Consider the following 144,179-nt stretch of genomic DNA (forward strand, 5'->3'; position numbering starts at 1 on the left):
GTGATCCTTCCAAGGTGGATCCTGCCTCTTGGCCTGAATGAGCAAGGATGGACTATAACTGCTCACAAGTAGGGTAAATTTCAACAGAATATGGATGGATAGATGAATGGACGATTGGATGTTTTTTAAAAGCTCTTCACATATCATTAAATTTGCTTTTTGGAGTGCAAGCTATCACATATAAAAATGTACCGGTATTTTGAACACTTTTATTTGTTTCCTTCCAAAGACTGAATCCATTTTGACAAGCGCCAATGTAGACATGATTACATTCATTTATTATGATGCAAACCCATAAGTTGTAATGAGACTGGTCATGAAATGAAATAGTTCCTGAGATTTTTATGATATGTATTGTATGCAGGCCAATAAAAACAAAAGTACTGTACTTGCCATTAAAGCTAATGGCAAGTACGGTACTTTTGTTTTTATTGTTTAATCTCACAGTTTACGGAACCTTTGCTCAATCATGATACATTGTTTTGTATTCCAAAGTGGTCCAAATACACACACACACCACACACACACACACACACACACACAAGTGTGTGTTTTCAGGTTTAGCCAATTTATGTGTATCTTGGCCTTCATTTATTTCCACAAAGCTCTGTAATGGAGAAAGGTTTTTGTTTCTTCGGACACTGAAAATGGCATTTCTATAACTTGCCTAGGTTTGACATGTAAACAAACAGCCAAGTCCAAAGGGTAGCTGACTGGAGACTAAGGAGTCTAACAATTGATCAAAATACATAAAAGATTTCTATAACTATGGTTTTGGTTTATATATTATATAGACATCCTCCAAAAGTACTGGAACAGCAAAGGAATTCCTCTATTTTTCTGAAAGTTGAAAATATTTGCATTAAGACTCTAAATTGCCCCTGGGTATGATTGTGAGTCTGACTGTTGTCTGTCTCTATGAACCGATTGATTGGCTGGCAAGCAGTTCAGGGTGTACCCCACCTGCCCCCTGCCAGATGACATCTGGGATAGGCTCCAGCATTCTCACAACCCTTTTGAGGATAAGCAGCTCAGAAAATGGATGATTGATGAATATATTTGAGTAATTAGTAATGAAACAAGAGTTTCATCAATATTTCCAGCACTTCCAATTTCAGTACACCACTTTACAACAATGATGATAGTACACTAAATTCAGTCTTGTCTTAGCTTTATTCAACATATTAAAGTACCAACTGGCCTCTTTTATTGAATTTAAAATAAAGATTGTTTTCCTTCCAGTAGGGAAGGATGGAGAAAGACAGTTGCATAATTCTAGGTGTTAATCTACAGAAACATAGTTTACTGATTGTAAATGTGAAGATTATCAGTTGACCTTAGTCTGGGTAGAAAATTTTAAAAAGGTAAAACTGAAAGTGTGCATTTTGGTTCACAAGCGTCAATCAAGCCAACATTATCTCAGGAAGTGAAAAAGTAAATAAAAATGGGTGGGGAAGAGGAAGGAAAAGTGATAGTCTTGGTTTGGATTTATTCAAAGAGGCCGAAGGATTTCCACCTCCGAAACTATTGTTTAAGTTCCTGAACAGCAAGGATGTGCTCAAGATAAAATGCACCAATGTTTTTCTTTTTGACAAAAATTCATTTGAAATACAACACTTAATTTCTGCAGTAACTGTATCAGTATTCGTCCCATTATACTTTGGCAAAGTCACTGATCGTGCAGTGGTGCACTTGTCTGACTTTGGTTTGATCAGCATGGATTGAGTTCCCACTCAGTGACGACGTGATTGCGAGTGTGGATGGCTGTCCGTGTATGTCTCTGCAACTGACTGTCAGACTGACTGTCAAATCAGATGGGATTGGCTCCTGCGCCCCGTGATTAAATTATGTTGAAAATGGATGGATGGATGGATATACTTTGGGTGGCACGGTGGATCAGGTGGAAAGCGTTGGCCTCACAGTTCTGAGTACCCGGGTTCAATCCAAGTTTGCATGTTCTCCCCGTTCCTGCATGGGTTTTCTCCGGGCACACCGGTTTCCTCCCTTATCCCAAAAACATGCAACATTAATTGGACACTCTATATTGCCCTGAGCTGTGATTGTGAGTGTGGATGTTTGTCTCAATGTGCCCTGCGATTGGTTGGCAACCAGTTCATGGTGTACCCTGCCTCCTGCCCGTTGACAGCTGGGATAGGCTCCACCACTCCAGCGACCCTTGTGAGGATAAGTGGCTAAGAAAATAGATGAATGGATATACTTTGGCAGAAAACATCAAAAAGTGCCTGCTCAGGAATCCAGTGTCAAGACAGATATCAGAAAGACTGCAAGATGAATACTATGGAAAATATTCAAGGAATGTAATTGTCAGTAATTTTCAGCACACATTTACACATGAATTTGGGCTTACGGCCATGCTACCCTGAGAACGCCCGATCTCGTCAGATCTCGGACACTAAGTGTGTTTGACCCTGTTCAGTACTTTGATGGGAGACTGCATGGGAATTCTAGGTCCTGTAAGCTTCTCTCCCCAGGTAAATGCAGAGGGGTTGCATCAGGAACGGCATCCAGTGTGAAACTGTGCCAAACAAATATGCGTTCATCTAAGATGACACACTGTGGCAACCCCCAAGGGGACAAGCCGAAACGATGAGAAGAAGATGGGAATGAATTTGTGAAGAGATCAAGGATCCAGTTCCCAATGATGACCTCAGCCCAAACAATGTTTAGCTTTTGAATGAGGATCAGTTGGATGATATTTGAAGGTGGAGGTGAAACTGAGGAAGAGCAGGAAGACCTAGGAATTCTTGTTTTTCGGGTGGGTGAGGGCAGTGTGGACCACTGATTAAGCAGCAGTGGAAAAGTTCAGGAATACTGGTGAGGGTCTACAGTGATCTTGATGGAATTTTTTTTTTAATCTGTGTCCTGATCAGATCACGATCAGCACTTCATTACTATCACAGTGAGGGTTTGTGGATCTCTTGAATACGGGGACTTTGGAGGCAGTCTTTAGCCAAGTTGGGGCACATGCTCATCGGAGCAAGGTGTTAAAAATAGCTGTTCGCGAGTCGGTCTGTTTGTGGGCACAGTCAGTACCTGCGCTTCAACGTTGTCCAGGCCCCTAGTTTTGCGGGGTTTAATCCTCTGCCGTGTCTCCCTTATATCTGCTGGGATTAAGTTGAGGGGCATGTCATCGGATTGTGGTGCGAGTCTGGAGCTGGCATTGTTGAGGTCCTCAAATATGAGGGAAAGAAAGAAAGGAGGAACTCAAGATCCCAAGCATACCACTTCAAGTGACACTAATATTCCATTTACCTTGAAAAAAATTTATATATATAATTATCATTCACCATCTAATTAAGTGGGGTTTTTTGTACATGATATCACGTGGCATAAAACAATGATCCATGCATTGAATCGATATATATTTTTTCACAATTAGATTTTTCCGTACAGGAGTTTGCTGGTGATGACATTTCTTTTGCAGTTGTCTCGGCTTGCCGTGCATGTAAACTGGAAACAAAGCTCTAGTGTTTTGTTTCAGGAAACCAAGTATTTACCACTCCCTGTGAGAAAGCAACCACTATCTCTAACCTTTTCCTGTGGGTTTGTACAGCGAGACCACAAAGTAATAATCCCGCAACTGTTTGGCAAGTGCAGTTATAAAAGAGGAAACTTTGAAAGGGTGGAGCCGTGTCTTCAATTTTGAAATGTGTTTTTACCCAAACAACAAGAAAAATAAGAAACTTAATAGGCCGACTGTCTATTTAGCTTTTTTTTTTTTTAACTTTATTAGCTACACATTCTGAAAGTAACATATTCTACATTATCCAGACAATCCAGTTATGCTTTTTATATGGGATCCCTTTGGGTCAAATTATAATGCAACATGTTGCCTTGAAATGACAATAAAACTTTTAGTTGCCAGGTGGTATGTGCCACTGTAAACGGGTTAACCAAGTGATGTAGCCAACCATTCGTCACAATCCTTCAAATTGACCATGTTAATCAGTGTTGGCCAATGCACGATAGGACTGCTGAAGTCACCCAGGAATTTGCTGAAGCGACCACCAGCCATGACCACAGAATCTCACTGTCCCCCGGCTTCGGGTTGAAACCAATTGTCGCAGTTGCAGTCAGATACCGGATATTTAATTATGTTAATGGTGCAACCTGCATGTCCCAATTCAGCAAGGTTATGTCTGGAAGGCTCAGGCAAATAAATCCCAGCTCTCCTGTGGTGCCGCTGACGTGTCAATTTACCAGAAGTGCAGTGTCAAAGGGGTTAATGGCTACCAAGTTCTATGAACTGTTTGTGGATTCATTCTCTTAGTTCACAAAGAAATGTAAAGCTCAACTTCCCTCACAGATGCCCCTAATGTTCACAGCTCATGTGATCATCTTGTACTATCTGGAATCTGAAATGCATTAGTGGCTTATAGGTAATTTTGTTCTGTTCCTGCTCATTCATAGTTATTAGCAGAGTTTCCAGTGATTTCCTGAAAGACAGCATGACCAATCTACACCTCACACAGACACGCCATCATAAATGCTGCCTTCCAAAACCATCGCAACTGTTTGATTGTACTATCTCGCTATTGTTTGCATGGGTGAGGAAGGTAGTTGTACCTAGTTGAACACACACACACAAAATTGAAATTGTTTCCCTGAAGCACATTGGCACATAACCAGGTTGCATTGAGGTCAATACACCTGGGAAAAAAGGCAGGTATGTGGAAATATCAGGTGATGCAAATCAGAAATTCTGAAGGAACACAAAAGGGGTGGAGTAAGCAGCGAGATTTCCATCAGAGAAGGGTTAGTCAGTAATCTACACTGGCAAAAGACTTGGCTGTATAATGGCTATGATTTGTCATCTCATTGAAACTACATGACAACTACGTTTTTGAATGCTGGTGAAAACAAAATGTGGGAAAATATACTTTATGTTCTAATAAAAATGAGAATTTTTGCCCATAATTTGGAAAATCATTACCAAAATCTATGGTGAAAAGACTATCCAAATCAATCTATTTACGATGAAACAGAATCATGAGCGCAGTTTATTGCTGTTTGGCTGGAAGTGGGTACTTAGTGCTCGTTGCCATCAAAAGGTCAAATATCTACTACAAAGTTGAAGCTAAAGAGAAATTACACCTTGCAACATGAGAATACTTCAGCATACATCCAAGTAAAAACAAAATTACATTAATTTTCTTTTCAAATGGTCTATTGAGGACCAAGACCAAAACCCAAGAAAATCTGTGAGGATACATTAAAGGGCTCCTGTCATGAAATGGATGGTTTTTATTATGTTATTAATGAATAAACATCAGCCAATATGGGCCCATGGGTTTTTTCACCACAACAGATGATTTTGACGTATACAGCTTTTACTAACTCCCACCATGAAAATCCTCTCGAGGGAATTGACCCCTCCGTACAGGACACTTAACCACGCCTCCTGAAGTGACGTCACGCCACGTGCACTGACGTCAGACAAACAATTGGGAAAAATATCGGCGCAGCAAGAAAGGAATAGAGTGAAACTGTCCGATTTACAGGCTGATTTCTCACTCGCATTCTTAGCTAATAGTGAAATATCGTTGAAAAGCAGCCCGCAGGGTACAAGTATTTCAGCGAGGGGTATTTCAATGGTATTTACATGCATATCGACGGAGAAACCATTGATATTAGCACGAGAGCTTTCCAGAGTCAGAGGAAGACCGAGAAGCCACATAATATAATATATTATAACCCAAAGACGAATTCGTCATTGACAGTTTCCTATTTTCGTGTTACATATCACACTTGTGTGCAGAATCTGTATATGTATCTGTATAGCCGTTTGTGAACCGCCGTATGAAGGAAAAGAAGGCGAGGCTTGATTTACGAGTTGTTTCTCTCGTTTTCTTTGTGTAACGTCACGCGCTCCCCTCAAAAATTATTCTTGAATTAGTGCCGAACCTACGCAAGTCCCAACCGAGTACGACAATCACTACTTGAGTGTCCTCAAACATCCTTCCTTCAGTCTTGGTGTCTCGGTGCACGTCGAAGGCTTTTAGGACTGCTAGTCCAGTTTAGTTTAGCTAATTAGCCGCAAACAATGGGACACGTTTGTGTCAGATCATCGCAAAATATCGCTCAACACAGATCAAGTGTGACAATCATTCACACGTAGCTATATTATGCAAGCGAAGAACTGCTAATTCATTTATATGAGACATGTATTGAAAATAAAATATAGGGCATACCTTCGTGCTAACAAACAAAGTCCGGTTTAGCTTAGCTTGGGAGCGCCGAACAGAGACACGTTTGTGCAGTCGGATCATCGCAAAATATCGCTCAACACAGATCAAGTGTGTCAATCATTCACACTTAGCTATGTTATGCAAGCAAAGAACTGCTCATTCAATTATATGAGACATGAATTGAAAATCAAATTTAGGGTTTACCTTTGTGCAAACATATCTGTTCTGGTTGATGGATTCAGTTGATCATGCGGTCTTCCTCAAAGTTTTATCCATCAAAGACATTTTTCGGACTTGGTCTTCTGTTCCGGTTGATTTTAGATGGATTCAGTTGATGATGCGGTCTAACACAAAGTTTGATCCATCAAAGACATCTTTCGTACTGGGTCTTCTGTTTTGGAAAGGGTATGAATTGAACTCCACCAACTAGCCTTTCAGGATACCTGTCGTCACTATTATAAAGTCCGTGATGACACCTCTTAACAATATCGATTGTTAAAGAACCCAAATACGCGATTAAACACCAACCGAAGCTATACTGGACCATCCAGCCAGCGTTGTCTGAGATTTGAGTTCGAGATTTTGTCAATTGACCCCTCCATACAGGGCACTTAACCACGCCTCCTGAAGTGACGTCACGCCACGTGCGCTGACGTAAGACAAACAGTAAAAATGGCAAATACAATACAATACATTCTGAACTGAGACAGACTCCATGCTTCTGATTTCATTCAAATCAACAATATATTATAGATTCTAAATACAATACATTCTTAACAGAGAGAGACGCCATGCTTCTGATTTCATTCAATCATTCACACGTAGCAATGTTATGCTAGCAGAGAACGTCTCATTCATTTATACGAGACGTGAATTAAAAATCAAATTTAGGGCATATCTTCGTGAAAACACAGTCTGGTTGAGCTTCGGTCGCGAGCCAGCAAGAAATCAATACGTTTGTGCAGTCCGATCATCGCTAAATATCGCTCAACAAAGAATAAGTGTGTCAATCGTTCACACATAGCGGTGTTATGCTAGCGGAGAACGTCTCATTCATTTATACGAGACGTGTATTAAAAATCAAATTTATGGCATATCTTCGTGCAAACACAGTCTGGTTAAGCGTCGGCCGCAAGCCAGCAAGAAATCAATACGTTTGTGCAGTCCGATCATCGCTAAATATCGCTTAACAAAGAATAAGTGTGTCAATCGTTCACACGCAGCAGTGTTATGCTAGCGAAGAACTTCGAATTCATTTATACGAGACATGTATTGAAAATCAAATATAGGGCATACCTTCGTGCAAACATATGTGTTCCGGTTGATATTAGATGGATTTAGTTGATGATGCGGTCTTCCACAAAGTTTGATCCATCGAAGGCATTTTTCGTACTGGGTCTTCGGTTTTGGAAAGGGTACGAATCGAACTCCACCAACTAGCCTTTCAGGATACCTGTCGTCACTATTACAAAGTCCGTGACTACACCTCTTCACCATATTTTTTGTTAAATAACCCAAATACGCGATAAAACGCTAACTAAACCCATACTGGACCATGCAATGTTGTCTGAGAAAAAGGCGGGAGCAAAAATGGGCTTTGGTTTATGCAGATCTCTGGCCTCTGATTGGTCAGTGACGCGGATTGCGCAATATCCACGGAGGGGTCAATTGTTGTCTAGAAGAAGCAGGAAGTGATGTAAATGACAGCGACAGAGAAAAATGGATTGCACGGGTGCAGAGGATGAGAGCATCATGGGTTCCAAATAACAGGTAGGCAGTAATGCGCCCCGGCTCGACGGTGTTCAACAAGTACTGCGGCGGCTTTGAACATCCATCAAAAAGCAGCGGTCGGCGGTCACTGTTTCTGCGAAGGCTGCGCGTCGGACTTTGGGGATGGGGGCAGCTCTGAAGAACCCTGCCAAGAATGCCTCAATCAACCGCGTGCGCGCATAAAGCGCCCCGGCTCGACTGTGTTGCTCAGTACTGCAGCGTCGTTGAACAGCCCCTAAAGCAGGATAGCTCTGCTCTGTCATAGGGTTAGGGCTAGGTAAACTCGGCTCATCCATGAGGGCTCAACTCCGCTGCGAAAGTGGATCGGGCGGGGATGCAATTTGGCCGTGTTCGCGTATCATCTGAATATGGCTCGAAACAATAGTGTAATATTGCCCTGAGGGCTTGAAACAATGGTGTAATATTGCCCGGTAACTTCACTCGGTTGTGTGGTGTTCTCCTTTTCGAAAAGGGCTTCCTGTCAGAAGGGGCGCGTTTGTCTCCCATAGTTAGGGTGCACCGCGTGTTTTCATTGGCGAATGTCCGGGTGACGTCACGGACGGTGCAGCCAATATGGCGACCACTTGGATATCGTAGAATGACACTTTTGCAACTTTGCGCATGGATGACGCGCTCTCCGCTCACATTTATTTTTTCGTATAGACATTGAAGTGAATAATGTTATATGTATTTTTCCATTACAATATCTATTTTAGAATGTTTATAGGGATGACACTTGAGCTTTAAGATAACTTTGCACATAGGGGCACATAGAGATACGTACAACCACTTGCATTCACACCATCACTGAGTGGGAAATTAACCCACACAGCCTGCACCAAGTCAGTCAAATGCGGCACTACATCATCAGTGTCTTATGATAAATCTGAGGAGAATATTTAAGACGCTCCTGACTTGACATATACTAGTAATTTGGCGTATGAGGTGTGTCAGAAAAGTTCCACTACCGGTGTCACATTTCAAACCCAAACAAGTTTTGCTCTTCAGTGTGAGCCAGATAATCAACCAACACATCAACAAAGAAATACTGTGGTATTTAGTGTATGAGAATAGGTGAGAGGTTTGACAGGACAACTTGTGGCTGCTTCACCATGACAATGCACCTGCTAACAATACGCGGAGCATCTGACAGTTCCGGACGGAAATCAACATCGCCATGCTGCAGCCTCGCTTCCCACCCTTCCTGGCTCCATGTGATTTTTTTTTCCCTCCATCCCAATTCAAAAAGGGTCACCAAGGGGACGTATTTTGAACACGTGGACGACATCAAGATGGCTGTAATAACAGCGCTGCCAAGAATCCGTCCAGGAGTTCATCAAGGCATGCCAGACAAAGCTGGAAAAGTTTGTTAGACAGCAGTGGGATTTCTTCGAAGTGGGAAACTTGTAGTTTGGATTTGAAATATATCTTTTGTGACACCAGTCCTGGAAATTTCCCCACATGTCTCATTGATATTGAAAGGTCCCCCAATTATGGAAAATCATGCATGTTAGGTTGTTTTCAAAGTGAGCTGAGAAAAAAAAAAGTTTGCATCCTGAAATGGCAAAAACAATATCACTTTTTTTCCTTTATAAAGCTGTCACAGCCCATCGATATGGAGGGAGGACCCAGATGCAGGAGTCGGGAGACGGAGAGGTAATTCAGGAAAAAACCTTTATTCTTCCAAGGGCGGGGATCAGGCAGACCCTCAGGTGCAGCAGAGGTAGTCAGGACGTCGGGCGTAGAGAGCAGGTCTGCGGGCAGGCAGGAGTCGGTACACGGGAGTTCCATCAAAGATAGCAGGAGTGTCAGAAAGGCGTCAGGCTTACGGGGTCAGTCGGAGAACAGGCGGAGGTCGGTACACCCGGGTTTACGATCAGAGATACGGGAGTGCAGGAGCGGAGCATGAGTTGCAACGATCCAGCATAGACCAGTCGTCCCCTGGGTCCTATATCTACCGGAGTCAATCAGCCAGCATGAGGCACAGGTGTGCAACTCCTAATCAGTACCCGCACAGCCAGGGCTGGTCCAGCAGGACCATGACTAAAGCATTTATATGATGTAATGGTCTGTTTATATGCACAGTTTTTCAAAGTACAATCAACACTACATTCCTAGATAGATATAGGATTAAATTACAATAAAGATATCCCTTTTGGCTTCTACACAGTAATCATCAAATTACCTGATATATTATCAGTCATCATGGCGGCACGGTGGATCAGCTGGTAAAGCGTTGGACTCACAGTTCTGAGGTATGAGTATGTAGGTAGTAGGTATGAGTTCATTTCAGGACCTGCCTGTGTGGAGTTTGCATGTTTTCCCCATGACTCTGTGGGTTTTCTCCGGGCACTCCGGTTTCCTACCACATCCCAAAAACATGCAACATTAATTGGACACTCTAAATTGCCCTTAGGTCTGATTGTGAGTGTGACTGTTTGTCTCGATGTGCCCTTCGATTGGGTGGCAACCAGTTCAGGGTGTACCCTGCCTCCTGCCCGTTGACAGCTGGAATAGGCTCCAGGACCACCCACGACCCTCATGAGGATAAGCAGCAAAGAAAATGGATGAATGGATTATTAGTCATCATGTCAGATCTGCTCTATTAATTAAATTCAATTCTTCAATTAAAATTGCCCTTTTGGTCTCTGCACACCTGCACAGAAACAAGCCTCAGCACTACTCTACAAAATCACGGTCGCAGTCCAGTTAACACAGAATGTTGTCATAACATTTGTGGTTAGACTGTTGTATTTAATGTTTATCATGTAGGATTTCCAGAGTCATCCAAGTGCGTTCTTTTAATTCATACTTAAACAAATGTACAAACCAGATCATTTTCCATGTCTCAGGAGGTGTTAAATTAATACAGTTACTCTTAAACTTACTCTTAAAGGTCAGAATAAATATCATTTGCTGGGATTTATAATTAACTCACCATCAAAATGGAATAAAAAGGGTGTGACAAATTAGTTTAAACCAGTTTTTGTAAGGAAAGAGAAAGGAACCGGATGGCATGAATGGATGTAACACAAACAGGATTTGATTTAAAAACTGAATATGAATAGCTCGGGATGCTGACAAAATTGAATTGAAAAGTCTATCAGTCACAATATGGTGATGCAAACTATGGCGGCTTATGCAGAGCAATACAGAAGGAAATTATCTCTGGGATCTAATGGCTTTGGCTTTAATGACACAAAGTCTTTTATTCAGTGCCAAATTGCATTCGCCTGATGCCCTTTCGGTGTTTCTTCCTTCTTGTAGCACCAATGTTGAGTTTCCCATCCATTTTTTTGGTTCAGATCAACATTCCGGCCCAGAACAAATGGTCTACCTCAGATGACTCTCCAAACACAAGTCGGGCCCAGGTCTCCAGCCGTGTTTCCTATAACCTTTGATAGCCCTCCGAGGAGCCTCTTCTCATCGAGTGTTAGAGCGGAGGTTTTGGTGTTTTTCTGTCTGCTGTGTGTTTCCTGTCTATTCGCTTGGCCAAATGACTTTAATTCAGACTGAGAACAGATGAAATTCAAAATACAGCTGTCATGTGCACCACAAACGAAACATCAGTGAGTGAGACCATTGTGAATTAGAGGCTGTAGAAGACCACAATTTACCCCAATGGACAGCTTTTGGATTTTCTCATGCTTTCCAAAAAGTGAAAGTAAGCAATCATAGTAAAGTTGCTCAATGTAGTGTGAAAAATGTGAAATGAATTGTAAATTATGTGAGTCAATGCATCAGTTACTTACCATTTGGAAAAAAATTAAAAACATTGAGGGGTTTCAATAAATGCTGTCAATACACTATGTGGAAATGTGTTTTCATGGCAATCTGATTTGGTTTGTTCAACAATATTTGCATCCGACACATGCACACACTAAGACAATTGCAATGTATTAGAGTGGAATACAATTTTTGAAACTCACTAAAGAAACTCAGCCCATAATAAGGAAATTACCTCTGAATAATTTGCAAGACTTAGACTATGTATTAAAAATCAAATAGATCTCTAAAGGTTTAACTGCACTAATTGGTTTGAATTTTCTTTTTGAGTTTTTAGTGTTTTCTCAATTGAGTGGCGCCACCTCAAAAACTAACAGTTTTTGATAGGAAAGATCGTGATGATGACCATAGACCCAAAAATGGAGGCTATTGGAAAGTTTGGATCAAACTAAAGACCAACCAGACAAATGATATCAGCACAGACATCAAAGTCACAAGACTTTCATTTGGAGGGACAGGATCATTGCATATAAAAAGAAAAACTCCAGAAGAAGATCCGTGGAAGTAAAATGCTTCTCAATACTTTTAAAGTGCAACTCCAGAGCAAATGTATTTTATTTGTCTATCATGGAAATGTAGCTAAAATTTCATAAAAAAATAATAAAAAAATCTCAACACAACAGAAATGAAATAAATTAGCACCAAAGCGCACATATTCTTTGTAATCCGAATGCCTCCCATGTCTCTATCAAACCGAGGCTCTGTTGAATGTGCTTCCTCCATAGACAATCATACACGCTGCGAGTGGGATCTCGAAGAGATAGACAGCAGTGATGAAGACGTTTTTATGGAATGTCTAAATGCTACTGGCTTCTTGTGCGCGCATAACAGATCACACAGGTTTCCAAAGCAATGAGTGTTTATTGAATTCCGAGGACACGGAACACATTGAGCGGCTAAACATAGACTGCCCAGCTAAATAATTAGAACATAGATAAGGTACCCAACCCATAACACCTCAGAGAGGTGTATGGCCCTACTGGGCCAATAATCAACCAATAATCTACAGAATGCTCTGTGGAAGATATAGGAACTGAAGGGGAGGAATTTTGTTATTCTTCCCATGTTTGAAAAACATCGCATGAAGGTGTAACACAATCATATATGTTCGAACCGGTGTGACGGTCTGAGCGTTGAATGCAACACAAGGACGGGATTCGGCGAAACGTGACGAAGTTGACGTGGAACTTCGCCCCTAAAACACACAGACTCGTAGGTGCCTCAAGAAATCTACGTACACCTTGTTGACAAAATAATGTAATTCAAACACGTTGAAACGTCTGATGCTGCTTGCACACAACAGTGAGTCATTTGTTGTTTTTGTTTTACTTGCGACTGAGTCGGCATAAAACAAAAATCGAAACCTTCGGTATCATTCTGCATTTAAAGACTTAGCCTGTATTTTAAATAATGCACCTGACACTTGAGAGCACACACTGCTGTAGTTGAATTTCAGGAAGACCTCCGCGTCAACAGTACATTAAGTTTATACAGTGTCCAAATTTCATCACCTTCTAAACATCACATAGATACGGATATTAGCTGACATATATCTGTATCGGTATTGTACTTACATTTAAAACGAGGTAGATACTTGTCAATACTATACAATTGAACACGTATCTACTTACTTGCTACCGAAGCCAAGTGAACACTACCGGGTTTTCAAAGCAGTCCTCCGTGAAATGCTTGGAACATATTACTGTCCACTTTGATTTTTAAGTCCAATGCGCCCGCTTTGTCTTCACAAACCTGGTCGATAACCTGCCTAACTGTTCATCTTTCAGGCATTCATGTAAGATGACTCCGTCAACGTTTGACTCAGAACAGACATATGCACCACACTTCCTCATTATCGTTGTTAGCTTTTTCACTCTCTGGCTCAATGTTGTACCGCAATTTGCCGAATCTAAGTGACATTTCGAACAAAATCTTGAGACTTACTTTGACGCTAATTGATTTCATTTCTGTTGTGTTGAGAATTTTTAAAATATACATCCATCCATTTTCTTCGTCGCTTATCCTCACAAGGATCACGGGGAGTGCTGGAGCCTATCCCAGCTGTCAACGGGCAGGAGGCGGGGTACACCCTGAACTAGTTGCCAGCCAATCGCAGGGTACATTGAGACAAACAGATGCACACACAATGACACTTAGGGGCAATTTAGAGTGTCCAATTAATGTTGCATGTTTTTGGAATGTGGGAGGAAACCGGAGTGCCCAGAGGAAACCCACACAGGCATAGAGAGAACATCCAAACTCCACACAGGGGGGTCCGGGATTGAACCCGGGACCTCAGAACTGTGAGGCCAACGCTTTACCAACTGAACCACCGTGTCGCCAAGTTTTAAAATATTTTTTAATGAAATTTTAGCTACATTTGCATGATAGACAAATAAAATACATTTCCTCTGGATTAGCACTTTAAGACTCTGCCGAACAAGGAACAAACCCTGAATCCGGTGTCTTCATCACCCAGATCCCCTGACCTCCACATTATAGATAATCTTGTATTTCAAATATTGGATTGATTTAAATTATTGGGGATTATTTAATTAATATATTAATTATTATTCACTTCAATGATCTTCAAACATATTTAATATATTTGGAAAGATAAAATGGTTCTCTACATACAGTCTCTTTAACTCATAATGACAAACATTTTAGGGCATGAGAGGATTTTCAGGCACTACAAAGCAAAGGTTTCAGTCATGGAATAACAGGCAAGATGGATGAAGTGGCCAATTATGAACATAAATGAGTTTTGGAACATCACTCTCTCCCATTGATATGTGCCTTTTTTTTAATCTGTTTGTTGTTTTAGTTCATAATCCTCTAGATTAACTCGTAATGAAATAAATCTGACAGTCCAGCTCGGGAGCAAGTACCAAAGGAAACACAGATGGGAAATGTGAGGTGGGCCCACACCCTTGAGTATAATGGCTCAGACGTGGACTTTAGGGCCATTACCAGATCCTAATTCCGTTGAACAATCCGGAGCAATCAGGAATAGGCTCGTTTTAAAGGACGACTGGTAAAACTCAGCCAATGGAAAAGTCTGTCTGCATAGCAACATGGAGACCATCCAATAACAGGCTCGTTCAAACTTCTCTTAAGACAGTCGTGTCATGAGAAAACAGACTTGGGCAAAGTGCACACCTGAACTGGAAAAAAAGCACTAAATCCCCACTCATCTTCCATTGTGTGAACTGAAATACTGTAAACCCATCTGACAAATCTACCCAGAATTGAAAAAATGTCTCTACCAACACGAAAAACCTCCTCATTGTAGCCAGTTTGAAACCATGGTCCGCTTCCATCAGAATGAGAGATAGGTTGCTGATAGAGAAAAGCTATTGTCAGTTAATTTTCCCTCTTATTTTAAAATTGAATTCAATATAATGAATAGAAGAAACAATTATGCTGGCATAATCCCAACATTTTTATTGAAGAGGCACTGATCTTCTTATGAGTTGAGCTGATCACCGTCAGGTGTATGCCATTACGATAGCTACCCAAGCTCATCAAAGTTTGTATTCAGCCAAGCCCCATGACCGTATAAAAAGCCTGTTGTGTCACAAAACCAAACAACTGCTTATTGCCATTGTCCAAATCTATTTGATCAAACTTTCAAGCCTGATACCTTAGTACGAATATGGCGTCACGATGGCAGATGTCCGCCGTGACAGCAAACAACGAACATCAGTTTTTGTTTCACACGATGCCACGGTGTCCTCCATCGGAACTGTTTTCAAACCTCTGAGCAGCATTTAAGTGGCAATCAATACAAAATTGAGCTCACAAAACGTGTTAATGTATGCAGAAATTAATCTGTAAGCGCTTGCATGATGTGGGATGACATGGCTGTCTTCTTTCCTCAAGGAAGCATTTCAGTGATCAATTTTAAACATTGCAAACATCACTATTTTCACTTGTTGGTGTCTTGAAAAAAAATCATCCAGACATTCATTATAGGTAAAAATTACATTTTAGTTATGTACAGTAGTAGTTCAGTGAAGAAATTTTCTCACGTTCTGCACTTGACATTTCAGACTGTGAGAGGCTGACATGATTAAAATGTGGACCGGCCAAAATCTGGCAAATAATCTAATATTTGATCAGAAAATCTTAAAATTGTTATTGAGTCTCTTTAGGGGGGATTCATTTTCTTTTGTAAATTCAGAACAATGGAATAAATGCCAAGGTTCACAGGATTAGAAAATCCCTAAATAAAATATGTTAATCTCTAACAACTTTATTGTAAAGTTAAACCACTAAGGTTACATTTTTACGTTGTATTAAGAACATCCAGTGTCCTTGTTAAAATGTTGCATCATAAAACAAAATAAGTAATGTGGTACATAACATTTTAAGTCTTTGCTCTTAAAATAAAATGGAAATCATGATACATTCATAATAAAACATTATCGTTTGTCTTTCTTGTACTGCATGTAGCTCATTTACAGTGTATATCTTTTAATGAACAGTATATCTATTATTTTTTAAATGGGCAGCACAGGCAGTCCCACTTTCCTGTCTATATGTTCCATTTTCTGTTTTTCCATTATTGTCACAACTTTCCCTTCTTGCCATGACTGCTTGCTACCCTTCTATGGTGGCATCACACATTAAAAAAGGAAAAGCAAGCTGACTGAGGTGAATCTTGGCAAAAGATGCTGAAGTCTTGTGAGCTGTGCAGCGGTCTTGCAAGATTCTTTCACGAGCGAGACGACTTTAGAGGTAACAGCAAATTGTGTGGTTCTACTTTATGACCTTAATTTCACAATCACTTCGACACAAAGTTACAGTAGCTGAAAGAATTAATTTTCATTCATTTAATTCATTCAAAGCATCTTACTAAGTCGCTATGCTTGTTTGTTGAAACACAAGACATAAGATCCTAAGTGAGCGTGAAGCCAAGTAGAGTGGTGGATTCAAGTTTGTTTTACTAATAATACCCATTGCTTTAATGTCCTCCAAGTGATACGAATAAATGACTTCGTGTGAACATATTAATGTGCGTCCATGCATTTTCAATGAGCCACATAGTCAATAACCAACAACCCAGTATGCCTTCTTGGCCTTGATATTTCGCTTGGAATCCAAGATGACCTCACATGACGGTTGATGATGCGCTTGTGGTTAGTTGACATTATCACAGATGCGATTAATTCAGGTTGAGGAAACTTAGACATGCAATGTTGACGAGTGAGCCAGATAAAATAGTATATCTGTGGAAGAGCACTGACCACTTTCGTCTGGAACTTCGGTGGAACCCTGAAAGTACAAGGTAAGAGGTCACTTGGAGGTTATTGAGCCGTAACATGAGTCTATGTGAGCAGTTTGACAACAGAGCTGAGATTGCCGTCAATGCTCCCAGTCAGCTGCCCTTTCACAGCACTTTAAGTTATTCTCTCCTTTCTTCTCGAGTTTTACGCTTTGCTCTGTTGCGGCACATGTGATGAAAACAGATAGTTATTGAATTAGTTACTGACTGTGTGTCATGATCCTGCCGCTACAGCCCGGGCTGTGCGGGTGTCCGCGCAGTTGCTCTGATTGGGAGGTGCACACATGCGCCTCATGCAGCCTGATTATGCTGTGTATTTGTTTGACCCCGATGACGACTGGCCGGGCCAGTTCGTTGAGCTTCATGTCCCGTTCCAGCACTCTCGTATCCCTGATCGACAACCTGTGTGTACTGACATTCGCGCGTTCTCCGACCAACCTTGTAAGCCTGACTCCTTTGATACTTCTGCCTGCCTTGATCGTTCTCCTGTGTACCGACTCCTGCCTGCCCGCTCACCTGCTCTCTTCGCCCGACGTCCCAACTACCGCTGCTGCACCGGACTGCCTGCTCAATCCGCGACCTCGGCCTATAATAAACGTTTCTCCTTGAACTACCTTGCATCGTCCGAGTCCTGCATTTGGGTCCTACCCCCGTTCCGATGGGACGTGACACTGTAAAGTTATCTGCAATCAAGGGAGAAACTTTTTCTTAGGTCCTACGCCAGTGCGTCACTGTTGATGGGTACAAGTCCCATCACAGACATTTAAATAAGGCATTCATTCATGTAATTCAATTACATTTAACCTACACCGATGAAATAAACATCTCTGAAATCATACAAAAAAACCTGAAGCAAAATAAGGTCATCAGTAAAATCCCAACTGCAACCTTGTTTATTCACCAAAACATGTGAAAATGCAAATATATACAAATCATATTTTGCACAGTTGTGCAGCATACGAACTTGCTTATGATGCTCATGCCAGAACTGCAAAGTTTGATGTCAGCAATCACCCACATGATCAGTGGCACATGGAAGAGAGAAGTGAGTGATCATTTGAATCACCTCCTATCTTCTCCTGCCAGATATGATTGAGTTGTCTGATTTTGGCTGAACCTCACGTGATTACACTCACATTGAAATTGTGTGGTTATCTGGGCAGCCGGTTGCAAGTAGACTGGAAAATGCAAGCTGCAACAATACCATAATCGCACCTTCTTTCCAGTCACCCGGAACATTTGCTAACTTTCCCCTTTCGATTCACTGGAATATTTGGAATTTGGTTTTTGGAACTAGTTATGATGAAGTCCAGAAAAATGTTCCTTTCGTGACAAATAAACAGAGATCATCAATAGAAACAATGCTGATACCTTGACTGCCCTAATAAAAGAGACGGATATGATCAGTTTAATTTAGCCTTTTAAGGGGTAAGCGTTTAACATTAATTGAATCAGATTACAGTATTTACAAATGGTTGACATAGGCATAGGCACTCAATGTCAAACCAGTAACTCCACTGGGGCCAAAATTCCTGTGGTCTGTCTGCAGCTCACTTATATTAATCAATACAGTGGCCACAGTTCGTAAGTGCTAAATGACAGTGTCATTTTATATTTACTGTACAACAAATATGACTTCACATTCACGCTGACATCACTCCTATTACAAAATACATGCCAGAGAAAATGAAGGAGCAGACATGTAATACAAACTTTAGCTGGGTTATTTGGACAGCATGAGGGCAAAAGGCATTGACCTTGCTATTGTTAAATATATTGCTGTTGACATGCAACCCTTTTCTAAATCATGAACGATGATTTCATAATATGCTTCATGGACACTTGTGCCCCATTATAAGAACCTTGTTGTCACTCTGAATGTTGCACAGTTGCTGGACTTAATTATGGCACTATATTACTGCGGAATGTAAGATGAAACGCAGCATTCATCAGACATGCTTCCTCAAAAGTTGACACTTCTGATGATTTTAACCAAAGTTTCTGACAGAAGCTGTGGAGTATTGGAAGTTAGGGCGACCAATTGCACAATTATAGCTCAATAAATTTAGAAAGAAAGACATCTTACACCCTGAAACTGGTTGCCAGTCAGTCAAGGGGCACATAACACCTTCACTGAGAGGGAATCGATCCCACACTGCCCACACCAAAATCAGGCATTTGTACCACAATACCATCAGTGACTCATCATTTCCCAGACTACATAATTTTACAAAATGCTGGCCGTCGCTGGGTAGTGACATTAAAAGGGGATATCCTCACTTTCAACAGTGTAAGTAAAATTAGCAACAGTAGCAGCTTTTTCAGTTCATGTGACCAAAGACATGAGGAGAGCGGAATTAACCGGGAATGAAAATGGAGGTGAGAGTGAAGATGACAGCCGTCAAGTAGCTTGAGTTGGTCGTTTTGGGTGGTGTCTTGGCAAAGTCAACTGAGAAAGAGAGCCTGCTCTAGTTTAAAGAGCTCCTATAATTTTTTCTGCTGTTCACTAGAGTCATCGAATAAAATAAACCCCGGTGTTAACGTCACTCTCTCCATTGATCACAATGTTAAGTTTAAGTTAAGTAGTTGTGGTCCTTAATTAATAACGACACATCAATCAGCTTGCCATTCCTCATTGTAAGGCCACACAGGAAAGCAGACATGCAAAGCTCTAAGTGGTGAACTATGTACACTTTGGACTTAATCACCTTTATTCATTCATAAACAGGCACAACATAGATTATGACCATAGGTATTTACATACAACACAATATCTCATGCAAGTGTGTTTAAATAGTTAACTAGCAAAAATTGGAGAGGGGTTGCAATGTATGACAGGAGACAGCAACAATTATACGTTATCAATTCCAGACCGCTTTGTGCACTCAAAAACTGCAGCTACAAACATTAACTATTTTTATAACTTAAAAGAATAATTCAGAAATATGTAACACTGTCTTTCAAAAGTAGAGATGTGTGGTTCTGTTTTAAAAAGCATTTGTCATTACATTCATGTTTCCCTTTGTAAATCTACATTACGTAAACATTCCAACGAGTTAGTAATCAAGTCACTTTTCAAATGAGACATTTAAAAATCTAATTAAAGCATAATTACAACGCAGGGATACTTTGCACTAGTCCCAATTAGTAATCAGACATGCCTTTAAAATCCCAATTGGTATTTGTATTGACAGTGGAGACTCATTATCGAATGACAGTAACTCCATGTACTATTCCAAAATAATAGTCTAACAAAGGAAAAATTCAATTTGGTTATTTGAAAACTATCTACTGAAATGGTAAGAGAAGACGGAAACATTTGACTTTTCACCGATGCCTTTAAGCAAAAATGGCTTACTTTCATGAGGATCCATCGCTATAGCTTGGCCATAGGTGCAATCCTAGCTGAGTCTGAATTTGTGCTTGTCGACACTGCCATAAATCCTCGTGGACCAATGTGCCACCTCATTTGGTCTGCAGGCTATATGCTCTCATCATCTTCACGATAGAAAAACTTTCTCCCATTCAATCTGATGTGTTTATTCATCCCTCCATCTATTTTCCATATCGCTTATCACCATTAGGGGCGCTGGCGTACTCAAGCCTATCCTAAATATGGGCGAGAGGTGAGGTACACCCTGAACTGGTCACCAGCCAATCGTAAAACAGCCCTTTATTAACATGCTATACATCATTTTAGGTGGTTAGGAATTATTGAAGTAAATTAACTGTTCATGTACTGGAAAAGATAATTGGTGTGCCCCATCAAAAATAATTTGATTTTAATTATTGTGTGCCCTGTGATTGGCTGGCAACCAAAATAACCCACCTCTCACCCAAAGATAACTGGGATAGGCTCCAGCAGGCCCCGACCCTCATGAGGAGACACGTACGGATGAAGAATTATTGTTAGAATTGTGTTCATTCTTATGTGGTTTTCACCATCTTTAATGATGACGTGCCCTGAGATTAATTAGAGACCACCAGTCCAGATTCTCCACCTTTCGCTGGAATCGGCAGATAAACTGTCACTTATACCATGTAATATACAGATAAGTTTGGTAAACATGACCATCCAGTAGGAAAACTGACATTAATACATAAATAAGACACATTTTAGGTATAACATAGCACTAGTCAGGATTCCTTTTCAGATTAAGGTGAAGGTTTTTTTTCTTTGAAATTTAAACTCCACTTGAAAGCATTTTTTTCATGCTTTTTTCCTGTTACCAACTTCATCTTTATTACGCTCATCTGTGTCTCCTCCAATCATCCTCTTTCTTTCCCTCGTGCCCTTCGCACATGTTCACAGACTTGTCTTCAGTGTATTTAGTTTCTTGCTTTTGTTTTGTTCATGTCAAATTTTCATTCATGCTGTCTGATGTTGTTTACTTGTGCTGCTCTTCAGGATACATGTCCAGCACTTTTCCAAGGTGTTTCATTGATTATCCAGAAATAAATGGGTTTTGTCTGGTTGGTTGTTTTTTTTTTTTTTCTTAGACTTTCACCTCTTTATCTCTTAGCCAGTTTTCCCACATTTTGGTCCACCTTGCGGTCTTTTCACCAGATGAATTGTAAAATATGAAATACCAAGCCTTGAAGTTCAGTTGCATTAGGTCAGCAACACACCAGCCTCCCGGCCCTCAGTCTTCTTACCCACTGACACAACATATCAGCATACAGTAACTGATGTGCTTCAGCCACTTGTGCTCTCCACCCCCCCGGATGCAAAATTATCTGTTTTGCCTCCACCATCAATCCCTGTTCAAATGCTCCCAAAAGTTCTGACCCCAGTTCCTCTGCAAAAGTAGAAAATTAATATGGATCCTTCTTGCTCATATGCTCTACTTCTATTTCCTGGTCTACGGTCCCACATGACACAATTCAGTAGGCACCTAAGGCCCCAGTTCTGGCACAGAAGCCATGCCAGTTCTAAGAACAGGACAAGGACAAGAGAAGAAACATTGAGGACAACAGAAGTGCAGTGGGACTGACTAAGTTAATTATAAAAGTCTATAGGACAATAGTATAAGTGAAGGGATACACAAGAAATGTGTTTATTCATGGAGCTATTTGTCGCAATAAGTGAGTGGCGCCACACCCAGTGAAAGAGTCCAATAGCTGTGTGCCTATGGACACATGCAAGTGAATTGACAATGTTCTACATGCACAAAGACAGACAGAACTGTCCTGTAATTGTTGTGCCTGCACCACAGAGGCTGAAGACACCACATAATTAATTGAAGGGTGGGATCGGACACAGGGGTCCAACCAGGTGGACGGGGCACGTGACGGGACGGGGCACTCAATGTCAAACCACCACCCCACCCCAACCCACAATACACCCCAGCAGTGGGTCATCGTCTCACTTCACTGCTCCCTTCCTCCACCCTTATGTCTCTTACAAAAACCACACCCCTCAATAATGTTAAGTCACATTAGTCCTTATTTTTAAACTTTTGTTGCTATTCGGGGCCACTGCCAAAGAAATTAGTGTGAGCCTTTTTTATAGAAAGTGAGGATGGTGTGTCACATGTACCGTGTTTATGTGCAGAAACAAATGGCATCTCTTTGCCTGTTTTCTGATGTGATGCTCCTTTAACTTTGGAAGACGGTTTAAAATAATCATTAAACTTTGCGTAAAATTAGAGGCATTAGCTGTGGGCAGAGAGAGATGATTTTTCCCCAAAATATGTTTGAATCATATTCTACTGTCAGGTCATAGTGACAGTGGTAATATACTGTGTGACAAAAACTTCCATCCATCCATTATCCAAGCCGTTTATCCTCACAAGGGATCAGGGGAAAGCTGGAGCCTATCAAGGTAGACTACACCCTGAACTGGTCACCAGTGAGGGGCAGGGAAGACACCATCACTGAACAGGAATCAATCCCACGCTGCCCGCCCCAAAGGCAGGGGTATGTACCACTACACCATCAGTGACTCTTACGACAAAAGCTTCTTTTTAATTAAAACTGCAAACAGTACCTTTTAAGAGTACCTTGTTCCCATATCAGAGTTGACAACATGTCTCTAGCCCAGATCTTTGTCTCTAGAGCCCTCCGGAAGGGCCCCTTTTGCCCATCCTGCTTATTAGTATCACTTGTGGCTTGTCAATTGTTCTCTTGACAGGGCCTCCTTGTGTGTCTCCTCCAATCAGCTTCTTCCTTTCTCTCGTGTCCTGTGCACCTGTTCAAGTCAACTGTACGCAGTGAGAGCTCCGTGCATTGGGGTGCCCGCAATTGTTTAGTTCTTGTCGGATCCCCAATACATCGCATAATATCTCCTTGTGCTTTTATACTGTGTAAGCCACTTCTTTTTTGTCTCTAGTGCTCTTTTATTATTATTGTGGAAATTTTCTTTGGAGTTTCACCAGCCTTTTTTACTTGTCTTCTATTTCTGCACTTGGAGATATTGGAGTTCCACAGTTGATGTGGAGATTGGCTTTTAAACTCATGAAACAGAACATGATTATCTGTGTTTTGGTATTTGGAATATATATATATATATATATAATTTTTTGTTTGTTTTTTTTCCTTTGGTCCCATGTTCATGTTTTCTCTTGCTTGTTAGGTTTTGATTTCACCTTCTTCTCATCAGCCCAGTCCCTCCAGCCACTTGTCTACTCCAGGTGTACCTCATTGTCTCATCAATTTGTTGATATTTAATTCTTTGCTTTGTGGCAGTCTGTGCTGGTGCATTGTTGTGATGTCATTAATCAACATTGATTTATTAACCAATGACTGAATATTGAAAAGAGCTAGTCTCGCAGAGATATCTGGAGACAGTGGTGTGAAAGATTCAAATTTTATTCTCAGTATATTTGTAGTTCTACTTTTTTGTGCCGTATGTCTTTGACCAACTTTCCATCCCTGTTCTTACAGGGATGACAAATGCCTGATGTCCATACGGGTCTGACTTACGCGACAAAAGACTCCCCACATATCAGTCACATTTGGAGACTCTGGATGGACGGATCCACCTGACTCTGACTAAACCACAATTTGTGATTTTTGTACCTTGGACTGTACCATATCTGAATAAATATGTCACCTCCTAAATCATCCATATAGTGTACACCCAGCAACATTTTCTGCACCTCTTTCTGGGATTTGTAGTTTTATATTTTGTCTGCCACTGTGACACAGGAAGTTATAGCACACAGTGTGGACAGTGTTCTATTATTGGAAACCAAAGGTTGTGATATTGCATTACTGGTGATGCTTATAATATTAAATCTTTCATTGCATTCATTTCGTTCTGTGTGTGTGTGTGTGTGAATGGGAAAAAAGGGCATGAAGATGGAATATCCATGCTCAGCACTTTAAAGATTTATTCACCTCTAATAAGCTGTTCAACCTCTTTTACTGGAAACCTCTTGTGCCTTGGACTATACAGTTTCAATGTCTATTACACAATTATTCATCGTAAAATTAAGCAAGGATTTCATATCAGTAAATGTGTGGTTTCTGCAACATGCTGACTGATTCATTCTCACATAGTAGGGTTTTCCCAGTTCATGAAACGTTTAGGGTCAGTTGTTACAGTGTCTGGTTGCTATCTCCCGCAGAAAAGTCAACTCAACTACTCCATCATTTATTTCTGGGAAAAGTGTATTAAGGATGGATTTAAGTCTTGGGTAGTATGAGTATGCCACCAAAACACCCCAATCACTGTGCAGGAGTTGGAAAGCATCCAACTGTTCCACTTTCTGACTCATGTCTGCGTTCACGATTAGGTTAAAAGCAGAGGTCACATTGTGTACATACTGTACGTTGACATGAGAATAAAAAGGGCCTTTTTGGATATGAAATGACGTTTCAAGGCAGGCTCAGGGTCGAATCACTTACATGCGTACGTCAAACTTGCTAAGTGTCTTCATTCTACTCACATGCCACTTTAAATCATTTTATATTTGGATGATATGGATCCATTAAATCTGCACTGAGTGCAATTCCCTTTTTCAGCATAGCGAACACTGCCACTCGGTGTCTCAACACAGAAAGTGCTGCTTGAGGATGTAACTTTCAGACTCAAAAGTTTTCCCAGTGCTCATGTTACAGTTCAATGTACTGTACTGTATGTCAACTGCCTATTTTTACACATCACGTTTGCAAAACATTTCTAGTCATGCTTATCTTGTGAATATAGCACAAGCAATATTTATCACAAGCCTTTAATATAACTTTACAGCCTGCTTGAAGTGTTCATATAATAGGCAGCTTTAAAAAATCAGCTTGGATTATATGTCAGGATTTTATATCTGTTGGCACACTTTTTCCAAGGTAAGTGCTCTAATATAGTGTTGCTATGCTATATAGAGAGCCTGCTTTTGCTAAATAATATGCATGAGACTTTGTTGGCTACTTATAAGAATCATAATGCTACCTTGAGTTTGGAATGGGAGCTGCTGTTGCCTGTGCTTATGTATGTCTAAAAAAATTTACATAAAATTAAAATAATGAAGCTATACATGATGGAAGACATTGTAACATAAATGTTAAATTTCCCACTAACCGGATTCTATGGTATTTTGAATTAAGAGCAAAGAGCAAAATTGGTTTGAGTTGAGAAGTGGGATATGTATCTTACACTAACTATCACATTTGTGATCACCGCTTAATTGGAGGGGGGAAACGTGTGCGTAAAATTCTCATCCCTGCTGTGATTTGTGCACCAAAGTCGCTCCCACAATTCGCAGCCTTCGAAAGCACAATCGGTTTCAGATGCTACATCCTAGCCAGAGTTTTAAAGTGGGGGTTGAAAAAAAAATGAATGAATATTGATAGATCAAAGTCTATCCAATTTCCTCCCAAACCCAAATGACCGGATCATCTTGTATCATTCAATTAATCCTTGGCGTGACGTGTGCAGGGGCAGGTATGAAAACAGGCAGCTGGCAAGGAAGGACGACTGTTACGCAGGTTGTCATGACATCACCGTGGGCTGGCTATAAAGTGCTCTAAGGCTTGATACACGCAACCAGAAGAGCAATTGAGAAGCTTTGGCGTACAGGACGAATCCCAAGCTTTTATTGGCTTCTGTACTACGTCCACACTCTGACCAAAGGAATCCCCCTTTAGAGTAGAATTTTGAAGATGAACTTGTCGTACTTGATAGCATGTGGACTTGTGGTCACGCTGCTTTCGGGGAGGATGCGCGCAAAACCTTTATCTGAGGCGCAGCAGAAGGTAAGTTCATCAGTGATTGCTTCGGTGAGTGGGGGAGGGGGGTGGGTGCATGATGCTGCGGTGAAGGGATAATATACCCACTCCTACCCATGCCAGGCAGTTTTAGCCACTGATTAAGTTTCTACAGATTTTTCCCCCACTCAAGATGTAGTTATGTTATCTTTGTTTACTTGCGACAACAATTTCACAATGTCATGGGACATGCAAATTGGTTCGTATGATCACCATGACGCATGAACCGCAACTTGAAAACTCTTATAGCAAACAGGGAAAAAAAAATAATAATTCAAAGATAATCGAAGTAACTTGAATTAGTTTAGCCAGACCGGAAGAACGTTTATAAAGCACCTGCTTCGCGAATTTAAAAGGGGGGGGGGGAATGCCAACCTTTTATTTGGATGACTCGAAACAAAACCCGTGTTCATTGCGCACGTGATGAGAGTCGTGCACATTGCACCAACTTGAAATTTCTCATCCAAAGTCGTCATATGCAAAGGTGATCCAAAGCACCTTCTTTCTGGTCCGGTCCCACTAATAACGCATTTGTGATGTTTGTGTTTCAGTCCCTCCGAAGTTTGCTGGGGGACGAGCTGACGGACCTTCTGGAGTCAGAGGAGCGGGACAGACGCGTAGATGCCGTGCGCGCTCGGATGCGCTTATTGCGAGATTTACGCATGGACACCCGGAGGGGGATGTGGGCTCGGTTGCTCAACGACCAGCCCGCACCGAGGAAGCACAAACCTGGAAACAAGAAAGGGGCTTCTGCGGCGCGGAGTGGCTGTTTCGGACATAAGATGGATAGGATAGGAACCGTCAGTGGTATGGGCTGCTAGTATTGGATCACATCTTTTTGACGGTGAGTCTTTAACATACTTTTTTCCCCCGTTCCCTGTCCTTGGCATGCTAGCGTATACAGTACATGGATCCAAAAAGATCCGATTCAAAAGTGAGAAGTTTTTAAATTGACAAAAGAAGAACTTGTTGCAATGTTTGATGGAATTGCACTTTCAGAAAAAAATTCATATTGGTACAATGGCTCTCCTACACTCATATGTGCGTAGTATTTTTTACACTTACAGGGTACTTACAGTAGCCTCTGTGCATCTCACTATTTTAGGAAAAGATGATTATTTTGTGCTCCCGTTAAACTTCTGAGGTGCATTAATATTGACTCTTACTGGACTTTATTTGTGTGTTTTTTTTTAACTATGTTCTGTTTTACAATCCATATTCTGTTTGGGTGACACAGCCGTAAAGTACACTGTATCCACCTCAGTTGTGATTTCTGAGAATTGTTGATCTTGAGAAAGGGAGTCAAGCTTGGTTGCCACACAAGATTCCTCCCAAATAGAGCATGGGAAATTCTTTTGAGGTTAAATCTGGAAAACTGTCCAGGCAGGTCTTCTTCTGACAAGAAGTGGCACTTTTACAAAATGCGGCCATCACCGTTGATGACAATATACGAGAAAGAAAGACTGTAGGAGCAGCCATACAGGTGGCATTTTGTTATATTGCAAATGTAATCCGAATACACTTTTTTTTTCATTATTGGGGGAATAAATCTATCAATGAATAGACTATACTAGATGACTTATAAGTACAGTAAATAACATAAATTGGTGTTGTGTGAACTCATGACACTCATCCTGATTCCCATGGATTGCAAATACCTCATCCAATTTGTCAGATTGCGTCTGTGTGTGTGTGTGTGTGTGGTGTGTGTGTGTGTGTGTGTGTGTGTGTGTGTGTGTGGTGTGTGTGTGTGTGTGTGTGTGTGTGTGTGTGTGCGTGTGTGCGTGTGTGTGTGTGCGTGTGTGTGTTCTTATGATGCAAAATCAAAGCATATCACAATCACACTGTGTAGTAAAGGATGAATCAATTAAATAAGTCAACATCACTAACATTTCTTCCCTCCTCTCTTGTCTTTTCCACAGATCTCTGTAGGATGGGTTTGGAAATATTAATTTTGTTTCCATCCTAAGGGGGGAAAAAAACAACAAGTGTCAGATTTTTGGTACGAAAGTCATCATGACCAGCATTAAACGAGACTGAGATGACAACGCTACAAAAGCCTCAAATAAATATGTCTAAAAATATGCAGGTATAACTGTATATGGAGATATATACAATGCAAAACTTTAAGACAAAGGTATAAAAACTACAAGCCGCAAAGCTGTATATTGTTGCTGCTGTACATTCATGTACTTCATCTTCCTCTTGCAAAAATGTATTTATGTTAAAGACTATTTATATGTTTATAAAAAAAGAGATATTTATAAATCACTTTTATTTATGTAACATTTTGAAAAAGAATTGCAAACTGCAGGTCAATTCTGTTTGTAACTTTTTCTTGTGTCTCAAAATAGTTGTAAATGTTTTCAAAAATGATAAAAAGAATATTCCATGTGCACTTACATGAGTCTTCTCAAGCTTTTATGTTTTCATGAATGGGGATAACGTCCAGTAGTTGAGATAGCATTTGGGTTTTCCATGTAAGGAAAAAATGTCCTGAGGTGAAAGAATATACACAAAGTATACTATTGAATGAAACAAAAATAAATTTCAGCATTTTGTAATTCAGCTACGTGTGATCACGCAAAACACTTGCAACAGTGATTCTCAACTGGAATGTACTGGCGTTTCATGAGAGATCATCAGAGGTGCCATTGGATATTAAGTCAATATTTTTTTGTATTCATTACAAACGTATCTTTGTTCATCTTTGTATGTCTGTGACATATAGTGACAGTCAAGGCAAGTAAATACTCTTCCACTAAATGGTACAATAACATTGTAAACACCTGTTGGCATCCATGAAAAGTTATCTGCGATCATATTCGCTTTGTGTTAGAACAGGCCCAGATTCCACACTGAGGAAGTGAATTTGTGAATAAATTTTTAGCATTATTTTTGGGGACATTTTGTTCGATTGTGGACCATGGGATTTTAATATGTAAAATGGGTGCCTTGACTAAATAAAGGTGGGAAACACTCCCTTTCAGTATTTCCACACTTCTGATAATGCTCACTTACATGACTCTTTTCTCAGCACAGTGTTTAAAAAAAAGGCATACAGGAAAAATGTGCAACATTTAACACAAACAAGCAACCCAAAATTAAAATGGAAACATATAAAAGCAAAGTCCATAAAATGGGTTAATGGGGAAAACATAAGAAAGAATGAAGTAGCTTTTGGATGTGGTGGGTGTGGGGGGGGTACAGGTTGTTCCACAGTCTCAGGCTATAATGAACGGTGAGAGGCACAAAAGGACTGGAATCAGGCAGGCATGTTTCTCTTCTGGCATCCAGTTACGGGGTTACACCTTAAAATGTGGTTTGATTGGCTTTTTAAATTAGCTGCATTAACATCAAATAATGTCACACTTTGGAATTTGACACATTCACACATATTAATGCTTATTCTAATAACATGGGCCTTTCTATATTCACTTTTACATCTTTTATGAACAGAGAGGCTATGGTGATGTGAAATACTGTGGTCCTCCGTTAGAGGGCGGAATGAATCCGAGGAGAAGATAAAATACCACTTAGACTGCGAGCCACTTCAAATGAGTCTTAAAACAGGGCATACCAACACACTTGGTGCATTAACTCGTTCTTTGATCATTTGAAAGAAGCTTTTAAAAGTACTTTGGTAGTATACTAATGTCACGGAGATGACTTGTCCACCTTTTATAGTCTGAAGTATTCAAAATGTTGAAAGTTAATTGGTTGGATCCCATTAGTCTATACCTCATCAACGTCACAAGAAGATCCTAATTATCAAAGTAAACTTAAGGAAACTAATTACTTTTTGATTTTTGGAAAAACAGAAATAGTGTGACAGTCATCAAGTGCGAAATCTTGACAGGCGAACAAAGGCACATGAATAAAGCAATGGCAGCTGCCAATAGAGGGCGACAGGGTGCTTATCCTCACAAGGGTCACGGGAATGCTGATGACAGTCACACTATTTCTGTTGCTCCAAAAATCAAAATGTCATTGGCTTCCTTATGTTTACTTTGTTAATTGGTACCTTCTTCTGACTTTCGCTGATCCTCACAAGGGTTACGGGAATGCTGGAGCTTATCCCGGCTGTCAATGGGAATTAGGCGGGGTACACCCTGAACTGGTTGCCAGCCAATCGCAGGGCACATAGAGACAAACAGCCACACTCACAATCACACCTCGGGGCAACTTAGAGTGTCCAATTAATGGTGCATGTTTTTGGGATGTGGGAGAAAACTGGAGGTCCTGGAGAAAACCCACGCAGGCACGGGGAGAAGATGCAAACTCCACACAGGGATGGCCGGGATTGGACCTGGGTCTTCAAAACTGTGAGGCAAACACTTTCCAGCTGCCTCGGTGCATCAATTACTTGCAAATAAGGTCACACGCTTACTAAGTGGAGAAAAAAAATTACCAACATTCTGTATTACTACTAGTTAGACAGTATATGCAGGACAGTATTTAGCTCAGCAACACATTACGTAACTGCAATCAGTTCAGGGTGTACCCCAGCTCCTGCCCGAAGTTAGCTGGGATAGGCTCCAACCCTCCCACGACCCTTGTGAGGACGAGCGACTAAGAAAATGGATCAATAAACAAACTGCCACACAACCTTTAAGTCTTTCATGGCTCATAAAGAAATGACACCAATTGATGAGATTCTATATTGAACCATGTCACTGACCATGTAGTGATACGCTCACATGTGTCCATTCCCGCTCAGTGACAGTGTGAATGTGAGTGCAAGTGGTTGTCCATGTCTATATGTGCCGTGCGACTGATTGGCGCCCAGTGAATGCTGTAGTCCCCCTTTCGCCCATAGTCAGCTCCAGCACCTCGTGAACCTCAGCAGGATAAGCGGTGTTGAGAATGGATTGATGGATGGATGGATGGATAGATGGATGGTACATTGAGCCCTTGCAACCACCATCCATCCATCCATCCATCCATCCATCCATTTTCTTAGCTGTTTATACCGGAGAAACCGGAGTACCTGGACAAAACCCACGCAGGCACGGGGAGAACATGCAAACTCCACACAGGCGGGGCCGGGATAGAACCCGGGTCCTCAGAACTCTGAGGCCAACGCTTTACACCTGCACCACCGTGCCCCCCCCCCCCCCCCTTGCAACCTATTGCATTCCAACAGCTGTTGGCTATTTGGCATTTTTGGTGGTTAGTAAAAAAGACAAAGACAAACTGATCCAACCTCAGAAACTTCCCTTGCCTTGATTAACATGTAAAACTCAAATATTACTTGGGCCAGCATCATCCATACAATTATCCTGTAAATCAATAGAAAATGGAAATAAAGAGTCTTTCTGTCAGTACCTCCCTACTTGCATGCTACCAGAAGTTAGACAAGAGCATGCAAAATTCTCTGGGAGCCTCTACATCCAGGTCATTAGCTCTTCCAGCTCCTTCTCTTATGTAGGCGCTAACGAAGTATGTCAATTAAACTTTAAATGTAGCAAACATTCCAACAGATTCTTCCCTCTTGCCATTAACTTCTTAAACTGTTAATTTACAATTCCATTGCAACAGGCTGGCAATTTTTTTGTCTCAAGCTTGCTGTCACACTTCTGTCAGGCTTTTTGCCACAGATGATGACGTTATTGAGGTTGTAGAAGAGTATTTGGGAGGGAGCGGGGGGTAAGACTTGAACTTCTATGAAGAGGAGGGATCTATAAACTCTGGAAAAAGTGTTTAGACTTAATTATTCATTCATTTGTTTTCTGAGCCGCTTATCCTCACAGGGGTCGTGGTAGTGCTGGAGGCTATCCCAACTCATAGAAAAATAAAGTTTCAATTTTTTGGGTGAAAAATAAATGGCTACCATTGCCCACAAACCTTTCACTTAATCCTCATACGCCATATACATTTTATTCCTTGTCTTCTTCTTTTCTTCGTTTCCTTTCGGCTTGTCATCTTTTTCCATCTAAGCCGTGCATCTTCTTCTCTTACACCCACTGTCCTCATGTCCTCCCTCACAACATGCATCAACCTTTTCTTTGGTCTTCCTCTCGTTCTTTTGCCCGGCAGCTTCATCCTCAGCACCCTTCTACCAATAATCTCTCTGAACATGTCCAAACCATCGAAGTCTGCTCTCTCGAATCTTGTCTCCAAAACATCCAACTTTGGCTGTCCCTCTAATGAGCTCATTTCTAATTATGTCCAACCTGCTCACTCCGAGCGAGAACCTCAACATCTTCATTTCTGCTACCTCCAGTTGTGCTTCCTGTTGTTTCTTCAGAGCCACCGTCTCTGATTCGTACATCATGGCCGGCCTCACCACTGTTTTATAAACTTTGCCCTTCATCCTAGTGGAGACTCTTCTGTCACATGGAACACCAGACACCTTCTGCCAACTGTTCCACCCCACTTGTACCCATTTCTTCACTTTACCACACTCTCCATTGCTCTGTATTGTTGACTCCAAGTATTTGTAGTTAACTACCCTCGCTATCTCTGCTCCCTGGAGCTTCACTCCTCCTCCTCCGCCCCAAACATTCCTGCACATATATTTTCTTTTACTTTGGCTAATCTTCATTCCTCTCCCTTCCAGTGCGTGCCTCCATCTTTCTAATTGTTCCTCCGCCTGTTCCCTGCTTTCACTGCAGATCACAATATCATTTGCGAACATCATAGTCCAAGGGGATTCCAGTCTAACCTCATCTGTCACCCTATGCATTACTACCGCAAACAGGAAGGGGCTCAGGGTGGATCTCTACATTTTATTCCTTGTAATGTGTTTTTTTTATTCTTTTTTTTTAGGTTAGTAAGTTAATTAGTAAGTGTTCATACTGCCATAAAAAACACAACATTCACATATTCAAGATAAATTCAAAATACTGTGTTATGATGAATTATGCGCAATGTGAATATAAAAAAAAATAAAAATCCGTAATGCATAATAATAGTAATAGCAGGGGAACCTTGTTTTGTTTTGTAAAGTTATATTCTGTCTTAATTCGACCAAGTGTTTCTATGTTTGAGAAATAATTTACCCATATTGTTGGCCTCCCACCTACAATGTAAAAAAAACAAAAAGTGTAAAGGAAAGTCAGCAAAATGACTACCTTTCAAATGCAAAGGATTAATTTCTAAAAACAAAAAAAGTACAGCACCCACTCATTTTACTGGTATTATTAAAATGTCGTGCAAACAAATACAGTACAGTATTTGTATTTTTCACGGTGGTAGAAACAAGTAGCCGTTGTTCTCCATTTTGTTTGGTTTTCTCCATGGAGGCGAGGCGCGGGCGCGATTGAAAGATCTCTGGTGTGATTGGGCGAGAGCGTCACGTGGGAGGGCCTCTCGTGAACGCGCTCGGCTAAAGAGTAAGGAGCGCGTCCCCGTCTCGGTCTTTCCTTTCCTGTTCAATGCCTCATCGTGTAAGCACAGCCACGTGCATGCAGTAGAGATTTGCTGACTTCTTTTACGCGTCTGCTTCATTCAACAACACGGTAACACGATGGTGAAGTTAGCTAAGGTAAGACCTGTCAAGTTTCATTTTATCGATAAAATGATTTGCTTTGCCTTTCTAGTTGATAGTAGAAGCTCGTGTCCGCGTACGATGAGGCCTTAATGGAGTACTGTGGTTGTTTCGTCTTGTAAGCAATTCCATTATTACCCATAGGGTATACCTGTTAAACCACGCCGATAATTGTTAAATAGAATTGAACGTCTGCCAACGCCAATGCGTTAGCAGAGAGAATGCGATTTAACGCCAATCAAATGGCCATCGTATCTTCCTGGATTTCGAGCGGCCATGTTGCCTTGCTTTTTAGTTGTAGCTGGGCCTGCTAGCAGCTAGCCACTCAAGATGGCATTCACGCGCGGAGATCACCTCCACACGCAGGCCGATTTCGAGTACTCTGGTCCAACGCCGTATAGAATCCTCGGGCTTTGACTAAAACTCCTATCGAACGCTTTAGCACGACGGTTAGTCGTTCAAATGAAACTTAATAAAACATTGTTTGTGATGTAGACTCCATGCGGTATTGTTGATTTGTCGATTTGTTTTTGAAAATCTTATTTGAGCGCCTGCGCATTTACTCCCGTCATTGTTTGATTGCCTTTCAACTGTAACGTTAGCTTCGATGCTAACAAGACGATCAGCGGTGTTCCACGTGGGTTTGGCGCCTCCCCCATCGACACACGAGGCAGGCGCCCACGCTACGACCCCCGACTTTGTCGCCACACGTAACACATGCGTTTTATGCAATATAGAATATAGAGATTCTACATAATCAGTTATAAATTCAAGTGGTTCGATTATAGAAACACAGTACATTGGGTGAGGCCTTTATTGATTGCGCGTGTAATGTGATTTTGCTGCAGTTTAGGGACAGATGGAAACTGATTAATCTTGTTTTACTCATCCAAATTCAGGCAGCTAATAAACAAGCGAACCAAAAGAAAAAAGCCCCACCGCCTCCCAAAGAAGTGGATGAAGAATCAAGTGAAGAGGAAGAGGTACAGTATCATGTAATGCTGAATTTCATGTACTCCCCCCCCCCAAAATACAGTTAGTTATTTGCCTAGTTTTCGTGTTTTGCAGACTCCTCCACCAAAAGTGGGAAAGAAAGCTACACCAGCCAAAGCTGCCAATGTTAATGCAAAAAATGGCAAGACTACCAAGAAGGCAGAAAGTGAAGGTGAAGATGATGATTCTGGTGAGCTGTGATTTCAAATATGCCCAAACAGAACTTCTTGAAATATTTTAATAAAAGGTTGCTCATAACCAAAGGTCAATAGCCTAGCCAGACACTGTACTTAGTAATGTTACTTTAATATAACTCGGTAATATACTAAATGTGTATGAGAAACAGAAGGTAATCTATAAGCTTTCCAAGGTCTCATGTCGCTGGAGCTAAAAGTATACATAAATTCTTAAAAGTGAAAAGTATTTTCCATTAAACTAAACTCAGATTAGTTTATTTTGGCCACACATACTTCTTAACCACAAATGGGTGTATAAAATGTGGTGTAGTGCAAAGATAAGTGGGGGGGCACTCACACTGGTATGCCGGGTAGGAAATGTTTTGGGTCATCACGGTGGGACTTCAAAATGAGACAATTTGCATATGGTGCAGTGCAGGACTACATTGAAGCGCAAAAAGTTCATAATACTGTGTCACTCCAGAATGTGTTGCTGTGGTCCAGTCACTTGTGATTAATTGCAAGCATCAAAGTACAAGTTCAATAAATCTGATTTGAAAAATTGAGTGACAGAGGCAGTGTTTAAAGTACACTAATCGAAGCCTGTTGCTGTTTCGAACTCCTGTAATCTATACTTAATTTTAATAAATGTTTATTTTTGATCCACCCAGAGTCTGAAGAAGAGGCCCCAGCCCCTAAGAAAACCCCTGCCAAAAGTTCTGCTAAAGCCGCTGCAAAAGCTACACCCGCTGCAAAAGCGGCACCTGCTGAAGAATCTGATGACGATGATGAAGATGATGGTATGTCTCGCAAGCTTGTTTAATATTTAATGCACCCTCCATTTCTTGGCACACATGTGGTCATCAGTACTCATGTGTGTAATGTTCGGAGGAATAGTAACCCAACAGCGCTATGTCTTCGGTGCTGGTGTGTTTATTGTCCACCAGTTCTATCCTCAATCGCTGTGACATGGGTATCAAGTTTTCACGTTTACATTTTGTTTGTGGAAGCAGCTGATTTGGTGTATTTGCTCTAGATGAAGAGTCTGAAGAGGAGGCCCCACCACCCAAGAAAGCAGCAAAGTCAAAGGCCCCTGCCAAGCAAGTGAAAGCCAAGCCTGCAAAGGAGCCCTCTGACGATGAAGAGGAAGAAGAAAACCCTCCCAAGAAGGCTGCAAAACAAGCTGTTAAGCCAAAGGCTACGCCAGCTAAACAAGAGGACGAAGATGATGAGGATGACGACGAAGATGATGATGATGATGATGAGGAGGAGGATGATGATGATGACGAAGATGGTAAGACAATTCATGAGGCATGTTTTTTTTTGCGGGGGGTGGGGTACTTTGTGTAGATTTTACAAATGATGATCATTAAGGGACTTAATACTGAAAATTGTGTGATGTCACCTTACTATGTATCTGACTTCTCTTTATCATGTGTAGTTTGCATATGGCCACAATTTTGTCTTCATGGCTTCCATGGTTTTCAGAATCAGAAGAGGAAATGGACACAACACCTGCTCCAGCAGCTGCCAAAGCAAAGAAGGCAGGCATGGTAAAAGCCAAGGAAGAGTCGGAGGAGGAGGAGGATGATGATGATGATGATGACGAAGAGGAGGATGAAGACGAAGAAGAGGGTGAGTTAGGGACTGAAAATCACCTGATCTTACTGGGATGAAATGTACTAGGTTTGAGTGTCAGTATTGCCCATATAAGTAATTTGACAACGGGGTGTGGGGAAAGGTCAGTTATAAAGGTGGGTATAACTGTATATGCATCTCACATGATTTCACACACCCATTTTCATAGTTTTGCAAAAGTTCTACCCAGAAGCTTTGTAGTCAACTTGCTTTTAGTTGTAGAATTGTACAACCCAGTAGCCCAATCGACTTCCAAATTTGAAAGACTGAATTTTATGAAACTTGAATTAACAGAAGCCCCAGTGACTCCTGCTAAGAGGAAGGCAGAGAGCAAGAAGGACACACCACCTGCCAAGAAGGCAAAGTCAGAAGGAGAAGGTAGGAATTTTCTAAAGGCCTTTTCACATTGCACTTACTGGAACGCAGCATACTGTCATGCACCTGTTTGGTCGTGTTTGTGCCTCAAGGACGCTGGGTGGGGATTTGCTGTCATGGCGCCACAACTCATTGAAAAGTTGCACGAGATCCGGGGGGGGGGGGGGGGGGGTGATTTCAGTGTGCTCACACCAAAACTGGGGAAAGACATGTCCGCTACTACTACTACTGCTACGGTAGCCACAAAGAAAATAGTGCAGTGTGAAAGGGCATTAACCTGCTGATCAACTTCATTTTTGGGATGACTGCTGTTCCCTAATGTACCATTTGTACTGAAGTACATGTATGATCCCATCTGTAAGGTTTCTGTTTGTTTGCTGGAAACCTGAATGCCAACAAAGACTTTGACGAAATAAAAAGTTCATTGAGGAAATTCTTCAGCAAGAATGGCATCGAGATCGCTGATGTCCGGTTAGGTGCATCCAAGTAAGACATTTTGTTCTAAATTCCATTAACTCGTGGAAAAAAAAAAGTTGAACACTTAAATCGTGAGCTTGTTCTTAATTGTAAAGCAATTGGCTGGTCATGATTCTACTAAAGCTAATTAGGGATAGTTTTTCACTGGTGACCGAAAATTTAAGATTCTAAGTTAATTTAGAGAGAATATTTGTATTTTGCTTAGTGGTAGCATGAAAAGGCATTAACTGTTGATTTAACAAGCATGTCTTTGGTGTAAGACTTGCAGGTGGCATCCTTAGCCTCTTTGTTACCGTGATGGCTGCAGCAGGACAACTGTTTGAGTTGTACTATGAAAGTGCATTCTTACGTAGCCTTCAGGCACTATTAAAAATAAAATGCAATTTCCTAAACATGTTAATTAGGTTTTAGCAGGCCTTTCTAAAGTGGCATTTTTGAATCACTATCGTGACTTTCTTCAATAGGAAATTTGGCTATGTCGAATTTTCCTGTGAAGAGGACATGCAGAAGGCACTGGAACTCAACGGCAAAAAGGTTATGGGCCAGGAAATCAAGCTGGATAAGGCCAGAAGCAAGGAAAACTCCCAGGAAGGCAAAAAAGGTACTGTTGGTGGACAAAATGGTACAGCATTTCTTATAATGTTAACTCTTTTGTGCCTACAGAAAGGGACTCTCGGACGCTTTTTGTTAAAAACCTTCCCTTCGCTGCTACGGTTGATGATTTGAAAGAGGTTTTTGAAGATGCAGTTGATGTCAGGGTGCCACTTGGCCAAAATGGGTCCAATAGAGGGTAAGACTTGGTGAAAATGTTCAACATCTTTCCCCAGCGTTAATTGAATGCCGCTAATATTTTCACAGAATCGCTTACATTGAGTTCAAAACCGAGGCTGAGGCAGAGAAAATGCTGGAGGAGGCACAGGGCTGTGATATACAAGGACGGTCTGTGATGTTGGATTTTGTGGGAGAAAAAAGCCAGAAAGGCGCCAAGGTAGCAGGTGAGTGTGTTGCAGTAGATTTTTCTTTCGTCCTTTTTTGATGTATGAAAGGGTATCTACAGTGATCTAACGTCTGAATTGTTGCCCCCTGCAGGTGCAGCCAGCAAGACATTATTGGTGAACAATCTAGCCTTTAGCGCCACAGAAGAGGTCTTACAATCTACTTTTGAGAAGGCTGTTGCCATCAGAATCCCCCAGAGAGATGGCAGACCCAGAGGGTGAGTAAACCTTTTTGGGTGGCAAACTGACCTCGAAGTGTCACGCCATCAGTGTAGTTTTGTTTGACCTTCTCTTGAGCTCCTCGTAATCTTGCCATGATTATGCGCGTAGCTGCATGGGAAGCAGAGCTAGTGCACAGTTTATACAGGCTCACCCCAGTCATATGAGGTTGCTGCCCATGTCTGCTGTGCTACAAGTGTTTACCATGCAGTGGGTAACCTTAATGTGGTTTGAAAACCTACATTCATCTCATCTTTCACAGGTATGCCTTTTTAGAGTTTGAAAGTGCAGAAGATGCCAAGGAAGCCATGGAGACACTGAACAACACAGACATTGAAGGGCGCCCAATCCGACTTGAGTTCACCCAGAACAGCGGTGGCAGGCCTGAAGGAGGCAGGGGGAACTCTGGTAGGTCTACAAACTCGACACTGGACTGCTGTGATTGGTCAGATGATGAAAATTTGATCTCCTGAAACTCTGTGAGGATTTCAGATAGTCAAGTCCTGATTGCATCTATTCAGCTACGCACTATAGTTTGCTTTGTGTTAGTAAAGCCAAATTAGCCTTAACATGAATGTATTCTTGTGACTAGGTCCAACGAAGACGCTTTTTGTCAAGGGTCTCTCAGAGGAGACAACGGATCAAACACTCAAAGATGCGTTTGATGGCGCAGTGGGTGCTAGGATTGTCACAGACAGAGACACGGGTTCTTCTAAAGGGTATGTTAACTGAAATTATTTGTGGGCACTGTCCTGTGTAGATACGAATGATTAGCCTGGCAGTTTTTACAAGCAGCTACTTTGCGAGAAAACTGAACTAGCATTAAATGTTTTGCAGCAACCAATGGACAAAAAGTAAACTTGTTTTCTCTGTAGGTTCGGCTTTGTGGACTTTGACAATGAGGATGACTGCAAAGCAGCCAAGGAAGCTATGGAGGATGGTGAAATCGACGGTAGCAGGGTGACTCTGGACTACGCCAAACCAAAGGGTGAAGGTGGTTTCCGTGGAGGCCGTGGAGGCGGCGGCTTCTTCGGTGGCCGTGGTGGTGGTGGTGGAAGAGGAGGTCGTGGCGGCTTTGGTGGACGTGGTGGCTTTGGGGGCAGAGGAAGAGGAGGCCCACGTGGAGGTGGCCGTGGCGGCGGCCGTGGCGGCTTTGGAGGTAATTTTATCCCATCTGATTTTGCATTTCTTAAGTTGACAGACTGAATCAGTTTTGTGCATTGCCCTCTCGGTTTTGATGAATTGAAGTTGTGCTGACTTTTTTTTTTTTTTTTAATCATTTTAGGTGGACGAGGTGGTGGTTTTGGAGGCAAGCCCCAAGGAAAGAAAATTAAATTTGATGACTAAATTTAGTCTGTTTTACTTTTTGAATGGACTCTGGTTTCATCAGTTTTCAGAGCTTTTGGACATTCCAGAAAGCGTCATTGATAAATATTTAACTGTTTAAACGGGCATTTTAGCCCCTGTATTTAGAATCCTCCAACTTTACCTGCCCTCCTGTGCCAAAAGGGCACAGTTGACCTTTCAACTTGTGCGAGTACTGAATGTCCTGAATAAAAACATGCACCCCTCCACCTCTTTAGTTTGTACGTTTAGGAGTGAAACGGAATGGGTCTAGCAACACGAGTTTGCTGTGAAAACAGAGCTAGTCATTTTTCTTTGTTCCCCTTCCGATACATGTGTAAATTAAACAGTTTGTATGCTTTCTATTTTATCATTTTGTAAAAAACAAAACCTACACTTGTATCCACATTTTGGTTTTATTTGTTTAGTTTTAGTTTTACTGTAATGTGTAAAGCATATTTTGATAGGGTTTGAGTCCTCAGTCTGGTATGGCAAAGAGGTCAGGATGTTGGAGAATGACTGCACCTCAGAATTGTGTAACATATTTGTAGTGTGTTGACTGTTTCCCATCTGAGAATCTAATTGTTTCATTGAATAAACCTTGAAGGTGATTTTTATACTGTTACTCATTCCACTTGGTTTTGAAATGAAGCTTTTGTATTTAAGCAGGTGAGGCCAACTAAGAATATGCTCTTTCAGAAGGGTGACTTGTTCAAGAGGTCAGACGGAAGCAAAAGGAAATGACAGAGACTTAAGAAATTTGGGTGCCATCGGTTACAAATGATACAACCAATTTGCCGTTTGAAACATGCACGATTTGGATTGTGTGCAATGATTAACACTTCATAGTTGGTGGATGACCTTTACAGCCAAATTGAAGTATATTAACTGAAGTTTGGTGTTTGCTCTTAAATTGTCAGCATGCAATGCCTCCTGAGATGTCAAATTGTTGGCAAGAAGGTGCCCATCGTTTGCATCTTAGTACAGCATATTGTATGAAAGTTTTTATTATTACTGGCCAGAACAAGTGTTGAGGTGGGCAAATGTGGGATTTGAAATCAGTGTTGAGTGGGTCTCTATAAAGTCTTCAGAATACAAGTACGGTCAGGTTTCCATCCAAGTATTTGGATGCCATACTATTTGGCTGAAACCACCGGATGAGGCCTCATTGGAATTAGTTTGAAATGCTGATAGAGCCACAGTGAGAATAAACCTGACGGCCTTGGAGCGTTATGGGATGACGTCCACCAGGGGGGAGTGTAACAACAGCTCGGTACCTGAGTCAAAGTAACGGGAGTACTGCTCAACAGTGCTTGCCTTGTGACTACAGTCACTTAGAACTTAACCATGGCATTACAATGACACGTGATAGCTCCTTTTCAGCAAACCGAATTTGCAATTCTAAATGATGTATTCAGAGTCTAGGCCTTGGTCTGCTATTCAGTTACCCTAACATTTCTATCCATGAGCTTTCAACAAGAACGTGAAATAGATTAAAAATACACATTTTGCAACAGCTGAGTGTAAGTCGAAATGGCTGACACTCCCGCCCCCAGCTGTGAGTCGCGGCTGACTTTACGATGTTATTGACTGACGGAAGTATTAAGATGCGGATGGCACTTGCACGTATCATGGTATCGCACTGTGTATTCACCATTACGAAAATCAAGAAGGCGTTTCCAAGCACGTACGACGTCGCGGAATGAACAGTCGGTCGAACCATCCGCAAGTTGATCGGCCTTGAGCCGGAAGTGACGCAGCCCATTCCGAGAGGAGCCACAAAATTCGCATGCTCTTTCTTCTGCGGAAGGCATCATTTTTATATTTTTCTCTCCATTGCAATGAGAACCCTGCTTGGGATATAACACTTTCTGGATAAGTAGCTAATTACCCAGCGTGCCTTCATTCCTTAAGAAAGAACGACGGTGGGGGGAAAAAATAGGGTACTTTAGCAAATAGTGTAGTGATCTGTTGAAACAACAATGGACCTTTCGATGGCGATCTTAAAGCCCAAGTGTCATCCCTATAAACATTCTAAGATAGATATTGTAATGAAAAATACGTATAACATTATTCACTTCAATGTCTATACGAAAAAACAAATGTGAGCGGAGAGCGCGTCATCCATGGGCAAAGTTGCAGAAGTGTCATTCCACAATATCCAAGTGGTCGCCATATTGGCTGCATCCTCCGTCTGTGACGTCACCCGGCCATTCGCCAATGAAAACACACGGTGGACCCTAACTATGGGAGACAAATGCGCCCCTTCTGACACAGAAGCTCTTTTCGAAAAGGAGAACACCACACAACCGAGTGAAGTTACTGGAGCAATATTACACTCCGACTCCTTTTCTCCGGCGCTACAATACTATTGTTTCGAGCCCTCAGGGCAATATTACACTATTGTTTCGAGCCATATTCAGATGATATGCGATCACGGCCAAACCACATCCCCGTCCGATCCACTACCGCGGCGGAGATGAGCCATCGCGGCTCATCGCAACCAGCTGGTGTGGCTTATGACGTAGCTGAGCCGTGCTATTTTAGGGGGTTGTTCATAGACGCCGCAATATGCGATCAACAACACAGTCGAGCCGGGGCGCTTTACTGCGGGCACGCGGCTGAGTGAGGCATTCTCAGCTGGGTTCTTGAGAGCCGCTCCTGTCCGCAAAGCCCGACGTGCAGCCTTCGCAGAAGCCGTGACCGCCAAACTCGGCGCCTCAGCCGGGTGGCTGATTTTCGGTGCCATGGTGGCATATAATGGAACCGAGCCGTGCTGCTTTAGGAGGTTGTTCATAGGCGCCGCAGTACGCGATGATCAGTACGCGATCATCACCGTCGAGGCAGGGTGCTTTACTCCGCGCATGAAGCGCAGCCTTCGCTGGCGAAGTTACGCACCAGCCCGATGCCGTCCGACGTGCACATCGACATATTTCGTACGCGGATCTTTTGTTACGTTATGAGAGACCAATTACGTGGTCCGCCCCAAACTAGTAGTTTTTTTAGTAGCTGTATACACACCTACCTGTTATTTGGAACCCACGAAGCTCTCGTCCTCTGCACCTGTGCAATCAATTTTTCACGACAAACCGGGTCTCTTGTAAACTTATGAAGGAAGGGTAAATCCATCCTCCCGAGTGTTCAAGCAATGTCCAGCAACGCAATGAGCCGGCATTTTGGCTAACACGAAGGAACAACGAGCTACCTTCGCGGAGGTAAAACTAATGGAAACAAACAAGTCCACTTGGGGGCGCCTCTGTCCTTTACGTCACTTCTTGCTTCTTCTCAAAAACAAATCCCTCGAGAGGATTTTCATGGCGAGAGTATTAACAACATACTAAAAATCATCCATTTCATGATAGTAGCCCTTTAAGCTCCACCCTCTTAGCCATGTCCCACACGTTTCCAAATCGGCGATTGAACAGAACATGTTTGAAGTCGATTCTGTATCGCGTATTCCTGATAATATTGGGGTACGTTTTTTGCCAAATGGGTCAGACATGTCCAAGAGAGTTCTACATAGAGGTCTCAACTATTTCACACAAGGATAGGTACATGGAATTAAGATTTTGGACTGAGCAGGATGCAATGTCAAAGTTACAGCGAAATGTTGACGATCAATGCAAAAAAGTTTGACGCCTCACAAACTTCATATTGAAATCTAACAGGATAAAATAGTGGAATCATACTGCGCATGTAAACCAGGGTGAGTACTTTTTACTTGGAAAGATCACGAGTATATCATTATAGTCGTTATAAGTGAGTGGGGGTATTCATTTGACTTAGCTCGTAATCGAATCCAGTGCTCTGTCTTAAAAGTCAGATGTGATGCAAATAGGCAAATAGACATTACTCTTGCATGACGCGTACGCATTTACGTCTCCCTAACCCGACTCTTTGGGATATAACATGACACACTTTAATCAGGAGGTCAGTGATACACGAACAAAGTGAAAGTTGTTCTCCTGCAATGTATAAAGCAATGATAATAATCCAATCAAACTCAGAGAAGATACGTCTCCCTCACTTACCTACGAACAAATAGCCTTGTGTTTGTTGATATTGTCCACATTTAGTTGTACGTGTGGTCTTCCCCAAGCCTTAATCCATCGTAGACATGTCGTCAACTGTGTTTTAGGCTTTGGAAAATGAATCAACCGGGCCCCTTGTAACCTAGCAGCATATCTTTCATCACAATTGCACGTTGACCAAGCGAATCTGAGGACCATTTTCTTCATAACATTAACTTTTTAAAGCGCACGCTACTGACAACCAGCATTGCTTGTGGGACAATATGGCGAAAGGGGCGTGTCAACCCAGAGCTTAAGACAATGTGGCTATTTGATTGGCAATTATTATACGAGTGATTGACAGGTCGGAAAGGTCCATTCTATTCTGCAGCCATCGATCTAGCTAGCTAGTTGTCTAGCTCTAGAGCTCGTGCACCTACGGAAACACTGAAAAGTTTGAAAGCGTAGAAAAGTCTGGACGCATACAAATACTTCATTGCTGGATCTGTTCTCAATCAACAATAACACATTGTGATGGACTAGATTTTTTCAATACAAATACCAATATTTAAATAAATGACCTCTGGTTTTACCCAAACTCGCATTCATTAACTATGACTGGAAAAAAAACTTAGGCTGCGTACACAGAAACGTATTGCTAACACACGCTTACCTCCGCAAACCTCTCTAAGAGACGGTTTATTATTATTTTTTCAATACGCATTGATCTCAAATGAGTCAATTTGGCGTTATAAATACTTCTTGATAATTTGAGATTTAGAAGAATAATTCCTACCTGAAATAAAATGATCGCTACACAGGTGTGTGTATTTGGTTGGGGCATCGTCCATCCCGTTTAATTCCCGAAATCTATCAATTTTTTCACGTTTTTTCTGATGGCATTCTATAGAATGATATCTTTGAAGAACTGTCTAGTCAATTGTGACAACCAACCGCACAATAGGTCACGAGCATTGGGAAAAATGTTATGTAATGTTGTTAAAAACCTTCCCTTCGCTGCTACGGTTGATGATTTGAAAGAGGTTTTTGAAGATGCAGTTGATGTCAGGGTGCCACTTGGCCAAAATGGGTCCAATAGAGGGTAAGACTTGGTGAAAATGTTCAACATCTTTCCCCAGCGTTAATTGAATGCCGCTAATATTTTCACAGAATCGCTTACATTGAGTTCAAAACCGAGGCTGAGGCAGAGAAAATGCTGGAGGAGGCACAGGGCTGTGATATACAAGGACGGTCTGTGATGTTGGATTTTGTGGGAGAAAAAAGCCAGAAAGGCGCCAAGGTAGCAGGTGAGTGTGTTGCAGTAGATTTTTCTTTCGTCCTTTTTTGATGTATGAAAGGGTATCTACAGTGATCTAACGTCTGAATTGTTGCCCCCTGCAGGTGCAGCCAGCAAGACATTATTGGTGAACAATCTAGCCTTTAGCGCCACAGAAGAGGTCTTACAATCTACTTTTGAGAAGGCTGTTGCCATCAGAATCCCCCAGAGAGATGGCAGACCCAGAGGGTGAGTAAACCTTTTTGGGTGGCAAACTGACCTCGAAGTGTCACGCCATCAGTGTAGTTTTGTTTGACCTTCTCTTGAGCTCCTCGTAATCTTGCCATGATTATGCGCGTAGCTGCATGGGAAGCAGAGCTAGTGCACAGTTTATACAGGCTCACCCCAGTCATATGAGGTTGCTGCCCATGTCTGCTGTGCTACAAGTGTTTACCATGCAGTGGGTAACCTTAATGTGGTTTGAAAACCTACATTCATCTCATCTTTCACAGGTATGCCTTTTTAGAGTTTGAAAGTGCAGAAGATGCCAAGGAAGCCATGGAGACACTGAACAACACAGACATTGAAGGGCGCCCAATCCGACTTGAGTTCACCCAGAACAGCGGTGGCAGGCCATATTGGCTGCATCCTCCGTCTGTGACGTCACCCGGCCATTCGCCAATGAAAACACACGGTGGACCCTAACTATGGGAGACAAATGCGCCCCTTCTGACACAGAAGCTCTTTTCGAAAAGGAGAACACCACACAACCGAGTGAAGTTACTGGAGCAATATTACACTCCGACTCCTTTTCTCCGGCGCTACAATACTATTGTTTCGAGCCCTCAGGGCAATATTACACTATTGTTTCGAGCCATATTCAGATGATATGCGATCACGGCCAAACCACATCCCCGTCCGATCCACTACCGCGGCGGAGATGAGCCATCGCGGCTCATCGCAACCAGCTGGTGTGGCTTATGACGTAGCTGAGCCGTGCTATTTTAGGGGGTTGTTCATAGACGCCGCAATATGCGATCAACAACACAGTCGAGCCGGGGCGCTTTACTGCGGGCACGCGGCTGAGTGAGGCATTCTCAGCTGGGTTCTTGAGAGCCGCTCCTGTCCGCAAAGCCCGACGTGCAGCCTTCGCAGAAGCCGTGACCGCCAAACTCGGCGCCTCAGCCGGGTGGCTGATTTTCGGTGCCATGGTGGCATATAATGGAACCGAGCCGTGCTGCTTTAGGAGGTTGTTCATAGGCGCCGCAGTACGCGATGATCAGTACGCGATCATCACCGTCGAGGCAGGGTGCTTTACTCCGCGCATGAAGCGCAGCCTTCGCTGGCGAAGTTACGCACCAGCCCGATGCCGTCCGACGTGCACATCGACATATTTCGTACGCGGATCTTTTGTTACGTTATGAGAGACCAATTACGTGGTCCGCCCCAAACTAGTAGTTTTTTTAGTAGCTGTATACACACCTACCTGTTATTTGGAACCCACGAAGCTCTCGTCCTCTGCACCTGTGCAATCAATTTTTTCACGACAAACCGGGTCTCTTGTAAACTTATGAAGGAAGGGTAAATCCATCCTCCCGAGTGTTCAAGCAATGTCCAGCAACGCAATGAGCCGGCATTTTGGCTAACACGAAGGAACAACGAGCTACCTTCGCGGAGGTAAAACTAATGGAAACAAACAAGTCCACTTGGGGGCGCCTCTGTCCTTTACGTCACTTCTTGCTTCTTCTCAAAAACAAATCCCTCGAGAGGATTTTCATGGCGAGAGTATTAACAACATACTAAAAATCATCCATTTCATGATAGTAGCCCTTTAAGCTCCACCCTCTTAGCCATGTCCCACACGTTTCCAAATCGGCGATTGAACAGAACATGTTTGAAGTCGATTCTGTATCGCGTATTCCTGATAATATTGGGGTACGTTTTTTGCCAAATGGGTCAGACATGTCCAAGAGAGTTCTACATAGAGGTCTCAACTATTTCACACAAGGATAGGTACATGGAATTAAGATTTTGGACTGAGCAGGATGCAATGTCAAAGTTACAGCGAAATGTTGACGATCAATGCAAAAAAGTTTGACGCCTCACAAACTTCATATTGAAATCTAACAGGATAAAATAGTGGAATCATACTGCGCATGTAAACCAGGGTGAGTACTTTTTACTTGGAAAGATCACGAGTATATCATTATAGTCGTTATAAGTGAGTGGGGGTATTCATTTGACTTAGCTCGTAATCGAATCCAGTGCTCTGTCTTAAAAGTCAGATGTGATGCAAATAGGCAAATAGACATTACTCTTGCATGACGCGTACGCATTTACGTCTCCCTAACCCGACTCTTTGGGATATAACATGACACACTTTAATCAGGAGGTCAGTGATACACGAACAAAGTGAAAGTTGTTCTCCTGCAATGTATAAAGCAATGATAATAATCCAATCAAACTCAGAGAAGATACGTCTCCCTCACTTACCTACGAACAAATAGCCTTGTGTTGTTGATATTGTCCACATTTAGTTGTACGTGTGGTCTTCCCCAAGCCTTAATCCATCGTAGACATGTCGTCAACTGTGTTTTAGGCTTTGGAAAATGAATCAACCGGGCCCCTTGTAACCTAGCAGCATATCTTTCATCACAATTGCACGTTGACCAAGCGAATCTGAGGACCATTTTCTTCATAACATTAACTTTTTAAAGCGCACGCTACTGACAACCAGCATTGCTTGTGGGACAATATGGCGAAAGGGGCGTGTCAACCCAGAGCTTAAGACAATGTGGCTATTTGATTGGCAATTATTATACGAGTGATTGACAGGTCGGAAAGGTCCATTCTATTCTGCAGCCATCGATCTAGCTAGCTAGTTGTCTAGCTCTAGAGCTCGTGCACCTACGGAAACACTGAAAAGTTTGAAAGCGTAGAAAAGTCTGGACGCATACAAATACTTCATTGCTGGATCTGTTCTCAATCAACAATAACACATTGTGATGGACTAGATTTTTTCAATACAAATACCAATATTTAAATAAATGACCTCTGGTTTTACCCAAACTCGCATTCATTAACTATGACTGGAAAAAAAACTTAGGCTGCGTACACAGAAACGTATTGCTAACACACGCTTACCTCCGCAAACCTCTCTAAGAGACGGTTTATTATTATTTTTTCAATACGCATTGATCTCAAATGAGTCAATTTGGCGTTATAAATACTTCTTGATAATTTGAGATTTAGAAGAATAATTCCTACCTGAAATAAAATGATCGCTACACAGGTGTGTGTATTTGGTTGGGGCATCGTCCATCCCGTTTAATTCCCGAAATCTATCAATTTTTTCACGTTTTTTCTGATGGCATTCTATAGAATGATATCTTTGAAGAACTGTCTAGTCAATTGTGACAACCAACCGCACAATAGGTCACGAGCATTGGGAAAAATGTGCTGTGGTTCAGCCGACTCCCAAGCAGCTTTGTTTGACCGACAACCCATCGATCTTTTCTGGTCTTTTCAGATGGTTTTCTATGGCATGATATATTTGAAGAACTGTGTCATCTATTGTGACAACCAACTGCACAAAGGGTGTCGGGCAATTTGTAAAATCTGCTCAGGTTCAACGACTCCAGTACTGACAAGCAGCTAGGTTTGAATATGGCGCCGCGCAAACTGTGAGGTCAGGTGCACGAGTTCTATATAGGAAAGACTTGACTACGGTACTGTATACATGAAGGAATGTTTCTTTTCATTTCAACCCAAGCATTAAGAGCCCCACCTTTTCTTGTGGCAACAAAGTTATTCTTCTGGGGGCCTTTGAGACAAGATGGAGAGGTAGTGTGAAAGTCTCCAGTGTCCTCCAGGGAACCTATGAACCGGACAGACATCAAAAGATCCCCCCAATTCATGTCAACAAATATGCTGCTGATCAGCAGGGTACTTTTGGAGCCGATTGTGTACCCACTTTGAGTGGAATAGTGTCACTTTAGTGGGAGATTTGCAGAGCAATTTGGCCAGTCATTGCTATGTTAATTTTCCCGGGCGGCCCACAAAGCTGCAGACCATACAATCTAAATCCCATTTCCAACAGGGAAATAATATAAACAAAAAAGTAAAATCATTACATTTCCACAAAAAGTTGGAAACCCCGTGTGCAGAATGCAGGGACAAAAATGTATGTCATAGTTTCTGTTAATCTGATTTGATACCATTGAAACCAAATTGCTCTGTGGAAGGCAGCACAGTACCAGAGGGCCATGTCTGCTTCACAGATCAGAAGCTGTGGGCTCAAATAATCTCTGAAACATCTTTGCGTAGTTTGTATATTTTCCCTTTACTTCAGCATGAAATTATCTAAAGTCTTTTCAAGATAAATATGGTGAACCCTCACCCTTGACGTCTGCTTTTCATGAATTCGCCTTCCAATGAATTTGGACTTTGTGCGAAACATACTTAAAAATACAATACAATGATTTTCAAATCATGTTAAATCTATATTTAATTGAGCAGTACACTCCAAAGACAAGATATATAATGTTTGAACAGATAAACCTTTTTGTTGTTAGCAAATAATCATTAACTTAGAACTTAACAGCTTCAGTACTGTTTAGCCATACAGTATGTCCGTGATCTGAAGTACAAAATATTATGATTGACATTATTGCACATTATTACATGACATTATGCCTCGTGAGATGATAAGTAATCCTTACCATTCACGGTACTGACTTCTGTGACTGCTGTCAACATTGGACACCAGTGTTGAATGACATTGTAGATTTTCCACAAAGATAATGGATGATAATGAGGGCAACAACAAAAAACTGTTGACCTTGGACAAATTTGCAAAAAAAAAAAAAAAAAAGAGTTTTGCTGGGACCAAAACGTGATATTTATTTATACTTTGGTATTCACATGGGGAATATTGTATAATTAACATACACTTCCAGCACAGCAATAATCACGGAACATTCCATGCCTCAAATTAAATATCAACCCCACAATTTACACTCCTCTGTCAAGGACAGGACTTTTAAATTAATATATTTTATACTCGTACCAGTAATAGTTTTAGTACAGTGGAATATTGTAAACCTTCTATCAATGTCATGTCAAGTATATCAGCACATAGAATTACATTGCTCACCCATTTTTTTTTTTACATTTCCAGTACTGTGACATAGTAGATGTTCATTTCAGTCGCATTCTTGTAAAGTCCAAGGACATGTATAAAATACAGTAATGGACAAGAATGTTGTATGCCCAGACAAAAGCAGTGGTGACTTAGTGGTATATAGTGACGTCTTCCTTGCAGATGGCATGGGGTTGATCCCCAGCTCGTGTTTGAATATCGCGCCACAGTCCCAAACATGGATAAAAAGAAAAAAAAAACATGGTTTGTAATGGTTAGGACATCTAAGTGAAAAAAAAAGTGTGCTGAACACATCATGTGAGACAAATGTACACATCATGTGAGACAAATGTTGAAATCAGTCGCTTAAAACTGCAGATGGAGTAGAGTCTGGATTAGTGAGGTAGAAGTTAATTCTCTTACTTTAATTGGTAAAGCCACTGTGCCAAACATAAAGTGGCCAAAGGAAAAGTAAAGTGGAATATTTCGTACACTTAAGTGGACAGCGGCTGTGCAGTGAGGACTTACAGCACACCAGACTCGAGAGGTTAACAATGACCATCCATCCATCCATCCATCCATCCATCCATCCATCCATCCATCCATCCATCCATCCATCCATCCATCCATTTTCTACATTGCATATCCCCATGAGGGGCATAGGTATGCTGGAGCCTATCCCAGCTGGCTGTGGGCAGGAGGGTGGGTACAACCGGAACTGGTAGCCAGCCAATCACAGGTCACATATAAACAAACAACCATTTACACTCACATTGATAGCTTCGGACAATATGGAGACGCCAATTAACCTAACGGGCATATTTTTAGAATGCGGAAGGAAAGTGGAGTACCCAGATAATACCCATGCAGGCACGGGGAGAACATGCAAACTTCGCACAGCCGAGTCCGGATTTGGACCTGGGGCCTCAGAACTGTGAGGTGGATGTGCTAACCAGTCGTCCAGCATCCACAGGAAGAAAAATAAAAAAGGATTCTGTTTGAGCAGGCAGCAGCATTCATCATGAAAATTACCAATAATAACTTGTCTTCACATTTATGGGTTCATCATCTTTCATTCAAAGACCAATGAAGAAAAAGTATGCTGCAAATTATGCTGAAAAAAAAAAGAGTCCCACTGAAGCCCTGAGCACCGTGCAGGTCAACATTTCCAGAACTCTTTTGTGTTCCCATTGCCACAGCATTAGTGGTAGGTCTTTGAAATACCTAACAAATGCCATAATTTCAACCTCTAATTTATTTGAATTTTGAAGAACCTCCTCAGGAAACACACAGAACTAACAAATACTGCCCCAGTGTCTCTCCACAGAAAGGAGATCACGCACTAATTGCCTTTGACTATTTCAAGATTCAGCTTGTCAGCGCAGTCCTTTCCTCATCCTCGTCAAGCTATAGGATTTCGACTTTTTGCGAGCAGACCAGGTCACTGTTGACCAGATTCCACATGCGTCTGAGTTCCGTTGGGAGCAGTTTGTGGACAACGATCATGCTCCTAAAGAAACAAGGTTCTCGGTTCAACTTACTGCTTTTGTTTTTCACGAGGCCAAACGTCTTAAAGGCATAGTGTTTTATTGGCGCAACCTGAAGGACCTCAAGGCACATACCCAAGAAGACATCATCAATAGGGTACAACTCCAGGGTGTCCGCTACCCAGTGAAGCCTCCTCGCCACAGTGCGATCCATCAGAAATCCCCCTCCACCTGCATACGGAGGATAATGGGTCTTGTTATACAGAGCTTGTGGAATATAGTACTTATTTTCCTTTTTACGGATTGGCTTGGCCTTGAAAATCACATCCCCTACAAACAGATTCCTTGTTTGGCTCGTGCTATCTAAGAACTCGAAAATATTGTCCACGTTGACAAAGACGTCGTCGTCCCCCTTGAAGATGTAGCGAACGTTTGGGCAGTATGTGTGAAACCATTTGAGAAAATGCGTCTCCTTAAGCGTGAGATTAAAGAAGCTATCCAAAAAGTCCCACTGGAGGATATCCCCGTAGATGTGGTTCTCATACTCCACAAGCTTCTGATGGTTCGCCCTTTCAGCATGGTTGGATGGTTTACCAAGAAGGAAAAGTGTCTTTATCTTCTTCCCGTTCAACACTCGCTCTTTCCCCCAGGTTTTCCGAATGACCTCTCTACGGTCATGCTGTGTGGCCACCGACTTGATCACCACGAGTAAATATATGTCCCCTGAGCACTTCTCAGGGTGGTTGAGGAGCATCGGGAAGTAACGACAGTGTCGATAAAGCATAAACTGCTTGAAATTTTCCTCCAGTCCCCTAAACCAATCTTGGCCTGAGAGATTGAGGTTGGCGCTACAGTTGGATCTGGTTACATCCCAAGTGGTAGTGGTGCTGTCTTTAGTGGCACTTGGTCCCTGGGTGGTTGATGGTCTTGTCTGGTGTTTGCTTGCCTTCCAAAAACTGTTTATCTTCTTAGAGGAAGGTGAAGCTCCAGACTCCACTCCCTCTGAAGCATCCATGCGAGCCCACCTCTCGAGTTCGAACGGAGCCCCCATGTTGATGCTTCCTCTCTGGACAACAGTGAGCGCTACCAGTGCCAGGCAGAACATGACAGCCGCCCTTTTGTACACCTTCCAGCGATCTCTGTTGTTCATCCTTGTAAACACAAACAGAAAACAAAGAAAATTAATAGATTCCATTTTTATTGGATTCCCATCAACCTAAATATTGCAAAACCCTGTTTACTGCGATGTGTAAAGGTTTGAGCTAGCGAGAAACTACACTCCATTAATTGGTGTCTTTTCTATCTAAGTTTATTCTCACCCAAGAATAAGGTTGTTTGCATTAACATTTGTAGTGACATTTTTAAAAGATTACACCATCAGACAACAGTGTTCATATCAAAATGATTGCTTAAAATGGGACTCCCCCAGTGCTTTCAAATGTGTGTTTTCTCCTTCCATAATGTTGTTGCCTGTTGTCAAAATGAGCCAAAGCTTTTGCATCTACTAAGTATGTTTTTCATTTAAAAAGATCCTTTCTAAACCTAACCTTTGTAGACTGCTAGGCAGTGTCATACATTTTTTGGACCGTATTTGTATTTTTTTTAAGTAACATGAATCAAAAGGTTCTCCCAAGATTTTCATAAAAATAAAAGAGTAAAATATGCCCCAAAGTTTAAGGACAATGAAGTCATGTAAGGCTTCCACAAATCTGGTGCAAGTGCCACAAAAGAGACTTAAGACATCTCTTGACACTTAAGCTCGTCAGTAAAATGCTAAAGCCCAGATGTCACACTCAAGCCCTTGTCCCGACTTGGCCCGCCACATATTTCTATGTTGTGTGCTCAACAAATCATGTGTCTACTTTGTGTCTTGCTAAGATCTGTATCAAAATTTCAAATTTCCTTTACTTTTAATAATGTTGAGATATTGAAAATGTTTTAAAACTAGTTTGTTTTTTTTCTGGACTTCATATGCCAAAACATCATTCATTCTCAATGCGGCTTATGCTGTTCGGGGTCACGGGGGGCTGGAGCCTATCCCAGTTGACTTCGGGAGAAAGGCGGACTACACGCTAAACTGGTCACCAGCTAGTCGCACGGCAATGCCAAAACCAGTGATCCATCAATTTGTTGTGTACAGTGACCCCCCACACATATGTGACTCGACATCTGTCAAATTCCTCATTTTCAAACTTTTGGTGAAATAGATCCTATGTTATTTGATGAAAAACTCAACGATCGGTATTCACTTCTTTTGTGCTCAGGTGAAAGGAAAATCTGTTGCCATGTAAGTTGAAGTGAGTTGAGGAGTTTCATTTAGAAATACACGAAGTACACCATCTTGTGGTCTGAACGTTCCTTGTTGATTTTTGGTGTTTGCAGAAGGGCTCCTTCATTATTCTATATGAATATCCATTGGTTCTATACATAATAAAACAACAGAATGAGGCAACGGAATGTTTATATGGTTGAAGGTTACAATGGCCCTGCCAGAAAAACTGACTGCAATGTCGACAATGAGGATTAAGTTTCAATGTTTATTTCGCCTTTTCTTTTCCCTTTTTGGAAAACCTTTTCTCAAAGGTATGCAAAGGACTTGTCAATGAAGATGAGCCAAAGAGGAATTCTGTAATTTGATGACACTTGAACTAAAAAGGGAACTTATTTCCAGCATAGCATATGAGCTGTCAGTGAACTTTATGAGATGAAATAGATCCTTTTTTTTTTCTTGGGATTTTGACATCCTGGACAAGTTGGCAGCCATTTGCAGGACACACAGACAAACAATCCTATTTCCATTTCGTGGGCAATTTTAAGTCTTCATTTAACCCACCAAGCATGTTTTTGCAATGTGGAAGAAAACCAAAGTGCTGCGAGAAGATACCCAACCAAACATTGGGAGAACATGAGGGCCTGATCTGTGGTCAAGACCAGAACCTGATTGTGAGACCTGCTAACCAGAACTGTTTGGCAACTAAAAACATCACATTACTGAAAACTATTAAGTTACTATAGTACCAGTTTCGACCGGAACAAAGTATTCAAACTGAATGGCTGTTGATGGGAAGTGTTATTCTGAAAAGTGATCAAATCAGCATTCAACAATTATTATTTACTACTCGTTTCCACAAAGTGTGGAGGACTTTGGCATAGGGGACGAGGGGGTGACATTGATGGCGTCGTAGTTCCTTTACCTGATTTCCAAGTAATCAGGTAATGCGTGGTTCACTTCTCACTCAGTGACAGCATGAATGAAACTGATCCTAGTATTATTTTTGGCTTCATATTTTTTTTACTCAATAAGACACAATCTCAAACTAAAGACCAACAGGCTGGCAGGCAAATTTCAGAACTCTACTAGTTGCTTTGTTGTTTATTTTCAAATGTGTCGAACATTGCTATAAGATATTAAAATATCCATTTATGAATGTTATTCTGTATAGCGATATCCGCAAAATGGAATAATTGCCCATCTTAAACTAAACAAAAAATCTTTTGCCATGAAATAACAGTTTCTTTGAAACGAATCTCATGTGCATGGAGAATAAAAAAATTATAGTAACAATGCCACTATATGTTCCCATGTTTTCTTTAGATGTTCATATAGGTCTTCTTTTGTGTAGTACAAAAAACAATGAACTTGCCTGGAGAAAGAGTAATAACCATTTAATTACAGTGCAAGTTTGATGTACTCGTTTGCATTTTTTCTTGCACACTAGCAACACAACATGTCTCAGGCAAATATTTACAATTGAACACTCTCCACAAAAATTCTCTTTTTATGACAACATTGGGTAATAGTTTTTACTCTGTACTACTGTTCTACGCTTCATTAACATAGTATCACGTGTAGAACAATGAATGGATGCTGAGTCCCTTGTCAAGGGAAATAAAGCCCACCCTTCAAATTGTCAAGTTTCCATCACTTCATGTCAGGGCTTGTTGGTATAAACAACCAAAGACACTCTGACATGTGACCTTAGTGCTTTTGTTTGATTGCAGTTCTAGCAACAATGCTGATGGACTAAAACCAAAACTATGATTTCACATTTTGGTAAACTCATTTCATAGCAATAGATGCATTCGCAGCAATTCTGTCAGCGTAAAATTAAATTGTGTAAATCTTTCACATTTTTTTAAAATGAAGAAACTGGAGAAAAAACAGACGTGTAGATTGATGGCTTCGGGTATCTATATTCATGAATGGTGTTGTGCAATTATAACAGAAAGAGAAACAATTCAAATGACACTTACATTGTACTCAGGTCTGTGGGAAGCTGACGGTTCAGCGCAGAAAAGTCGAACTGTGACAACGCTTAAAAGCTTTGGAGTAGTAAAATAATCCTTTGCATGAAAAGACAACTTCTTGCAAACACCCCAGACACACAAATCAAAGCTAAAAGAAAGAGCTTTGAGTGTGGTGTGCAGCTGCAGACCAGCTCACTCCCCCACCGGCCTGCCCTTTTCAACACGCACCCGAGGAGTGCACTGCAGCCACGCACTCTTACGTCAGTACCAAAGCCCACCCAACCAGCACACACACGACCCACGCTTTCATCTATCACGTTTGGATTTGATAGGAACAACAATGTAATATGTTTATTTTTCGCCTTTGGTCTGCAAACTTGACTTTTTGTATCGTAATAGCTTGTACAATATCTATTTTTGCTACTTACTTATTTTAATATCAAAATATAGTAATAATACCAGTAATATGTAAAAAATAAAAATCCCTCCTTAAATACTTTGGCTCTTGTATTCCAGTCTTATTACATCTTATCAAATGTTACTTAAAACATTGAATAATGTCCATTTGCAAAGCAGCATACAGTAGTGCAAGAACGTAACGACGACTTATTTGAAGGTCACTTTTGGCACCGAATTTCCATGTCGTGAAATGAGAATCTCCAGGGTACATAAAAAAAGCTTCAGCACATATGCCAGATTGACTTTATTTAACTACGCATTATTATTCACACAAAACACAATGTTCTGTGACATCAGCAAGAGTTCCTGTTGTTAATGAGCAGTGACTGAGCAAATATCTAAAGTTTTTATGAGCCTGCATGCTTTTCTTCATCACTGAGTGACTAAGGCTTACCGTATGTATATTTATGTATGTGTTAGACAGCCCTCAAAAGTGACATGTTAATGTATTACCACCTATGAATTTTAAAGACTGGGAGTACTTGTTGCATGTATTTCTGAAAGAAGAGATATTGCCCGGACTTAATATCCCTCTAAAGGGAAAATTAATGCTGTATGCCTTGTATAGTTGACACACAAGAGTGTTGTCAACAACCTTTAAAATGTTGAATTATTAAAAAAAATAACTAAATAAAAACTGGCAAGAGCATTAAATGAGAAAATGGTGAAAAATCAAGGCATGTCGACTCACAATGGCCAGCGACTAGCGACACTAACCGGAATAAGCTGTGTTGAAAACGAATGGATGGATATTATTGAGCCTTGGGCTCATATATTTGCCCATATCATTACCCACAATGCTTTTGTGCTCAATGTGCTGTGTAATGGCAGCCTATAAAACAATATAAAACAAACTTGGGAATTTAAAGCGTGACACTGAATGGTTCTGTAAATTGTGCCATCCGAGGAAGATGTATTTTAATGGTGTACAGCTCGGTAGCTAGCTAACCGAGAACTGTAGTGGTAGAAATAGGAAAACTATTACTTGATTATGTAACAAATCAAAAGCTATACCTAAATATTTCTATTTGTCCAGTGTCTGAGGGAGTGCTGCTCATCTTCTCCTTGCAACCAGCAAGGCCACCTCAGTTATAAATCTGACATCAAAACACAAAGCAACACAATGACAATGACATTGTTGGGCCCAACTGTGCTCTTCCGCCACTTTTGTCAACTTGCGAAAGGACAGCAAAATGCCTCCGTGTGCTTCAAGACAGGAATTTTCTCACTCCGAACACAGCTGTGATCCAAACACCCCCCTTCCTCTCTTTCCCTCCATTTCCTGCATCCATCAAGTTACCCATCTCAGGGCCATGTGCATCCTGTTGCTTGCCGACACTGCTTTTTCCCCATTTTGATTTTTTTCCCCCTCCTGCCCTTGCAGCTGCAGAGCAGCAGAAAAAACAACAACAACAAAAAAAAGTTTGTCACTGACGGCCTACTTCCGCACTTGTTCAAACTTTAGTCTCCTCATCAAGAGGTTCGACAGCAGCACGCACACACTGCAGCTATTCTCACCTCCATGAGGCATTTTTGCACCTCTCGGATTTTTTTTGTGTTGCTTTTATAGGCCGTACACATCAGTTTGGTTCACAACAGGTGGACGGGATATTTTATCACTTACAAAGTGGGAAATAAAACAAGGCCTTTCCGAGCCAGACAATGTTGCAAAACTACACTCGAGCCTAGCTATTATTTATATCAACTTGATAGATATTTGCCTGCTTCTACATTATAGCCTGACAATATTCTGTGACGTTACGCACTTCATTCCGCAGCACTTTCGTTTTGTTTGAATCATTTTTGTGCTTAAGAAAATCACACAAAATAAGTGCAAATGACCTCTACCTTCATTTCACATTCCAAAAAATTCTCAATTATCTGTGTGTTTTGTTGTCTGTATGTGCTCTGTGAATGACTGGCAACCAGTCCAGGGTTTACCCCACCTCTCACGGACCCAAATAGGACACGCAGTACTGTTTAGAAAACGGATGGACTGACAAGTTAAAATCAAACAACTGGACTCAAACAAGAAAATGAATTCCTTGATGAAGACATAAACTAACGAATAAAGACCCAAAGACGACTTTCACCTGTGTGATTGACATTTGTTGAGATGACTTTACACATGAAAACATTGACAAAAGCTACAATGAGAGTTTTAGCAATCATGACGATTTGTCCATGGCAGTGTGCATCGCCGAAAAAGAACCTTAAAAAAATAGTTTAAAAGACCAAATACAACGGTTAATAATTAGTCAATGGCTTCCTTGTTAGATTAAACTGTTTGACCTTTTTGCATGAACAAGCACATATGAGAAAAAGAGGAATGTTGTCAAGTTTGAAATGGGTGGAATGACTTAGTTGAACATATATTCCACTGCCACTTCCCCATCAGCTGTTCCTTTTCATCCTTTGTTGCAGTTTATGGAAGAGCAAGGAAGGTGTCATAGCAATCACCGATGAAAGAAAAACAGATTTCTTTTTAATATGTTATGGAAATGTCACACTTTTAACACACAGGAAGTTTGCAGTGATCCTATTCCGGAGTTAAGCCCACCTGAGATGATTACCTGAGGTCTGTCGGGTGTCTTGTGCTCAGAGGCTAAGTCACCATGAAAGAATTTATTGCTGAGGAAGGGTGGGGATGGGGGGACATGCCTGAGGGGATACTGAAAACACACACACACACACACACACACCACACACACACACCACACACACACACACACACACACACACACACACACACACACACACACCTTTCCAACTCAGACATCAAGTGAGGTTCTTCTCTGAGAAAGGAGCAAGAACAAAGATGCGACAAATCTGCCTTTACTCCAAAAACATCCAGAGGCCTGTAGTGGTGTCGTACACACCCAAAGCAAATCTTGCTATGATTTATTAACACTTGGTTTCTTCTGGTAAAACAATAATAATTCACACTATATCTCCTAGTGAACGCTGCTGGGCAAACGTAATGGTACAGAGGGCCATTATGCATACAGGGAGTGAAAAATGAAGATATGCGACAGCAGTGGCGGATAAAACAGCACATAACAAAAACCGGGAAAGGTAATACTAAATACACTGCAATTGTAAAGTCTAATGGCACAAACATGGGGGTTCTGGGTATAATGTTGCGCTTGGCTCAAAGAGCAGCCCATCTGCCACAGCTAACTATGGCAAGGGTGAGAGGAATTGTGGAGGGCCCTGATTTTGTCCGTCGTCCCCTTCGCTAGTGTGTACGTTGTCTGACGATACATCCACCACTGGGCAAACCTTCCTCACATCCTATTGAGAAACACTAAAAAACGAGGAATTTGGTCTCCCCCTTAGCTATAACCTATGACCTCTTCCACACTTCTGGCAAGACTACACAATGAATACAACTAAAAGCTGTGAATGAATTGTGAGGAGATCATCAATATTTCCATTTATACTGTATACAGTAACACACCTTTTGTAACACCTGGCTCACTAAAGGTTGGGAAACACTAGCATTTTTTAGTGTGAAAACAAGTTGTGATGATTGATGAAAGTATCTTGAAGTTCCATCACCCCAATGGCTTAACTGTAACTCGAGATAGGACGGCAAAAAAAAGTCATCATCCTGTGTGCAGTCGTCCTTGCTGAGCTAATGCGGTCACCATTGTGAAACTGATTCCTTATTCCAGTTCCCGAGTCAACGGAACAATATTAATGGTGGAGCGAATAAAACCCCCACAAAACGCTAACTCGCTTTGGTGCACAAAGTTGCATTCACGCAAAAGGGTAATGGTTAGTTTTGTAAGGATGTTACTGAGAGGTGATTCCTAAATGAACTGTGATGGTTTTATAAAAGAGCAAAATGTTATGACCACTGTCTTATAATCATACTGACCTTTTCTTTATTTGGTGCTCTCAGCCGAACCACCAAATGCGTCAACAGTCTCTCAGCATTGTTGGAAGGGGTGGAAGAATCACTTCAATCTATCTCTCAGGACTGGTCAAGAGGAAACAGGAGGTTGAGGAGACAGAAGCACTGCAATGCTCTTCTTGGCTGGCGTCACCTGTTATCAGCACTGCACATGGTTGCTTACTGATAAAAACAACCGAGTGGGATGCTACTGGTTCAAAGACGTAGGAGTCTCTGCACCGCTGTTGTTGAAGACTTGTGTTTAGGAATAAGCCAAAGCTCAAACAGTCACTTCCGCTGAGCTTCACGGGTTATCTTGTATGTTTTGGATCATGAGCAGATATTTTCTTTCTCAAAGCTTTAGGCTTTTCATCTCTTTTACCTCATCAATCCACAAAACTTTCCTCTCAAACCGACAGGTGACGGCGCCTAAAATGTGTTTTGAGGTCAGGCCAATTGTAACTAGTCAGATCCGCTGGACCTTGCAGACATGCTCAGGCTCTTTCCTTGCCAGAAAGGTGACGTTCCACGGATCTGACCACCAACAGTAAAACCAAAAAACCCCCAAAACAAGGGTAAGAATAATAAATACTAGATCTCTTTGATAAAATATAATTGGGGTGTCATGTATTCTCAGGTTGTTTATTAAGTAGTGAGACAGATGTTGGGAGGAAAGAGAGTCTATTGTGGATCACTCTGTAACATCTCCGGGTAGGGGGTTCCTCCTACTCTGAGGCACATCAGTGCGCTATCATGGTAAGGTGATGGCTTCAGGGGCCAGTGCAACGCAACTGAAAAAACTATCACAGCTCTTTTTGACAATGAAAATAAAAAAATCACTCAGGATGTGGCTGTGTTCAGAATGAACTAAACATGTTCAAATTCAGGTTAAATGGCAATCACACCAGACTTGCCACCATTTAAAGAGAAATTGATTAACAGTTCAGTTCATGTTCTAGTAGACTTTTCCAGACATTTTCTTTTTCTTTCTATCAGAGCCTGAAGGTTTGCGCCCAGATTGACTGGTATTTCAAACAAGACAGCAAAAGAGCCCCAGAGAATGACACTGCCACCACCATGCTTCATTGAACAAATGGCGTTCTTTCAGTGATGAGCAGTGTTCTGTTTGCATAAATCATAGCTTTTGGAATTATGGGCAACATGTCCAACCATGCTTTCAAGGTTTTCCAAATGAGCATACTTGAAATCTTTCAAAAATGTACAAGGAGAAAAGTGGTATGGTCTGACAAGAGGAATTTATACCCATTTTAACACAAGTGAATATGACTAATGACTATTTCTGACGATAGCTACACTCCAGTTTATAAGATATGTGCAACCACATTATTTCAGCTTACTTTCCCTCTTAAAAAAATTGTATTTTTAAAAATGTTGTTTGGTGTTATTTTTTAAAATATTGTTGTACAGGCTTATTAATGGTGGAAAAAAAAAGGTTTGAAATGATTTATCTTAGTTTCTTTATATATACAGTATGTCACAGAAATCTGGGAATTGAACAAGGGTGTGAAGACGTTTTATATCCAACGTACTTACTGTCAATTTCATTTTTGTCTGAATTTGGTATAGAAAAAAGGCAGGGACTCTCTTGGGTACACATTCCAATATCGGAGTGGAAATGTTTTAGCTGCGAAGGAGTAGTTTTGGTGTAAATCCAATTATTTTGACCGAATATGACAAGAGTGGCTGAAGTGGTAATTTAATAATTCTATAGTTCCTAATGTGACTTTTGGTAGCCAACACATCTGGATCATCAGGGAGTTATTATTTTCAAAAGACTTTACCTGGATATTAATATATTTTTGACTCAGGTGCGTCGTCTCCCTTTCGCCCTAGTAAGATGGGTTAGGCTCCAGCACTCCTGCAACCCTTGTGAGGATAAGCGGCTTGGAAAATGGGTGGTTGGAGTATATTTTAAGTGAGCCATTTCTTAACCAACTGTTGTGAAATAACAGATGAGGTATTTTGTTTTCACAAGCATGGCAAATGGAAAGAAGGAAAGCCCTGCATATCTAACTTGCGAGATTTCCGGTACATGATGCCAGTTCTCCATTTTCTTTTTTTAAATTCAGTCTTAGCAGGTTGACATTTTCATATTTCAATAGCATTCGTGACACATATTAGTCAGCACTTGATGCTGTAATACAGAAATAATGTAATGGGGTAAAACGTTTTCCGTCTTTTTGTGTTACAAGTCAGGGGACCCATGTATTTTTCCCACTCCATCTCTTTCTTCATCCATTGTTTTGTTTTGATAAAAAGCAGCGGCTTCCTCTCGGCTGCGATTACAGCTGGACGGCACCAGCATGTTGGAGCTAAGGGTTACTAAGCCACCTGCATGCAATTGCGTCAATGTGTCATGTGCGGCTCGTTTCCTCACATTGTGCTGCCGCTCGCATCCTCAATGCAAATTATTGGGCACGTCATCCCTCAGGAGACCAAATGTGAGTCAGGGAAACGCTAAAACGAGCTGGATTGGACTTTAGAAAAATACACATAGCCATTAGCTAATAGTTCATTTATTAATGACTGCATTCCCATAATGCTGAGTATAATTTAAAATGATTAAACATTAATCATGACTGTCCAGTGAAAAGGTTATGACATTGTTTTCGTGTCAAAATGACAATGGAGTATCTTTATTTTTTTTGGTGGGGTAGGGGGATTGGCGGCAAGGTATTCCTTTTCACGAGGGTTCTGAGTGTGAATCTCAGTTCAGACGTTTCTGTATGAAGTTTGAATGTTCTCCTTGTGCTTGCCTGGGTTCTCTCCAGGTCGCTCAATTACCTCCCACACTCCAAAAACCTGCATGACCGGTTAATTGGGTGTGAATTTGCATGCGGTGTCAATATGGGTTTTCCTTTGACTGGCATCAAAGGTGTACCATCCCTCTTTCCCACAGTAAACTTGGATGCTAGAAAATAAATGGATCGATGAATGCATAGATAACTACAGAGATACAATATGGATTAAAAGTCAGGAATTTCCTTTGAAATAAAATTGTCAACAAGACAAAAAAAAAATGCTCCACATGAATATGGGATTGGAGTTTGAACAGTGCAAATGTACAATGCAAACTATGACAGCTAAAATATTTACACAATTTCCTTTTTTTTGTAAATGCTGTGTAAACACTGCAATAGAACCCTTGATCTACAAAATATTGCACAACTAGAAAATAAAATTGTTTTCCGCAAAGCGAATTCCAGCACTGACAATAACTGACCGACTAACTGATGAAAACTATTATTCATCATCATATCTCTTTGTTTTGGCCCCTTAAACCCATTCTCAGTAAACATGATGCTAATCTCCAGTTTTAAAATTAAGATTTGTCTGTTCTGTCACGGTGGCTGGATGTTCCACATACGCAGGTGTGCTTAGTGACCTTGCTGAGAGAGAAAAAGTGACAAAGAGCAGAAAATTGAGGGCCAAACGAGGCCGCAAAGAGCATCGAGTTGGGCTAGTTGGGGGATGCGATTATTGTCTGACCTCGTATTGGGTTGCAAAAGTCTGCGCTGAAGCCAGGAAAAAAAAAATGTAGGATCACAATCCTTTGCATTGTTCAATCCCCTCCGCCCCCGCTTGCTGATTCATGACCCTCTCTCTGTGACGCTGACCCTGATCAAAAACTGGAAGGATGATGTTACAGGAAACTCGGTGTGCCAAGGGAGATGGATCGACGCCGTGGTGACAGCTCCCTCTTCACCTCCATGTTGACTGGCTGCCTGAAGGAGCACATAAGCAGTGGAGGCTGAAAGTTTGGGAGAGGGTAAATGAACTGAAGGCATTTATGTACGGCAACAATGAATGTGACCTTTTTTCCTAGAAGTGGTTTAATTTGGTCAGGTAGGTGCCCCATCTTAACACCTTGGGAAAGTTTGGAGTTAAAAGGTGGAAACTGGGCAACTTTCGATGTAAAATCTCCCCTCAAAATACAGTATAAACTACTTCCAAATTGTACAATTTCACAGCCATTTCATGTCCCACTGCATGGCAACGTGTTCCGAACCCAGTTTTACACATCAATCATTGGTCAATATTTCAGGAATTTGCCACTATTGTCAAAGTGTATCCTAATCACCAAGTGGCCATAATGTCATGGTCTTTCCATTTTCTTATCATCCTTCCCCATTTACTTGGGAGAGTGGGTGGCCTGGCCGCGCCTGGTACATGTCTTGTGTCACAAATGTGGGCCTGAAGAGGGATGGGTCTCAGCATGCTTTTCCATCTACATTTGCGTCAGGAAACTAGCAAGCAGCAAACATTAGGGATAATAATGCCTGATGGGTAGCAGAAACTGCACTTAAGTGTAAACTAATAGGACTGATAACAGGAAAATTGCAGATAAAAGCAATGGAAGCTCACAAGAAATATCCACTTATTCTGTTTGCTGTGCCAGTTTTGATGAAGTAACTTCCGTATGACTTCAATGATGTATGACAAATGACAGACCTTAAAAACACACTTAGCATTAGGCTCAATTATAGGGATTTAGGGCCAGGGGCAATGGTACATCAAATGCAATCAGGATGCATGAGGAACAGAATTGATGGAGTCATCCAGTTAAGAGCACCAGAGTTACAGGCCCTGTAGTTAAGATTTATATTTTAGATATTAAATGAAAACTAATTGTTTGAGCTTTTTATATAATGAAAAAAAATGTAGCTGTAGCTATCAGAAGTAAAGACATCACATGCTTTAATCCCAATTTCATCTGTAAGAAAAGCAAAGCAAATTTATATGACTCAATTCATACATAAGGTAACTGAAAGTGCTTTACATGATTGAAACCATTTTAAAAAAGGGGAAAAACACACTTTATAAACATTCAAAACAAACAGGAAAAAAATAAAAGTACAATTAAGACAGGGTACAGTGCAAGAAATAGCATTTGAAAGTGGAAATGGACTAGATTTAAAAACATTCAGACTAGGGACTGATGTAAAAAAAAAAACAATAAAACATCTAACAAAAATACTATAAGGCTCCACAATCACACCAGGGAGAAAAGTCTAGGCCTATCCCATGTACACATACAGTGTTGTGTTTTTTTACATTTCCTGGTCCCAAGATGTAAAACTGCGTACACAGAGGTTGTTCATTATCCAGTGAATTTAAATTTTCATTCACCAGCCACGTCATTTATTTTATTTGGCTATGGGAGAAATACTACTACAACTACAGTTATAAACAAAGCTTTAGTTATAAATTAAGTTATTAATTTAGTTTATCAAAACTTAAGGTTGTTGATTGTAGATAGACTTCTTTTATGCTATAGTACAGGCCACCTTTGTTTTGGGATTATTTCTGATCTAAAAAAAACAAAACAGAACATTTAATTGAGGGGAGTTCTTTAGTTCACACTAAGAAGTAAGGCACAATCTCATCCTACGGTAATTATTGGTTTGCAGTACTACATGAAGTATTATGACTACATGTTTCCCTGAAATATTGAAACTCGTAACAAGAAATGAATGTTGTAGAAAATCACAATGCATCCAACCAAAGATCTAAAGACTTTTTCTCATGAATTGTAATAGACAATTGCAGTTGCAAGCAACAATCTGTGCCTCCCCAAACTCAATTTTTATGGTGAAGTATTCAACTTGGATGGTATGCTCCGCCAACATTAGAAGACAAATGTTGGCAAAATGGTATCTCGCTTTTGATTGGGTCTCATTTGGCCGAATTCCCAACTCGGAGCTTCCTAAGTACGAATTCTGAATTTCCCCAAAATAGATGGCGACTTTCTGTTCATTATCGGCATGGTCCTTTAGAAACCTTTTTGGAGAATAGTCAGTTTCTTTCGGCTTGTCCTGTTAGGGATCGCCACATCGAAACGCTCATATTTGTTTGGCACAGTTTTTACGCTGGATGCCCTTCCTGATGCAACCCCTCTCGGGAGTGGAGGCCCCAGTGGGTTACTTTTTTCAACTTTCCAGGGGATTTCAATATTACCTTTGTCCTTGTATCCTAATTAGAATGTAATTGAGCTACGGCCCCACTGTATGTTAAAGTGTTTAAATGTTTTTTTTTTTTTGTTTTTTTTTTTAATATGAATAATGAGGCATTGGTTAAGTGTGCTGTTCAACTGTGACAATTTTCACGACATTATGCCTACCTCCGGTCTGCCGTCCCAGTCCACCCGGGGAGCTTGCCGAACATGGCCGGCTGCACTGCTGGGGTTCAGTCTCGGAAAACGTGGGCGCCAGAGTCCACGTGGGGTTTCTCTGAATGGCTCCTGGCTCAGGAGTTCGTTCGAGCCTCGGCATGCTTGCAAATGCGGAGACAGAATCCACGCTGAAGGCAAGAAAGTGGCGAGAAAGAAATAAGTACAGGTTTTGCTAGGTAACTAGTTTGTCCTCTACTCATTGTATACAGACTTGGTAGATACAATGAGTAATGTCAACTGTGTTAGCGCTACAACTGCTGAGTCATCCAATGATTTGAATGTTATCGAATCATATTGTACAACATCAGCTTTAATTGAAGCCACTCTCACTAAGCCGGTGGGATCATTCATCCTTCTCTTATTTGACAAGCTTCTCAGTGGGCACAATGTTCATCTTGTGCATGACCCTTGACATGTAATAGGACTCATTCACATTAAAACCTCTGCTACTTAATTTGAGATGTAAATGACTGATTAGCATTCACCAGAGTATTGCCACTATTGTCAAAATAGTACTATAATATTGTTTTCAGCAATTGTAGATTTTTGGAAAGGCGTACCAAACTTGCTTTAATAATGTAAGATGAAGCCAAATCCAGAGTAAAATACCGAATGACTGCAAATTGAAATATGCAACCAGAACAGACCATTCATTGTCCTCTGACGCATTTCTTCCAGCAAGTAAAATTGCAAGAAGTTCGCAGTGAGTGTATGTCTTCCTCTAAGAAGGGAACACTTGTAGCTCTCTTTATGAACCAAAAAATTCAAAATATGTTAGGATACACCAGTCTCTATCACATAATAACTTAGAAAAAAATCACAACTTTTTCCCCTTGTAATCTGTCTTTCATAGTGAATTTTTGCATTGAGTTACCTGTCAAAACGTTCATTGTGTTTCTCTTGGAGGGTTCCTTTTCTGGCTTGGAGGTCGTAGGATTGGTCCAGATCAGAAACCTTGGCTGGCCGACCATACTCCATGTCTGATTTTGTTATTGAAAATTGTAAAATGTTAATGAAAGGTCTTAGTAAGGAGTTTACAAAATATATTTGCTCAAGGGCACTATGACGGTGATCACGATGCAGCCAGGCATTTTTCAAAGACCTCATTCCAACTTATTTTTGCCCTTAGAGAAACTTGAACTGTGATCCACTGGTCTCAAAGGCCAAGCGCATGCAGATTTAACTACAGCCTTTATGAATCGGGCCACAGTCACCAAATGACTGTGACGCAAAGAAATACGCGGTTTCTTTCAATTTTACAAGTTATTGATTTGTGCTCTGGAGCATGGTCATGTTAGAGCAGAAGTGGATTTATCAAAAGCTGTATCCTGAGACTGCTGTCATAGTAGTTTAGTAGTCAACCCACCGGTGCGGTGATGCAGGGACTCAGCCGTGCGTGGGCGATTGCCATAGCTCGTGTGAGGTTGAGAGTTGTTCTTGAAAGAAGAGGCGTTCTTTCCTTCTCTGCCACCCATACTGCCACGACTGCCTGGGTGGTAATTCCTATACATGCAACACAAATAGAGTATAAGTGAGTGTATATTTTCAATAGTTTTGTTTTATACTACTGTCTTTGACTTATGATTGCTTGCATAAGAAGTGAAATATGTTAAAGGCCTGGTAAACCGATAAAAAATGTCAAGTCAAATGTAAATTTCATACACCACAAAGTAGAGTATCTTTAAAAAAATTAGACAAATGTGGGTGGCACGGTGGCTGAGCTGGAAAGCTGGACAAAAGGGAGTGAAAGAAAGACTAAAACTCAAAGAGTGCACATTATTTGTAAAATGCACTTACACTACATTAGTGTTACGATGCGAGCTTGGGGTCACCGGCCGCTGAAGAGGCTCATCAATGCTTGGATTATGCTGATGGTTTGTCTTCTTTTTCACTTTGGGTAGGTTAGTGATAATCTGGTCAATCAAAAAACGGAATAATTTCCATTGATGATTTCATTTCTGTAAAACATTTACTTGGCAAATCACAATTTTTTTCACAACTACAATGTGTTTAAAATAGATTTGCAGATGTAGAAGGCTTGTCTTCAACTGTTGTGCAGAATATCAACCCATTTTGAAATCATACTGAAACAGTGTTAGCCAAAAATGAGTAATTGGAATCATGATTATGAAATAGCAGTTTTGCATTTATAAATCAAATTTGGAAATGCACTTTTGTCCTAACTGGTGATTTACCAGAATTTAGGGGGGGGGTGTAAAATTGAAAAGAAACATCTCTTCATTTAATTGTACTTTTGGACTGCAGCGAAGACAATACATCTGCTTAGTTTTTAAAGTCCTCTAAATAAAAACATTTGCATATCTCTTGAGTCTGCACAGCTTCCGACGACATCTTCAGTTGGGCAGCATTGTGAGGCATTAAGTCAGCGCGTATGCTGCCGTGCTTGCATGACAACAAGAACCAAACAACTTCCAACGTACAAGTGCACTTGTATGTTGTTGTGGAGTTGGCTTTGTGTGTGTGTGTCTGTGTGTGTTTGGTGCTTACACCCAGATATTCTGTAGTGAGCAGACTTTCCCCAGACAGCTCTCTGGGCTGTGGCTTAAGGACCTCCTCTTTATCTCGGTCTGACTCTATTAAATCTTCCTGTTACAACACAAAGCAAACATAAGCATACTAGGATGTTTAAAAAATATACTCTGTAGACTCTCTGACCACGTTTCAATGAGCAGTTCTTAATAAAACTTCTCTCCTTTAAATCAACTTTGCACAACACTTGTCATCTATGTTTCCACAATATGGACTTTTGGCTCCCCACTTGAAAAAGGGGGTACAATTTAGAGCTGGGCGATATATAGTTATCTTTATTTAGATATAAACATTCAAGATACAGTATTAATACTGAAAATTAAAATGGTACGACACCAAACGTGTACTTTTCATGCTCATGCTGCATGTACAGCTCAGGCCAACCAACCACATACAGTACACTCTTTTCAGTTTTACGTTGCTCAACAGTTAAAGCAAGCCAGTGACAATCATCTGATGCCGTGCGGGCCAGGCACACATAAACCATACGCCTGCTCCAGGGAATAAACAAAGAAAAAAAAAGATGAACGCCTAAAGTAAGCTCGGTGCAGTATTTGTTTCGGTTGAATTAGTCGGCAAGACCGAATAGTCTTCAGTTATTTGGAGGTATTCTGGCTTTAGAAAAGATGATTTACAGCGGAGCAAGGTTTTGTGCAGCACTTGAAGAAAAATACTACGGCCTAAGGTTACACAACGATCATGTTTCACCATTTGAAACATCACCATGTACTACATGAGGAGTGTAGCGCAAAGGGGAATAAATGTGGCGACTTCTCGGTCATCGCAAGTGAAGCCCAAGCAAAGTTCAACTGCTGATGTGTTCAGTGGAGTTACACCATATGACTTAACGTCCTCCAGTAGAGACATTAAAGATGCTGTCGCTTACTAGATAACAAAAGACATGATACCCGTGTACACAGTCACAAAATTGGGTTTTCATAAAATACTTCAGACGCCGGACACACGTTACAAAATACCATCTCAGTCACATTTTAATCGAGTGGTTATTCCAAAAGTTTACAACGAAAGTAAAATGAATCTTGAATCTGAGCTCCGTGAAATGGACTATTTTGCCACAACCACGGACTTGTGCTCGAGCTGGACACAACCATTCGTCAGTCTATTTAGTTACTTTGAGAAATATGAATTTTGAACTCAAGATTCGATGTCTAAGACATCCTTTTCCCCCGACAACTTTCAGCACGTTATAATTAAAAAAAACTGAGCTTTAGACTTCCTTTTGTATTCATTGCTTACTTTGTTAATGTTGATGAGTGTCAGTGTGTTCTAATTAAAATAAACTGCACATTCCACATCCTTTGGAATTAGTATTTCTCTTTTTCTAAATAAGAAAAATACTATTACGTTTTCATTTAACCGGTAGTGATATTGTTATGACATCGTTATCGAGATACCTGGCATGAATACCGAGATTTGAAATAGTCTATATCGCCCTGCTCTAGTACAATTACAAAATAAGACACAATCATCTATCTCATCACCACAGCTGCCTTTAAGAACGAAATCTGGAAACACACATTTGCACACAAACAACACGGTCGCACTAAGTTTCTACGCTATGTCAAGATTGCCATCTATTTTGTATGTTACAAATAGGTCAGAACAGACTTTTGGGCTCAACTCATTCTCATCAGTTTTCCTCATACAGTAATTCAAAATGTGATCCCCTTTATTTACTGTTGTGTGACAGAGACATAATATCTGAGTAAATGAGTACCAGCAATGAGTCAAGTTCAGACTTACATCATTGTCATCCTCATCCTCTTCCGACTCTGGTCCTTCTTCCTCCGCTGAATGGAACAAAACATTGACATATTATAAAGAAATATCCTAAATCCACTACATACTAAATAAAGGAACCTAGATCTCAGTGAATGAATCATTCCAGTTAAAAATATTTCTCAGTTTTTCATTGCAGGATATATGTTAAGAACTAAGTAACAAAAAAGAAACATCACTGGAAATCAAAATTGTTTATCTCTCTGGAGGTCAGAATCACAATCAAAATAAAATTGGAAAAATCAGTTCTGGTCAAATTCCTCAAGAGAATGAAACATGAGACTCAGTGACGGTTGGGGCTCCCAGACAGATCCAGAGGGAGCTGATGTTAGACCTGGATCAACCTGCATGGAACGAAATATGCCCAGAAGTTGCTCAGTCAGATTCAAGTCCTGGCATTTCCCACGAATCATTAGGAATCCTGGCCGCTCTGCACAAGCAAGTGGTCCGACAATGGCTCTGAGGATCTCATCGTAACAGCTAACTCTAATGTCAGTCAAGGTAATTGTAGCTAGCACATGTGTATGTGCCTCCCTCCAAGAATATGCCTCCCTACTCCATAAGATGAGCTATTGACAAGCAAATTATGATAGAACATATTGCATGTAGCAGAATGTTCTATGTGGCATATCCAGATTTCATATTCAATGTGCTCAGTCGGAAAACTGCTATCATCAGTAAAGAGCATAGGGTGCCAATGGCAAAGCTGCCAAAAATCTGGCTAACGCCACACCTGTCTCCTGGTATTTTGTCAATTACTCTAGATCAGTGATTCTCAACTAGTGTGCCGGAATCCACTTGTGTGGCATGAGCACTCTTCTAGGTGTGCTGTGGGATATTATAACATTTTACATACTAGCTCAAAGAAATTATTTACAAGAAATAAGGTATCTTTCTTCATCTATATATGCCAGTGAAGCATAGTGAAAGAAACAAGTAAATGCTATTAGTCGGCAGGAAGTAAATACAGTCTTTGATGTGCCTACATTTTGTGACATTTGTGTTTGCTGGTGTGCCGTAAGATTTTTCAATTGTAAAATATGTGCCGGCGGCACTTTGGCTCAGTTGGTAAAGCTGAGGACTGGGTTTGATCCCGGCCCCGCCTGTGTGGAGTTTGCATGTTCTCCCTGTGCCTGTGTGGGTTTTCTCTGGGCAGTTCGGTTTCCTCCCACATCCCAAAAACATGCAACATTAATTGGACACTCTAAATTGCCCCTGGGTGTGACTGAGTGCGGCTGTTTGTCTCTTATGTGCCCTGCGATTGGCTGGCAACCAGTTCAGGGTGTACCCTGTCTCTTGCCCGTTGACCGCTGGGATAGGCTCCAGCACTCCCCGCGACCCTCGTGAGGATAAGCGGCAAAGAAAATGAATGAATGGAAAATATGTGCCTCAGCTCCATAAAGTTTGGAAATCACTGTGCTACATACTGTGCTGTGACAGACATCAAACCTTGCTGCACCGCTAATATACAGTACATTTTATCCTGGCTGAGACAGCCCACCTGGACAACATCTGTGGTTTCCAGACATTCCCTCATGCCACCTCTAGTGGTGAAGGCACTGGAAAATGCAATTATTTCCCATTATAAACCAGCACCACTGGCAAAATGCAGAAATTACCCAAAATAAACCAGACAGGATGAAGAAAGATAAAGGGAGGTTTGGGACCACCACCTGTAGATGTATTCCTTAAGATTTGTATTGCTTCTCATTTCCACTTCTTGCCTTTGCACAGCAACAAATGAAATTGATTCACAATCAGTGTTGTTTCCAAATTGGACTGATTGTTAGTCCAGAAATCTGATGGACTTGGTGTTACATGGTAGTGATTACGTGTTCCCAAGCTGTGTAGGACAAATAGCTTGTCATGAATTTGGTATAGACATAATGGCAGCGTGTTGGCGCAGCTGTAGAGCGTTGACCTCACTGTTCTGAGGACTGGGGTTGAAATCTCGGCCCCACTTGTATGGAGTTTGCATGTTCTCCCTGTGCCTCCGTGGGGTTTCTCAAGGCACTCCAGTTTCCTCCCACATCCCAAAAACATGCATTAATTGGACACTCTAAACTGCCCTGAGGTGTGATTGTGAGTGCGGCTGTTGTCTGTCTCCATGTGCCCTGCGATTGGCTGGCAACCAGTTCAGGGTGTACCCCGCCTTCTACCCGATGACAGCTGGGATTGGCTCCAGCACTCTCGCGACACTCATGAGGCTAGGAGGCTCAGAAAATGGATGTATGGATAATACTAATAATAGTAAGAATATTACAAAAAACATTGACAGCCAAAACGAATTAGATATGCATGCATTGTAGTAAATTACTAAATAAACCATAAATATGCATTCACTGACCTGAGTTGAGCTGTTTAATGATAAAGCCAATTTGTCTGTGAAGCTCTCGATTATCCTCCTTACTGTAGCAGCAGAGGATCTCCTCCACACTCTTCACGCAATTGAGCAGTACACACATTCAGTTAGTTTATGAATTTGAATTGGGCAACAAGAAAGCTAAACACAGCACATGCAGCTCCATACATCTCAGACAATGTTCATCTGCTTGGTGTGTTGTGACATTGAAGGTCCAATGGCATTAACTTTAAAAAAACATTTTTTCTGAATCATTGAGATCCTTTTATGGGGTATGGAAGGTAATTTGGGTTGAAAACGTAGAGGATACCCCTTTTCAAGCTATTCGACTTGGCCTTATAGACTTAGCAATTGAGACAACAGAATTTTCCATTAACATTTAATATGTCTCAGTGCGTTGCGCTGATTGGATTGCTGTTATTCCTAAAGTAAATATAGAAAACAGCTTTGTTTTGATTGGTCCTTGGGGATACTATGAGGTCTTGCAGCAGCAAATTGTTCAGAGCGGCTTTGCGTTTGGATCCTTCCATATGGGGTCCATCATAGTAAAGAACTCACTCAGCATTGGATTGTTTGTCCACTGAATGCCTTTTCACAGTGCACGCTCTCAGTGTGAAAGGCCCCCACGTCAAAGCAAGCCAACGATGGGAACAGGGGTGGGGGCATCCCATATTTGGAAGTGGCGATGAGACATCCGAGAAAAAAAGAAAATATATAAAGAATTTCCCATACAAATTTCATGGTAGCACCTCTCACTTTAAACTCATTCAAAAATGTGTGCTTCGAGGTGGCGAGTATTTCAGGCTGAGCAGGGAGCTTTGAAAGGGAGTTTGAAAGCCTGCTGCAGAGACAGCTGACTATGCTATTTTTTTTATTGGCCCAAAATTTGGGATACTGGGAGATCGCAATTACTATTACTATTTTTCTATGACTTGGCGAAAAAACGTGCTGCCATTCAGGCAAATTGAGTGGATGGGTACCAATAACTCAGTTGGTAGGTACATGAATAATTAGTTTTGATTATTAACTCATCAAAAATCAGATCCGGTCTTTTTGCAAACATTATTATGTTTGCCTTTTGCATTTAATTCAATCAAACCAAATGGATGTCAAATTTAAAATATGTCAAAGACTCATTTTGACCTACAAGAGCAAAAAGGGATATTGATGGCATGGGTTGTTTAAAAGGGAAAAGAAAGGCAAAGTCAGCATTCCGCAAGTAGGTGAAGACATTTCCACTGTCTTACCATCGCTTTTGCTTCCTGTCTAACAGAGGGGATACACAAGATGCTGTACAGGGCCCCATTCACGTACGGACGAATCTGGGAAATAGAGACAGAAATGGCAGATGCATCTTCATATTCAAGAGGTTTACATAGAGACTGATATTTTCTTAGAATTCCCACCAAGTCCCATTGGTCCCACAGGATTCACGCTGGATGGGAGTGAGTATCAGTATTAAATATTCACTGTAATGGGATTGGGTAGAAACTGGACCGAATGTCACCAGGAGTGTGAACAATAACAACAAAGAAATTGGTAGTGGAAACTGTGCCAGGAACAGAAACCGTAGTTTTCGCATGATTCTGTACAATTTTGCCTAAGCATGGGATCCGTATCTGGGAGTCACAGGAAGCGGGAGTCAAAATCTACACCTGTGCTAACATGTAGATCTGACAATGCAAACTAGAATGGAAATTGAAATAATTTAAAAGATAAAAGACAAAACATTTTACAGTCTCTTGGTCTCTTCCACACAGAAACACACACATTTGTTACCTCATGGTTATCATGTCCGAGGAGGTCAGTTAAAACCTTGAGCACATGCTTCGCATTTTCTGCACACTTCCTTTTTCCTGTTTGAGAAATGCCATACACACAAGTTCACAGGATCAAATAATACTCTATATAGAATTTTATTAATAAAATAAAACTCAAATCTGGCTTGTTCCTGTACAGTGTTTTAGTTTTGTGCACCTTTTGTCCGCAGGCATAAATTCATGAGAAGAGATGCACAATACTCCAGGGTGTAATCGCTCAGACAGTCTGAGTCATGCAATTCATCCACTAGCCATCCAATCAAATCATCTTCTATCATAGCGGTCTGCTGGCTCCTCCTATGAAACAGATGTGATCATCCCATTGGATTAAATATTACATATTTTTGTGTTGATCTCTGTAAAATTGAAGACTGTGACATTGTTTTCTACACAGTGGCGTCTACAAACTCCATTACACGAGACTTAGTTTCTGCAGAGCCACCAGCACATTCTCTCTGGTCAAGGTGTCCTTCTCCTCCTTCCGTAGTGTCTTCATCAGTAGTTTTAGAAGCAAAGGGATCTTGGAGAGGTAACCTCGCCCTGGAAAAATAAACATAACATCATACATCTGTCATAAATCCTACAGCTGAAACCAGATGTTTACACTTTATGAAGAGTATTTCTTCTCACTACCTGACATGAAATCAGACTAAACTTTTCCTGTTTTTGGTCAATTGGGATTACCAAAATTATTTTGATATGTTAAATGCGAAAATATTAATAGAAGGATTTTTTGCTGGCGTTTTTTCATTGCTTTCTTCAAAGTCAGATGTTTACATACAGTAAGACTACAATGCTATATTAAAACCCTGATGATGATGTAATTTACTTAGATGTTTCTGAGAGATGTTATGGTGATGATGGTAGATTGCTAATGGTATAGATAGATAGATAGATAGATAGATAGATAGAAAGATATATAGATAGATAGATAGATAGATAGATAGATAGATAGATAGATAGATAGATAGATAGATAGATAGATAGATAGATAGATAGATAGATAGATAGAAGATAGATAGATAGATAGTAGATAGATAGATAGATAGATAGATAGATAGATATAGATAGATAGATAGAATTGAGTTAATTAGAGACATACCTGTATATGTATTTTAACTAGCCAGACCTGAAACACACTTCTATGTTGTGTAACATCATGGGGAACCCCAAAGAAATCAAACAAGATATCAGGAAGAGAATTGTGGACTTGCACAAGTTGGGCTCATCCTTGAGCCCAATTTCCAAATGCCTCAATGCCACTTTCATCTGTTCAATTATACGAACGTATAAACATCCAGGGAATGTCCAGCCATTTTACCGCTCAGAAAGAAGATTAGTTTTGTGTCCCACTGTGGGACGTGATTTGGCCTGAAATGTTAATATCAACCCAAGAACAAAAGCAAGATATTTTGTTTGGATTTTAGATTGAGGCTAAATCTGGGAGGATTGTGTCATTATCCACAGAGAAACCAGTAATGAACTGACATGGGCTGAGAGGCCACTCGGCCAAAAAGAAGCCATTACTAAAAAAAAAAAATAAAATAATCCAGATTACCGTTTGCAACTGCACACAAGGACAAATACCTTAGTTTTTGGATATATATCTTGTGGTGTGATGAAAGTACAACTGCAGTGTTTGGCCATTAACCCATTATCACACTGGAGACTTACCGACTGCAAAGGAGGCAAAGGTATTGATGAGACGAGCCATATACTGCCGCACCATTTCGTTCTTTGAAGTCAGTAAATGAAGAATAGTTTCCTACAGAACAAGAGGTACATTTTTTTCACAAGATGATTTGAGATCAAAATCTATATATACAATATGCTATATGAACTTGGCTAGGAGTCACTGCAGAAAAAAAAGATCAGACCTGGCACTGATTACTGGAGATGTACTGATTTCCTTTACGAGGATTGTTGCTTTCAAGCGAGGCACCCGCAGAAACCCTGACAACTGGTTGTTTGCACAATCCATTTAATCTGCGATCTCCCCTTTCCCATCTACCTAGGTTGTGTACATCGTGTATTGCTGAATCTTAAACTAGACTAACTTGCATCTTATTGTTCCATTCCATTCCATTCCATTCTATTCTTCAAGGTGCCTATCCACACATGGGTCGCAGGAGTGCTGGAGCCTATCCCAACTAACTTCGGGCATAAGGCGACCAACACACTGAACTGGTCACCAGTATTGTGGTTTATCAAATTCATGATTGAATTTTAGATCAAAATAAACTGCACAAGAAAATAGTTTGGGCATTACAGGGAATTGTAATTACTATTGGTAAATGTTCTGGCCCATAGATATTTTAGATGTTTTCATCATGTTTTTAATACTTATGAGCAGGGAAAGTTTTGGTAAAATTTGCTTTATGTATTCACCACAACCAAATATGCAAAACTTTGAGGTAAGACCACTAACATACTGCGAAGCTGCCAAGTCACTATTTTCTATTAGAAGCATTTGAACCAATGGGCATTACTGAGCAGTGAAGCAAATGGATAAGTTATTTTTCACTTAAGTATACATACGAGGATGCAAAATAAGTTGAATATGGAGAAAAGGTTACTTATCTAGATACATTATTATGTATGTCACGTCTATTGCATTGAGGTTAATGCTCTGAAGGTCCATCCGTCCATTCTACACGTATGTCCTCAATTAGGACCACAGTTGATGTTGGAAGAGGGGAAGGGTACACCATGGACTGTTTGTCAGCCAATTGCAGGCTCTTAAGTTCTTCCGTAGTAAAGTAGTGTATACCCAAACTTGGAAGCATTGGATTGTCTTGGTAGACTGGAGAATGATAATGCTAAGTATGCTGTCTTGCCAAGTCTCCAAAATAGGTCAGCATTGTGTATCCTGTGTTGAGTTCATTGTAACATTAATAATCAGAATCATCTTTATTGGCCAAGTATGTAAACAACATACAAGGAATTTGTTTCCGGTAGTTGGAGCAGCCCGAGTACGACATACATGTTGAGTTGGACATGAGGCAGTCTATTGCAGATGGTACACAAGGGTCAGACTACCACAGTGAGTGCACAAATAATCTAGAATATACAGTGAAGAAAATAAGTATTTGAACACCCTGCTATACTGCACTGTGGAGTGGAACCCCATGCAAAATACCACCTCGTGGGGTCTCAATGATCCTTAGAAAGGTGAGGAATCAGCCCAGGACTACATGACAGGACTTGGTCAATGACCTGAAAAGAGCTGGGACCACCGTTTCCAAGGTGACTGTTGGTAATACCTTCAGATGTCATGGTTTGAAATCATGCACGGCACGGAAGGTTCCCCTGCTTAAACCAGCATATGCTCATGTGCATGGGACAGGACAACTGCACTGTATTAAGGAGAGGATGACCGCAGCCATGTATTGTGAGATTTTGGGGAACAACCTCTTTCACTCAGTCAGAGCACTGAAGATGGGTCGTGGCTGGATCTTTCAACATGACAATGACCCAAAGCACACAGCCAGGAAAACCAAGGACTGGCTCCGTAAGAAGAATATTAAGGTTCTGGCGTGGCCTAGCCAGTCTCCATACCTAAACCCAATAGAAAATCTTTGGAGGGAGTTGAAACTCTGTGTTTCTCAGCGACAGCCCAGAAACTTGTCTGATCTAGAGAAGATCTGTATGGAGGAGTGGGCCAAAATCCCTCCTGTAGTGTGTGCAAACCTGTTGAACAACTACAGGAAATGTTTGACCTCTGTAATTGCAAACAAAGGCTACTGTACCAAATATTAACATTGATTTTCAGGTGTTCAAATACTTATTTATAGCTGTATCACACAAATAAATCATTAAAAAAAAATCATACATTGTGATTTCTGGATTTTTCTTTTTAGATTATCTTTCTCACAGTGGACATGCACCAATGATGAAAATTTCAGAGCCCTCCATGATTTCTAAGTGGAAGTGGGAGAACTTGCAATACAGCAGGGTGTTCAAATACTTATTTTCTTCACTGTTTATTACTAATTGGCCTGGCAACAAACTCAAGGCCGAAAATTGGCACCATGTTGCAGTTGAATTGTACGTTTGCTGTTCAAGAAGTTAACTGCAAGAGTATTTTTGGGAGCACCAACCCGATCAATTGCATTATCACTTGAGACAAAATCAATTTAACATTTCATAATAAAGTAACAAAAGACAGAGGGAATTAGTGATAGGATAGAGCTCCACCTGCTTTGTACTCTTGCGTTCCAGTAGGTCGTTGCTTATGTAAGCCTGAAGCACAGTGTCCCTCTGTTCACCGGGAAGTGACCGCGTAAGTCTCTAAAGTTGATTGACAGGTTGGAAAAGTCAATGTGACTGGCTCAAATTCAGGAAACAATATGCAAGAGGCCAGCCATCTTACAACAGCAGAGTGTGAATGAAAATTAATATGAAGTCCAGAGGAAAATGTACAAACCCAGCGCAGCGCCTGAAGTAACAGGGTCTTCACACGGTCTGATCCTTCAAGCAGGTCTTTTTTCAGTTTCACATAATCCAGAGATGGCAGCATGGGCACTTCATTAGGTCTGCTGGGGAATGTTAGAAAAGACATCCAAAATAAGTTACATTACCAGGATGAACACATGAACCATAGGTGTAGAAGACCTAAGAACTTACTGTGGGGCAATGGATGCTCGAAGTATTGAGGAAGCCTGAGGGAATAAAAATGTAAGCTGTTATTACAAATTTCCCTAAAACTCACCCAATTTTTCGGCAAACATGAATCATTACCTTTTAGTGTATGATTCGTGCGACTTACCTAATGTTTCAGTTATTAGTAATAGTGTATATGGACATGCGTATATCATGCGCGTAGCACATGCTCAATTCTCAAATTTAGGATTCTGGTTGGAAAGATACCTCATGCGGGTATGCACGGCAGGATTGTTTGGGTTAATGGAGAATAGCCACTGAGACCCAAGTTGAATATTCTAAAATGAAAAATAATTGTCACCTTGGTAACTGTCTGCCATTAATCCCGAGAAAAGTGAAAGTTTTATTTAATACATAATAAATGTGACTGAAACATAATGTTGGTAGAATAGTAGCATGTAGGTGTTATTGAATAGTCCTCTTTGTGGTTAACAAGCTGATGCCTTTATTTATTTAAGAAGTTTAAAAGTAAAGTACATTATAGTTCAAAACTACAGTGGAACAATAAAGAAACATTTAAAATGCATTCTTTTAGGGATTACCCAATTTGATACCAATATTGCAGCCTTGAGTTTTGTCTGATACCAATATTGTTCTGATTCGATACAGCAATAATCATACTGTACATAATTTACTTGTGAAGTATGGAATGTTAGAAAAGACATGATCTAGTTATACTACTCAAACCGAGAAGAATAATCAACAACACTAGGTAAGAGAAAAATTGGGATCTAAGGGTGACTGACAATATCAGAGGACGCTCAGTATGAACAAGGACAGTGAAATATGGGCTGTTATTTTTGATTAAAAAAAAAAAATGACCACCAAACCATCCTTTCATTTAACAACTGGGGTTGGTCTCAAATAACATATCTGAACAAAGAAACATAACCCAGGGAATACAAGGTTTACATAAGTGATGGCTGTTCTATCACTTTACCTTTACTATCTTGTAAAGCCATTTATTGTTCATATTATCAACTACACTGACAGCTCTGGTCCAAATTTCCCTGTCATGTAAAATGCAAGATAGATAACCCAAAAAAAAAAAAAACGGTACATTATGTTCATATATGCTGTTAACACGGGCAGTGTTGCTTTTCTCTGTGAGGAAAAATGTGTTCCAGACTGCAGCAAGTAGTGTACGCTTACGATCTGCGCCATACCACGCATGATTATGTTAGGAAACATCGTGGTTTTAGAAAAGTGCTCCAGTTACCTCCTTTGAAATGCCTGTAACTTAACAATCAGTTCAATTGCCTGAGCATGAGGGAAACAGTATTTTACATGAAAACTCTTTTTTGCCATTCTGCCAACTTAAACTAAATCCACAGTGTAAAACGAATGGTCCTGGGGAAAATATAATAATGGCAACATTTGCCTTAAAATTAAGGCACGGAGAGCAGAGTTGGGAGTACAGGTAATGCATCAATCTTTGGAACGAGGTGACTTTTATAATGAGGTGGATCTCAAAGGAAATCCTAACAAAAGGGATCATATATACGTTAAGGGAGGCCCTTTCAACAGGGACAAACGAGCAGGATCGGGAGACAAATAACAAGGAAAACAGGTGGATACCAAGCAGTTAGAGATGGTTATTTGTTGTGTGGGCAAGGGACGAGGGGAAGAAAACATGATGATGAGACACAGCAAGGGGAAAGCAAGAGAGTAAGGACAGAGAACAGTAACTCCACAAGTGGTGATTTGAAGTAAAGATTAAAGCATGATAAACTTACATCATCATAGGGACTCATAGAGTAATATCCCTTTGGACACAAAAGTGTCATACACGCAAAAATACAAACACAGAGAAAAGTTGTTCAGTTCAAACCATAAAAGTTTGCAATTACTGTTTGACATCATCATTCATTCATTCTTTCTTTCGGCTTGTCCCTTTCGGAGTCGCCACAGCGTGTCATCTCAGATGAACGCACATATATGTTTGGCACAATTTTTACGCCGGATGCCCTTCCTTGAATTTGAACAGTTACACTCTACAAGCTCTTTAAGGTGGAGTTTGAAGACTTGAGTGTGAATAGTTAAACATTATCTATGTTAATTGTTTTACAGGAATGGGGAAAAAAAGACGACTGTAAACCTTCTGTTTTTATCAATTTCTTGTTCATTTTAATGGCTTGTCCTACTGAAGGTACAAACCACAATTAGAAAATTGGGACATTGAAAAAACACCAAAAACAGAATAAAATTACTGTGGTACCTCTACTTACGAAATTAATCCGATCCGGAAGTCGGTTTGTAACCTGAAACATTTGTAAGTAGAAGCGCATTTTACATGTAAATAGCCTAATCCGTTCCAAGCTCTCCCACCCCCCACCCCTCTGCTGCCAAAAATAAGCATTCAAAGTTTACATAATGTAAAGAATAATAAAAAAAATGTTCATTTCCCTTTGGTGTGCGTGGAGAGCAAAAAGGCATTGTGGCGTCTTCAGAGGAAGAGGCACGCACGCAACTTAATTCCACTAAAATCAATAAATTCCACAAACTATATATTCAAAACAAACATTAACATGAACTTTCAATGTATCGTGAAGGATCCATCCAAGGATGTTTGCCTTTGGTGGAAATGTGCGAGGCAAACGTTACCAAAGTGAGCAATCGCCCAACTCGTTAACACATTTTTCGGATGATTCTTTTGAATACATTTGGAAAAGTCATGGAATTTCATAAACACTTGTTTTATTCTGTCAGACGGAATAGTGTCTGCCTCCTCCTCTAAGCCACAAATTGCTCCTGCCTTGTGTGTTGCATCGCCTCTCCTTCGAAAGATCCTCGAGGTGAACCAAATCGATGTCCTCCTCAGCCTTTCCCAGTGAAACAATTTCCTCAACTTCAGGTTGACCCTCCACTTCGAAGCTTTCAAGTTGAGCAGTAGCAGCAGCAGCATGAAGCCACATGGACAGAAGTGTTTTTCATATTTCTCGAGAATGTCTTTTATTTTTTTTTTGATGGATAAAACAACTCTCTTCCTCTCCTCACTGGCACTGGCCATCAATTACTTTGGGCTCATGATGAAAAAAGATGAATAAATCTGCAAAGAAGTTGTCTAGTCTGTGCGAGCTTATGACAAGGCATCGTGGAGGATGGTGGGAAGGGAAAGGAAACTTTGAGAGCCGAGATAAAATAAACGTACGAAAGTACGCACGCACACGTCTTAATTCCACTAAGGTTTCTTGGGGCCCATGGTGAAGAAAAATGAATAAATTTGCAAAAAAACAAAAATGAAAAAGTCGTACTTTTCCAGCGTGTGTTAGCTTGTGACAGTAGTGTGCTTCAGTGACAGTCAAGGGTCAAAGGGTATAAAAAAGCATCATGGGTAAAGATAGACATCCCTGCAAGCCAATGGGATGCCAGGATGATGCTATGGCGATAGTCAACGGGAGAGCAGCTGAATCGCACCTCACAAACCAAGATATAGGAACTCCATCATAGGTAAAGATTGATGTCCCTCCTAGCCAATGGGATGCCAGGAAGATGCTACGGCGATAACCAATGGGAGAGCAGCTATATCGCGTCACACAAACCAAGATACAGGATGTGTACGTGTGGTGGAATTTGGGGAATCCAGCGCCCATGTTTTTCTTTCGTATCCTGAATTTCCTTCGTAACTAGAGACAATATTTTCCAAGAAGGCATTTCATGACCTGCATTTTTCATTACTAGAGAAGTTCATAAGTAGAGGTACCACTGTGTTATTGTAATTTGAAATTGGTTATCAAGATAACCATGGAAAACTTCTATTAGCTCATAAATTGAATTCTATTATGTCATTGTTATAGGTGGCTAAACAAATGTATGTTTAGTTCTATCAGCCATTAACACTGAAAAAGAAAGTGAAGAAATAAGGGTGGCCCATTATCTTTTTCCATTACTGTACATCACAGTGGAATGCAGGATTACTATCCTAATACAAAGTAAGTTTCTTTGGGCTTGTCCCTTTTGGGGTCTCCACAGCGTGTCATCTCAGATGAACGCACATATACGTTTGGCACTATTTCTACACCGGATGCCCTTCCTGACGCAACCCTTCTCAGGGAGTGGAGGCGCCAGTGGGATATGAACCCACAACCCCTGGTTTACCAAACCAGTGCTCTAACCACTGAGCTACAGGGCCTCACTATCCTAATACGAAGAGTGCATACAATTGCCTGAACATCATATTTAAAAAAAAAAAAAAATTCAGTTTCATGTGAATTTCATCAGGACCCACCAAAATGGTGGCGCGTGGTTTGTCATGCATCAATTAGGGAAGTGAAAAGTATTAGGCTACGTGTAAAGAGGTTTTTCCACTCACAGTGCCAGGCCTGGTGAGGTCAGTGATCTGCACCGTGCTCTGCCTCATCTGGCTGCTGAACAGCCGAACAAACACACTTTGCAGGTATTCTGGGGATATCTGAAAAAACATAGCAGGCCCACTGGAGCTACAAGAGTACAGCAGTAATTCAACTTACGAGTGCCCAAGCTGACATGTTTTTTTTAGATCATGCTGATGTATTTTCGCTATGATTTGCAAGCAATGCCTTAAGTTAGGAGCATACTTCAGACCCGCCACAATTAGGTTTACAAACAAAACTTTCTGACAAATATTACTTGCGTTCCTGAAATATGCTTCCTGACATCCACACGGAAGGCTCAGTTGTGCTTTCTCCCACATAGCGTAAACATCATTTGCTCCATAATTACCATAATTACATACACATTTTAGAACTTTTTATTATTTGCTGTAAATTAGCCCTCACTATGGATCCAAAACAGTGAAAAGTGCAAGTGATTATGGTATGAGGAAGGTGAAGTTTTTGTAACCCTCACAAAAAAAAAAAAAAAAAAAGTCAAACGGCCCGACTGCTACACAGAGTTTATTGTGGGTTACAAATAGGGATGGAAAGATCACCTGGGCACACCATTTCAATGCACAACACATGAATGTACTAAATGTATGTGCGCGCATCCTTTGGCTTAGTTACACTTCATAAAACCTGTTTTATTATGTTTATATACTGTATACTTATATGTGTTATTGGCAGGGATAGGTACCAGTCCAGCCCACGTATAGTATAAACGTACTGACGCTTATTTAAAATGCATTGAACTTTTTAAAAATGTATTTGTATTTTTTTTAAGTAAATAATTCTTAAGTGGTGATAAACTGCAAAAAATAAATAAATAAATTTGCGATTGGTTACCCGAAAAAGAAAAAACAAACAAAAAAATAATCTGTGACTAGGTGAACCCACAGGTGCTGAATTGCGATTATGTGGAAGCCTGCTGTATAGTGCCATTTTTTCCCCCCAAAAGCATCTGACAAAGCGATTGTAGTGTATTTCCATTCATTTGAAAGGCGCTGTTCATTCATTTAAGATACCAGTTGAGTAGATTAGAGTTATTAGCGTGGTCAGACAAAAAATATTCGTAAACCAAGCCACTACCACAATATAGAGATCGGTGTACTCCTGCAGATATTGTTTTCCCACTGTGTGCATGTTTCATTTGTACTTGATACTTTTGATGTACAGTATAACCTTTAGCTCCTATTAAATTCTGTGTTGTTGGTGTGTGTGTGTGTGAGCTGGCGATCCACACTACATTTTTTCCATTGATGGTGGCCTCCAAAGATTCAACCAGCTCAGCAGCGATGCCAATGAGCTGGTAGTAGTCTGCTTGCATCTTGTTGAACTTGCGCATGTAGTTGGCGGAGCACAGCTCTGACTCAACCAGTTGTACCTGGAGCTGCTGCAAGGCTTCTGTGCAAAGTCAAATGAATAAATAAAGGTTTTTATTTGAGATATTCCCAAAATCTGTCATATGACAACAGCATCATTTAGAATATGAAAGTCTTTTTGCCCCTTTGAATTATTGTATTGTGGTAAAACATTAACATTGTTACAGGTTTTACAAAGTGCTCATGGAATTCATCAACGAATGCAACCTTGGTAAGATCAGAAGGAGAGTTACCTTTCGAACCCTTTCCACCCTCCTTCTGCATACTGTCTGTTAAAGAACACACGTCAGAAGTAATCATTTAATAAACAGTTCTAATGTGTCCTTTCCTTCATTAAGATAAGATGGATCATAAAGAATGTATGATGTGAGTCAGTACCTCCAACATCCTGTTGGAAGCTGACACTTGCATCACAGGGACAATTTGTATAGGATTGAAACAATCAGTTTTATAGCTTGACAGCAAACTGGTGACAATTTGTGATTCATTGTTCTGTAGTTTGTTTTGTAGAAGGGATGGATTTCTTTTGAGAAATTCTCTTTGACCGACACCCATGTATGGACAAACACAGCTGTCATGCATGACTTACAAGCCCTTTACATAGGAGCTCTTCCAGTTAAATTCATATATGTTTGCCAACCAATCTATTTAATGTCTGTATACAGTATTTGACTCTTTAGCTGTGCGTGTTTGCAAGACAAAACATGATATGCGTGAGATGAGCTTAAATGATTTGGGTTATGCTATCAGTAGAATTTTTTTTTCTTTGATCTACTCTTGCTATCTCTCTGTCACTGTTAATCAATAAGACTTTGATCACCAGCCGGTGAGGATGTGGTTAAGTTGCATGAAGGTTTCTGAAGAGTGAGAAATGATTTCTAGACTTATAGATGATAAGGGGAACAATGATTGCTACGGAGCTGCCAACCAATAGAAAGTTACTTCCACAACAATTTCCCACATTTGTCTGAATTATCTTGTTTTCCAAATTTTGTCAAGAAAATGATTGCAGGACAGTTATTGTAGTGTGTTACGTGATAGGATAACAATAATTCTGCATGCTGTTCAATTGCAAAACATGATTCTTTTATAACAATAATCATTAAGTAATGGCTTCAATATTTATCTTAATGTTTTTTATTGCAAACCTTGTAATGGTGGACACAGTTAACGCCTAAAAAGAATTGTCGGCCACCAATTGTGCAAGCTCTACCACTTAAAAAAATGAGCGAGGCCCGTAATTTTCATCATAGGTAAACCATCATCTTTGAAAGACAAAATGATAAAAAAAGTTCATAAAATCAGATTGTCTGATTTTATCAGTTTGTATGAGTTTTTGTTTCAGCGACCACCAAAGCTGCATTACGCTTGACCATCTAATACCATCAGCTCCCTCAGGAGTCCCACAGGCCAAAAATGACAAATAGGACTCCATCTTCAGCTTTACGGTATCCCTTACTATTAGTGTCCACCAACGGGTTCGGGAATTATAGCCACAAAAGGCACCGATCACCTTACGGTTACAGCTTCATTCTGCTGGCTCAGCAATGGAGGCACAGAACATGGTCCATTTGGACTCAATGTCCCCACATTCCCCGGAACATGAGCAAAGTTCTTCCGGGATGGGAGATGAAACTGACAGGGGATTCTGCCAGATGTTCCAAGCAGACCCTCACAATCTGTTGGGGCCTACCACGTCAGACCAGCATGTTCCCCCACCATCGGAGCCAACTCACCACCAAGTGGTGATCAGTTGACAGCGCCATGCCTCTCTTCACCCGAGTGTTCGAGGCATCCGATCGCAAGTCCAATGAGACAACCACAAAGTTGATAATCGAACTGCGAACTTATGCTTGAACATGGTCTTGAGTCAGTGCTTCCAGAAAAAAATACGGAGATTCTGCAACATTTGGCAGCTTTTTTGTAACCCTTCAGTTCCATTTTTGCTGTGAAGACTTTTCTGTAGCTGCAGTATTTGCACATGAAAATTACCCAAGCAGTGTTAATGCAATATGGAATGACCTGACTGGGATAATTAGATTTTGTTAAGTAATAATTCATGCTCACAGACCTTCACCTTAAATTCCGAAATAAGTAAATTCATCCTCTGCCATCTGGTGGAACAAAATTTCATTTTGGCATGTAAAAATATAATTCAAATTTAACCAGTCAATTCTAATTTTCATTTGCAGTAAAGGATACATATAATGTCAGCAGCCTCGGGCAGTTTGAAGGCTTCAGGGTCACGGACAGAAACTCTTGAAGTCTATTCTTCAACTTTGGTATCCAGGCATCCTAGAAAAGATCGTTAAGTTCACTTAAAACCTGCTTCTGAAAAATAATTACATTTGGTCAATTGATATAATAGTAATTTCATGAACAACCTGAAAAAGATCCTTGAAGAAGGGATGAATAGCGGGATTGGACACAAAAGGCAAAGCATAATAAGGGAGAAACTCAGTGATTTGACTCAGTGCTCTTCCACGTGTCTCCAGGTATTTCTTGAAATGAGAAATCCTCTCTTCAAACTCTGCCTGGTCCTGTAAATGATGGGCAGATTCTGTTAATTCATGCAAATCTTACATTTTATGCGAAAAACCAAAGGTAAATGGACTTATTCTTCACTTTGGGAAACATGTTTTCAAACCACAAGTACACATTATTCTATAAAATAATACAGTAGACCCTCGTTGGTTCAGTTGGCGTTCGAGGGACGTGACATGACTGGAATTAATGGAAGGACAATAGGACACCGTCATCAGCCTGTATCATAGAACGGACTCAACTCTTCTAAGCTAAGATGTGTTTAGCCAAACTCCACCATCAATGACCATCTTCCAAACAACAGTCATACAGACAAATCACCACAGTACTCACAATAATCATGGAGGCTACTAGAGACCACTTTAAGGCTCAGGAATTCTTGGCAAGTGTTTAAAGTAATTAGAAGCTTAGAGTTAACAAAGAGTTTATTGAGCGCCACCCGTACGTAAAGTTCAGGCTGTTCCTACAACCTCATGAAAGTTACCGAAACATTTTTGGGATGTATTTAACTTGTACACAGAAGGCAATTGATAACATTGTCATTTCCAATCTCGACCTGGCAGCAGATATGGTTGTGCTCTGAAATATTGCTAATATAGCACTTTAATGTCACTTACAACCAACTACTTCAGTTCAATGAAACACGATACTGGGAATAAATAATGTTACGTTACATATAAAGTTTATTCTGTTGTGTGAGGAACTATGCCATTTGACATGTGCTAATGATGGCTGAATTCTAACAAACAATAGCTCTTGCGCCCTCCATTGGCCAATCTGTTTAGCAATTTCTGGCCTCCCTGATATGTATGTATCGCACAAAAATGGAGAGATTTGCTAGACAAAGTATGTGAACCCTTTGGAATCACCAGGATTTCTGCATAAATCGGCTATAAAATGTGTTCATGTAAATTCCAAGTCACAACAATCTTCAAAAACAGTATGCTTAAATTAATACCACACAAAAAACATTTTGATGTTCTTTAATGGACACAAGAAAGAAAGAAAGAAAGAAAGAAAAAAAGAAAGAAAGATCATCTGTCCAACGCTAACTGACTGTAAATTGAGAAAATTCAGCACTATAACTACTCTCGCATGGAGCGGCCAAGATTACAGAATGCTCAATGAGGTGAACATAAATAGGAAAGCCACAAAACGGTAAATCAACAAATGAATGTCTTTAGAAGAAAAGCTAACCTTTGGAGTGGCCCAGTGAGAGAGCTGCTCAATGCTCCGGGATACATAACATCAAGAGCATGACTGACAGCAGACATCCCAAGAATATTTCTGAACTGAAATCCTTTTACAAAAAGCAATGGTCATCCTGACCGTTGTGCAGGTCTGATCTGCAACTTCAAGCAACATCTAGCCGTGCTTATCACTCCCAAGGGACGCTCATGCAGTTGTTAAATCCAGAGGTGGACATCCTTTTTCCAGCCTGCCATGTGACGTTTACATGGTGTGCATAGTAAAACCAATGAAGAACAGAATTATGCGTGTGGGGTATTAGTTGGAGAAAACTTATTATTGTTGTGAATTTATGTCAAAACCAAGGTCATTCCAAAGGTAGATCAATTAAGTTCAACCCATTACCACACTGTTTCCATTGGTTTGGAAATGTGTTTAAATGTACAGTCCACAGCAATGTTTCCTCAACTGCAGCTGCCCATTTCCACTGTGAGAGGAATAATTAAGAAGTTCAAAACAATTGGAACAGTGGTAAACACGCCTGGATGTGGACCCATGTTTATTTTGCCACCACGCACAGTGAGGAGGATGGTAAGAGAAATCAAAAGATCTCCAAAGCTCACTGTTACAGAATTACAACAAATGGTAGCATCCTGGGGTCACAAAGTCTCCAAATTAACCATCAGGCGCTGTCTACATGCCAACAAGCTGTTTGGGAGGCATGCACGGAGAAAACCTCACTCACAATCATAAACGCAAACGTCTGGAGTTCGCCAAGCGGTATTGGGGCTTCAACTGGGACCGTGTGCTTTGGTCAGATGAGACCAAGATTGAGCTTTTTGGCAACAAACACTAAGTGGGTGTGGCGTGCCACGAAAGATGCGCATGCTGAAAAGCACCTCATACCCACTGTGAAGTATGGGGGTGGGTCAGTGATGCTGTGGGGTTGTTTCGCTTCCAAAGGCCCTGGGAACCTTGTGAGGGTGCATGGCATCATGAATGCTTTGAAATACCAAGACATTTTAAATCAAAATCTGTTGCCCTCTGCCCGAAAGCTGAAGATGGGTCGTCACTGGGTCTTTCAGCAAGACAATGACCCTAAACATATGGCCAAATCTACACAGAAATGGTTCACCAGACACAAAATCAAGCTCCTCCCATGGCCATCTCAGTCCCCGGACCTCAACCCCATTGAAAACCTGTGGGGTGAGCTGAAGAGGAGAGGACCCAGGTCTCTGGATGATTTAGAGAGATTCTGCAAAGAGGAATGGCTGAAGATCCCTCTTTCTGTCTTTTCCTATCTTGTGAAATATTATAGAAGATTAGGTGCTGTTTTGTTGGCAAAAGGGGGTTGTACAAAGTATTAACACCAGGGGTGCTAATAATTGTGACACACATTATTTGATGTCAAATAATTACTTCTTTATGTGGGATTTTTTCCCCACTGAATAGATGCACTTGTATTGAAAGTTGGATTTTTCTCTTTTGTCCATTAAGGTCCCATATTATTTAGAAAAAAATTATTAGAAGCTAAAAAACACATCTTAATCAGGGGTGCCAATAATTACGGAGGGCACTGTAGAGTATGACAACTTGTTTTCCAACATTTGACTTTTCAGAGTGAAAACAGTTTGAATATTCCCTCATTTACATTAGGGGGCCGGTAGTAATAACATGCTCTTTGAAGAATAAAATGTTAAATTGTGTTGTATTTTTTCAAATCATTATGTGGTTTCGAATCCATCTAAGCAGTCCAGCACCTGTTTGTAAGCAGTAAGGTGTGAAAATTTTGCCCCAGTAATACAGGGTCTTTAGTACAGAGCATAACAAATGATTAATTGAATAGCCATAATTCAATGGACAGGACACCAAGGTGGGTAAGATATACTGAATTAAATACTGTCCTATAACTTGCTCGAATGCGACATGCTTTGGATCGTACATGTTTGTGGAGATGTTGAGCAGTTGACATGTACTATACCTGCTGTCAGAATACAAAAGGATCCTAAAATATAAATGATACAAAATACGTACTTGTGTTCCAGGTTGGCTTCTCAGTGGGTAGATGGTAAAGTGGATATAAAGGTAGAACTCCAGCTTTTGGGCCTCAGTATTGGTGTAATCTAGATCAAATAGAATATTCTCTGTCCACACCTTAAAGAACACCTTGTAGTCTCCATCACTGAAAGAACTAAGGAGGTCTTTCTGTGCAAAGACAAAGGGTCGGAAGGGAAATTAGTTAAGACATCTGAAATACACAATACACTTGGCTATACACAGTTTCTCATGAGTTATCCTAAAATAAAGCTGTTGAACTTGTCAGGTCATAGCTTCAACAAACCAACCTAAAAGGCTATTTTACATTTTACCTGGACGATGTGAGTTTTAACGTCTCTCAGAGCATTTCCTTGAGGCTTGGACACAAGCTTTCCTTTGCTCTTGCACTCCTTGTCAAAACTATGAACCGTGCTATCAAACTGTTCCGCCTTAAGGTACTATAGTAAGAAAAAGTAAGCAATACAGTTGAATGCTAACAGATCAGAATGATGCATTTTTTGTTATACTGTACACAACGTATTCATACAATGGATATTTATTTATACCTCCTTAATCATACCGAGCAGATTGGCTTCAGTGGCTAAGATATCCCCCATCTTTACTTCTTCCCTGGAACTCATATGAGTATCTACTACTTCTTAAAACGTACATAAATTCAGACCTGAAAGCTGCCTCACGTCGATCTCAGTTTGGTTTTGTTTCCAAAATACCATTCATCAGCTTCTCAATTTTACCACACTACGGACGGTAAATCCGTTTCGTAAAGTAAAAAAAGATAAGATGTCTCATTAATTTTAGTTCGTTTCAAGTAGGTCCGTTAGAGTTTACCTTAAAAATAATAAATATTGCAAAAATATAATCTTCAATGGAATTGTAGCGAGCTCTTCGCTTATTAGTATTAACTGTTCTCCAGCACAGTGAATCAACACTTATTCTCGTCCATAGCCCATTCACACATTAACAGGGCTGGCGTTCAAGATCTAAAGGTCACAACGCAACATAAATAAGAATAAAAGCATGCATTTTTCACACTACATCAATATAAGTGCGACATCCATTAGCTATCAACGGTACATAGAGAAGACGCTAACCACATAGCAACCAGATGGTTGAAGCTGCAAAGTGGAACCAAATGACGTAAAACAAAAATGTCGTAAAACGATATACTACTGTACTGTACTTATAGTTTTAAATTGTGTCATAAGCCCGAGCTACCTACAATGCTAACAAAAATGATATATGTATATTGTAAATTATATGGGATATTTTCCAACGTCAATTTTAACATGACAAATAGTATGGCTGAAAGCTCTTGGCGGAAGTAGATGCTGTGTCAAAGGTTGAGCACGTTGTTTGATTTCACCGCCACACGGTGTTTTGAATGAATGACGATTTAACCAAACTAGAAATTAAGTGTCTACTGTATTCACACTTGTTGCTATAACCGAGTGTATGTGAAGCTTGGCTGTGTACAAAACAGAGGAACGTAGTACACCAACGTCAAAGAGGTATGCTTCGGGTAATGGGTGCTCAACACGCTAAAGCTATTAGATAGCATAGTGGGAAAATCGACGTTTTAAGGTTTATTTTAGAAAGACTGCCAAGCTAAACTGGTTTTTGAAACTCCGTAGTTCTCATTTTGTTATGTCAAAAAAAATATGCCATCATGGTATTACATCATTAAGTCGGGACATAAGAAGTGTACTGCTCATTATCTAAGTAGTTACTCCCTCAATTTACTTGTGTAATTATATTTTATATTTCTATCATATGTTGTATTTCTGTTGGCAGAAACAGGGAAACAAATGGCTGGAATTCTTTTTGAGGATATCTTCGACGTAAAAGACATTGATCCAGATGGAAAGAAGTTTGACAGAGGTGCGTCTTCTCTTGATAGGAAGCCTGTTTCCTAATTTAAAAAAAAGTGGATTTATTGATGATGTTTTGTGTGCGCCCTGCAAAACTCAATGGAAACATAATTCAATGCCATTGATGTTCTATTGTAATTATAAACTAAGTGATACATTTGACAACAAAATGTAACTTGTGAAACACAATGCATCGGTAACAACCATACCTCCCCAAAATGTGCCGAAATCTGCAATATTCCACTGTTGGTATTCACTGTTGTTTTGAGTTGATTGGTGAACTGGATGATTGTACTCTCCCACAGTACAATAAATGAGAAAAAAACCCAGATGCATATTTATGCATCATTTTACCCATCCATACTATATGAAGCCGCAAGAGATTACCACTGCTTTCTTAGGCTGATTCCCAACTACGTCACATTTGTGGAATGGTCCCATTCCTTAACCAGTAATTGTTGAGTCATCCAGCATGTTTTGCTGTAACACACAAAAACTGATCCTACAAGTGTTCACTGGAGAGGGGACGACTCAGCATTGCATCGTTTAAGCAAACTTATTAATGTTAATGCTTTAGTTCAGTATACAGTGATGGTAAAGTGTAGCCCCTTTTAATAATGTTACTTTGAGCTACGGGGTTGTGGGTTCGTATCCCACTGGGGCCTCCACTCCCTGAGAAGGGTTGCGTCAGGAAGGGCATCCGGCGTAAAAATTGTGCCAAACATATACATGCGTTCATCTGAGACGATACGCTGTGGCGACCCCGAAAGGGACAAGCCGAAAGAAACACACACTTTGCTAGACTCCAATCATGATTTGGTAACAACCAAAAGATGCAATCTATTTGGGATAGGATGGTTACTTGATTAGGGATAGATGCGGATCGCAGCTTGGCTCATCTCAGTCAGTTTGCACATGAATTATCCTGAGAGCTAGTATATTCCCGTAGGAGGTAAACAATCATATTACTGAAGTTGACAAATGAACTGATCATTCCAATAATTTGGCAGAAGCCAGCAACTACATTAAAACCTTTACTTTTTTGTTTTAACATACCCTGAGTGCATACCAATTAGATCTCCATTTTAACCTGTTCAATTGTAAAGATGTTAACACTTGGAATTAAGCATGAGCCCATTAATGCCCGCAGACCGCAGGCATGATTTATTGACCCACTCTTAATGCAATTGTTACACATTTTTTTTTGTTTGTTTACATAATCTTAGGACTTAATTTGTTCTGCATTATGTTACTACTACTTCTACTGCTGGAGTTTGAGTCAACCATGTCTGCAGTTTCAAACATTCAACAATGCCACCCTGTGGGCGCAAGTGGAATACAACTTATCAGCCTCTTTGCAATTAATCGTATAATCATACTTCTTAATCACTTGTGCTACTGATTATTTTCCACAGTGTCTCGTCTGCATTGTGAAAGTGAATCTTTTAAGATGGACCTAATCTTGGATGTGAACATTCAAATCTATCCAGTAGAGCTGGGTAAGGGTCTTCTTCAGGTCATCAAAGGTCATCTTCACTCTAGAGTAGTTGCACAAATCATTTAATTGGTAATATTAGCCCTACAAATTAATAAATTGTGTAGCATTCATGCATGTAGTAATTCCATTAAAATATTAACATTTACTGTATGAGAGTCTGTGAAGCTATACACCAAATGCAGAAATGGAGAGTAAAATTAACACTCTTCAACTCATCAAGGTGACAAATTCCGACTGGTAATAGCCAGCACATTATATGAAGATGGAACGCCAGATGATGGGGAGTACAATCCTCAAGATGATAGACCGTCTCGGTATGTTTCTACTAATGCTCACTTACACATTTGTTTGAAATAGTATTTTTGTGTGTAAACAGTTGAAAGGAGAAGTTTACATACACTGTGCAAAAACACACATTATATATCTATATATATATAGATATATAATGTACATAAGCTTGAGGTTTAATTTCATTGTAATTTTTCAGATCGGACCAATTTGATTATGTGATGTATGGGAAGGTTTATAAGATTGAAGGTGATGAGACTTCTACAGAAGCGGCAACACGGCTGTGAGTTTTTTTTTTTTTTTTCTTTTTCCATTTTCTGTCTTCAGTTTATCTTAGATATTAACCCATACAGTTGCCAAAAACGTTTCCGTATTTGAATGATAGTCCATTTACTTAGAAAATGGTGACGTGTTAAAAGTATAGTTAATCATATTTGAAGGGTCCATTGCGTTGGTGTCAAAATTAAAGCCCAAGCACCAGATTCAGCTCGGCATGTCATTTTATGTGGCCTGCTCAAGAAAAATGTGAATCTACTGCATGTTTCTTTCTAAAATATCGACTCAAATTGCCAATTTACTTCACTTTGTTAATATTCCAAGCTTTTGTTTGTTAGCAAACTCCTTTTTGAAGTGAATGAAATACTGTAAATGTTTCCCTTGACTTCTCATTTCATGACCAGTTATCCACCAGGTTTTTCAAGTAATAATAGCACTTGGACTTCTATAAGGTATCACAGTCGTACAGTAATGGCCCAATTAGGGAAACAATAACTGTATTCTGGCCCATGGCAAAAATGAACTGGACACCCGAGCATTAAGTATTTTAACATCTTCTTTTGTGGTTATCATTGATGACTTTTTTGTTGTTGTTGTTGTTTTCAGAAAATCATCCCCCTCCGATGTGTAATAATAGAAGCTTATGGAGGCTTCCTTTAATGATAGATGACAAAAAGTACATACCTGTATCTTTTGTTCAATAATGCTTATCCCACTTTCAGCTCTGCCTATGTCTCTTACGGTGGCCTCCTCATGAGGCTCCAGGGAGATGCGAACAACCTTCACGGCTTCGAAGTGGACTCAAGGGTCTACCTCCTCATGAAGAAACTGGCCTTCTAAAACTCAGCTCGCCCCTCTTTTCCTCACTGTTCCCTCTGTCAGAATTTTCATAAACAATACTGAACAGAATACATTTAAAGGAAACTGAAGTTACATAGAACCAGTGTTTCCATGTTATATTTGTAGATTTAAGAGAACAAAAACAAACCGTTCCTCTTGAGAAATAGACGAGCAGTTAGACTGTTACACGTCAACTGCTACAACCTCCATTTCCTACTCTGTAAATAAATTTATTTTTAAATATATGTACAAAAGGGCTCTGTTTTTCGGATACTGTACATCTGCATCCATTTTGTGGTTTCAGAAATATGGAACAGTTATTTTAATGTTTCCAAAAATGCTGTGGTTTTTGGATTTCAAAAATAGCATTTTTGATGGTGTCACCTTCATAATTGTAACTATAAAGGAAAACTGCAAAAAAAGTTACCCACTTGCACTGAATGTAAGCATTTCGTAAATGACCTGGATTTTATAAAATGTGATACCATCATTGAAGTCGTAACAATAGACAGTGTGATAATACTACACAATTTTATTTTCATGTGCTGTGTTTAATCGCCATGCCATGCCATGTAAATATTTGCGTTGCAAGTGGAAAAGTATGTGGACCACTAGGCTAATGACTTCAAGACCTAATCAGAGTCAGGCCAACCAAGAGTCCAATCACTGTTACAAGACTAGAGGTGTTGGTTAATGCTACTCTTAAAAAAAACACCCACACCATGTTTGACTTTTCTATTCTCAAGAAGCATTACCCAATGTTGACCTTGCCTGGTACAAAACAGCTCCCAGAATACCTACAACTGCATGCCTTCATGAAAGTAGCACAAAAAACTCTCCAAAAGCCTTGTTCATCCATCCATGGTAAGACAGAGTTATAAATGGAGAAAAGTACTAGCTGCTTTCCCTAGGGGTGTTTGTGCTGTAAAGATAAGTGAAACAGCTCAGTGAAGAATGCATGAAGTGGAAGAACGATCCTCAATAATATGTGCAACATGACAGGTAACATCTCTGGCAACTTTATATGCACTTAAGTTGTGCTAGTTCAAAAAAATAATGGGCAACAATACTATACACAGTGTTCAACATTGATGTGTACTGCAACTGATTTGTTAGGTCACCTGGAGTATCCTTTGAGTTCTATGGCATTCAATACGGTACTTGTGAAAAATGTTAATCTCCAAAAAGGGGTGCATGCATAAAAAAGTTTGAAACCCACTGAATCAACCTGCCATGCATGTTCTTGGGATGTTGGATGAAACGCGTACCTGTAGAAAACCCACACAGACATGGGGAGAACATGGGAACTCCATACAGTCGGGGTTGGAATTTTAACCCTCGTCCCCGGAGCTGTTCTGCCACTCTTCAGCATCTTTCATCCAAATATGAGGTTATTTGACTTAAGCCTGAGGTAGCAGATAACTACTGACACATTTCCTCCATACATGGCCATTATAATATATGCTTACATTCACGAAACCACCACTCATCCCAATGAAAGTTTTTTTTAATGTTTCTGTCACGGATAATACACCAGTATGTAGAAGCTCCTTGAAGCAACTTGTGCAAACCCAATTCCAATGGAGTTGGGATGTATTAAACCTAAATAAAAACAGAATACAATGATTTGCAAATCATGTTCAATATTTAATTGATTACACAACAGAGACAAGATGGTAAATGTTCAAACTTTTTTTTCTTTTAAGTAAATAATCAACTTAGAATCTTATGGTTGCAACATGTTCCCAAAAAAGCTGGGACAGAGTTAAGTTTACCAATGTATTACATCACCTTTTTTAAAACTATTCAATATACATTTGGGACCTGAGGACACTAATTATTGAAGCTTTGTAGGTGGAATAATTTCCCATTCTTGATGTAAAGCTTCAGCTGTTCAACAGTCTGGGATCTCCCGTTGCTGTGGTTTATCCTTCATAATGCACCAAACATTTTCAATGGGAGACAGGTCTGGACTGGACGCAGACCAGACTCATCTCGCAAACATACTCATACATGTACTCTTACTGCGAAGCCTTGCTGGTGTAACGTGCAGAATGTGGTTTGGCATTGTCTTGCTGAAATATGTAGGGGCGTCCATGAAAAAGACATTGCTTGGATTGCACCCTATGTTTCTCCAAAAGCTCTATGTAACTTTCAGAATTCAGGATGACTTCACAGATGTGTGTTACCCAGGCCATTGGTGCAAACCACAGACTCATACCATCAATGCTGCCTGGTTTTGAACTTTGTGTCCATAACAGTCTGTATGGTTCTTTTCCTCTTTGGCCCGGAGAACACAATGTTTACAATTTCCCAAAACAACTTTAATTGTGGACTCGTTGAACCAGAGAACACTTTTCTACTGAGAAGCCAGTGGTATTTCTACGTGTTGTTAATAAATGGCTTTTGCTTTGAATAGTTGAGTTTTAAGTTGCATTACGGATGTATCACCAAATTGTGTTTACTTACATTGATTTTCTAAAATGTTGCTGAGCCCATGTGATAATATCCTTCATGCATTGATGTCAGTTTTTGATGCAGTGCCACCTGAGACATCGAATGTCACAGGCATTCAGTATTGGTTTTTGGCAATGTGTACCAACCATAAAATTCTAAATTAATGATGACTGTATTTGCTAAAAACAGAGTTAATCTGTTTAAATAATAAATATCTCGTCTTGGTTGACTATTCAATTAAATATAGGTTAAACATGATTTGCAAATCATTGTATTCTGTTTTGATTCATATTTAACACAATGTCCCAACTTCATTGAAATTGGATTTTATACTTATAATTCTAAATTATCCATTGTTTACTAAAATGCTCTATATTATTTTTTCAATAATTTTTATAAAATGAAAATATCAATTATTCAGGGCGACACGGTCGATCAGCTGGAAAGCGTTGGCCTCACAGTTCTGAGGTCCCACGTTCGATCCCGGATCCGCCTGTGTGGAGTTTGCATGTTCTTCCCGTGTCTGTGTGGGTTTCTTCCGGGCACTCCGGTTTCCTCCCACATTTCCAAAAACATGCAACATAAATTGGACACTTTAAATTGCCCCTAGGTGTGAGTGTGACTGTTGTCTATCTCCATGTGCCCTGGGATTGGCTGGCGACCAGTTCAGCGTGTACCCCGCCTCCTGCCCGTTGACAGCTGGGATAGGCTCCAGCATGCTCCCCCGACACTTGTGAGGATAAGCGGGAAAGAAAATGGATGGATATCAATTATTTGCATTCCAGAACAGAAACAAATGTGCTTTAATTTTATGCTATTGTGACAATTATGACAAATATTAAATATTGGCAGTCCACTTACTTTTCTGAATGCAGCACTGAACTCTAATGTATTTTTATAACTGTTTTGTCGGTGCTATTTGTCAGGTATATCGGTTTCCCTTTTTTGGCTGCTGACCACAGCTTTGACAAACACACAAATAACACGCAAATTCAAATACCACTTGGTGCCTAAAAAATAGAATAGGAATGCCCTGTTTTGATTGCACAATGCATATTCAATTTAATAATAAATTTTTTTAATTATTCTTAAATTTATTCTCTTTAAATAAAATTGTTGTTGATTCCATGTGCGATGCAGCCATACCCCATCTTAAACAGCATCACACAAGCAGCTAAAATGGATTGGACTGGGTAGGCTAATTTGAGCATTTTAGACATTTAAAGCAGCTTGTCCTAAAGTGGCAGAATCCCCCCAGTATACTGGAGCCTGTTACACTGAAAATAGTGGACAATGAAAAGTCAAAATTGAATTCAGGGTAGGACTGAAAGGGGCAGAGTGTTGTGTGGAATTTCCGCACAATGTCGCTTTGGTAATTGATGTCACAGGATGGTGGCTTGATGAGGAGCACTGCAAAAGGCTCAGACATTAGGGCACAGAAAGACCTTGCACACTGTGCACATTTAAATGTAATAGGGGACATAATGGTCTAATCAATATAAAATTTTCAAATGTCATATTTAAGTATACCTTTATTTTTTTATTTTTTCTTTATTTTCTCTAGTGATTGGTTTTCTGTTGTACCTTGAGATTGACTGGCAACCAGTCAAGAGAATAGTCACTCACAGTCCACTGGGATAGGTTCCAGTTTGCCCAGTTCCTTAATACCTTTCTTTAGTGGTAGAAATAAGATCAATACTATAATGCAAACAATTTCAAACAAAATTATTAAATGCGGTGGAACTGTGGAGCAGCTGTAAAGTGTTGGCCTCAGTTCTGAGGACCTGGGTTCAATCCCTGCCGCGCCTGTTTGGAGTTTGCATGTTCTCCCCATGCCTGCGTGGATTTTCTCTGGGCACTTGGTTTCCTCCCACAACCCCAAAAACAGGCATTAATTGGACACTCTAATTTGCCACTAAGTGTGATTGTGGCTGTTGTTCATCTCTATGTGCCCTACAATTGGCTGGCAACTACTTCAGGGTGTATCCCGCCTCCTGCTTGTTGACAGCTGGGATAGGCTCCAGCACTCCTGCGACCCTTGTGAGGATAAGCGGCTAAAACAATGAATCATTGGATTATTAGGTGCACCAGGGATTCCCAAACAGGGTGCAGGGCACACTAATGTGCCCAGAAAGGCTAATGGGGATGTTGCGGGGATTTATTCAATTTCACTTAATTTGTCCAGAAATTATTTTCTAATTACACATACATCATTGTTCATTCAGTAAACTTCCATCAAATGTGCTATTATATTTAGATATAAAGAGAAACACTGATCGAGAGGAAGGTTTATGAGTCAGAGGACAGCGATGTTGTTGGGCAATTTTTTCCACATTGATTTCATCCAACTATGGAGTTAATTTTGTTGACATGGACCCGAAATTGCCGTTTTAACGAACTTTTTCCGCAAAGTTGTTTGAATGAAATTCCACAAATCTTTAATTATTTTTGTTAAAGTACATGTAAACTTTAAATTGAACAAAATTGCCTTGTAACAGTATAGTACTGCACAATTTGAAACGCAGGGCGAACATAACAGCTTGGGCTATTATCATTGTTCATGTTAAGAAACGACACCACATTCGAATGTTGCGTTGAAAAAGAATAAACGTCTTTTTAAAGGCTAACATTAAAAATATGGTTTGGAGCTAAATCAGAGTTTGTGATTGGTCGAGGTGTAATCGCATACCCGGAAATGATGAATGGTTGCGGGATTAAAATACGCAAGAGCGGAGAGGGTGCTTGTGCAACCTTTTTTCGCAAAAATGGTCTGTCAGTTCTACTTTTTTGTCGGATTTTTAAATACAACCGGGAACAAACCTTATGACTGAGAGGAGAACTAAACGGTTTCCAACTGTTAGGGTACTGGTCCTGTGTCTTCGAGACGCATTAGATTAAAAAAAAAAAAAAAAAACAAGAAACGCACTGCGGGTTTGATCAATGAAATTGGAAGCCGCATTTTGAGAATTATGTTCACTTTCGTTTTGCTGAGACGCTAACATTTAAATATAACAGCCGAATAATAAGGGCGAATCAAAGTGTATAGCAACCCATCACCATGCATAATGGACGGAAAAAGAAGCTGACGTTTTTTACCATTGGACTCATCTTTCTGTTGAGCGGCGTGGAGTATGGTAAGTACAAATGCTTTGTGACCTTTAGTTTGTATGAACAATTGGGTATCATCTTTTAGGAATTAGTGATACTCTCACCAGAATCTCCATTTAAAGGTAATCGCATTGAACCAATTGATTGTATACATTATAACCATGTACACTGTTCACGTACAGTTCGGTACATTTGACCAGCCAAGATATGGTCATTTTTGTTATAAATGCAGTTATAGGTACATTTTAACAGCTAAGATAACGTGATTACACTGGTACTTAATATGTAATATACTACTCCAAAATGGTCTCGGACTACTTGTGCCATGATTATCTCTATAGTGGACGTTAACGTGATGCCAAAAGAAAAACATTTGAGGATCTTCTTTTTCTTTATCCTACATAGTTTTATTCAGTCTCCATGTAAACACAAGTATAAACTTGATCAGAAATAATGACTGTAAGGGATTTAATTGTAAATTTGGCCATGTTCATTAATGGTCTATGTAATTTATTGATTAATACTGATTAGCTTTCCTTGATCACTCACTATTCCTCACACAAAATACAGCATAAAACAACTTTTTGACACTTGAAATTACATGAAGGTATAAGTATGTAACTAATTTTCCAAAGTTACATTGTAAACCAACAGAAGGGCGTGTCTGGATTACATTCCAACACACAATGGTACTCATCACTTCACCAGGTTTACATAGAGAAATCTTTGTCAGGGAGACGCCATAGTGACATTCACCATGGAACAAGTGTCTTGAAATTTCTTTCTAGTCTGCACACATTCAATTCATTGTATGCACACTTACCCTAGAAATGTGAAATTCAATGAGTCATCAATCTGTTTTGTCAATAGGACTTTTTTTTCCACAATAAGGGCCAGAAAATTGCTCTTTAAACTCATGTCTACGTAGTGTCATATGCAAGGATCTCTTCAGGCCTATACTTCCGATGACCAGAGTGGATTTATGAAATTTTGGTCATCCAGTTTGTTTAGAAAATGTAAATAACCCTTTACCCAATCTTCTTAACTCCAGTTGCTTTGAAATAAAAATATTTTTTTGTGTATCTGTTCTAAGCAAATCCCTCTTGTCTTTGTCCCCAGCTGTGATACTCCCCACTATATGGAAGTATTTGCAAACATTAGAGGCGCCATCATATTTCCTGGGTTTGGCCCTATCAGCATTCAGCTTTAGTGGTCTCATTTCGGGACCACTGTTTGGCCACTGGTCTGACAGAACGCAAACCACGAAAAAGATAATTTTTTTTGCCAACCTTTTTGAGATTGTGGGTGAGTTAACACCTCTCTTGCATTCTGATTAGTCATTTGTTCCTGCTTTTGTATTCTTTTGTATTTAACTGTTCCCTTCTTTTGACTTTTCAGGTAACTTCATGTACTTTATGGGCTTTTCCAAGTGGCTCCTACTGTCCAGCAGACTCGTGGCAGGTAAGGCGTAGTCATGCATTTAGATGCTCTTTTAATCGTTATTTCTTTATTTTTGGAGTACATTTTCCAGTACTTTGTTGCTGTGTAAGTGTTGAAAACTGTAGTTGTTGAGAACAATGTGAAAATGAATGCCTGTAAAAGTGGTCAGTGTAGTGGTATGCAAGTACTGCAAACGATTTTTAAAAAAGTCATCTAAATCTTCATTTTCATTGTGACAAGTGTAAACACAGAAGTGTGTTTGTCCAGACAAATAATATGAAAGAAGGAAATAAGATAATCACACCAATGGCGTATGTATCAACCAAAAATATCAGGAACCTTTCCGCTTGGTTAAGTTTATCACAATAATGTAACAGACCAGCATTGTTGCATTTGTGTAACTTATTCCCCGTAAAGTGACCAAAAAATGAAGCCAAGAGTATTGTTAACTAGCAGGACAAACTTGAATGAGTGTGAAAAATGGGAAATCATGTAAAACGACACTTTTACAATGGTTCAGAATTGAGACATTCTTTCAGTTTCCAAATGCTGTGGGTGTGTCATTGAGTTCTATGGAAACCCTTGGTTTGATGGCTAACTGCATGCTGTACTGTAGTTGCAAACTCGGGCCAAATTATTATGAATAAGCAAGTAACAATTCTGCCGAATGGGCACTGCATGGACTAAGAATGGTTCGTAATTATATTGTGGCAGAGGTCTGACTCGGGGGGAAAAAGTATATGCCTTAGCCCTCATTTTTCAACTGAAGTCCAAGGATAGATAATGGTGTTGTAACCCAATTTTCAACTGATCTTCTCCAAATCTACAAAAAAATATCTTCCCGTAAAGCCTGAAGCTTATTGTAGGAATCCAGAAAAGGTAAAGTAAGCTGGACATGTTCTCTTCAGGCATTGGTACAGGCGCCGGCTCATCCATCTTTGGTTTGTTGACAAGAAGCACAGCCCCAGAAGATCGCTCCACTGTGTTTGCTGCAGTCATGGTGTGTCGACAAGTGGGCCTTGTGATTGGTGAGTGGTACACTGCTGTAAAAGATCAATTAGGGTGGGATGGATTATTCATCCATTCATCTTTCCATTCATTCATTTTGTGCACCACTTATCCTCACTAGGGTCGTGGGTGTGCTGTAACCTATCCCAGCTATCTTTGGGCTAGAAGCAGGGGACACCCTGTACTGGTCGCAAATCAATCACAGACCACATATAAACAAACAATCATTCGCACGCAAATTCACACCGACAGGCAATTTACACACCCGTTTTTGGGATGTGGGAGGAAACCGAAGGAGAACCTGCAAAATATACACACGTGGGGCCGGGATTCAACCCCAGTCCTCAGAGCTGTGAGGCACATGTGCTAACCAGTTGTCCATGATTGCTTTTTACAATTGTAGCTCACTATGGGGACGTATTCATTGGTCTTCATCCATGATGGAGCCATTGGTAATCGTGCATTAAGAGAAGAGAGGTGTTTTTTTAAAAACATTTCTATTTAATACAAAGCACTGTTTCCCTTACGTAATTAATGTCTGTTGCGCTGTAGTTTACAGCGACCCAGTTCAGGAGTTTCCCTGCATCCGGCAGAAAGTCTGCTGTGATAGGCTCCAGCTAATTTCTGACCCTGAGCATGAATGAATGGATGGGTTGAGGTCTCTCTAATAATGCTAATAAATGTGACATGTTAATTTTTCATTTATAATTTCCCCTGTTTAGGCACAAACACCTGCTACTGGTCTGGTTACCACATTGTACCTTTCTTTCATTGTAGGTCCAGCATTTAACATCTTCCTGAGACTTTTTGATTTTCGTCTGGGTCCTTTTGTTGTCAATGCATACACCGCACCAGGGGTAAGGACACTCAAGAGTCGATCAATTTATCTGAATACAGTGGGTTCCAAAAATATGGGAACCATTTGGAATTTCTTACATTTCTGTATAAATTGGTCATTCAATAGGGTTTGCTCGTCATTAAAATCACAAGACTGAACAGTCTGCTTTAACTAAGACCGTTTTCCATTTTCTGAGCCTCTAATACCACAGAAACAAATATACTGAGTTTCAATTTTTTTTTTACGTGATTTTCCTAAATAGTTTATTCAAATAAACAAGAATGGCGTTCATGGGAGAACACCAGGGAGGAAGCATAGATGTCTAAATGTGAAGTTTGCTAACAAGCACTGTAATGTTCTGCAACACGAGTGGCAAAATAGTCTGTTGACAGGTGCAAACAGTCGAATTGTTTGGGAGGAACAAAGTATGCCATTTGTGAAGGAAAAATAGCAAAGCACACCAAGAACAAAACCTGATCTAAATTTAAAGCATTGTGGAAAGAGCATGATGGTATGGGAGTGCATCGTGTCCTCAGGGCCTGGACAACTCGCTATCATCGCTGGAAAAGTGAATTCACAAGTTTATCAAGATATTTTGCAGAAGAACTTGAGGCCGTTTGTCCAACAGTTGAAGCTCTAAAGGGGAAAGGTGTCACAACAGGACGATGCTTCAAAATACAGAAGCAAATCAACAGCAGAATCTCTTCAGAAGAAAATACAGTTTACTCCATGTTCTGGAGTGTCCCAATCAAAGTCCTGACCTCAACCCAATTTATTATTATGCTGTAGCATGACCACAAGTGAGATATTAACACAAGACATGCCAGGAATATTCCTGAACTGCAACAGTGTTCTAAACAGCAATGATAATACTGTACATCCTGATCATTGTGTAGATTTTTTCTGCAACTACAGGAAACATTTGGTAAAGGTTATTCCCGCTAAAAGAGAAGTAAACCAGTTATTAAATCCATAGGTTCATTTACATTTTTCTTTCTGTCCTCTATTTTTTTGCTCTGTAATAATATGAAGACATAATTGTTTGTGTGGTATTACTGTAGTTTAAACAAATTGTTCATTCTTGTGATTTAGTCTCAAGCTCAGACTACATGTAATGACAAATTCATGCAGAAATTTGAGGGATTCTAAAGGGTTCACATGAATTCACTTCTCACTGTAGAATTATTATTTTTAATTCAATGATGTTCCTCATATTTGTTGTGGAGCAATTCGCTGTGGGCAAAAGTCCCAACATATTTTGGAGGGTTTCTAGTATTTAATTCCATTAACGGGATATGTGTGCAACCAACTTCTGCGTTTGGCAAACAGGTGGAAGCGCTTCCTTCTGGCTTAGGTGAAGGGGCCTGAGAAAGCAGCCATGGGAACTTTAAACATTTGTAATATCTTTTGTTGTATACAAAATGTGTTCAAGAGCTCAAGAACACAATAGCCAATGTTTAGGCTTCATTTGTGGTTACATATATGTCATGTCATTATCCAAGCCGCTTATCCTCTCAAGGGTTGTGGGAAAGCTGGAGCCTATCACAGCGAGCTTCGGGCGAAAGACGGACAAGACCCTGAACTGGGGTTACATGTAAAATATATAAATAAATGATATATAGTTTGTACATTCATTAACCTTTTGTCCAAAGACAGGAAGAAAACAAAGCTTTACCAAGTTCAGGTTCAGACCATCATGTCATTAACTTGTTCTTTTGCTATTTACACCATACACAGGAAACCTGGTAACTGGTTTTCCAGGTTTGGTCATGTGACATTCCACATATACCAGATGTGTTGGCTGTACAACACTCAAGCCTAGACATGACTATGACTAATGCTATGACTGCAGTTTTGGGAAAGGTTTTTGCCTTAAACACATTAAGAAAATGATACAAATGGTAACCACACAAATTTTCTGCAACCTTATTATCTTCTCTCTTTGTCCCCTCTAGTTATTCATGTGTTTTTTGTGGATTCTTCTTCAATTTGCTGTGTTCTTCATGTACTGGGATCTCCCACCTCTGGACAGAGGACAGGACACTTTTAAAAAGTGCAGTGAGTTGGGAAATGAAAAAAAGATTGCAGAAGAGGAAGATGAGGAGGATGACGAGGTCCACCCACTAATGCGACCTCAGGAGCTGGTGGGATCCTACGGCTCTGTGGTTGGCGCGGACTTGCACAAGAATCACTCTACTGCAACTTCTAATGCAACCTTGAATGAAATTACTCCATTTCCTGAGCCTTCAGTATCCCACGAGTCCTCCAGTCCCTTTACATACTTAAGTCTCTCACGTGGTACGTGACTTTATGGTACACATCAAAAGTCTGCACACCCTGTTAAAATGCTAGGTGTTTGTGATGTAAAGAAATTTGACCAAGATAAATAATTTCAAACGTTTGGAACATTAATGTGAAGTATAACCTGCACAAGTCATTTGACAAAAAATAGTTTGAGAGGAAACGTAAAGCCAAACAACTGAGATATTGTGGTTGCACAAGTGTGCACACCCTCTTATAATGTCACTGGTTTTGTTCGGAATGAATCATATTCAAACTCCTGTTAAATTACCACCTACCACCATTTAATGTGCCTCTTATCAGCCTTAAATTTCAAATGTGCTAGTAGGCTTTTCCTGAATTAATTACAATTTTTTTAAATTCAATTTTGATTATTTGCTTTCTTGCTGAAGGCCGAGGTTTTTTGTACTAGCACTAACTCCTTTTTCAAACTGTTCATAATACCTTACCTTTTGTGGAAGTTCGAACGGAAGCAAAACACCCTCAAATCTTGATGCTACCAGTACCGCGCTTCACTGCAAGTAAGGTGTTCTTTTCATAATGAGCAGTATTGTTGGCACCAAACATAGAACAATTATGGCCAAAAATGTCATCCTTGGTTTAGTTAGGGTATAAAAAAAAATCCAAAACACGTCTGAAACCAGGGTTGAACATTTCGGCCATAACTCCACAAGATATGCCTGGCACTATAATGCTCACGACCAAAAGAACGTTGTCGTGAAATGAAAAACTGTCAGGAAAAAAAATTTAGAACAGCTGAAATTTGAGGCTTTTTAAAAGGTTGCAGCTGTGTGATGACTTCCATTTAGCATAAATTTGAATGCAAGTAGTAAATTCTGAATACATTCACTTGCCAGTTATAAGAGGTTCTGGAACCACATTGTTTTGTTTAACAAAGTTACTTTTTAGTTCCCCTCTTGTTGAGATAAAAAAAAGACTTGTAAAGTTTATAGTTAATCATAATAGTGTAAAACGTTTTGAAATAATATATCTTGTTCCTATTTATATCACAAAAACCTATCATTTCAACAGGGGTGAGTAGGTCGGAAGATGCTTAGTGAGATACAGTATACAGTATTATGGTCATCTTCCACCATGAAATTTTAACTGACTTCACAAATTCCGAATTGCACATCTATGCATACTTTGACCGTTGTTTTTTGCACCTGTAACTGCAGAGTTCCTGCGAGAAGAAGTGCTTGTGCTGCTGACTGCTCAGTTTATCACCCTCTTTAATCAAACAGCACTTGAGGTACAGTATATATTTTTTTCCCTTGAAAGAAATGAAACTCTTTTTTTTACAGTAAACAATGAGCATTCTTTGCTTCTAATCTGTTACTATTTAAAGTCCTGAAATGACAGTTTTGCAAGTGCTTTAATGATAATTCACCACTTGTTCTCCAGACCATGGTGACACCACTAACCCAAAGGTATTTCAACTACGGGGAATTGGAGAACAGTATCATGTACTCTATCTGTGGCGTGGAAGTGATTGCTGGCTTCCTATTTGTGCGCTGGTTGAGCCAGCGTTTTACTGAGCGAGTAATTCTGGCTATCGGCCTTGGCATTTGCATCATTGCTGCTGCCTGGTGCCTTGTCTTCCTGTCCAACCCGCTGGGTGAGTCTGCATTATGGCCTGCGTCCTATGCTTCTCCATCACAAGGCTGTGTAACGTGTAGGGAATGTTTTATCTTCTGATTAAAGCATGGACAGAGCTCTACTATCTCCCCAATATTGTCTTAGTATTATTTTGTTTGTGCTGATAAACCAACAACAACAGACTTTTATAAAGTTGTTCAAGTACAGTAAATGTTTTTCTCAACTTCCATGATAAAACTCTTTAAAATGCTATCTGTTAATACTTTTTTTTTATTTCTAAAAAAAGTGTAGCTGAACAAACGTGCAATAATGGAGCCCTTCCTAAAACTGGCCCTTTCATGAACCTGTTTTGCCTTGTCTTTGTGTAGGTGGTTTCCCATGGCAGCTGACAGAGTTTATCATAGGCATGTTTCTGCAGCTTCTGGGTCTGCCATTTGTAGCTGTTTCCCAGGTTTCTCTTTTCTCCAAAGTTACCTCTGTAAAAACACAAGGTAAGAAACAGTGCAGCTCAAAAGAGTAAGAACTCAGATAGCTCAGATTATTGGAAAGGGTTATATTTGGTTACATGTAAAACAGGATCATAATATTTGGGGATTTTTTTCATTAAGGTTAGATTTTATTTCATTTTGAGTTTTTAATTTTGAAATTTTTACAAATCCAACAATTTTTTTTAAAAACCATGTTGTTGTTTTTTTTTTGTGTGTGGAAAATTCACGATTTTAGTTTTTATTTGTGTCAGTCTCAGTTTTAGAAGAATAGTCTATACCCACCTTTTGGGGTGAGTGAGCAGAGTGACAAATGATGAATTAATGTGGATTAGTATGAAATGTCTACATGTGTTACTGTATGTGATTTGACAGTCTTCTCACTTTGTGTCCATACAACTGTATTCAAATGAGATGAGATTCGACTGGCCGTTTCCCTTTTTCTAACCTATTTAATGAAAAGGATCACATCTATTTTGTATCGTGCCTTTAGTCTGTGGATTCTCACCAGTGCTCATTGGCAGTTTCATGGGAAAATGGTCAGACCTTTTTTTCCCCCGAGTCCACCCTAGAATCAATTGACTGGCTTTGAGAACAACGAAATTCATTATTACCACAGCAAACTTGTACTGTATATTCCTTACTTGCCACTCTCCTGTCTCTTTCCCATTTCTGAAAAAAAAAAAACCCTTTTTCCCTTGTTTATTTTTCCCAATTTGTTCCACCCTATGTCATTTGTGATTGGCTGGGATCAACTCCTCCTACTTCCACCTTCCAAAGACAAACAAAAAATAGCCCTAGATGTTTGGCCTACCAGTGAAACATTGATGCACAAAGTAAAAGCCCCACTTTGCTACACTTCTGTCAGACCATCAGTCTGTCAGCCTGCCACAAGGCAGCTGTGGCTACACAAGTAAAGCGTCTGAATCACGAGAAAGTGTTGAGGAAAAAAAAAATGGAAAGGTCTTTCATTAGTATATTTCTAAAATCAGTTATAGTTGATGTGCTGTTTTTCCCATTTGTTGCAAATTTGTTTTTATGTACAGTATAGAATTTTGTAGATTCCTAAATGTACGTAATCTTGTCTTGAATAGCTTGCAATCTTAATTATATTCCACTTGTTCTAGCCCCACTAAGCCCCAGTGCATTTATTATATTTATATTTATTGCTTTACATTAAATGTGTTCTGGATTTGCAGGTTTCAGTCAGGGGGTGCGTCGCTCAGTTGGAGGTCTAGCGACCATTCTGGGCCCGTTGTGGGCTGGTGGGCTCGTTAATAACCTACATATCATGATGGGTGTAATGATGGCACTGCTGGTACTCATAACGGTAAGCAACATACAACTAAAGGAAGCCTGAGGAAAATACATTTTAAAATCTTTATAAATCCTCAAAAGATCCCTGTTAATGGAGAAAAATATAAACCTGGACTCATCCTAAAGAAGAAAAACAATAGTTGTCATGCTGAAAAAATGTAAATAGGAGAATACCTTTTATTACTGAACTTTGATGTGACGTTTTTCTTCAGATGATGCTAGTCTTCTCTTACAAGCGGCTGGTTGAACCTTGTCAAGAGGACGAAGCAGAAAGCGCCAACTGCTGTTAATTTAGCTGGTGAGGTGGTTTAGCGATGAGTCAATGAATAGATTATACTGTATTTTTTTGCTTCAGTAGAAATCCTGTTCATATCCTGGCCTCGCCTTTGTGGAGTTTGCATGTTGTCCCTGTACTTGCATGGGTTTTCTCCGGGCACTCCGGTTTCCTCCCTCATCCCAAAAGCATGCATTAATTGGAGTCTGTAAATTGCCCCTTGGTGTGATTGTGAGTACAACTGTTGTCTGTCTTTATGTGCCCTGCAATTGGTTGGCAACCATTTCAGTCCAGTTCACCCCGCCTCCTGCCCGATGACATCTGGGATGGGCTCCAAACCCTTGTGAGTATAAGCGGCTCAAAAATGGATGGATGGATGGATGGATAGAAATAGTCCTCTTCCCCCCCTGAGAGGTAGCCATCAATTATGCCTGTGCGCCATTTATATACTATCTTAAGTGTGAAGATGGCTTGGATTTCCCAAGTAGATTTTATCTCATACTTTTTTCCCTTTGTGCCAAGGAAAAGCAGAAGGTTCTGTTTTGAACCCCAAGGTTCCTTGTTGCATTACCCTTGCCTCGTACCACAGGGCCCAGTCCTTCAACAACTTTGCACACAAATGAAGATCAAAGGACTTACTTGGTGACTATGTACATTTCCCATGGAAATTTTGAATCCAGCTGACATTATGTGTCCAATTGTCATTTTGTGTGCACTAACAATGTCAATAATTGTTTCCTGATTTAAATTATGGGTTGAAAAAATCTACAGTGTATGACATACATGACCTTTATATATGCCTGATGTATAAATTGGTTAATATAGGAATAGGATAAACTGCTGTATTGCTTTCAAGTTGGCATAACAAAAATTATTTCTGGTTATGATGTGGTACCTATAATTGCCACTAGTGAGCACACTTGGACAACTAAAGTGGCTGACAATGTAACTTCATGCAAGTGTAATTTTTGCAGTGGGCATTTAGTTGTATGTGCAGTTAAACATATTGCTGTATTCAGTTATTTTCCAAAGTGAACATTTTAATATTTAACAATTTCAATTAGTCCCCCCAAAAAATCCCCAAATATTGTGATCAGAGAAATTTAATTATTAGCTAAATTGTGTTTTTTAATAACCCTTAATGAATGTTGATTAAAATATTTCAGTGCTTTCATTTTATATGTAGCTATCAATCTTGATACAACTAACCATAATTGCTGTTTTTTATTCAAACATAAAGATATAAATTATTAAAAAAATATTCTTCCCTTGTATCCTTATTTTTAAGTTGAATTTAAATATACACAACATAAAAAACACATTGCGATAACAAATTATCAGAAAAAACAGAACAATATACAGTATGAAGTAAATTCATTTAGCTAGATTTTATAATCCATACTTTTCTATATTCTTTAATTTGGTTCATAAATTGCAAGAAAAAAGTACAAAATGTATTATAGAAATGTTCTATCCTTGCTGATATCATTGAATATATCGTTATACTGCAATTCAATATTTTTTTAAATTTCATCATTTATACTGTATTTTTGAAAATGAATACATTTCTTTGTTATATACAAAATACAAATGAGGCCCATGTGCGCACACATGCGCACACACGCACTCACACACACACACACACACACACACACACACACACACACACACACACACACACACGCACGCATAGGTGAAATATTATTAATCATATAAAAGAATTTGGATACTTAGGGCAGCTGTGGCACAAACCTTTCATCGTGTAGCAGTCTAATGCATTATTTACAGATTATGCAATTATTGTTTTGTGAGAGCATTTATTTAGAGTTTTTAAAATTTCTGCTTTGAAATAAAATAATGATGCTTTTTTGTAATTGTGTAAAACAAAATTGCAGTTTCCAGCAATTCTAAAATGTTGCTGTGGACGAAGGCCCACTGGGTGTCATTACTGTGTCAGAACTGAAAACGAGCGACAAGTTGAGCCGTTTCTTGCCCATGGCGAAGCGTCGCCCGCCTGGTGTCATGATGGCGAGTGGGTGTGGCTTCAACCATGAACTCCAGTTGAACTTGTTTTATGTAGGGCGGTGCAGATTCTGAAATGTCACCAGACCAAATAGAGATATTTTGAGCTTTTGCCTCTACTTGTCCACACCCCGCAATCTCAAAAGGTCTCCCCCCCCCTAAACACAACCATGCACACACAGACACACAAAGTCCAATCACACTTGGCCTCCAGCACCAATCTGACCGAACAGCGACCCTGCATATCAGGGTCAGAGGTGTAGAACACGTCAAGTGTCATATCAACAGTAGTCGAGCAATGTTTGGTTCCTTGTTTTCAGCCAATGGCAGGGGTAGTTTCAGGCATATAAGGCCAGCATCGACAATAAAACAGACGTGAACTTTCGGTGAACTGTGTTTTTCTCTAGGAGGGGAATGAGGGCATGCAGAGTTTAGTAGGGCTTGAGTATTTTTATTGTTTTTTTTTTTTAAATTATCTTCCGGGCTTCGTTAATGATTTGCCTGGGATAAATTTCGGTGATGTTCTGTGCGTGTGATGCTGACATTGTGTAGCCTCACATCACCGTGGGTATAACCATACCGGCACATCATAATTTCCATCCATTTTTACTTTTTTTACGTGCACTGCAGCGTCCATCGGGCACGAAGTTGAAGGTTCAAGAAGGATACACTTCACAACACTTTCATGACACTAACCGAGATGGGAATAAATAGCAGTATACTTGAAATCTTGAGCATGAAATGTCAGGCCGGTAAAATATTTAGTTGCAAGATTGTGTCACACATTCCTTTTTGCAAATGTGTTCCATTACAGAGTCAAATCAAAATGGTGGCACCAGCAAAAAACCTGTGAAAGTATGCGAGTGTCCGTACGATGGGCCGTTTGGATCAATAAAACATGTAGCGCTGAAGAGGTGCACTGTCTCAAAAACAAGATGCTGATGGGTCTTAAAAGAGTGGATAAGAATAGTGGTTAGGGGTGCAATAACAAAAGCTCCTACTTTGCATGGGGGCTATGATGGTAAGAGATGGAGACGAGTCTTAATTTAAAATTTTAACTTAAGTTCCAGGTTTAGTTATTTTAAAAAATTGTCTCTATAAACTTTTTTCGTTTTTTTTCCCCCACTGTTTTGTAATGCTCCCCCTGACTCCGAGTGAATAAATAATGAAATATGTGCAACCTACAGCCAGTACTGAGTGAAATGCAAACTGGTCAGATACTCTTGCACTGAATTTGCCAAACCCGTCACGCTTCAGTCATACTTTGCTTGAAAACCCCCCATCTTCAATATTTCAAAGAAAATTATACTTTGGATGTGAATGCTAAGTTATTTATTTATTTTTTTTATTTTTTAACCTTTAACCCCTTTCTTTGTGTGGTTCTTTCGGAGGGAAGAACAGACCTTGATACTTCAGTAGGATTTGAATTCAAACCCTGACCCTCTTACCAGCTCTAATCCAGTTTCTGTAATTTTTTAATCCAAAAGTGTGCATTTATATTTTGCCTAGTTGAGATAATTTTGCTTTCATTTAAAAAAACTGCACTGCACTTTTGAAGCTGACGTTCACTCACGTAAGCCTTTTGTTTAGAAACACTAGGGATGAGGGGTGGTCTTTATTGTAGTCTTGTGAGTTTTTTTGTTTTTGTTTGATTTATTTTGCACAACGGTAGGTTTTCAGAAGCACAGGTTACCACGTTTCTTTAATGAAAATCCTCATCCAACCCTCTTTATATAGATACAGAAAAGGCTCGTGCTAGCCAATAATGCAGCAATAAGACACATTTACTCATTTGTCTTATTTTCAAAAGTACAGTACTCATTACAATTTCAAGCAGGCCCCCGAAGTCACCTGTTCAAATTATTTGCATAATAATTTTACTTTGACCATTTTAATATCACTGTACTGCAAGTTGCTTCCTTTTCTCCCAAGCAGTCTGGATCAATTTACCTCTCACCATGATATTGCATCATAACAGCTTTATTTGAGAGTACTGTATGGCCTCAAGGTTAGGGATTAGCACATTTTATACCAAATGCAGTTTTCCAGAAATCACTGGAATAATACAATGAAAATGTTTTCAATGTTTATCCAACTTCACATATTGTATGGACTTTTCTATGCCACATGTTCTCATTTGTGTTGTGGGTGACTTGTAAGCCATTGCCAGCTGACATTTAGTGAAAGATGACCCCGGAATGGTTGTCAGCCAATCACATATGAATATGGAAAACAATAACTACAATTTTCTTATATTTAATAAAAGGAAAGTTCAATTATTTTTCATATTGTGACGATAATAAAATTTTTTACATCTTGACATCATCAGACTATGCCACATCGTTGGTTCCCTTAAAATGTGCAATATAAATATAATTGTTGTCGAGGCCATTGTTGTAGGCCTTGACATTACAAGAATGACCACTTCCAAGATTCAAATTCATCATAGTGAATTACCTACTTATCATATTTTTAGGGCCCCCATAGCTCAGTGGTTAGAGCATTGGTTTGATAAACTCGGGGTCATGAGTTCTTATCCCACTCGGCTTCCACTCCCTAAGAGGTTCGCATCAGGAAGACCATTTCGTGTAAAAATTGTGCCAAACAAATATGTGCGTTCATCTGAGATGACATGCTGAGGCGACCCCTAATGGGACAAGCCGAAAGAAACTTACTTATCATATGATTCTTTTGATCAATTTGCAATTAGCAAGGCAGCATCAAAATACAAAAAAACAAAACAAGATTTCCAACCAGGATGCGAACACACACACACACACACACACACACACACACACACACACACACACACAAAAAACATGTATCGTACAATGGTTAAAAAATGAAAACAGAGGTGTCATTGAAGTGATTTTCTCCAAGTCTACTAGTGCACGTGGCGCTCCGTTTGGACATACGTTGAAAGCAATACAATCAGACAGGCAAAGAGCATTGATGAAACCATATCTTGCACATCAGTTGAACCCATGTTGTTAGCATGAAGCCAACAATCCAATTCATGTAAGAAATGTCAGAGTTTTTTGTGTGTGTTGTCATAAAATCAACTGAATAGACATTTAAATTTTTTGTTTGACAATTTAAAATGCAAAGAACAAATGATACATGGATTGGCCTGCCCTATTTTAGTATTTGTCAACCCCTTTGATATTCACACGCTTGCCATCTACTGAGCTGGGGTGGAACATTAAACTGTCAATTCAAAATTGTTTTACCAGTTTTAGTGTTTTATTTTTACATGATACGTCTTTTAAATGTATTGGTCTCTGTAAATGAAAGGTCAAAATATAAAGAGTAGAGTTTAAAGAAAATGCTCGTCACCTAGAGTAAAAAAAATCTCAACAATCTCGACACGGGCACTAGAATGGCTGCCATGTTGCTTTGTCTCATATCTGTATAACTACTCTATGGTGATGTGGGTCTGAGCCCCTGTGACACCATTTAAATTTTCAACTAACCGCTGCACCGTGAGCCCAAGATAGGCAGTCAGCCCGCCGAGAAGTGCCTGCACTCTCAACTAGACCACAGATTACCAGCCCATCTGTATCACCAGAGCCAGGCCGCGTTAAGCCGATGGGAGCCCCGCTCAGCAAGGCACCGCCGCAGTTGTTAACCCCGATTAACGTGACGTGTCGTTCAATAGAGGGAGCGGTGTGAAAATCAAGCCAGTGTCGTGACCCAGTGCCCTGCTGCTGAACCGAACACGAATCGGGGAAACTCGGGGAGGGAAGATGAGACCAGAAGTGTGGAAAAAAAAATAGCAAAGAGCACTGAGAATAAAAGGAAGTGTTAGTCGGCCTCCGCAATGGAATGCACGAGAAAGAAAAAAGGTACATCAGTCTGATGGTAGAGCTACTGTACGCAAACAAAGTGTCAGCAGCAATATAGATTCCAGCAGTAAAGCATACATTTCTTCAGTGCTGTGATGACGGCGGCCATGCATGGCTATAACCATTATCGTCATGTTATCATCACACAGTGAACAGTGAAGACCAGGATACTTTTCCTCTATTGCATTCGTTACCTTCAGCATTTAGTGAATTTTGATTTCAATCAAATTTCGCCCACAAGGCACAAAGGAATATTATTTGATATTCCCTCTCTGCTTGTGAAATGATGTTGCATCCTTTGCTTTATACGCAAAAGAAATTCAATGCAACATTATAGTATTGTAACTTGATAAGTTAAAATTTTAAATATCATTTGTCATTTTCTGATTAGTGTAGTGGGGATAATGTCCTGTTATATGCTTCTTTCTTCGATAATGTGTAGTGTTCTCGCACGTTTTTTTTTTTTTTTGTGAGACTTCCAACTGCCAATTTTGTTGATATTTTATTGCAGCCATGTTGTCAAATACATTTTGGAGGTTGTTATCAAAATTTGGATGCCACTAGAATGAGTTTGCCATGTATAGAATCAACTGTTTAATTTTCCTAAATAATTTAGGTGTATATTAAATGTTTTATGTACGTACTGTACATATGTTTATATTGTATACATAAATTGAGTACACTTTAAGAATAAAGATGAGAATGGATTAAGAATTAAAAAAATCCAAGATCCACCTTTTTTTCATCAAAAAGCATTTTTTTGTCTGTGAGATGAACTAATTCTGTATTAACGTGCATCCCACATTAAATCAAGTGCTTGCATTACTGCCACTTTGAAATGATGCTATAATTATTTCATATATTTACCTGTTTTAATTGAGATCAATGTGTATCATTATAATATGAATGTAATTTATCTACTTCCAGTATAACCTGAAATGTTTACTGGTGCCTCTACTGTTCCAAATGGAATTACAATACTGTATATGTAATATAAATGATTCAAATGTTACTAATCTGGTAAATTTTGAAAATTCACAAGTTGTCCCTGCGAATTTTACAGTGAATCTATTGATACACTCAAACTTAGCAATTAGCTCTAATCTAAAATCCAAATTATTCAATATAGGACAGAGTCCAATTTGAAACTCAGGGAAAATAAAAAACATGATTCTGAGATTAAGTGATTGAGTGTTATTTCTTTGTGGGCTTTGTATACCTACAACTACATATTAATGTATAATAAAATGTGAAATACAACAAAAAAATGAGCAAATGCTGCTTTTTATGTTGAGGATGAAACCAAATGAAGTAAACAAACTCAACAGATTGCAAATTATTGTATAATTAAATTTACAATGTCTCTTGCTCTCTCTACGGAGTGGGTTGGGGATGTTATGATGGATATAGAGAATATGTAATACCTGGGAATGGCAGTCCCCAACAAATGGTGAGAAATTATGTTGACCCTCATAACAAACTTAACAGGCCCCCTCCCTATCTCAGGTCCATGGCCTTCCCCCTCTGCCTTTATAATGACGTGTTTTTAGCCTTATAAATTGAGTGGAGGACTATTCTGTCCTCTTTGCAAAGCGCACAGCCCCGGAAGCATCCTGCTTGACAAACCTTGGAATCCAGAATTTCTCTCATGCTGATGAGCATCTTTTATAAACATAGTCCTTTTAGATTCATATGTAAACGTTAAAATAAAAGTAATGGGAAAAGTGATTAAGGTGCTAACTATCAGAATATGAGAGCTGTTTGCAAGGATTTTGTAAAAAAAAAATCGTCATTCATCTATTCAGTTAAGATATGTAATTTTTAGTGGACGCCAAAAGTAAAATCTTGTTTACATGTCAGCGGATTCTCTGTTTACGACAACGTTCTGTTCTTATGCCAAATTTGTATGCAAATCAGATGGCGCTGTAGTCCGTCACGAACTTATGCTAATGGTGTAGCAAATGCATAATTCCTGTAAATATTTGTAAGAAAAACACTACGAGGCCAAGAATATACAACAATCCAATGAAGAAAACGAGTAAGTAAGGTTTGGGTGGAATGTAAGTGTATCGGCGCAAGAAAGCAAGAAAGAAAGCAGAAACCAAGAGACATAAAGAAGAGGCCAGCTCGCTAGGGCACGGCTTTATGAGCACATGCGCAGTGACACCACAGGATCGCGATCGACTCATTTCGCACCTCTGCTCTAGTTCATACATGAATGCAAAAAAAAGTCTTATACACTTACCTCCCTCTACCTCATTCTCTTATTCTCCTTTAACCTACAGGTGTGATCGCACCCTGAGCTCGACACAAAACAGGCCAAACGCCCTTTTTAGGGCCCACCCATGTTGTGGGAATGTTCACAACTTTGGGGGCGCAATGGAGGGTGAGAGAAAGACACGGAACTGAGGCAGGAGGGCAGGAGCCCTGCAGAATATAAGGTTCTGATACATGTTAGCATTACAGAGTAGTGACCCAAACATAAGTGCAGTGGACAGTAGCAGTTTGATTTGATGGGGCGGTGCTGTGTTGTTCAATCACTCATTAAATCCAATTAGGGAGAGGGAGACTGAAGCCGACTGTTTGGAGAGTGCATATGGCCGACACAGCTTTAGTTTGGCTTCGCCTGTTGAGAAGGGCCCCGATCCCGAGTAAGCAGCTGAACTTTATTAACAATCTAGTTTTGAGTAACATAATTTACCTTTTTCAGTATGTCTTCAATATTTTGGCCATTGCTTATCTTCTAGTACTGGATCTGATTTCTTGGAGCCCATTTGGACGTTCATGTTGCCACATTACCTTCAATTAAGCTCTGTGCCACACTGAAGGACCGCCTTGTTCTTCTTTGTGTAGTGGAAGTATGTACAGTACAGGAATGTACAGTATAATTGCAATTCCCATTGACTTGGATCATTTTCTATACCCTTTATGCTCTTTAAAGATCCATCCAAGCTTAGTTTGGGTGAGAGCGAAGGTCACACTATAGAGCGGTTGCCAATCAATCGCAGTTCACATTCTGTATAAACAACCATTCTTCCTCACATTTGCACCAAAGCACATTTTAGTTTTTGATCAGCACGTTAACAGCAGAGCAAAGGTATAAACAGCATGACCATCTTTTATGCCTCATTTTCTGTTGTATTTCTTTCTTGTACTATTTCATATTAACTAAAAGCTATAGCGGACTCAATTATAACAGTGTCTGACATTATTGTTGGGCTAATGTCAGTTCAAATAGCTATTTCGCTGTTTTCTGATAGGCTGATAGATAATACAATATGTGATAAGTACGTTAACAATATGTATTTTGTTTAGCAGAAGCCACAATTGTAGAAATGTTTGAATCTTTGCACTGCTATTTTGAAGTGTGAGAGCATTAGTCAACTTATCAAGTGGTAAAAAGTAATTGGTTTGACCAGTTGTCCACGGAGATACATAATCGTACTAATTAAGGTCAGCCAAATTATAGAAGAATAGTTTTACTCTGATGTGTCAAAGAGACATCGGGGTAGTCTCACCTACGCAGTGCAAAGACAAATGCCACATAATTGCAAAACATAATGTGACTCTTTTCTGACCTCTCAGTAACCTGACCTCCATAAGACCACTGGAGAAACCCTGGACTTTTTCAGCTCCATAATCAAATCAGTTTCAGATCAGTTCCTCCCCAGCACCCAATCTTACAAAAATACACAGTATCATGTACACTATTAGTCACGTGAATCGTTGATTAAAAACACTGAATAGTATTTACTAAAATCAAATAAAACCTGAATTTAACTAACTTTTTCTGACAACTTTTGAGCCAAAATAAAACCCGACCATCCACCCATCCATCCATTTTCTGTACCACTTATCCTCACAAGGGTCGCGGGCATGCTGGAGCCTATCCCAGCAGTCTTTGGCCGAGAGGGGGGGTACACCCTGAACGGGTCGCCAGCCAATCGCAGGGCACATCCAAACAAACAACCATTGGCACTCACATTCGTACTTATGGGCAATTTAAAGTCTTCAATTAACCTAGCATATATGTTTTTGGGATGTCGTAGGAAACACAAGTACTTGGAGAAAGCCTACGCACCCACAGGGAGAACATGAAATCAAAACCTTAATTGGGACGGGTCGAATCTTTCAATCCTTCTACAATTCTTCTCAACAAATATTCTCATATTCATGCTTCATGTTGTTTCTGTGATGTAATTTGAGGCAGAAAAAATACACAACATGAAAATGCTATTGGTCATCTATTTAAATACTTTAATTACATTTGTGTCCGTCAATTTCCAAGTAAATTAATATTTTTGTTAAAGAAAACATAGGCTATATTAGCACAAGTGTTTTTTTAGGTGCCACACTGGATCATGAACCACCAAAAATAACTAATATAAACCATAAATGTCATCCAAGACACAATTATTTTATTGATTTGCTTTTAAATTACATCTCATGGTGCCACTCAGACTGTAATGCATCCTGTTGTAATATTTCAAATTTTTTTTGTATACTGGCCTGCATGCAACCATTATCTCGCGTTTTTTGGTACATATTAAATTAATTGTGCCCCTTGCTTTATGATCATTATAAACAAAATACCAAGAACTATGACTGCTACCACTATTACTTCTACTACTAACACAACTACTATGACAAATAATAATAAAATGATGCCACTGCTACTGCTACTACTACTACTAAAATGATGACATTATTACTACTAATAATAATGATAATTATAATGATAACAAATTGATGATGTAACTACTCCGTCGGCTACTGATAATAACAATATGATGATGTTATTAATACTACTGCTACTATTAATGCCACTACTACTACTACTACTACTACTACTACTAGTACTACTACTACTATTACTACTACTTTTAAAAATATATCACTATAGTACTACTACTGAAATAGTAATTGATGTTACGACTACTATTAATTGATAATAATTAATAGCTAATAAAATGATGTTGCAACTATTACTACTAATACTAAATACTAATACTAAAATAATAATACTAATAAAAAATAATAGTATGATGATACTACTATTATTGCTGCTACTCCTACTATTACTACTACTTCTACGAAGAATACATTAATTCAGTGGAGTATTACAGTGCAATTTTCCCCAGATGAACAAAATGTAATCATGCTTGCCTTATTAAATGGCCTTGGTGCCGCTATACTACATTTTGAAATACTCTATATGTAAGATATATGCCCTAAGCTTAATGTTTTTACTCAAAATCTGATTTTCAGTGTAATGTACAAACTAAATTACATAAAACAATAAACAGTATGGTAATTAGTACTGAAATAGTTATTTTTAATATAGCTACCTTGTTATTTTCAATATACATACCAATAAATAGTACAAACTTCTAATGAAGAGAATATAAAAATATATTTCCTTTTCAGAAGCACATTTATAAATAAATGATTGCCATATTATTATATAAATATTAGCTAATATTATGCATGTCAACTGTATAATACATTCAGTATATAAATAAGTAAAAAATAAATTAATGTAACTATAGTCAAGTATTTTTTTTCATTTTTTCGCACAACCAGCATCAAAAAGTAATTAATAGTGAATGCTATTCCTTTTGTGTGCACAAATCCCGTACATGCATAAGCGTGTGATCATATTTGGAGTGGGACTCATGCAGGTGGCCAAATACATTACCCGTCTTGTCCTGGAAACAATTCTGATTGTTATCAGTCTGCATCACCTGACCCAGTTAAGTTTAGAAAACAGATCCTGCAGTTAAATCAAATGTTCCAATCCTGGAGCCAGTAGTCCAGAACAGCTCTAATCTTTTGTTATGGCTCAAAATTGCTTTAAAGGCGCTACACAAATCTTTGTGTGTGTGTAGGTATGCACGTGTGTGTAGGTGTCTGTGTCTGATCACATTATCCCCCTTTTCTATTTGTACAATAGGATCGTACATAAATTATTAGTAATTCTATGAGGACGTTCTTTTCTATGGCATCCTCGCCATAGAGTTAATCGAATGTGACACAGATATTGCTTCATAAAATGTTAAACACGTAGTGCTGAAGTTATTACCCTATGCGTTGGTGTCTTTTGGAAAAATTCGCAAGCATTTCAAATGGGGACAAAATGTGGCCCACATAGAGCTAAGATCTATGGGTCACAAAATGAAGGTAAGTTCCACCGCTGACATCTCTTGTTCAGGCTTTTATGCATGACTTTCCACCGTTGATATGTTGGAATAAAGTACTTCTTTTGGGGCCCACCAAAGAAGAGTCACAATATAAGTCAACAGAGCCCCTCGGAATCTTTTCTTGACCGCTGCCATCGCCTGGGACCTGGATCTCCAGTCAAGCTGCCGCTGGCTTTTTGCGCACTACTTCAACATGTATTGTTACAGAGGAGCACTAATGGCGAAATTTAGTGTCAATTCCTTAAATGCCTTAAATGAAGCTTGATGCCTCATTGGGATTTGCATAGAGCAAACAAAATGATGGGTGCTGGGATTTAGGGTCTCGTAAGAACAATCTTATCTGTGGGTCCACTGTGTACTAAACAGAGGATTGGGACTCATTAAGATAAATCAGAGTGGTTGGAACAATTGCAGTCAAGGAGTACCCCGAAAGGCAACGGCCCATTTTTTCCCCCCTTCCCCCTAATGCCTGTGTACTCTTTACTCTTTGCTTGTACTGAGCATGCTCATTAGCGTCTTGTGTCCCTTCGCCTCCATCACTTCTATGTTGCTGCCGGTCATATGCACGTCATGGGAGTAAAAGCAATGATAGATTTTGACGTGCAGGGCTCAGCTGTTTTCTGTGCTACGGAGCAGAAGTAAATGCAGAAAGCTCAGTACACAAACCGCCAGTGCGTGACATATGGATCAAGGTCACCGCTAGCAACAATTCTCCGTTTCTTGTGTTCTTATATCTGTTTGAATATTCATCCTTTGTGAATTAGTCAATGCTATTAAATTCATCCCCGTAGCTCAGTGGTTAGAGCGCTGGTTTGGTAAACCAGGGTTGTGGGTTTGTATCTCACTGGGGCCTCCACTCCCTGAGAAGGCTTGCCTTAGGAAGGGCATCTGGCGTAAAGATGACACGCTGTGGCAACCATGAAAGGGATAAGCCGAAAGAAACAACATTGTTGCACACGAAACTCAGTTCGTTGACCATGATTTTGTGGAATTTGTCCAAGGTATAATCAGAACTCTTCTTCAAAGTTAGTACACATCATCAAATCCATGTGGAGTAATTTACATACCGTCCACTAACCCCCCCCACCCAAAAAAAGTGTGATGAATAGAAAATTCAGTCTTTAAATATTTATAACTGTAGTTAGAAAGACACTTATTGTAGTACCAGTAAGTTCAATTATTTAATTATAATGTATGTCTATAGTTTTTTTAATATCTATTTTCTTTTGAGATATTCCAATATATTTGAGAAAAATTACAGTCTTTTACTGCATTAACATTTAACACTGACCATATGTATTTCCATCAAAAATTGTTGACACAAATTGGAATTGGCATTAAATTGATGAAAATTCAATACATAAAATGAACCAGAAAGTACATTTAAGGAGGTCATTTTATTTTTTTAATGCAAAAAGATTTTCTCTTGATCAATTTGTCTCTTGCTCATTTTGTGGATTACCCCATTGGTGCCACAGCACAAAAACAAAACAAAACAAAACAAAACAAAACAACAAAACTATTTATGTAAAAAATACTGGAAGGCATAGTTTTTTTGTCATTCATGTTTGTGATCAAAACAACTGAAATAAAGACAAAGGGGAGAGTCTGTTCATCTATTCTACGTCGTATAGAATACCGTTTATGGTGTTTCATATGACTCAGTGACAATCAAGCATAATTACAAGCAAAAAGAAAATACTAGATTTAGAAATAATCTATAGTTCTGCATGGAGAAAAATTGCCATATCCTTGCCTGACATGAATTTCTAGGTTTAATCTGTACAGTTTGAATAATAAACCCAAATGGTGATTGTGCCAAAAAGGCCCATCATATGCGCCATGTGTTTGAGTCTTTATTATTATAATAAAGGCAGCTTAGACAACAACACCGACGCTGTGAACTCTGAATGACACAGGGTTCAACCCAAGTTCACAGGTTGAAATAGCCAAACAGAGCTGGAAAAAACAAAAAACAATATCTACAATACAGTATTTCATTACGCTACCTATATTGACCACTTGGTGGCAGTGCATCACCTTCATTTGGGTGCTGATGCTGCTGAAGAGTTGAGTAATCATCAAATAACGAGAGAAAGAGAGAGCGAGAGAGAGATGGAGGAAGAGAGCTGACCTTCTGATGAACTGGAAATCTTTAGGCAACGCAGCAGGGCGTTGCTGACTAGTGAAATGTCAAAGAACAATTAACAATATTCCTCTGCATGTGTGAAAGTCTTCAATATCAATTGTAATTTATTTAAAAAAAAATCAATACCTCTATTTACATTATCATTGCATATGTGTGAGAGATTATTTCCAACTCATCATTCAGATTCGGTTTAACCTCTTATTTGCATTTATGGCTTTTACTTGATTAGGACTTTGAACTTGCAGCTAGCTGTTACCAGGCTTGATTTATGGATATTTTGCCATTAAAAAAAAAGAAAAAAACCCCTTTAAAATAAAGCCCGAATGTATGTCACAGTCATTTTTTTAGTTTTGATGCTTATAAATTAAGGCAGTCCAGGCTAAAATGAATAAAATAAATGCATATTCCATTGAGCTATTTTTTGGACAAAGAAGAAACAAATGTACATTAAAATTTGTTCCATTATAAAAATTTAAATTGCACAGATTGTTTTTTAGGGAAACTAGGTAAAATTACTTAACCATTACTAAATGCTAAATGTCAAATAAATAAATAAATAAATAAAATTACCACTTCATGGAAAATCAAGGTCTGCTGGGTGTTTTATACCAAAACTGAGAATCTTATCATTTAAATCAAAAAAATTCATTCAGATTATAACCTTGCTAAAATATCTAAATTCCTTGAATGTAAAAGGAATTTTAATAATTGATTATGAATACATTTGATATAGGATCCAACTGTTGCCATCACAACATCTTTATTAACTATATAGACAATACAGTGACTAATATGTTATTCCGTGTTTAACAGGCGAACATGTTCACATTTTTAGTAGTCAAACAGGTCTCAAATGAAATTATGAAGGTATAGTTACACAAAATATGTACTCAACTGCGTACACTTGGTAAAGGAGTCAGACTGGAAAAAATAAATGCAGCTCACTTTTCTGCTTTCAAAATATTGAACTGAGAAGACGAGTCGAGATGTGAACGGATTTTTAACGGCACATCACGTTCCATTTATGCTTTTACGCTTTTACGTTCACAGGTTCTGTAGGAGCACCATAAAAGAACCCCATCAAAAAACAAACAAACAAAAAAAAAAAAACAAAAAGCAAAACAGGCTTGTTGGATTTAATAATCATATGATACTAAGGCAAAACATTGGGTCAAAAGCTCGTATTTAGAAGAATTGTCCCCCAAACCTCAGTTGAATTTTAAGACATGGGAACAATCGACTTAAAGGTGTGTTTTAAAAAAGTTTTATTGAAATGCGAAATACATCCACTGATGAGAAAGCAACCTGCTGCTACAAAAAAAAAAAAAATCTTGTGATTATTACAAAGGGTTATTCATATTCTACAAATAGCTTTGCATAACGTGGTAAATAAATATTCAATGAGGGCATGATCGCTTCATTTTATGGTGACCAACAATTCTGCGTAGGTGAATTTGTACTTATGATGCGTTTTGTTAGGCTTCATTATGTGCAGTAGGTGGTCAGTCCGGACCATATAGTAATTTCTTCACCATGATAAAAAAAAAAAGACTTTCTTGGCCCAATTATTTCTTGTTCGACTTTATGTATTTTCCTACACCTCAACGTTGTTGTCTCTGTCTTTTCTCCATGTCAGTTTTATAAAGTGAGCAAACGCCAAGAATATGAGGCTTGGATGTCATTAATTGCTATCAGATTCTCAGGTCTGGTTAGGCAACACGTGCTCCACACATCTGCTGAATGAGGCTCTAAGAATCCAAGTGTGTCAAACTGTTTGGCCCACCATCAGGTTCCCCTCATGGAGCGCCGGGCCTGCAATCACGCCGACAACTTCCTGACCCAGACGCCTCAAAAGCGTGCACACCAGTGACAGGTTTCACGTGAAAGCCAAAATCTGGTCAGGGAATCTCCTCTCACAAATTGTTAGCACCTTAGCAGAGAAGAAGCAGGACAGCTGAGTTGTCTGCTGTCTGAGGTGTGAGGGAACAAACTGACGAGGGTGGGGTGAGAGTCAGTCTTCTTGCCGTATTTTCTGCTTTCACGGCACCCGATAACTCATATCCACAATCTCATGTGTAAGCTCCAAGTATGAAATGCAGATATGCACCAGTTCTTGTCATTGTAAAATAACACCCTGTCAAAAAAACTTTCTTTGTTTGTTTGTTTTCTCGTTGTGTGGTTGCTGAACTCTGCAAATGGCTGTAGCATTGAATTAGTGACATTCGTTGACAGATTGGACAGCTTTCTTAAAAAAAAAAAAAAAAAAAAAAAAAAAAAAAAACCAAAACTATTGTACTTTTGAGATGCATCCTCGAAATCACACCTGATTACCTTGCAACATGTCGGTTTCAAGTGAAGAAGCGGCGACTTTGGAGGCAAAAACGTAGTGGTGTGACAGCAAAGTACTGTACATGGCAATACATTTGCTACCCTCAGCTTTGACTGTCTTCCAGTTACTTCTTAATTCATCCTGAGGGTTTTACATTCATGGGGGACGGGAGGTTGCGATAATTTCTAATTTTTTTGCACAGTGAGTAGCCTACATTCTCAGGCATGGACATCAGGAGGATAGTGGACTCATAACACCAAGTAATATTAATACATAAAAATATGTAATATACTTTATACAATAAAATGTTATGATACCCGAAAAATTGTTCCGTGCTAGATTTGCTGCTACCAAAACCGCCTCACAGATCTGAAATTGGGGCTCACATTTTATGGTTGGTTCTAAAGTTTCCAAGTTTTCAAGTTCTTATCTGGATAAACAAACATTGCACGTAATCCCGATAGATATTCATGGAGGAGAACAGCCTTCATCCCATATGGATTCTGCCTGTCACGTAGTGGAAAGTTAGTCGTGACAACCTCTCAGTTAGTACCGCAGCAGAACTTATGGCAGCTCTTTTCCAAACATCCCACAACCTCCCTTTCAATCCCTGAAACCTTCATGATCCAGGACCTTGTTGTTCCCCTGCCAAGCACTCACTGGTCCTGCTGGCAGCCAACACCCATGGGGAAAGATGCCGAGGGTGTGATACAGTGAGAGAGAATCTGGAATGTCTTCCAGGTGAAATGTTGAATGTGCCACGAAGCCATTCTGCAAAAACTATTCAAGGGTACGTGAAAACATTGTTTATTTCACTAAATTAAAAACTATTAAATAGACTTTCCTTTTCCATTTCACTTCAACTACTTATAGTTATGCAGTGACGGTACCTTAGCATAAGTACAAGCATATACAATGCTTAATAAATGTATTACAACATCCAACAGTGTAAGTTTTACAGTACGACACAGTTGCCCTGCCTAAATGAACATTATTGCAATATTTGTTTCTGAAATGTTTAATACAATACTGTACAGTACAGTATCAATAACCTCTGTATTGTAAATAAAATGTAGAATGCAACAATTCCTTCCATGCAACATTATACAAAAAAAAAGAAAACATCTCTTCTAAATATTGACAGCATTTAGTTGAATTCCTCAACAACAAAAAATAGTTTTAGTTTTGAATGTTACGCCCCATTCATTTCTTTGTTATTACAAATATCGATTACCCTCCATCATGAATCTCTTGACCTCACTTCAGTGAGTAAATTAGGGATTATTTCCCTGATTTTTTTTTCATAGTATGAAATTTTAAATGGCCTAAATTTGTGTAAAGTGACTTGCCTGAAAAGCACATACTGTATTCTCATTTCTGTTAGACATCATTATTAAGAACTGTTACCTACTACTTTATATACTTTTATGACAATGCACATTTTGGAGTATTGTAAATTAAATCAATGCTTCATGATGGCTATACATTGCCCTCTGTAACAGATTATTTGAACGTTTCTTATTTTAATGGAAAAATCCAGTTTAATATATGTCACTTTAGATTTGAAGAAAGCCTGATGTCTCACAAAAAGAAAAGGCCGAGGCCAAAATACCACTGACATGGTGCCTAGTATTGTGTCATAAAATCCAACCCGAATCTGGATGTGGGTCAAGTAAAGGCCTGTCAAAAATCCTTGTAATTTTACAAGGTTGCCTCACGTTGCCTAACACGAAAGTATTAAAACATGTGTCGACTAGTTGTTGACAAATTCCTATTGATCTTGTGGGATGGTGAGGTGTTGACATTGCATCATGAAACAAACAATAATAATAATAAAAATAATCGAATTAGTCTTCACATTCCATTTCCATACAGTACAGCCATAAAGCAAGCTATTATTTCCAACTTGACTGATCCAGCTGTTTGAAAACAGTCCTTCATTGTGAACCAGCATCAGATAAGAGAACAATGCAAATCAGGCACTTTGATTATGAAGTACAATTTCTCTGTTGCCTTTCACGAGAGACTACAAGACGACGCGTGGGGAGTTGGAACTCTTAAAACGTTTCCATTTGTTTGGGCTGACATTCATTTTGCTTACATTTTAATTAAACTCCAGTGAGGTCAGGCAGATTGTAAAAGCTTTTCATGGAATTACAATCCTGTGGCCATTTTACTAAACTGGAGTCACCTTCTCCTCGCTGTGTGCCCCATTGCAGCCATATAACTTTCTGAATCACATCCAAACACAACAAGCAGACACCATACATAGCGGGAAATAAAAATGGTTATAATATCCCTCCTTTATTTTTAAACTTTCTTATTGTCAGTCAGTCCCCCCCCCACCCCCCCACACACACACACACATTGGCACATCCAGTCAAATTTAACCTAGCGAGAGCTGAGCCAAATTGCCACGCTGGGGCCCGAAATTCACAGAAGATGATCACCAGAGATGTGGCTCCACTTGTCGCCACCCCTTTACCCCCTTTTCTATTTCATGTAATCCTAGTAAGAAACCGAAGAGAGGAAGAAAGGCAACATGTGACACCCAAAGACGTTACAATAACAGAATGGAAACCAAGCAGCCTGATACACCAAAACCCTTTCATAATCTAGGGCATGGAGAGAGGCTTTGGAACAAGTGACAAGACCGGCGTGTATGTGTATTTGTGGGCCGGGACGGCACACAAGTTGCAGTCATGGGTAACAGATGGTGCCTTATCATTGGCTACGATCGACTGTGAGCACACATTCCTAGACAGGGGAGTAATGCATTTTATGATGTTCACTTGGTGTCACTCTTACACACAATTTTATGATCCATGTCTGCTGATTATTTGATGCATTATCAGCGCTGTATTCATCAAAGTAGGAACAATGGGGGTCTTTCAATGGCAAAATTGTTGGCTGGATATCCATGCAAGTGGATGCTATCACACTTCCACGCCCACTTACAAGAGCCCATAAAACACTTTTCCTAACTTTGCTGTCATTTTTTTTAGCACCTTTGCTCATCTTTTTTTCCCCCACAACAATGTCAATTTCTTCAGAGGCACATGATTAAATGCTGTCACTCAGGCTAAATACCTGAAATGGTTGAATGAGAGCCTAAATAAGACAGGCACCGGGGTGCACAGAGAACGCTTTGAGTGATGGATCGGAGTCCATAAATGCTGCTGTTGTGGCTCGTGAGAGAAAAAGATAAAGTTGGGAGGCTCAGGGAGGGCTGGAGGAAGGCCAAGTGCATTATGGGTGAAGAGTTCACACCAGAGTATGGCAGGAGATTTTTTGTGCACCCTGGCTGCACTCTGCAGTGCCGAGTCAGTCTGATGATTGATACATTGCAGTACTCATGGCTTGATTGACAAGTTCAGTGTTAAATTCCAATGGATGAAGACAATAATTTGGAATGTTTGCTGTAAAGTTTCCACCAGTCAAGTGTTGGTTAATAACTATAAAAATAAAACTTCCAAAACATAAATGATAATAATATGATTGATATAACTAATAATGAAATTACTCATAGAAATAAGGAATGCCCTGTCATTTACAGTAAACCATTTCCGGATGTGCCCACCCCTCTTGCTCAAAACCACTTGGGTTAGGCTGGAGCTGACCAGTGACCCTAAAAAGTAAAAATGGATACCTGGAAGAAAAACAGTAAAAATTATGGTGTGCATTTCATCATCATATAATTTATTTAAAGATAATGTATAACCTATGACTGCAGAATTCCAGAAGGAATTAATTAAATGTACATATTTACAAGCATATTTATAGCTGGATATTCAAATATACATTTCACCGAGACTGCAGTACGAAAAGTTTTTCCAACATTCCACACAATGTAACATTCAGTTATAGTCATTTTGCCAATCAATCAGGTACTCCACCCATTATTTTTCCTTCCCCGTGGTTTTATTTTGACAAATGCTGAAATAATCCAGTATGTCACCAATAATAAAATACTAAAGAAATAGACAACCCGAGGATTATTCTCCCATGACTTGATCTGGCACACCTGAAAATAACTGTATTAACTTCAAAGTGTATTAAATCATGTCTTTGGAGGCAAACCATTTCCTTCATGAATACCATAGTACTTATGACGCTTGATGTGGATATATTTTGATGTTAATATTCAGATTGGAAATGGAATGAAAAAGAAAACAAACATACCTCTGTTTGTTGTAAAGGCTGCGGAAAGACTCTATGCTGCCGTGACATTTGCAGCTTGATTCCACCATCCAGTTAAACAGTAAAGTGTCACAAGTAAATGCGTAATGTTTACTGGACTACAGTGAGTTGTTATTTTTTTTCCTCACATCCAAAGTTATTGGGTCACCCACAAGAACTGAAATTGGATGACTTATTATGGATCTACATGGCTCTCAAGCACTCACTCTATTAAGTTTTGTACAATGAAGCACAGTCATGTTGGAAAAGAAAATGGCATTCTCAAAAACTTTTGCCTTGAACCATACAGTGCCTTGGTAAAATGAATCATAAATGGAGAATAAATGGCCACTTTAGATCCCAACAATTAGTACGAGCCTTGCAGCCTTCCTGATGTGAGGCTCCTCCTTCTGTCTCCTGTTTTTGGTGGTGGGAATTTTCTCTGCTCTCTCCTTGAGGGTTCTGATAACTCCTGGCTTGTGTTCTAGTATGTGATGAGAGTCAAACAGAAGGTAGTAGTGCATGTGGGTAGGTGAAACTTTTCTTTTGACCTCAGTATTGAGCCTTCTGTCCTTTGGAGGCAGGAAAGGAAGCAAGCTTTAATACAGACAGAAGGAGCTAATGGGAGACTCGTACGAGCTGTGGGTATTCAAGGAAGGCCTTTTTAAAATCTGCCAAGAAAAGAAGAGCCATTACATCCTGTCATCAGAAACAGGAGGCGAAATGTGGTGGTCCCCTAGGTGGCCGGTTTGTCAGAGAACCTCCAACTTTAGATACAAAAGCGATTCAAATCCAACAATACCCTGAGAATGAAGCTAGTTCATGCCGAGGACAAAATCCCAAAAAGCAAATTTACTAATTTTGAAAAGTACAGAGAAATGTGACGATCTCTACGTTGGTGAGTCAAAACAACGGCTTCAAAGATGTATTGTGCAGCATCGACAGCTGACTTCTTCTGGTCATGAATCAGTGGTCCATTTGCATCTCTCAGAGAACAAACATTGCTTCCACGACAACAACGTCCAAATTCTGGATAGGGAGGACACCACTAGTTTGAAAGAGGTGTAAGAGATATGTGAAATCAGAAAAGAAATCTCTAAACAAAGGAGCAGATTTGAGACCAAGGACAGGCATTTTGCCAACCAGACAAGGCAACAAAAACAAGCTATTGTTATCCATCCCCAAGAAACACAGCCACCGTGACATAAATAGGGAGATTCCATACCAATGATTTTATACTTGAAAAAGCCGTTTGGTTTAAAGAAGGAACATCTTTAACAGACAAGAACAGATTCACCCTGTGGGGATAAAATAAAAATACTGCGGTGATCTAGGGTCCAGCCCCGGTTTAATTATTACATTGATTCAGGTGTCTTTTAGTAAATCTATTTGGCCCTTTGTTGTTTTAACGGACAGTGCCCTGGTCCCAATCACCATATCATCTGGATGAAATGTGGGAAATGTTTGGGAAGAGAACCATCCATTATACAGTACAACCTAAAAGGAAAATATGCTGTACCGTATGTACAGCATGTGCTGCTTTGCATCCTCAATAGAAGAGTAGAAGTTTTCATTCATCCTGTATGTTTTGTCCTGTGCTTTCTCAACCCCTGAAATTCAGAATTCCCCTTCTGTACTCCTCTCCAGCCCGCATCCTCGTCATCATCATTCTCATCATTTTCCTGAAGTCTTCCTCATCTCACTGAGACGTGATTGATCGTTTGGCTGTTAGGCCTGCTGAGACTGCGCTTTCCCAAACCATTTCAAACAGTCATTATAATTCATACAGTATCCACGCTATGTTTTGTAACTGTTGCTCTGTGTTTGCCGTTCCAGTCAGGGGGACTCATGGGAAATGACACTAAGTCGAAGCTATTTTAAAAACAAAAAGATTCAGCGTTTGGGAGAGAACATTATGAGCTTAAGCCAAAGCCCCCATGCGGTTTAGCTTCTCTTACACATCTGGAAAGATTTTAAAACAAGAAAGTACTTTCAGGTAATGTAACACATCCTCTGACAGCAGAACCGCAATTCTGCTTGACATAATATTAATAGTGAATGCTGGATGATTATCTTAACAGTAAAGCGCAAGGTTAATTTTTCTGACACCATTTAAAGTAATTTCATATTTTAGGAAATATATTTATTCACTTTCTTGCCAAAGGTTAGGAGAAAGTCAGAATGGTTGTCATTTATTTTGAAATATCACTGTGGGGAAGGGAAACTTTGGAAAGTAAGTACAAGTATGGGATGTTTGATCGATTAAAAAAGCATTGCCTATTAGCAATTAGTAAAATTAAGGTAACTTCACACTTACACGAATTTTCTAACATGACAGAGACGTGATTTTGAAAACTTTTGTTTACATGTTTGAAAAAAAAAAAAAAGCCTGTTCAAACCTGTTGGCTGTAGAGACTATTATTTATAATGAATGCTTGGCACGGTGGAGCAGCTGTAGAGTGTTGGCCTCATAGTTGACGACGTTCAAATCCCAGCCGCTCCTGTGTTGAGTTTCCATGTTCTCCCCGTGCCTGGGTTTTTTTCTCCATGCATTCATTGGAGACTAAATTGTCCCCAGGTGTGATTTTGAGCACGACTGCAACCAGTTCATGGTGTACCCCTCCTTCCCAAACACACCTGGAATAGGCTCCATCGCTCCTGCGACCCTAGTGAGGATAAGCGACTCACAAAATGGATGGATGGATGGATGGCGTGAATGCTTTATTGCTTTACAGGTCCACTCCATCTGAAATCAGTGTGCTCTGCAAGCCCGAAACAATACACTCTCAAAACCACAACTTTTTCTAACACAAGAACCTGTGTTGCCTTCAAAATTATAGAACCATGGCATGGCTATTCTAATCATTTGATCTGACAGCATTACCACACTTAGTATCCTCATTATCATCCATCCATCCATCATCTAACGCTTTTCTGGTTTGGGTCGTGGGGGAAGTAGCTTCAGCAGGGATACCCAGACTTCCCTTTCCCCAGCCACTTCTTCCAGCTCTTCCAGAGAGATCCCGATCGTTCCCAAGCCAGCCGAGAGACATAGCCTCTCCAGCGTGTTCTGGGTTGTCCTCAGGGTCTCATTCCAGTGGGACATGCCCGGAACACCTCACCAGGGAGGCGTCTGGGAGGCATCCGAATCAGATGCCCCAGCCACCTCATCTGGCTCCTCTCAATGTGGAGGAGTAGCGTCTCGACACTGAGCCCCTCCTGGATGACCGAGCTTCTCACACTATCACTAAGGGAGAAGCCGGACACCCTGCAGAAGAAACTCATTTCAGCCGCTTGTATCCGAGATCTTGTTCTTTCAGTCACAACCCACAGCTCATGTCCATAGGTGAAGGTAGGAACGTAGATTGACTGGTAAATTGAGAGCTAAGCCTTTCGACTTAACTCCCTCTTTACCACAGTGGACTGATACAAAGTCCGCAGCACTGCAGAAGCTGCACGGATCCGTCTGTCAATCTCCCGCTCCATTCTTCCCTCACTCATGAACAAGACCCCAAGATACTTGAGCTTCTCCACTTGGGGCAGGATCTCATCCCCGACCTGGAGCCTTTTCCGACTGAGGACCATAGTCTTGGATTTGGAGGTGCTGATTCTCATCCCAGCCGCTTCACACTCGGCTGCGAATCGCTCCAGTGAGAGCTGGAGATCACGGCTTGATGAAGCCAACAGAACCAAATCATCTGCAAAGAGCGGAGATGTGATCATCATCATCATCATCATCATCATCATTTTACGTGAATTAAAAAAAAATCTATTTTGAAGATCCATTTCTTCAGCAAGCATCCTCCAACTGTGTACCATGTGCCAAATTTTTCCGGTGGCAATCATCTGAGCAGAGTGAGCAAAACTGTGTAGCGTAAAACAAATAACCCCAAAATTGCAGACTCTCCAAGCTCATTTAGGTCAGCATATGGGAGCATTTCAGATACCCGGTTCAGAACGGAGATGGAAATTGCGTAGTTGACAAGATCCGGACTATCTTTAATGAATTTTAAATTAATTGAAGAGGGGCAGAGAAGAAAACACAGACAGTCAGGCCAATTTATTTTTCATATTAATAAAATCAATTTACTATGAATAGAATAACTGTAACATCACTCTGAATAAATACAAAATGATAAATAGAATATTATAATAAATAACACAAAGATATGTATATTCCTTTGAAGTTTTAGAGCTGTACAGTACATGTTACATTAATATTTAAAACATCTTTCCATCCATTATCCAACCCACTTATCCCCACAAGGGTTACGGGAAAGCTGGAGCCCATCCCAGCTAGCTTCGGGAAAAAGGCAGACTACACCCTGAACTGGTCATCAGTCAGTCGCAGGGCAGACATCAACACCATCACTGAGCGGGAATTGATCCCACGCCGCCTGTACCAAAGGCAGGTATGCGTACCACCACACCATCTGTGACTCTTATTCAAAACACTATATTATACATGCATTACAATAATTTTGACATATATGTATGAAATTTTCCATAAATGAAACTGTGTATCGCACTATAACTCAGAAATTGATATATAAATTAAATCTTACCTTAGGTATATCATTACACCCTAATTATTAGGCTTGTGGGAAACTGGAGCCTAATCCCAGCTCATTCTGGGCAAGCCCATCTATGTATAGCAACATTTTACATTTTATCTGTGATGGTGAAGACATTTGGAAACATCACACTATGGGTGAAATGTAACTGCTTAAAGCTAAATGTAGATTTGCACTGCAAAGTCTCTATAAGGTAATTCAACACTACCAATGCGCGACATGTTGACACATTGACTGATGTCAGTCCCAAAATGGCCTTGTTTTGATATCCAATCCTCACTGCTCTCCCACTGAGAGACAAAGTGCACCAGAAGTGGGTCTGTGACAATCTTACTCCATTGGTAACTTATCTGCCAATATTAGTTTCTGATGCATGGCGAGTGAGAGCCCTGAAGTACACTGCTGATGAAGGGTTGGGCCTGGTACACATACACACACATGCACACCCACGCACACACACACACACACACACACACACACACACACACACACATGGATCACCTGTCTGGAGACAGGGTGGATTACGGGGAATTAACAGGGGGCACTGTGTGACTTGGCTCTGAAAGTTGGGGTCCTGTTATTGTTGGCGTAAGATCTGATCCTCTGCCAAAATACACTGACACACTCTGGAAAGTGGAACCCATTGATACGAGCATTAGAACAGGAGTGAGATACGACTGTGCCCATGTGCATATCAGGCACGCACACATGCACGCACACCCAGCAGGGCAGTAAGTGTGTCTCTTGTCCAACAGTAGCAACTGTAACAATGATGAGGCTTACTGGTTCAACAGAACTGCCCCTGTAGATTGACATATGAGACCGCTGTTCATACAGTGCAACCATTCACGGGCTGAGAGCTTTAATAGTGCACTTTTAGTCAACATTAGCCTGCAGCTGTTACAATTAACAGTGAGGCCTCTGCGTGAAATGTTACATTTCATTTAAGCGTTAAGCAAAATCGCATCAAGCAAGCATACATAATACTGTGGTAAAGCAGAGGGTCGGAATAAATCAATTTGCAATCTTGGTGATTTTAAAGGTAGTGTTTTCATGTTAACTATGTTTTCCATCTTCTAAATTAATCTTTGTGGTCATTATGTTTTTGCACCTACTTGATGTTTCTACCACCAGTTCTTCCAAATCCACATCCTCAACTCCATCTTTACAAATGTGGACATGTGATAATTTACACAACAAAAATCAGCACTAAAAACTTTGCTGGTCAAGTGCAGAATGCTCTCCATGAAATTAGCAAAGTACTCCTTGCTATGTGCAAAGTTGTGTTGAAACATAAACGAAAGTAAGCCGACTGATAACCACTCAACCGCAAGAGTTAGAAATGACTGAAAATGAACAAAGAGAAGATTTTTCCATTCAATGCATACCATAAAAATTTGGATGTAATTGAATGTTGTTAATTGTCTGTTCCATTGGAATGTGTCCTTTGACATTGTTTTTTTGATTAACCGGTGATTTTTACACTAAATGAGTGACCACCTTCTCTTTGGTTTACAGACGACACACGCCCTTAAGCAGGTCTTCAGCGATACTAGACTTTTTTTTTTTTGTAGTTATTAAGTAAGGGCTTCTATGTAACATTAATAAGCACAATAAATACAAAAAGGTTGAAAACAATTCAATTGAAATGAATTTGTGAATATGAAGATGGTATAATCACAGTGTTCACCTTTGGTACTCATGTCAAATTCCCAAAATGTTACACACTTAAGGTTGTAAACATTCACTTAAAGTCCCGATGTAATCAGAAAAGTGCTTTGATCTTTGATTAGTTCTACTATGTAATTTCGGACGTCAAATTGAGTTAAAGTAAATGATTTATGATGGTTCCTTGCAAACACATTGTGTAAAAGCTCAGGTGGATAATATGAAGAAATTGAAGATGTGCAATATGGAAGATGCAGGGACTAATAATGTGCTGTTCTTTTGTTATGGAGTGCCTTTATTTGATCTCACTGTGTTATAAGGTGTATTTAATGTTGTGAGTACAAATACAATAGCAAAGATAGTCATCACATCTCGTGCTGCCTGTCAGTTGACAAGCACTGTCTTTATGCACATTGCCAGAGCGATGAGATAAAATCCTACACAACAGCAGGTAAATACGCACAAGCGTGCACAGTGTGAATGACGACACGTCATTTCGCTCGCGAACTTGACATAATGAAACTCCGTCCTCTTCTTTGCTGATGTAATGACGGGATTGCAAGATTGCCAGAAGACAATATTTCATCATAAAATAAATTACCCATCATTCCAGTAGACAACACTCTCCATTTTGAAGTCTGTCTCGAGAAGCAGAACTAATAACTTCCGAGCCTGATGAATTCCTTCAATTTTAACGAGATTGAAACAAAGTGGAATGTGTTTAAACTTTTGGCTTTTTCTGAAACCAGGCAGGAAATTAAAAGCCGCCGGTAAATATTCTGATCCTATTGACTGCAAATAACATTAAAAAAAAAAAAGGTTGCTTGGACGTCCTCAACCACCTTGGGAAATAAATAAATGTTACATGCAATTTTACTTTCTCTCTCTTCTATTTATAATGAAACATGAAGAAAATTAAACTTTGTCACATCATCTAAGTGTATTATTTTTATTTTATAGTCAATCGTTATCGTAGTTATGTGATTTACTGGCAGCATGATGGATGACTGGTTAGCACATCTGCCTCACAGTTCTGATGACATGGTTTTGAATCCAGCCTCGCCCGAGTTTGCATGTTTTCCCTGTACCTGCATGGATTTTCTACTGCGGTTTCATCCCACGTCTCCAAAACATGCACGATAGGTTAATTGAAGACTCTAAATTGTCCATAGACGTGAATATGAGTGCGTGAGTCATTTGTTTATGTGTGCCCTTTGACTGGCTGGAGACCAGTTCAGGGCGTACTTGTCCATTTCCCCGAGAGTTAGCTGAGATAGGTCCAGCACCCCCCGTGACGCGAGTGTGGAAAACTGGAAAAAAAAATAAATAGATGATATTTACATTTTGTGAAGCTTCTTTGTAGCCAAATGAATGCCAACTAAATTTGATAGATTTTTTTTTCTAATCAAGCACCCAGTAAATGCCAGCTCCTGTGGGCCTGGAAGTGAAATTCATACAGAGGTGTACTGTCTTTTCGGCTTCACAATGTTTGTTGCGCTCTTCTATTGCTTTAAAATTGTCTTCTCTGCTCTACTGCGAATGGCTTTAGCAGCTGTAATACTGCAGTGATAGAATTATGATGGGTTTATGAGTTACTTCCAGCAGTAAAATGGCTAGGTTAAGTCAAAATGGGCTATATCCATTTTGCCCACCTCATAGTAGAGATTGTACGGTACGATTTGCATTGATGTCAGGATAAAAGAAACGTCAGGCATCTATGGCCTTATGGGTGCAACTGAATACCTTTTCACATGAAAATTTGGTTGCTATGACATCTGGAATATTTTGGAAAGACCAATTATTGTACTTAAGTTTAAAATTATGTCTCATTCTTTTTTCTCTCTCTCTCATTTGAAAACCATGACATGGATTGCTGAGGAAAATCTAAAATGTATGATTATTGAATTATTATTATTGTCATCACTATTATTATTTTTAAAATTCATGTATTTTAAAATTTTGATTCAACTATTTTAAAACATATTCTAAAAATAAACTTTATGTACTAAACATTTTAAACTAATTTTGTTCATTGAAATGGGTTCAAATGATAAATTACATATAATGAATAAATATAATATAAATAAATATAATTGATAAATTAATCTGTTCTAGCCACAAACACTATTTTTGTTACATATTTAAATAGTGAAAAATAGCATTGTATTCTAAAATGTTCAAATAAAGACAAATCATTACAAAAGAGAAGGTAATGAAATTAACAGGTTTTATGAAGTGTAATTGACCCCTCCGTGGATATTGCGCAATCCGCGTCACTGACCAATCAGAGGCCAGAGATCTGCATAAACCAAAGCCCGTTTTTGCTCCCGCCATTTTCTCAGACAACATTGCATGGTCCAGTATAGGTTTAGTTAGTGTTTTATCGCGTATTTGGATTATTTCACAAAAAATATGGTTAAGAGGTGTAGTCACGGACTTTGTAATAGTGACGACAGGTATCCTGAAAGGCTCGTTGGTGGAGTTCGATTCGTACCCTTTCCAAAACCGAAGACCCAGTACGAAAAATGCCTTCGATGGATCAAACTTTGTGGAAGACCGCATCATCAACTAAATCCATCTAATATCAACCGGAACACATATTTTTGCACGAAGGTATGCCCTATATTTGATTTTCAATGCATGTCTCGTATAAATGAATTTGAAGTTCTTCACTAGCATAACACTGCTGCGTGTGAACGATTGACACACTTATTCTTTGTTAAGCGATATTTAGCGATGATCGGACTGCACAAACGTATTGATTTCTTGCTGGCTCGCGGCCGAAGCTTAACCAGACTGTGTTTGCACGAAGATATGCCATAAATTAGATTTTTAATACACGTCTTGTATAAATGAATGAGACGTTCTTCGCTAGCATAACACCGCTACGTGTGAACGATTGACACACTTATTCTTTGTTCAGCGATATTTAGCGATGATCGGACTGCACAAACGTATTGATTTCTTGCCGTCTCGCGGCTGAAGCTTAACCAGACTGTGTTTGCACGAAGATATGCCCTAAATTTGAGTTTTAATACACGTCTCGTATAAATGAATGAGACGTTCTCCGCGAGCATAACACCGCTACATGTGAACGATTGACACACTTATTCTTTGTTGAGCGATATTTAGCGATGATCGGACTCCACAAACGTGTCGCTTTCTTGCCGGCACGCGGCCGAAGCTTAACTAGACTGTGTTTGCATGAAGATATGCCCTATATTTGATTTTTAATGCACGTCTCGTATAAATGAATGAGACGTTCTCCGCTAGCATAACATTGCTACGTATGAATGATTGAATGAAATCAGAAGCATGGCGTCTCTCTCAGTTAAGAATGTATTGTATTGTATTTGCCATTTTTACTGTTTGTCTTTTGTCAGCGCACGTGGCGTGACGTCACTTCAGGAGGCGTGGTTAAGTGCCCTGTACGGAGGAGTCAATTCAGATGGAAGACTCTCTCACACACACACACACGCACACACACATGCACGCACACGCGCTCACACACACACCCACACACACACACACATGTTTTGGATGTGTACCTTAAGTGCAACGCTACTGTGAGTGATGTGACGTCAGGGTCCAAATTGACCCCTCCGTGGACATTGCGCAATCCGCGTCACTGACCAATCAGAGGCCAGAGATCTGCATAAACCACGCCCCCTTTTGCACCCGCCATTTTCTCAGACAACATTGCATGGTCCATTATAGGTTTTGTTCGCATTTTATCGCGTATTTGGGTTATTTAACAAAAAATATGGTTCAGAGGTGTAGTCTTAACCAGACTGGGTTTGCATGAAGATATGCCCTATATTTGATTTTTAATACACGTCTCGTATAAATGAATGAGACGTTCTTCGCTAGCATAACATTGCTACGTGTGAATGATTGAATGAAATCAGAAGCATGGCGTCTCTCTCAGTTAAGAATGTATTGTATTGTATTGTATTTGCCATTTTAACTAATTGTTTGTCTTACGTCAGCGCACGTGGCGTGACGTCACTTCAGGAGGCGTGGTTAAGTGCCCTGTACGGAGGGGTCAATTCAGTGAAGTTAGCCTTCACTATGTGGCTACTTCAGTGTGAGCATCTGCTCCATGCTCCTTGCGAGTGTTTTCCTTTTGTACTTGGCTGTTTGACTCTTTGTTTGTCTTGTTCTGGTGACTCTGGATGTCCTTTTTCTTACTTTTACTTGACTTTGCATTTACTTTCTACATTTTTCTTTTTTTTTTTTTTACTTCAGTATGGGCAGCGTATCTGAACCTCACTTGTAACTAAAATTTTGGCTCACAACAAATCATTGCCTGAGTGTTTATCTTAAAAAAAAAAAAAAAGAGTCAAGTTACTACGGCAGTTACCTGTATGATGCAGTACGGTTGTGGAGCATGGAAACCAATGTGCTAAATCACTCTACCCCTGGCTGTGTCAATCAAAACTGAACATTCAGGAAATACTTTTTTTTTTCTGATTGTGCTCCAGTCCACAAAAGGCCCATGAATGTGCACAAATGCATGGATGGTTAAATTTGGTATAGCAGAACTTCAAACATCTTTGGGATGAACCTCAGCACAAATTGTGACCCAGGCTCTTTATTTTATTACATTTTCACATTCTGTATGGGTAATGGCTAGACTTTTGTCCTAATACTTTATCACTTTTCAGAGAAAATGTGAATCCAACATTGCTTCATTAGTTACACTTGCTACAGTATATTCTTAACTCGTGAAGGTTAATTACTTTATGCAATATCTGTAAAGACCTCCTGCTCGGCTCTGTCCTTGAGAGTGGAATCTATATAAGCGACTCTGCGCCATCTGACTGCGGCATTATTTTATTTGTGATGAACAGGCTATATAACTGCAGTGCAAACTCAAAGGTGCAGCCCACCTTTCTGCCATCTGTCAAAGTCTTGTCATCTGGTTTTAGTAATTACACAGGCGTAAATACAGCCAGGAGACAGTAGTTTGATGGCTGAATAAGATCAATGTGGAAACTATTCCTGAGTGGTTGGCAAGCTCAAAAAGAACTTCAGGTCAGGTCAAAGCTTTCCTTTCAGGAAATCGTTTCAGCTTTTATCGGACATGCCACAAATCTTTCACCTTTGAACTCTTAACAGTGTCTGTTGACCTCCAGTGACAGCTGACTTCTAATCAGGTGTCTCTGTAAATGGGGAAGACATACAGAATACGTATAAGATAATGGTTGCCATTCATACATAAAAGGGGTATTAGTGTTTTGGACATTTGGTTAGTCATAAATCTCTTTTTCACTATTGCATTAAAATTTTGTATATTTGGACACCACCTCTCACTGAGAACTGTGGAAGTTGACATATCTTGATGTTAAATTCAATTAATTCAACGAATTGTATCAACCTCTCCAAAGATAAAAGCAGTCTGATTTATATGTTTATTTATTTTTGTTGTTTATTTTGAAATTCCCTTCATGCAATATCAAATGCAGTGAGTACGAGCATAGCTGCTTAGATCCTTCTGCGTGGGTTATGTAAAGTAGATTCAACTTGTACTTGCACAGATTTTTCTTTCTATAGCCCAAAACGTGTTTTTTAAGTTAATTCAAGACTCTAAATAGCCCATAGGCCTGAATGTGTGTGGAATGGATGAGTCATGTGACCTGTGCTTGACTGGCAACCGTTTAGCTGGTAAAGGCTCTAGTTCTTGGAATCCTGAAGTGAAAATTGTTTGATGCATGCGCATTTCTTTTTATCCATGCTATCATTAAAAATTTATTTTCCCGAAAATCTCTGCTCTGCGCCAATGAATCAGTCAGCAAAAGTCTAACAATAAACCGGAAGTTAAAACTTTGTTTTATGCTTTGAAGAAACATTGACTATTATTACTTTGTAACAAAACAAACAAAAAAAAAAGTGCGACATAGGAGAGAATAGAGTGCATCCAAAGTTGAAGTGAGTTTTCTGAGGACACTGCAGTGAATTAGTTATGGAGAAATGTTTTGCTTTCATGTTGTTCTCACAAATATTCCTTTTGTGTTGGGAAGTGAATCTTTTTGAAAGTGTACATTTTCACTGCTCCCTAATTGACCAAATAGCAGCATCTCCTTTTTAGCTCAAGACTTATCCAAAGGCAGTTACTGCCCCTTGAACTATGGAGTGAAATTGCTTATAAATAAAGAGGAAGTTTTAATGTAGGATCATCTTCGACTGAATCACCGTGGAAACAATTCACAGGAG

At 39.9% G+C, this 144,179-nt stretch overlaps 7 protein-coding genes, 2 long non-coding RNA genes and 1 other non-coding gene across 17 annotated transcripts; 7 read left to right on the forward strand and 3 right to left on the reverse strand.

The window, feature by feature from the left end:
• The first annotated feature begins 23,207 nt into the window (after nt 1–23,207).
• On the forward strand, nt 23,208–24,180 carry LOC133504129 (uncharacterized). Its single transcript, XR_009795907.1, has 3 exons — nt 23,208–23,360; nt 23,630–23,687; nt 23,941–24,180. It is a non-coding gene; the product is annotated as an uncharacterized LOC133504129 (long non-coding RNA).
• A 1,880-nt stretch (nt 24,181–26,060) lies between these two features.
• Nucleotides 26,061–29,154, forward strand: nppc (natriuretic peptide C). Its single transcript, XM_061825479.1, has 3 exons — nt 26,061–26,247; nt 26,811–27,103; nt 28,182–29,154. The coding sequence occupies exons 1-2, from the start codon at nt 26,155–26,157 to the stop codon at nt 27,078–27,080; spliced, it is 363 nt and encodes a 120-aa protein (XP_061681463.1). The 5' UTR covers nt 26,061–26,154; the 3' UTR covers nt 27,081–27,103; nt 28,182–29,154.
• Nucleotides 29,155–33,580: 4,426 nt separating this feature from the next.
• On the forward strand, nt 33,581–40,585 carry ncl (nucleolin). The gene is made up of 16 exons (XM_061825759.1): nt 33,581–33,748; nt 34,651–34,734; nt 34,820–34,934; nt 35,592–35,720; nt 35,957–36,214; nt 36,409–36,555; nt 36,853–36,936; nt 37,296–37,419; nt 37,875–38,011; nt 38,074–38,200; nt 38,269–38,405; nt 38,500–38,623; nt 38,887–39,032; nt 39,217–39,343; nt 39,500–39,783; nt 39,910–40,585. The coding sequence occupies exons 1-16, from the start codon at nt 33,731–33,733 to the stop codon at nt 39,969–39,971; spliced, it is 2,103 nt and encodes a 700-aa protein (XP_061681743.1). The 5' UTR covers nt 33,581–33,730; the 3' UTR covers nt 39,972–40,585.
• Nucleotides 35,756–35,893, forward strand: LOC133504161 (small nucleolar RNA SNORA57). The gene has a single exon (XR_009795917.1). It is a non-coding gene; the product is annotated as a small nucleolar RNA SNORA57 (small nucleolar RNA).
• A 4,376-nt stretch (nt 40,586–44,961) lies between the features above and the next one.
• LOC133503504 (nucleolin-like) lies at nt 44,962–48,941 on the forward strand. The gene is made up of 5 exons (XM_061825200.1): nt 44,962–45,080; nt 45,149–45,285; nt 45,380–45,503; nt 45,767–45,907; nt 48,881–48,941. Exons 1-5 carry the CDS (start codon nt 44,962–44,964, stop codon nt 48,939–48,941), a joined length of 582 nt encoding a protein of 193 aa, XP_061681184.1.
• Nucleotides 48,942–49,779: 838 nt separating this feature from the next.
• b3gnt7 (UDP-GlcNAc:betaGal beta-1,3-N-acetylglucosaminyltransferase 7) lies at nt 49,780–56,345 on the reverse strand. Its single transcript, XM_061824952.1, has 2 exons — nt 56,136–56,345; nt 49,780–53,032 (listed from the first exon to the last, which is right to left on the reverse strand). Coding segments are annotated over exons 1-2 (1,233 nt in total). The 5' UTR covers nt 56,138–56,345; the 3' UTR covers nt 49,780–51,801.
• A 6,662-nt stretch (nt 56,346–63,007) lies between these two features.
• On the reverse strand, nt 63,008–92,485 carry LOC133503199 (lisH domain-containing protein ARMC9). Of its 7 annotated transcripts, none has more exons than XM_061824533.1 (25): nt 91,946–92,485; nt 91,712–91,837; nt 91,377–91,547; nt 87,995–88,150; nt 87,813–87,905; nt 85,844–85,868; nt 85,475–85,632; nt 84,186–84,284; nt 81,610–81,639; nt 79,838–79,872; nt 79,638–79,746; nt 79,409–79,501; nt 76,886–76,976; nt 75,628–75,751; nt 75,369–75,508; nt 75,171–75,247; nt 74,639–74,713; nt 73,377–73,467; nt 70,994–71,040; nt 69,188–69,286; nt 68,477–68,592; nt 68,046–68,182; nt 67,554–67,659; nt 66,629–66,807; nt 63,008–64,232 (listed from the first exon to the last, which is right to left on the reverse strand). In XM_061824533.1, exons 1-25 carry the CDS (start codon nt 92,018–92,020, stop codon nt 64,210–64,212), a joined length of 2,475 nt encoding a protein of 824 aa, XP_061680517.1. In that variant the 5' UTR covers nt 92,021–92,485; the 3' UTR covers nt 63,008–64,209. The 7 variants fall into 7 exon arrangements, with proteins under 7 accessions (XP_061680517.1, XP_061680516.1, XP_061680520.1 ...); XM_061824532.1 differs by having other exon boundaries at nt 79,638–79,749; XM_061824534.1 differs by lacking the exon at nt 63,008–64,232 and adding an exon at nt 65,189–65,819 and having other exon boundaries at nt 79,638–79,749.
• A 77-nt stretch (nt 92,486–92,562) lies between these two features.
• polr2h (RNA polymerase II, I and III subunit H) lies at nt 92,563–96,415 on the forward strand. The gene is made up of 6 exons (XM_061824539.1): nt 92,563–92,908; nt 93,192–93,278; nt 94,684–94,767; nt 94,987–95,080; nt 95,254–95,337; nt 96,053–96,415. The coding sequence occupies exons 2-6, from the start codon at nt 93,206–93,208 to the stop codon at nt 96,168–96,170; spliced, it is 453 nt and encodes a 150-aa protein (XP_061680523.1). The 5' UTR covers nt 92,563–92,908; nt 93,192–93,205; the 3' UTR covers nt 96,171–96,415.
• A 4,896-nt stretch (nt 96,416–101,311) lies between these two features.
• Nucleotides 101,312–115,800, forward strand: mfsd8l1 (major facilitator superfamily domain containing 8-like 1). 2 transcript variants are annotated; one of them, XM_061825756.1, is made up of 12 exons: nt 101,312–101,761; nt 102,855–103,040; nt 103,134–103,196; nt 104,084–104,203; nt 104,961–105,040; nt 106,977–107,319; nt 108,501–108,574; nt 108,727–108,940; nt 109,290–109,412; nt 110,606–110,736; nt 110,936–111,021; nt 111,520–115,800. In XM_061825756.1, exons 1-11 carry the CDS (start codon nt 101,686–101,688, stop codon nt 111,011–111,013), a joined length of 1,488 nt encoding a protein of 495 aa, XP_061681740.1. In that variant the 5' UTR covers nt 101,312–101,685; the 3' UTR covers nt 111,014–111,021; nt 111,520–115,800. The 2 variants fall into 2 exon arrangements, with proteins under 2 accessions (XP_061681740.1, XP_061681739.1); XM_061825755.1 differs by having other exon boundaries at nt 110,936–115,800.
• On the reverse strand, nt 104,097–111,019 carry LOC133503808 (uncharacterized). The gene is made up of 3 exons (XR_009795841.1): nt 110,898–111,019; nt 109,266–109,397; nt 104,097–104,218 (listed from the first exon to the last, which is right to left on the reverse strand). It is a non-coding gene; the product is annotated as an uncharacterized LOC133503808 (long non-coding RNA).
• Nucleotides 115,801–144,179: the final 28,379 nt, after the last annotated feature.

This window comes from Syngnathoides biaculeatus, chromosome 7 (assembly GCF_019802595.1).
Source record: "Syngnathoides biaculeatus isolate LvHL_M chromosome 7, ASM1980259v1, whole genome shotgun sequence".
Taxonomy (NCBI): domain Eukaryota; kingdom Metazoa; phylum Chordata; class Actinopteri; order Syngnathiformes; family Syngnathidae; genus Syngnathoides; species Syngnathoides biaculeatus.

Bases quoted from the DNA above. Each gene is read 5' to 3' on its own strand.
- nppc (XM_061825479.1), top strand. From the start codon at position 26,155: ATGAACTTGTCGTACTTGATAGCATGTGGACTTGTGGTCACGCTGCTT. The intron at 26,248-26,810 runs GTAAGTTCATCA...TTTGTGTTTCAG, and splicing joins TATCTGAGGCGCAGCAGAAG to TCCCTCCGAAGTTTGCTGGG.
- ncl (XM_061825759.1), top strand. The intron at 36,215-36,408 runs GTAAGACAATTC...CATGGTTTTCAG, and splicing joins TGATGATGATGACGAAGATG to AATCAGAAGAGGAAATGGAC. The intron at 38,624-38,886 runs GTGAGTAAACCT...CATCTTTCACAG, and splicing joins AGAGATGGCAGACCCAGAGG to GTATGCCTTTTTAGAGTTTG.
- LOC133503504 (XM_061825200.1), top strand. From the start codon at position 44,962: ATGTTATGTAATGTTGTTAAAAACCTTCCCTTCGCTGCTACGGTTGAT. The intron at 45,286-45,379 runs GTGAGTGTGTTG...TGCCCCCTGCAG, and splicing joins GAAAGGCGCCAAGGTAGCAG to GTGCAGCCAGCAAGACATTA. The intron at 45,908-48,880 runs GTCTGTGACGTC...AAATCTGCTCAG, and splicing joins CCATATTGGCTGCATCCTCC to GTTCAACGACTCCAGTACTG.
- LOC133503199 (XM_061824532.1), bottom strand. From the start codon at position 92,020: ATGAGTTCCAGGGAAGAAGTAAAGATGGGGGATATCTTAGCCACTGAA. The intron at 73,468-74,638 runs GTAAGACAGTGG...AATTGCGTGAAG, and splicing joins GACAGGAAGCAAAAGCGATG to AGTGTGGAGGAGATCCTCTG. The intron at 64,233-66,628 runs GTAGGCATAATG...GTGCTCCTTCAG, and splicing joins ACTGGGACGGCAGACCGGAG to GCAGCCAGTCAACATGGAGG.
- polr2h (XM_061824539.1), top strand. From the start codon at position 93,206: ATGGCTGGAATTCTTTTTGAGGATATCTTCGACGTAAAAGACATTGAT. The intron at 94,768-94,986 runs GTAAGGGTCTTC...CAACTCATCAAG, and splicing joins AATCTATCCAGTAGAGCTGG to GTGACAAATTCCGACTGGTA. The intron at 95,338-96,052 runs GTGAGTTTTTTT...TCCCACTTTCAG, and splicing joins ACAGAAGCGGCAACACGGCT to CTCTGCCTATGTCTCTTACG.
- mfsd8l1 (XM_061825755.1), top strand. From the start codon at position 101,686: ATGCATAATGGACGGAAAAAGAAGCTGACGTTTTTTACCATTGGACTC. The intron at 103,041-103,133 runs GTGAGTTAACAC...TTGACTTTTCAG, and splicing joins CAACCTTTTTGAGATTGTGG to GTAACTTCATGTACTTTATG. The intron at 109,413-110,605 runs GTAAGAAACAGT...CTGGATTTGCAG, and splicing joins TACCTCTGTAAAAACACAAG to GTTTCAGTCAGGGGGTGCGT.